The sequence below is a fragment of the Cupressus sempervirens genome, chromosome 3 (assembly GCF_028749045.1).
Source record: "Cupressus sempervirens isolate cs-2001-9-10 chromosome 3, ASM2874904v1, whole genome shotgun sequence".
In the NCBI taxonomy this organism is placed as follows: Eukaryota; Viridiplantae; Streptophyta; class Pinopsida; order Cupressales; family Cupressaceae; genus Cupressus; species Cupressus sempervirens.
The window spans coordinates 551,950,987-552,095,165 of record NC_143120.1 but is presented as its reverse complement, the minus strand read 5'-3'; the positions used below and the strand labels follow the sequence as shown (position 1 = coordinate 552,095,165).

At 34.9% G+C, this 144,179-nt stretch overlaps 1 protein-coding gene across 3 annotated transcripts; it reads right to left on the bottom strand.

Moving 5' to 3' along the window:
- Positions 1-52,659: 52,659 nt before the first annotated feature.
- Positions 52,660-74,563, bottom strand: LOC149567613 (polyamine oxidase 2-like). 3 transcript variants are annotated; one of them, XM_089820860.1, is made up of 10 exons: positions 74,144-74,563; positions 55,544-55,632; positions 55,314-55,402; positions 54,808-55,213; positions 54,630-54,717; positions 54,459-54,544; positions 54,241-54,343; positions 54,018-54,115; positions 53,485-53,914; positions 52,660-53,356 (listed from the first exon to the last, which is right to left on the bottom strand). In XM_089820860.1, the coding sequence occupies exons 4-10, from the start codon at positions 54,864-54,866 to the stop codon at positions 53,045-53,047; spliced, it is 1,176 nt and encodes a 391-aa protein (XP_089676986.1). In that variant the 5' UTR covers positions 54,867-55,213; positions 55,314-55,402; positions 55,544-55,632; positions 74,144-74,563; the 3' UTR covers positions 52,660-53,044. The 3 variants fall into 3 exon arrangements, with proteins under 3 accessions (XP_089676986.1, XP_089676984.1, XP_089676985.1); XM_089820858.1 differs by having other exon boundaries at positions 55,100-55,213; XM_089820859.1 differs by having other exon boundaries at positions 55,100-55,213; positions 55,544-55,636; positions 74,144-74,278.
- Between the last annotated feature and the right edge of the window lie 69,616 nt (positions 74,564-144,179).

Below are 144,179 nucleotides of genomic sequence, written 5' to 3'. Positions count from 1 at the left end.
AGATCACCAGATTAGTCATAGCAAGAGGGTGATTCTAGCTAGGGAAGGTGGATGAGGCAAGGGTAAAGAGCGAAGCACATTCAATGAACCTTCAAGGAGCTAGTGGACCAGTAAAAAATCCAAGTATTAATTTCAAGGCTAGGTGAGGTGAGTTAGGTGAGGCAAGGGTTAGCACAACTCAAAGAGGTGGGGATTAGGGCAAAGGAAATGCCCTTGTTGGTTTTAGTGATGTTGTTGGGGATTGCAATGCAATAGGCATTGGAGGTGATATTGGCTAACAAGCTAATGATGGAGGTGGAGAATAATCCACCTAGGATGGTGAAGAGTATATCAGGAGTAGAGGAGGAGGTGGGGGAGATAAAATCTCCTAAAAATTCCATGGGAGAAGCTTCAAAGTATGTGAGAGGCATTGGTGGGGGTGAAGTAGCTTCAAAGTACGAACACTGGGACAAGGGACAACAAAAGGGGGAATGAGCAGTGCAAATGTGGATGAGCCATGACTAGAGGTGGGAGGCAGAGATTAATCATCATGGGACATGGAGGAATTATTGAAACTATTAACCACAGAGAGAGTCTGAGTGGAGAATGCAAAACAAGAGGTCATTTTTTGCTAGAATTGATGGAGAAGGCATGGGAAGATGGGGCACAAATAGAGGTGAGACGACTGCAAGTGGTGGTGGAGGTAGAGTGGGCACAGTTGTGGTCACTAGAAATAGAACTATGTGTGAAACACACATGAGTTGAGGGAAGTGATGCAAGAATGTGAGCGGAGTGGTCATTAGCTCAGTAGTTTTAAAAATCTCTGAAGATGGTGCAAGGAGGTTTAGAGAGTACTTAAAATGAACTAATGTTACTGTAGTCACAGTCTGAGTCATTTAGGGAGGTGATTGCAAAAAAAAACTCCTTGGCATTGAAGTTGCAGGAGTGGTTAGCATTAAGTGAGGGGAAGATGAGGCAATTGCAATAGCATTTGGGTGAGGCAAAAGCATAGGTGGAGCGATGGTGAATGGCGACTGATCAAATGCAATAGGAGTAGGATGTGGCCCAACGAGTGATCACTGCACTAGGAGTGAACAAGTTGGTGGAGAATGTGTTTGTGGAAATGCACTGGATGGTGAAGGTACACTAGGAAGCCGCTTATTGGATGGGGTGTTATTACCAGGCATTCTCGAATGAGGACAAGTGAGAGACACAATTCATAAATAGAGAATTTACACAACTGCTGAATACATACTTACATGGTGGGAGGTTTCCAATTCCCATGGATGAAATGTGGGTATGTAGAGGATTGACACTAGGGGCTTTGTCCTCTGGAGCTAGGTCAGAAGAGATACCATTGATTGGACACCCTGTCCTGCCACCTCCCTTGGGTAGGCATAAATAAATGATCCACTAGACATTGTTTGAATGTAATGCTGTCATTTCCATCGTAGGAGAATAAAAAGTTTGTGCTTGTTGTTGTGGCAATCAAAGGGACAACAAATATTGATTGTAATGCATCGTTATGTGTGTTTCTGGTATTTTCAAAATATATTTGGATGTTTTGCATTTTGTGGAATATGTAAATGTTTTTGTATTTTGGATAGGTATTCGAATGTTTTTGTGTTTCTGACAAATATTGGAACAATTTTAATCTCTGTAAAGTGGGAACAATTCGATCCATAGAGTAAGGATAACTATTACTAGTAGGTGAGAATGTCTATGTGGGGTTGTAATGGAGGAGGAATACAAATTTATGTAATATATGGGAAGCTGCAATGTGTAAGGCATAATTTTGCGTATATTAATAGCCATTATAGATAATTACAAGGCCAATGTTGGGATATTCCTCTAGGGATGTGTCAAGACAGACATTCTCGAGGTCTAATAATTTTTTTGGGGCCCAAAAAGGACACTTAGGTTGTGAAAAAGGAAAAATAGGGCCTTAAGAAAAGGCGTTTAGGCCTAAGAAGGCATTGAAGGGGCTTAAAAAAGGTGTTTTAGGCCTAAAAAGGCATTTTGGGCCATAGAAGGCACTGGAGGGGTCCGAAAAGGACACTTGGGCCTTGAAAAAGGAATTTTGGGCTAAAAAGGCACTGGAGGGGTCCGAAAAGGACACTAGAGCCATGAAAAAAGTGCTTGGGCCTAAAAAGGTGCTTTGGGCCTAAAAAGGCATTTTGGGCCTGAGAAGGCACTGGAGGAGTCCAAAAAGGACACTTGGGCCTTGAAAAAGGTGCTTGGGCCTAAAAAGGTGCATGAGGGGCCTAAAAAAGGCACTTGAAGGGCCTAAAAAGGCGCTATGATCCTAAAAGGACACTAGAGGGGGAGCCAAGCTCTCACACTTACACCTACTTATTCTATGCCACTAGTTGAGTGAAGATGAAAGAGTCCAAAGGATATCTAGGCTTTTGAGATAGCATTGATATATTTGTTGAAGGGGGCTATACTAATCATGGCCATTACAACATAAATAAGACTAATGATCCATTGGGAATTGTTGCTCGTGACAAGAGGAACGAAACAAGGCACCTCTTGTGCTATTCGTGTTTTGCTAAATTTTCTGAAGTCCAACGAAATGTTTTAGGATATTACTATTCTACTTCTTGATATCGACGAGGTGTGTTGGGTTCAAAATATTTTATGTCTTGTTGTATAGCCTGATTGAGCTAAAGTGAGGCAGGATTTGACATGAATTTTGGGGTGTTGTTAATTTTCTGAGTGTTTGTGGCTTTGTTCAATAATTATGACCCCCTTTTGAATGCCTTTAGCAAAATTTGAATTTTTTCGATACTTTTGGATGATTTTAATTTTTTTTTTTGGTAATTTTAGTCAATTTTTCAATTTTTGGTAATTTTAGGCAATTTTTGTAATTTGTTTTGGTAATTTTAAGCAATTTTTGATTTTTTTGGTAATTTTAGGCAATTTTTGAATTTGTTTGGTAATTTAAGGCAATTTTTGAATTTTTTTGGTAATTTTAGATGATTTCAAAATTGTTTTGGGGGTGGAATTAGGATGCGAGTGAGATTTGTTGGAATACCAGGGTAACCAGGGCCATGTGAGGCACCTAAAGAGGAAAGGAGACCAAAGTGGGCCAAAAGGTAGGAACATGGGCATGGATGGCTATGTTTGGGACACAAGGAATAATGAAAGGAGTTGGGACATCAAATGGGTTGAACGAGGGCTAAAATAAGCATTGATGATCATTGGTTAAGGTGGATAGCTGATATGTGCATTGATTTTCCTGCAATTCATGTCTATGGTATCTCAATACATAATCAGACTCCTTTTTTTGTTGAGTTTGTTGTGCTCCCTTTTGTTACTGTCATACTGGTATGTCAAAGAACCACAAAACTATGACCCCCAAGTGTTCCTCAATTGGGTATGTGTGAAATTAACTTGACTATGCTAGATGAGCGTCAAACAAGCAAAATGTGTCCAAAGGTGGTTGCTTGAGGGCTATCTTGACTATTTTTCAGCATTGAAGGACTTGTGTTGTTTAGGGAAGTCTAAAGGTGTTGTCTCTTGCCCCTTTTCAACCCAAGGGTGGCATGCTCACTTCTTTTGTACCAATTTGTTTTTTGATATTTTTTAGTGTTTTTGATTTTTTTGGTATTTTTGATGTCTTTCTCAAGGTTCTAAACATAAAATCTCTTGAGATGGATGCTATTGATGGGTTCTACTAGGTCTATGCCATCACAATTTGAAAGTCTATAAGTACCAGTCCCAAAAGGACTCTGTGATAATGTAAGGACCAATCCAATTGGCTTCCCATGTTCCTTTCTTTTCTCTAGCCACTTGATTCTTAGGGTTTTCTTGAGCACTAGGTCACCAATCTAAAAAACACAGGGTTTGACCTTTTTGTTGTAATGTCTTGATAACCTATTTTGATACGCTTTGAGATGTTCATGTGTTGCATGCTGATGTTCTTCTAACAATTCTAGTTGTTCTAGATGGGCCATTCTAAAATCCTCATATGATAGGATGTCTCAAAGAGTAACCCTCAAGGATGAGATCTCAACTTCTAAAGGAAGAATGGCTTCATAGCCATAAATCAAGGAGAAGGGTTTCATGCCTGTAGGTGTCCTAACACTCATCTTGTAGGCCTAGAGGGTGAGGTTCAATTTGTAAGTGCCAATCTCTACCAATATCATTGACAGTTCTTTTGAGGATGTTGATAATGGTTTTGTTGGTGGCCTCTGCTTAGCCAGTGCCTTGGGGATAATAAATTGATGAGGAGTGGTGTATAATGTCAAACTTTTCACATAATTCATCAATTATTTGATTTTTAAAGTACAAGGCATTATTTGTGAGAATGGCATGGGGTATGCCAAACCAAAAAATGATATGGTTTAGAATGAAGGAAGAGATTTATTTTCTCATAGAGTTGGCAAGTGGCATTGCTTTGACCCACTTGGTGAAGTATTCGATGACAATGATAATCCATTTATGTCCACTAGAGGATGGTGGATGGATGGCTCCAATTAAATCAAAGCCCCACTAATAAAAAGGCCATGTTGTGGCCAAAGGGTTGAGCTCTTGGGCTGGTTCATGAACAAGGTTGCCATGGAGTTAACATTTTTTACAAGTTTTGACAAAGTTGACAGAATCCTTTTCCATGGTTGGCCAAAAATAGCCCATCTTAAGCATTTGGTTTGCTAATGTGAACCCACTAGAGTGTGACCCACAAATCCTTGCATGGACTTCTTGTAGAGTGACTCTAGACTCATCCTTTTCAAGACATCTAAACAAAGTACCATCAAGAAATTTCCTATACAGCGTATCGGCCACCAAAGTGTAACGTGAGGTTTTTTGAATAAAATTTCATTTTTGGCTATGTGAGAGGTCAAACAAAATGTTATTATCATGAAGGTATGTGATGATGGAGTTATACCAAAGAGAATCAGGAGTGTCTAAATGGAAAATGATAAGGGAATGGGGTTGAATAAACATCGGTTGAACCACCTCTTCTAGTAAGAATTCATATCGCTCGTGCTACTCCAAGAGCTGGAGTAAGGATGTCAAGGTGGCCATAGCATCTGTTTCTTTGTTCTTCTCTCTGGGAATTTGTTCAAAATTAATATGAACAAAACATGCCTTGAGTGTGTCAACCATATGTTTTTAAGGAAATGACTTTTCATCTTTGGTCTGATAAGTGTTAGTGACTTGATTGATGATCAACTGGGAGTCTCCATAAACCTCTAGTATTGTTAGTTTCCATTCTAAAGCTAGCTTGAGACCCAAGTCTAAAGCTTCATATTCTACCATGTTGTTGGTGTAGGGGAAAAGAAATTTGTAAGACTTAGGGATGGTAAGACCTAGTGGCATGATGAACAAGATACTGGTGCCCGATCCATGGTGTGTGTAGGAACCATCAAAATAGAATTTCCATGTTACTAGCTCTATCTGAAGAATGTGCATATTTGGGAAATATGCTAGGATAGGATTTGAAAACTATAGGCACATCTACCAATTGATTGACAATGGCCTATCCTTTGATTACCTTCCTATCTACATATTCAATTGAACTCGCTTAGGATCATCACCCATTTAGCCAATCAACCGATTAATGTTGTTTTTCTAAGAAGATATTTGAGGGGGTCAATTTTGGATATGAGCTTGACTTTGTGTGTTAGAAGGTAGTGACATATTTTTTGGGAAGCAAAAACTATAACTAGACAAGCCTTTTCAAAAAAAGAGTAATTGAACTCATAATTGACCAAGGTACAACTGATGTAATAGATAGCCCATTCTTTTCCTTGGTCATTTTTTTGTACTAGGAGGGCTTTGATTGATTTATCTGTTACATAAATGTATAGTAAAAAAGATTTGTGTGGTATGAGAGGTACCAACATAGGCAGATTCATCAAGTAGGTTTTGAGTAAGTCAAAAGCCTTCTGCCATTGGTCATCCCACTTAAAATTTATATCTTTGTGTAGCAAGTGTGTGAAAGGTATACACTTTTCTGCCAACTAAGAAATGAACTGATGAACTAATTGAAGCCTGCCTTGAAGTGAGTGTAACTGATTTAGGTCCTTTGGAGCTAGCATACTGATTATGGCTTGTAACTTTTTGGGGTCAACTTCTATCCCTTTGGCTGAGACAATGTGTCTTAGGAGCTTACTTGATTTGATGCCAAAAACACATTTCTTGGGATTGAGCCTAACTTTGAATGCTTCTAGGTGGGTGAATATCTTGGCTAGTATGGGAAGATGTTCTTCTCAACCATGGGATTTGGGAGGATGTCATCCACGTAATCTTCCATAAAGATATGCATCATATCTTGAAAGATAGTGGTCATGGCTCATTGATAGGTAGCCCCAACATTCTTTAGCCCAAAGGGAATTACATTCCAACAAAACGTGCCCCACACACAAGTAAAAATTGGTTTCTCTTGATCTTTTGGTGCTATATTGATCTGATTATACCCTAAAAACCCATCCATGAGTGAAAACATGGAATGACCCACTATGTTGATGTTGGGAAGGGGGAAATCATCTTTGGGACATGCTTTGTTTAAATCTCAAAAGTTGATGTAGATGTCTATGTTGCCATTCTTCTTTGATATGGGAATAGTGTTGGATGAAATTGGAATTGATTAAATTTTCTAACTCTGCTTTGACTAATAGATCTATATGGGGATGCATCTTTCTAAGCTTTTGTTTTACTGGCTTGGCCTCCAGAGAAATGTTGAGATGATGGAGGATTAAATTTGGGGACCTAAGCCAGGCATGTCTACGTAAAACCATACAAAGTTTATCTGTCTTTCTTCAAAGAAGTAGATGAATGTCTGTCTTTCCTCTGTGCCTAAGGACTATGTCAAACAAATGACCCTTGGTTCTTGCTCTGTGTCAATGTTGATTGGTTGAGTTGATTCAATCAAGATGGAAGATCTTTCCCTAGAGTATTCAGGTAATGTATCAATCACCCCATCTATGGGTGCCATAGTTGGGTTTTCACCTTGGGATGGATCACTTTTGTTTCTTTCCATTTTTTTCTCGAGGTCAACCACAACTTGGTAATGATCATTAAGGTTGTGGAATGCTTGACCTGTTCTAGTGTGACTGAGGTAATTGATGCCAGATTCAATTATATGCCTTTCTTTTGTTCTTTGTCAATGAGACGATTCAACTAAATTAAGGTAGATGAAGACTTCACGGTTAGTGTCAAAATGAGGGATGTGGTGAGGCTTAGTTCTATACTAGTTAACGAGTTTGGGATGGACTAGGGGTAGTTATTTGTAGAATGGAAAGGGTTCTACAGGGTTTAAATACATGATTTCATTGGATGACTCATACATTGTAACTGTTAGATCTATGGCACGAGATTCTTCTAGAGTTTCAAGAAAAGTAGAGCTTGCAAGAGGCTCATAAATATCATCTTCAACTTCTACTAGAAAGAAGTCAATGAATAGGGTTTGAAATTGAAATCCTTCAACATGTTCATCATCTTCTCAGTTGTTCTGTGGTACCCTGATTCTTAGTAAAGTGGGTCTTAGACTAGAGGTTATTTCTTGTGTAGCCAAACTATTAGATGTGGGTATGTGAACAACATCATATTATTTATCATGAAGAAACTCCTCGAATAATGACTCAAATTCCCATTTAGTGGAATCATCATCATCTTCATTATTAGAGTTGTTTATAGATGGTTCTTTCATGGGATGTGAATCTGAGAGGGATAGATTCACATTTATGATGTCAGTTGTTTTCTAGCTATAACCATCCTTTTGTTTAGGTACCCATGCTAGGTTGGAAAAGGAGGAATCACTATGCTTAGGATGAGCTTCAGAAGAGGTTTGTCTCTTGTCTTGTTCATCATATCCTACCCCTGTTTTGGACCTGTTAGACATGAATTGTGCCATTAGAGGTGCAATGATGCCTATCCCTTTCCCTAAAGGACCATCTCCTGTGTATCCCATCTTTTTCATTAGGTCAAAAAAAATTTCTTTTAGGTCAGGGGAGATGTCAATGTTTTGTTGACTGATTTCTACCACTGAGTTTGGAGATGTGCTACTTGCTTTGATAAAATGTGCATGATAAGGCTTGGTGGATGATGGTTTTCCATGAGATCTCAGATAAAGTGGGGGATCAAATAGGGAGACTAAGTACTCACCCACCCCTTTGTGATGTAATTTAAACTTTCTATCAAATTCTTTTATCAATTTATCCATTTCTTCATAATATGACTGTTTAGGGTCTTTGGATGATGATGTTGAAGGAACGAAAAGACCGAAACAACCCACTTACTCTTTACACTTAGTTGATGTTGATGAGTGGTTTTTATCTTGGTTGGTAGAACATGAAGTGTCTATAGTTGTGGATTGGTTGATGTCATCTATTGGTGTGCCAGTTTCTTCCCTATTGTGAGGGAGAAGGGAATTATAGTATTGGCCAAAGTGTTGATCTCCTGGTATGGTCACCTCTTGGACCATGTTAGGAAATTTAAGATACTGATAATAAGTATAAGGAATGGCCTACATGTCATGGATCCACGGTCTTCCCAATAGGATGTTATAAGTAAATTGTAGGTCTAAGACCTGACAAATAGTTTCTTTCACAACTGGTCCTAGTCTGATGGGTAGAATAACCATGCTTTTGGAGGATCTTTCCTCGTCGTCATAAGCTTTGATAGTAATTTTTTTTCTTGGGTCAACAACATCCTCTATATACCCTAGGGATTTTATTAAATTGAGTGTGCAAATATTGAGGCCTGCTCCACCATCAACCAATGCTCCCTTAACTCTATTTCTATGGATAAAGACTTCAATATGATAAAGGAGAGTTTTGTGGCTAGATGACAGACAAGTCATCTTGAGCTAAGAAAGATACATAGTGAGGGGAAACTAGGTTACTGACCATGTTCTGAAGTCTACTCACATCCAAGTCATTCGATGCTAAGGCTTTGGTGAGTATTTCTTTATGCCTTGGGGAAATCTGTAATAGTTCAAAAATGGAGATATGGGTTGGAGTCTTAAGTAATTGGTTGACCAGGTTGTACTTGGGCAAGGAGAAGCTCACAATTGCATGATTGAGATTTGTCACAGGTCCTAGTAGGATAAATTTAGAGGCTTGGCCTCGGGTAACAGCGTTTGAGGATTATTTTTTGTTTTTATTTTTAACTATGATGACATTTACAGTGTCACCAAAGCTAGAAATCATGTTAATGGTATTGTCATAATGATGCACATAATTAACCTTAGTGTGAGGGGGTGCATTCTAATTGGATTTGGAGGATTCACACTTTTCATGACTCATGAAGGGGTTCTTGAAGGTCGTATGGTCTTCATTATTGCTAAGGTTGTTTACTTTGATGACCCCATCATTGATTAATTTTTGGATTTCCCCCTTAAGGGAAAAATAGTTGTTTGTTAAATGCCCCTTGTTTTGATGGTAGGCACAAATGTGCTTGTCATTCCACCATTTTGGTTTAACTTGGGGTTCATAGGGTTTGGCCTCAAGAACGTATAATGAGCTCATTAGTCAAGAGGGTTTGCAAGGCACTCTCGTAAGACACCCTGATAGGAGTATACACCTTGGGTATGTTGGAGGATTGATATCTACAGGGAGGAGGAGCTTGATTGTAATAAATTTATTGATTTGTTGTCGAGGCTGTTTCCACATTGTGTCGATAGAATGGGCAGGCATTATCTTGTGGATCTAATCTGCCAAAATATTTATCATATTTTGTTATTTGTACATTTTGTGGGAAAGGTGTGAAGGTAATGTTCTTATCAAAGGAGAGAGGACACACCTTTTCAAGGCTAAATTCTGGAGGTTGTACTTTTCCTCCCTTCATTCTTTCCATTTCCATTTGTAGGTCATGTAACTTGTGCGTGACAACATCTAGGGGTGACTCTTCTTCATCTCATTTTAAGTTGGTCGCATCAAAATTGGACAACAATTTTGCACCTTGTTGTGCTAATGCTAGTATATAATGTTTCTTATGTTTCTTGAGTATTTTGTCCATGATATTGACAAGTTCAAGATTTTGTTGAAAATCTTCGATTTTAGTTTTGATACTCATGTCATCCCATATGTTAGGTGAACCCATGGTGGCTAAGGATTCCAAATTTTGATTGAACAAGGATGACTTGTGAATAATTGTGTTCTGTGAGCAATCTGTTGATGTGTTAGGTTCAAGGAGATTTAAAGATTTTGTGAATTTGATGGTTCTACTGGTTATTCTAGCACTCACTCATATAGGAAATTATTTTGGTTTTGTCACTATACTAGTCTTATGTAGTGGCATGAAAATGTGAATTGGATTCATTTAGTTCTTAGGCATTTTTGAAATGTGAGAGTTTCTGTTGACCGCAATTTGTCTATAGTAACAAGCTAGATTGGATAGGGCATTTTCCAGTGTTGATAGGATGAGTTTCACTTTTGTGAAGCAGGTAAGGGACAAATGTGTGTCTCTGAAAATTTCTAGCTTGATGTGTGAAATGAATCGATGATAATTGTTGGGTTGATAATGACATTTGTAGCTTTGCTTGTTTTGAAAGCTATTTTTGGTTAGGTATGGAATTTCTCAAACTTTGTAAAATACTAGCAAGGAAAAGGGTATCCAAATTCATCATTTGTTTGCAATTATCATGCACACATATGGCCTCTATTTTATGTTTTTGCTCAAATGCATCATAGGAATGGTCAAATGCACTATTTGATTGATCAAATGCACTGTTTAAAGACTTAGATGCAATTTTTTATAGGAATATGCATTATAATAGAGATCATAAGCATTACATGAATGTTTAAAAGTGTTGCTTTATTCATTATATGTGCTACTTTTAGGATTATTCAACAATGTTCTCATCTTGGACTTGGTTTCTCGATACTAGTTTGAAGTTTGTCTTTCTGGAAGGATTGTAATCCACACTAGTGTTTGTTATCAAGTTTTAAAGAATTTCCAAGCACAATAGTAGTGAAACCAAAACAAAATGTAAAACCACACACACCTAGAAAATACAAGAAAATGGATTCTTAAGAAGCTTATCGAAAGCCGGTGACTAGTGAGTCTTAGTGTTTAACCAACTATGTTTAGACTTACCTCTCTTGTGATAAAGAGCTTCCCACCAACACTAAGGAGGTTTGGCACAATCCCTTATGGGACTAGTTGAGGAAGGCTATATTTTGAACATGGGTGGCTTGTATTCAATTGGGAATACAAGATTGGGAGGCAATCCCTCTCACCAACCTTGCTAAGGCAACTCGAGAGGTAGCCTTTCTATGGCTAGATAATCCTACCTAGTGAAAAGTGGGAAATGGAAGTCACAAATAGGTTTGGGAATCTGATCACTTGAGAAGAGTGAGAGCATATCCCTACTATTTTGGCTCCCCAAACACAATAGACACAAAGGTTTAATCACTAGCCCTTATACTACTAAAAATAGAGGGGCTCCTAGTTACACTATGTGTGGATTATTTCCTTGTTCAATTATAACCAATCTTTATAGAAGTTCAGGCATTCTGATCAACTTGAAGGAGTTGAGAGTATAGGCCTACTTCTATTTTGGATCAGTGAGATTGAATGCTTCTATTAAGCTATGTTTAGAACTTTGAAATGCCACACTTTATATTGACAAGAGTCGAGGTCCACTTACTTGATTTGGAGCTAGCAAAGGCTAGGCACTTTTAGGAGGGTCTTCATTCCTGTCGCATGTTGTCTATAATATGAGAGCATTTCATTAACTTAGAAGGGACCTGTAAGCAAATAATATTAAGATCTAGAAGTTAGATTTAGGAAACTATAAATTTTACCAAATGCACTATAGAAATACTCATATGCATTACAAAAGCCTTATATGCGCTATTTAATTTGGCAAATGTGCTATAGTAAAATCAGATGCACTATAAGACACTTTTTATGCACTTCAAAAATCATTAGATGCATTATAGAAAAATGTAAATGCATCACAAAAAACCTCAAAAGCATTGTAGAAAGATGTAAATGCATTATAGAACAATTTAAATGCACTTTAGAAAGATTAGATGCATGAAAATAGAATTCAAAAGTGTCAGAATATCTCTTGGAAGTGTTAAAATAAAGCTTAGAAGTATCAAAAGACTCAGATTTGGCCCTTGTGTGTCTTGGGAAGACTTTGGGATGTTGTTCTTACTGATATGAGACCTCTCGAATGCTATAGAACCTATATTTGATCAGATATGCACAAGAGAATAGCAAGAAACTTAGATCTATACTAGAAATGAAAGATTAGACTAAAAAATTTCACAAAACAGAGGCTTTTAGTTTAAGCCCCACAGTGGGCACCAATTTGTACATGGTTCAAACGCGTATTCATGAAACTTTAATGTAGAATGTAGATAGATTGACAATGAACTAGACTAAACTCAAGATATCATCATCAAAATATAATCTCTATGAGCATCTCATGTTTCCCTAACTACAATTGCTAAAATAGCTCTCAGAACAACATCATAGTGATAGTTCTAGAATGGGACTATGCTAAAAATGCAGATCTACAAGGGTGCATGCAAGACCTAGGAATAAAAATGCAGATTATATGCTATCAATATGGATATGCAACAAGATAACATGCAATAAATGATGCTAAATAACATAAAATTAATGCTAAAATGCTATGAACCTACTAAAATGATAATGCTAAAATGATAAATCAAAATGTGCCTATAGTGCAGATGCCTAAAACTTGGGTCCTTTGTCTCTTGAATTTCCCTCTATTTATAGGATTTTGAAAGGGGTTGGGGTAAGATCAGGATTTTCACTTTTCACTGGTGGGTACTAAAAATATCTCATAAGAGTCTAGGAGGAAGAGTCCAACAAACTTGGTTTTGAGGATATTTCTAATTCTTTTAAAATGAAAAAGGGAAATTTTCAATTTTGTGAGGATAAATGATTTTTTTGTTTTAATAAATGTCTAATTTATTCTCAACACTTTATCTTTTTCCTCCTCATTTTTAAAATTTCATTTTATGACTTTGAATTGTTTTTCTCCTCTTTTAAAGTTGATTTAGGTCTTATCAATTTGATAGATAATTAATGACCTGATGTGATTTTTGATTTTTGATTTGAAAGTATGCTGTGTTTCTTCTAATATTCTCTTTAATTTGCACTGATTGATCGAAATTGTGTAATTCAAGTCTCTACCAATTTTTGGGTGTCTACACTTATGAAATTTGATCTCATAGTCCTTTAGTAAATAGGTCTCCTTTTATCTTTGCTACCATAGCCTTCTAGTTGGCTATTGGTTTCTTTGCTTCACTCTCTCTTTCCTCTTGCACAAACGTTCACCAAGTTAGTTCTTTCCCTTTCAATATATACTTTGCTACCCTTACCTTTTGAACCTCTGTTACTCCTTCACATTGAAAATGATTCTCAATGCTTTCAATCCATTCTAGGATTGCTTTTGCATCCATCTTTCTATAGAATATTGGGATATTCTCAAGACTCTTTCATCCTAATGCCTTGAGGGTCTTGATGAATGGTTCTTGCTCACCAAGTGAAGGATCAAGTTTAGGAACTTCATCTTCCAAATCTACCTTATTTTTGCCTTTACTAGTGATGGTGTCTTCATCTTCCTTTGCTAGAGTTGCCTCTGCAACTTCCTTCAAATTCTCCTTCAACTCTTCTATACCCTCATCTAGAAGCCTAGGTTTATCATCCATGATTCTATTTTTCTCATTTACCTCTTTAGCCAATTTTTCATTGGTCACCATTTGTGTAGATCCACTAGATTTAGTAGGATACAACATACCACCAAAGGCCTCAATCTCATAATCTCATAGCTCTGATACCACTTTGATGGGGAGTTTCTTCTTTTTAGAGTCATCCTGCTCTACCAAGGCTACTTCCTAGCCTTCTTAGTGTCTCTTCTCTAACCCTAGCCTAGAGGATTATCTACTAATCCCCTTCTATTGAGAAACTATCCTATCAATTCAAGTTTCACTCCTCTAACTCCAAAATCCCAACTATGCACCTTTTGGCTTATCAAGCCAAAACTCCACCAAATGCTACCAATAGGGAAAGATCAAGTTTGGGCCTTCCTCTTGAGGTTTTTCACACATTTCAAGTCATTCTATACCATTTGTTAGGTGTCACACACCCACAACCCATTGTTTCTTTGTTTGTCCTTGTAACCCTATGAGCCCCTATTAGCTCTCCTAAAAACAAGGATTCTTCTATAAATTGTAAAATATCTTAACAAGACCTATGGATTTCTACTAGAAATTACCTCATATTAATCTAGAAATATGGATTTTCTAGGTCTTAGGTCTTTAAAGTGTTTGCACAATACTATTCTAGAAAACCCTATTTTTAAGGGATTCTAGGGAAATGATAGAAACTTCACCTTTAAAATAATAAATAATTCACATCAGACCTCCTATGCTATTTTAAAGACACTATACAATCTCCTCTATCATTTCCCAACCTTGATTGGTACACACCAATCCATCTCTCCTTTCATATCTCTCTTGCAAGGATATTTGTGCCTTGCCAAGCTTCCACTAGATTGCCTAGGGCTTGCTTGAAAAATTAGAAAAAAATCTTCTCAAACCTCCAAAATCCATATTTACATAATATACAAAGGTTTTTACTTGATTCCCAAAGACCATAGGTTTTCAACAGTGGGAACCCAAGTTCTAGCCATTTTTGTGTGACCTTACCAAATCTAACTAGCAGGAACAATGAAACTAAATAATTTTAGAAACTTGATAAATTGAATGATAATGACCAAATCAAGATTGTATAGATTTATCACATTACCAAAATAATCTAATCCATAAAAAACAGTAAGAAAATCAATCAAGTTCTTCAATTAATCCTTCAAAAACCACATTTTGTGTCAGCAACTACTCCTTTCATCAACTGTCATACAATGGTATAACAAACCCCTTCTAAGGAGTTATCTACTAGTTAAATAGCCTTTCCTAACTACCCTAATCCTTAGGTTTAATGTTAGGTTCACATTATGCCTTTTTCACCAAAGTGCAAAAAGTTGTCATTGTAACTTTGTTGAAATGCAAAATTGTCAACGAGAAACTTTGACAAGTTTTGCCAATTTGACATTTGAGCCCAACAAAATTGTCTGGTTTGGTTTCAACCCTTATAAAATGATCTAGAACATATGAGGACCCTTTTTGAACACTTTTTCTCCCTATAAGTTATTTTTCCATTTTTTTTTTGGAGCAATATTTGCACTTCTAGGCTTATTAGGACCTAATTGCCAAAATCATGACTCAAACCTAGTACTTAACTATTCACACCTCCTAAACACACGATGTGACTTCAGCCTTATTCATTTTTCAAAAAATGGTTGGCTAGACCATTTACAAGCCAAAATTTCTTTAGGGATTTTCCTTTCCCCAAGGTGCTCCTGCACCACATGTTCACCTTGCAACCAACTAATCCTATAAGGATAAGGATGTCTCATTCTTCTTCAATCAAGTTTCTAACCAATCTCCTTAGCAACATGGTTTTTACTACTACCACCATCCATAATTACATTACAAACTTTACCACCAAAATTATAACAAGTCCTGAACAAGCTATTCCTCTGACAAGATTCCATTGTCCTTTGACCAATCAATACTTGTCAAACTAGAAAACTCTCTCCTTGCTCAGGTTGACTACCATGATCCTCAACCTCATTCACAACAATGACTCTTCTACCATCAGTCTTAGGATATTCATAAGATCTATGTCCTTCTTCACCACATTTGTAGCAAGTACCCTCAAACTCACTTCTACTTGTCCTTTGCTTCTGATCAACAAATCTTGATTCATTTTCAACACTTAGTTTAGCTTTTTTCGAGCTATCTTGCTTCTCCTTCCCTTTGGAATTACCTTGACTTTTCCTCTTCAACTTATCTTCTCTCTTTAGGGTATACTGATAAGCATCCTCAATTGAGTCAATCTTCAAGATACTAAACTCATCTTGGATATTTAATCTCAAACCATTTATGTACCAAGCTACCTTCTCCTTTGACAATTCTCTATGCCTAGACTAAATAGTCAACTTGTAGAACTCCTCGGTATAATCTACCACAAACATATATTTCTACTTCTAATTATGCAACCCTTTGAACAACTCAAGTTCATAATAAGTAGGAATGAACTTAGCCTTTAACTTAGTCACCATCAACCTCCATCTGGTGATCTTCATTTCACCTTCCTCCTTTCTGTCTTTTTGTTGTTCTTTCCACCAAAGAGCAACATGTCCTTTCAACTTAGTTTGTGCCAACCTTACTCTAAGTGGATCCTTAATATCCTAAAGCTCAAATTAGTCTTCCAATTCACCAACCTAATCAATTAGGTCTTCAAGATTCAAAGTACCTTATAGATTAGAAACCTCCATCTTATGCTTCAACTTCAACTGAGATCTAGGTGTAGAAAATTGACTAGCTCTATTTCCCATAGGTCTCTCCACATGATTAGTTCTATCCTCACCACTTGATCTAGAAACTTCAAAGTCTTTAGCAAGCTCTTCATAACCATCTTCAGCACCCACATGCAAAGGTACACCACCTATAATACTCACAATTTCAACAATCATGTCACTCTACCTCAATGCAATCTCAAATATGAATTCTTCTTTAATCATCTCTAAGGTACTTTCTTCCACATCATCACTAAGATCATTAATCATCCTAAGGTCCTATCTTCTTGGAGCCATCTTCCAAGATCCTTGCAAACCTAAAGCATTAAATCCACAAATCTAGAATATCAATCAACTGCACAAGATCAACCTTTCACTTCCATCCGTCACCCAAGTCTTGGTGCAAACTGCCTCAACTTCGGTGCTCGATCTACACACTCAAGAACAACTAAGATATGATAGCACATGATGAAGCAATAATATGAGGGTACCCCTATTGGAGGTAATATGGATCCTTGTAAATAACCACATAGCAAAAACACAACAACAATGCAAGATCTGATAGCAATTCTCAAGACTTAATTCATAAAATAACTATTTACATGCAATATGCTCAGCTATAAAGCCTTCTGGGTTAGGTCCAAATACAATAGAAATTACAAAATAAATAGTTATGCAAGATCCTTTAAGATCCAAATTAATCCTACTTCCAACTAGTCTAGATCCACACTCTAGTAGAAAACCCCAAGGAAATCTCAACTTGTGCTTGCAAGCCCACCAAGCAATCTTTTGGTTTTCCAAGCCTCAGCTACTAGCCCTTCTCAAAATTTTCTCTTACTCTTCATCCCCTTCACCAAGATGGATGACTATTCTTAGTGTGCAATCTACCTTAGGACTCCACAAGACACCCCTTCTTATACCCAACTAAGCCACAAGTCAGCCTAGCCCATTACAAATTAGAATAAACCCTTACATTAAATGCCCATGCAAGCCACAAGTTAACTACAACACAAATTAAATACCTACACACAAGATAAATTCCAAAAGTTGGCTCACAAACAACTTAGGCACCATAGAGACCAAGATCAAATTGAGTATCAGAAACTACCATCGAGCATCAACATTCTACCAAGCATAACCAAGCTCCATCATTAATCGAGCCAACTCAAACAACACTACTGATGATTCCTTGTGCAAATCAAGCTTATAGTATTTTCCAAGTGCCCCAAGCATTGCTGAATGCCTTCATTAACCAAGTCACTCGGTTAACACAACAACCATGAACAATGTAGTATCAATCGAGTACCACCTCTTTACTGACCAAGCCCTCCAACTCAAAGCCAAAATACCCAACATGCAGGATTGCTAGCCAATCAAGGATGCTCTTGCATTAGATAACAATCCTTGTAGTTCATGATATTTATTTTCTTTTTCAAAGCTAAATGCAAATGAGGACCTAGGATTAGGGAATTGGGAATGATTTTGAAAGTTGGGTTGTTGTGAAAATCTAAAATTATTCCTATGCAATGATTGGGATGGATTTCCAGGTGACCTTTTATCAAAATATAGACATTATGTGTGATTAGTTTTAAATGGTATTGAATTAAAATTTTCCATGGATGTTTTTGAGGATTATTCTCATCTCTTAGTAGCTTGGGACCTTGTATAAACCATGGATATGAACCTAACATAAATACCCAATATGATTCTAAAGGGAGTGGAAGAGGTAAATGAAACTTAATGGGGATAATATCCATCTTAAAGGTTTTGGATAATGCAATTTAAAGGTGATAAATGAAATGGAAGGGGACCCTAAAGATGACCTAATGAAATGAGGGTAAAGGATAGAGTGATAAAGACAAGGTTATGAAAATGGGGAACTAAACACAAGCAAAGGGAAATGACTAAATGAAGGATGAATTAAGGGATTTGATAAGTCGAACAAGATAATGATAAAATGGTAATAAGAACAAGCCTCTAGATGAAACCTAAGGTCACCAAATAAATGAGAAAATAGTGTATGCAAGGATGGACTCAGGAAATGATGGAAGGGATAACCTAGGATAAAATATGAAAGTGAGGAAACCTAAAGGACACCTATGGAATGTTGAAACAAAGCTGCAAGGTTTGAGTATCCTATGTTCTGAAAGGTTTGAATTATGATTTTTATCAAGGTTTTGTAATGTGTTTGTATAGATGTTTTAAAGTTCGGACAAGTGATTGTTGATAGGAAATGTATTTTTGAAAAATGAGAATGAAGACAAAAATAGCCTATGGTTAGGCAAGTATAATACTCATTGAATTCCTAGTTGAACAAAGTTCATCTACGCTTGTTCATAGTAGATAAACTAGAAACTTGGTAGCATAGTATCGCCCTTATAGTGCACTCACTTCTCTAGCATACTAAGTTTTGAATTCCAAGGGAATCAATTTGAAAGGAACCATTGTCTCTACTAATAGATGAAAAAGTGTGGGATGTCTTCATAGGCATGGGTGACCCCTTGAGTCAGTGAATAGAAAGATTTTGGCCACTAGCACAATAGGTTTCTAGTAAGGGCATCTATTTAGGTGGGTATACATGTGACGTATTAGCTTCATGATGGATACCTCATAACCTAAAAAAGTTATGTTCTACATATTTTTATGCACGATGCGGGTAATAAGAGAGATCTTTTGTCAGTTCATTGTGCGACTAATCTCAATGACCTCTTTTATATACTAGTTCACAAGGGCTTGGCTTTAGCCTATTATCGGTTGGGTTGTTCACTAGGGTGAGTACCTATTTTCCCATGAAAGATCTCCCTTGAAAAATAAAACAAAATTCTCTACACCCAAGATCCATGACGGTGAGGGGAGAGAATACTATTTTATCTTGGGTTCTAAACAAAATGTGCCAACACACCAAACACACCAAATACTTGGTTATTTTGAGCATTAAACTGAAATATTTTCTAACTAAACAAGCAATTGGTTTAAAGAAAAGTGAATGTTCAACAAATTTAATACACCAAATGTTGTTATTAGTTTCAAGATAAAATATTTGATGATTGATTAATACTTGCACAAGTCCACTAAAAAAAGTTAGATCCCACAAAAAGAAAATAAAGATACAAAAGTTTGACAAATAAAATAAAATAAAAAATCTAATCTAATCAATTTAAACTAATTAGAAAAATTAATCTTAACTAATCTAAATTAAAAGGTAACCCTGGACCTTCGGGTTGTGGAGGAATCATAAGAAATAATTATGGTGGAAGGGTAGCAGCTTTTTCTCATCCTTTGGGTTTCCAAACTAACCATTTTGTAGAAGCCAATGCTACTTGCCATACAGTTAAATTGACCTTTGACATGGGGATTAAAAATTGGAGGGGGATTCTAATAAAATTATAAGATGTATTAAAGGAATCACTCAACCTTCATGGTCTATTGCTAATTTAATTGAAGAGACCCAAACTTTCCTTAAAATTTTTGAATGTGTCCACGTTACCCATGTTTATAGGGAGGCTAACCCCATGGCAGACTGGTTTGCCAATGAAGTCATCAAGCAAGACAAGGTGATGACCTAGAATTTGGGTGGGAATATTTCGAAAGAAGAGAAGAGTATTATCAAACTGGAAAAAATCTAGGAAGGTACGGTGGAGATCTTAATGTAATAATGATCAGTAATGGTAGCTTGGGTGTGATTTCTTGCAATTATGGAATTTAGGGTAAATGCAGTCAGGTGAGTTTATCAGTTTCATATCAACACATTTTGTAGGTTGATTTTTTCATCCACCACTTTTTTGGGGGTATAGAAAAATATATCGACGCTTTTCAGAGAAGCGAAAACCAAAGCATTCAAAGGTTTGAGAAGGGTTTTCAGAGGTCGATGTTTATGAAAATTGTAGGGGTGGAGAGCTCAGAAATGGTGTGAGAACAAAGTAGGAAGGAGCCTGTGGGTGAAGTGGAAAAATGGAAACAAAGGGAAAAATTATGAGAGAAATTGGAGAAGGGAGGTATAGCAAATTACATCGCTAAACTCTATGGCTTTGACCCAGATGTTACTAACAATATGGTTAACTCTAGGAAGGATGAGAGGGTTAAAGTGAATGGAGTTCCATTTCAGATTATAGAGGAAGTCATTACTCTTGTGTCTAAAATTTTGACAGAGGATTTCAAATTTTATAGAGACAAGAAGCTATCGGCGAATGCGGTCAAGGATTTTGCAAAGAGCTCAGAGGAGAGAAATGATCTAGTAAAATGTGAAATGTACTATGAAATAGATTCTATCAAAAAACTTTGGAGGTATGTTTTACGAGCTCTTATAGAGCACATTTCATTGGATACTAGATTTGACAATGTGAGAACTCATCACTTTGTTCTTCTCAACCATTTCTGCCATGGCATTAAGATTTCTTTCCCCTTTTGTTTATTTACTTCTATGAGCAAGGCTATTTCAGGATTCAAGAAAAAAAACCTTAGCGAATCCTACCCTACATGAGGGATTATTACTGTTAATTTATGAGCATTTTAAAGCTTAGACTTTAAGTTTTGCATGGTGCAAATGCCTCTGAGGACTCAGGAAGCTCTAGTTTTTCCTCTTATACAAAGGATATCCAAAGTATCATCTTGGAGGGGGAGGAAAACATTCCTCTAGAAAGAAGGCCAATGAGTTGGAAAAGAAATCACCCTCATCTATTACCCCAAGTAGGAAGAGCCTTAGAGGACATGGGCCTAAAACTACAGTCTAGGGTGATGAATATTATAATGAGGAAGGGGAGGAAATGAAATTTGATGATGATGATGAGGAGGAGGAGGAGATAGAAATTAAGAGGGAAGAACTAGTTACTAAAAAATGAAAGAGGGTTAAAGAGATGGAAGCTAAGGGGGTTTTGGGTTCACGGCCAAAAATCTTAGCAATACCTCTTTCCCCTATTCATCTCTAGGAGCAAGAGAAGGAGAAAATTAGTAGAGAGGGTGGAGAAATGGTTATGAAGGATAGGTGAAAGGCATGGAGAAATTTCAATGTAAGAACAACCAAGAAGGGAATTGTCAGAGAGATAATGAATCCCTAAATCCTAGAAGAAAAATAGGGCCAACTCTAGTTCAAAGAGCTCATCGATCTAGCTATGGTGGCAATAATGGATAATGTTAGGGAAATGAGCATGAATTTGTTGAATAATGCTCAAAATAGCATGATCAACAATTTCAAGTCAACCAAATGGCTTTACCATGAATTGGAAGAGTTCAGGGAAAAAATTGGCTAACTAGAAAATAATAGGAAGGAGCCAGGTCTGGGAAATCAGAAGGATCAGGAGGATTGACTCAATTTGGTTGAGAAGAGAATCTTGAATCTGGAAAACTATAATCATAATCTAGCAAACCAAATGATTTCCATCCTCAATTCTATCAATGATAACATTATGTCCCTTACTGGAATGTTAAAAGCCAGAGGTCTACTAGATGAGAGTGAGGACAAGGATAGAGAAAGAGCTAGGAAGGAAGAGGATGTTGCAAGAGAAATAACTTTCAGTAGCTTGGATCGGGAAGCTTAGAAGACTCGGGAGAAAATGGCTGAGGAGACTCACAAAGTCTATGAAGTAGCTCAGACGATGCAAGAGCTCGAGTGAAAGACAAAAGAGTAGACCTCAGGAGTCTTCCCTTATTGACCCCCTGGTCCTTCGGTCCTCCCCCCCCCCCCCCCCCCCCCCTTTTTAATGTTTCTTTTATTTATATTTATATTTTATTTATTTTCTTTCTTCAACCTCGGAGTGTGTGCTATCTTTCTTGGCCTATTCCCTTTATATCTTTCTTGAGTCATCCATTATCTGCAATATACTTTTGTGCTTCTCTTGCTCTTCATCCTGATGATGGATCACGTAGTGTGATTCGAAACGTTGATGGTAAAAATCTTAACACAATCAAATCCAGAAACATACTAGTACAAGACAAAAGAGTAATCATGGTTTATTTTTTCCTATCTTATGCTATTAGTTTACTGCTATTTTTTTTTGTCAAGTTGGCTTTTTCTTGTTCTGGCGTTTTGGTTGTAAGTTGAACTGGCCTTTTTGTTGGCCTTTGTTTTTGGTTGGGCTCTCATGCTTATTATCAACCTTGTGACTTGTCTATTTTTGGTTGGGCTTTAACTACTTATTATTAGCCTTTTTTTTGTTTTAACTATTGGATTTCAGGGCCCCTATAAAACCTGTTTATCTTATTAAAAACACTAATCTAAAATAAAAAATAAAAATAGCTATCTAAATTAATTATAAAATTAGGCTAACAAACTAATCTAATTAATAAAGACAAAAAAAAAAAAGGAAATTCTAAGTTAAAAACTGATTAGTTACTAATCTTAAATGATAATAAAATCACTCTAAATAAATAAAAAGATTAATCTAAGTTAAAATTAATCTACATTAATTAAATTTAAAAGAAATTCTAATTAAAATCTAGCTAAAATGAAACTATACCATTTAATTAGTTAAAAGTATATCCAAAATTAAATTAGATACAAAAATATAAGCCAACATTTCAAAATCTAGGCTAACTAAAAGCTAACCAACTAGCACTTGCACTAGGAAAAGGTGCAAGGGTATGTCGATAGGTCATAGAAGTAAAAGTGACATCCAAAAAATATGACATCCTGAAAGTGTCACTTGTACCATTTCAATTAATTCAAACAAATTAAAAAAATTTGTATATTTGAGCACAAATGCAAGAGCCACAAAAGGAAGAAAGTAGGAGACCAATGTTTGAATTGAACAATAAAAGATGGAAATAAAATCGTATCTTGCATAAAGAAAGTATATTTTTTATCCATTTCATTGGGCTGCAAAAGTTTCAAAGTTTATGTATTATACTTTTACTCAATCCACCATTAGTATCAACCCAGAGAAAAAGTGGGGTATAGAATAAAAGAGAGATGGGATGCATCAAATTTCATCGGTGAAACATACACCATACATAGCACAAGCTAACACTTTGAATCAATAAAATGACACATAACTACTTGGGTCTTTAAATCAACTAAGATGTCAAACCTCAATATTTTTTTGTTGAATATCAAATTGAATAGATGTAATTTAGCATTTGAATGCAAGGAAATTTTGACATCAACAAAGAATATTCTGTTGTGGTTGAAATGTGAAGTCCATACCTTATAATAAAAAGTATCATAATTGCAACAAAACACCTTCTAACTATTTTGAAGTTAAAGTTAAAGTTACTTTGAATGTTTGCAAAAAAATAAAGATATTAAAGTGTCAATATTGTCGAAAGTTGTAATAAAGAGAGGAGCATCCAACTATGATGAATTTTAATTACACTATTATTATACTCATTTAACATGCAAACCTGCAACTCATACATGGAGGACTAAAAAAAGTACTATTATAGTTTAATTATTGCCACCTACAGAACAATCAAGGTTTTCTAACAAGGTTAGAATCCCACTGCAAATTTCTTAAGAAAGCTTATAAAATGAGGTCAAATATACATACATGTTTTAATTGAAATTGACAGAGAAATTTATTCAGAGTAGGAAAACATTTTTATACAAAGAAAGAATAAACACAAGTGAGAGTAATGCTTTCAAAGAAAAACAAAATAAATAGTCATTCATAATTGTGTATTGGTCTTTTGATTGAATTGAAGAGCAACAAATTTATAACAACAAGACACAGATCTTGACTAGTGCTATGAGCAACATTATAACAATTTTAGAGACACTCTTGACCAATTCTAATCATAGACTAAGATAATAACAAAAAATGAAAGATGCCTAGGATCTCATATAGCAAGGAGAATAAAAAAAAAAAAATTGGAACTTGTTAATGTTAAGAGATGATGTCTTGCTTTTGTCAGGCATGTTAATACAATTTTATCCCATCAAAATTCTACAATTTCAAACTTTCAAAAGACTTGCAAATTCATATAAGATACAACACTCTAGCAAACATAGTAGTAAAAGAAAAAGAGAATTCAGTGCATATAAACCAAATGTTAATAACCAACTAACTATTGCATGTAACATTAAGATAACTCATATAAGTTACAAAGTTGTTACGATCAAAATAGAATGTAAATAGTTTGTGAGCTGTTGTATTGTAAATTCCAAATTTGAGAAAACAATATAAATTTTATTAAAATATGTAGAGTTCCTTATCTTAATCTGAGACTTACTGTACACTTAAAAATAATTAATTAGTCTTAGATGGCTACTCTAGTATAGAGCAAAATCTTCTAAACCAATGAAAAATAGAGTTAATTGGGAATTTTCTCTTGCTTACAAAATGAAGGAAAAAAATTAAAAAACACACTGCTAAAGAAATAAGGGTAAATGGTAAAAATTCTTAATGCTAGTGAGTTGAGTTCTAGGGTAATTAACAATAAAAATGTCCTGTTATTTTTATAAATGATGGGAAATGGAAAAATTCCCATTCCTTGTGCAATTTGTGCTAAATGTGAAAGTCAGGTTACTTGTGAAATTAGGGCAAGTGATAAGACCATTGTTGTTTGTGGAAGTAGCATAAATTATAAAATTCCCACTTGTGAAGATAGGGCATGCGCTAATGTTCTAGTTGTTTGTGAAATAAGGTCAGATTGTAAAGTTCCCACTTGTGAAATGAGTGCAAGTGTGAAATTCCCAATGGATACACATTAAGGATTCCCTCTACTTGTGAAACTAGAGTAGGTGGTAAAATTCCCTCTAGTTATGAAAATAGGGCAAGTAGTAAAATACTTGCTACCATTGTAATGAAGGTTAAACAATAAGATTCATCTATTAATGAAGTAATGGTAAAGAATAAAATCAATTTGATTATGAAATATGATTAGAAGAAAAAATTCACACATTTGTGAAATAGGGTTAAACTACTAACATGACAATTATTGCTAAAATTGGTAAACTTTTGAACATAATTGGTACATGCTTAGAAATACCTACTAATATTCATAATTTTAAATATGACAAAAGAAGCAAACTAGAAAATATCATAGAAATCCATGTCATTCTTTCTAAAACAAAAAATTTTAACTTTTAGCTTTTCAAACTTACATTAAAACATCCATATTAAAGGAGAATCATGTAACATACAGTCAACAATAATGGTTTGGAGGAAAAAGAATAATGAAAGAGAGTTGCCAAATCATTTTTAGATTATAGTAGTTGTAATGAAAGCTAAACAAAGGGTTTCCTCTATAAGGGATATTTTAGATTCTAGCTTTGCCTCAACATAATGATTGTTTTCTTGTTTACTAATGGTTTTTGGAACTACCTATGCAACACTACTATTTTCTTGATCATAGATTTCATTTCATGCATTTTTCAGATATAAATCAGCTTGGGGAACATATGATGTCAAAGCACATATATGAACATATTGTGGAAACACATATCATCCTAGCTATTATCCAAAACAATAAGAAATATTTTTTGGAATAAGAAAAATGCCTATTCTTTATAAATAAGCAATGAATACCCATAAATTTATTGGAAAGAAAGGTTATATACAACACCTTCAATTTGGTCACACCAATGCACTTGCGAATCTAGGACGAGGGAGATGAGTGTATTAGATGGACTACACCACAAAACTCCAATTGTTACTATGATTTGCATTCAATATGGATTATATGAAATAACTTGTGTGGCTCCCCTATTTATGGGTGTTCATTATCCTAGGCATTTAAAAACACAATGATATTGGTGTTATTTTTTTGTGTGCATATCCAATGCCATCCTAAGAATTTGTAGTGATAACATAAGGAATTCATTAAGGAGTTATGCTACATTAAATATGATATGAGTCCCATTGTTCACTTTTGTAACTTTGCACCATAAGAGGTCATGTGAAAATCTGTGGAAAATTTCCACTTCCCCACCATCACATCATGCATTATTTCATCGAAAGAAATTTTATTGAGTTTTGGCTTCATAATGAAGTGCAATAAATAACTAAACATGTAAAACCTAGTGATAAGGATACATAGACATTGTATGAGAAAACACTATATTTTCTAAAAAAGAGGCCATACCATTAAAGAAACCTATATAACTTAAAAATCAAGGCAGACCTTGTGTAATAGCATAGAATAAGATGATGCCAAGAGTCATATTTACCAAATTCACTTGATGTGAGCATTGAGATTATGGTCCAGAGCATTCATTTAACAAGGTTTTGGGTGAGAAATAACATGTATAGATTGTCAATTTAGAGTTGGAATCATGTGCAATACATAAGAAAATAAATAGGTTTACTGGAATGTTCAGGCGAAGAGATAGATACATAGGATAAGTAGTATGGAGTATCTTTCACGGATGTGTCATGTTGTTAGTGAGTGGAATACAAGCCATTATATTTGTATGCGATAAAGGTAAGCCAATGGAATGGTGGTAAATGTAAACTAGGGAAATGCTGGTATATGTGCGTAATACATATATTCAAATGGTTCATATGTGGGAAACCTCTCACATTAAGCCTATCAACTAATTAAGTATAAATCAAATCAGCAACCATGTGGCAATACTAAAGATAGCATTTTCGTTTAAAGTGAAACTTTGGATAATACAAAATAGAGACCAACATATATCCAATAGCTTTGGATAATTAAAGATAGGTGCTCAACACAACTCTTGATTGAATTCCACTTAAGATTCTCCTTCTAATCTAGTCCTATGGGAAAATCTATCCAGAGTTATCTATCTAGAGTTCAGAATTTTAAATGGTTATACTGATGGAAAAAATCACTCCTAGGTTCACCTTTGGAAAACTATTTTCTTTCCATTGATCTTCATAGAAAGGTTTAATCATTGAACAACATGAAAGCCACTCCATGATTATACGCTAAAAATTGGAGTGAAATCTTTCTTTATTCTCATTAATCAACTAAAAATTATTAAAATTATTGTTCAAATGTTATGTGAATAATAAAATATTTTTCCTTTTAACAACATATCGAATTATCTCAGTTTTAAAATGACATAATTATAATCCTAAAAGAGAATTCCTTATTCCAAAATTAATATTAATATATTTCAAATTGGCTTTCAAACAAGATTTCACCAAATTTAGGATCAATTCTTTTTAGATTTTCTAGATAAAATATTTCCCCTAAGTTCACCATTTGCAAAAAGGAAAAATCGTCTTTTAGAAAATGAAACCTACAACCACAACAAGATAATTACAGAAAAAAGAACAAAGAAGGCTATTAAACATAAAAACGACTTGAAAATGAACATCCAACAATAAAGGAAGAGCCAAGAGTCAATAATAAAATCCCATTTATAAAACAAATTTTCATATTTCCCTCCAAAAAGCTCACAAACCATTTAAAATATTAAAATAAAAAATAGAATCACACACTAAAGACATAAAAAAATGAAGGTGAATAAAAGAAAAATAATGCATTAATAAAGGGGACATTAGAACATAAGGACAATTACTTAAATAATTATGAAAAATTATCTAATTAAATTTAAGATAGAATTACATGTTAATTAAACTGAATAAGAGGAGAATAATGATAAATAATAAATTAAAATTAATTAAAACTCTTCAAAATTGATTAAAAAAAAGCTAAAATTGACCAATGATACAAAAGGCAATTTAAAATGGGATATAGGGGCAATGATCATTTTTAGATGTCTACGTATACTATGTCTTAACCTTTGACATCAATGACAACCAACTCATAACTAGTCACACTAGTAAGCTCCATCGGTCTTGTTCCTTAGTCTTTTGATGGTTATGCAAACAATATCCCCCTTTTGCATTGATGAAAATACTTACCACTTTCAACACTTGTATGTTGAAAACTGTCCCTTGTCATATCTAGTTAACTACTTCATAATTAGAAAATAAATTCATGACTTTGCCTTGTTCTTTTCTTGATCCACATCCCTCCCTTAGGATGATACCACTTGTTGCAAGTTTATTGCTTTGCTTAGATTCCTCTTCCACTTATTTTGCAGTGTGCCACTCTCTTCTTGTTAAAAATCACCTCCTTGACTTCTCCCTCATTGTCTTGTTCTTCCTCTATCTTGTTCTTTCTCTTTTTAAAACACTTTCTACCTTGTTTACTTTTTCCCTTTTGACAAAAATGCCAAAGGTGCATGTTATGTCTCATTGACTACCCCCCTTGTTGAGTATTCCCACCTTTTTAATCAATACACCTTATGGTTAGTCATTAGAGATCATGGATTGATGCTTGATTCTTTGTTCTACTTTAGGCTTGATAGGGGTAACACCCCTAGTTGTTCTCTAAGATACCGAAGGCATCCTTCTCAAGAGATTTGTGAATATGTCTTCCAATTGGTCTTTGGTTAGTATATATTCCAACCTTACCTCTTACTCCCGCACTTTCTCCCCAAGAAAATGATATTTTATTGCTATGTGCTTAATCTTAGAGTTCATAATTGGGTTCTTTGATATATTTACTGAGTTGTTGTTATCACAATCGATGACCATCAATTCTTCTACTTTATCTTGAATTTCTTTATTTAGTTGTTTGATCCAAACAACTTAAGCACAATTCATTATTTATACTACATACATTTCATTTGATGTGTTTTTTTTGGATCGGTAAATGGTCGAATCCTAAATTAATTATTGTTATTTATTATAGTTAATTATTATTTATTGTGTTAAGAAAATCTGATCTCAAGACCTCCCACATGAGAGGCTCACAAGTTACCATTGTGTTGTAGGCTCTTGCCTACACTTCATTTGTGCCTTCTTCAATCTCAAACCCTTATGGTTATTCTTTGTACACTTCTTCCTCTAGTACTCCATTCAAGAATAAAGATTTCACATCTATCTAGTACACTTTAAACTTCTTATATGTTGTAAAGTCTAGGAGTATCCTAACTCCTAATCTTGCCACTAGTGCAAAGGTTTCTCCATAGTCTATACCTTCTTCTTGTGCATATCCTTTGCAAACAAGCCATGCTTTGTTCTTGATGACTTCTTTGACTTCATTCATTTTATTTCTAAATACCCACTTCATGCCAATGGCATTTTTTCCTTTGGCCAAGCCACTAAGGTCCATGTTTCATTTTTCTCCATATGGTCAATATTTTCCTTGATGGCCTTTCTCAAGTCTTCATCCTTTAATGCTTCTCTTATGGGTTTGGGCTCAACATGTGAGATAAGACTATCTCTCTCACCTTCCTCCTTGTCATCACTCCAACATCCTTTTCTCCACTCATCTGATATATTGAGTTGTTCCTCCTTACATATTTCTCTAACACTAGTTCCTCTCTTGGTGCTTCGACTATTTTTTCGCTAGGCTAAATTACTTCTCCTATGTTGGAGCTTTCTCTTGTACTACCTCAATTGGTGCCTCTATCATTGGTTCATTCAATGGAGCATATACAATTCTTTTATAATCTTCTATTTCTTTTCTTTCTTTCTTTTTCATTCTTCTCTAAGAACTCATCTATCCATATATTGGCAGATTCCATAATCTTATTTGTTTAGGTGTTCAAACACCAGTAAGCTTTTCTTTTCATAGAGTATCCAAACAAGATAGCTACATCACTTTTGGGCTTAAACTTCCCTTGGTACTCATATCTTTTTATGTAGTGCTTGCTTCTAAATGCTTTAAATAACTCACTAAGGGTGACTGTCCAAACCATAGCTCATATAGTATTTTTTCGATATATTTCTTCATGTATACCCTATTCAAGGTGTAAAAGTTATGCTCACAACTTCTCTCTAATATATTTGTTCAACATTGTTTTGGAACATTAATGTTCTAACACAATCTATGATTTTCTGATTTCTTCTCCTTGCAACACCATTCTGCTATGGTGTCCTAGGAGTTGACATGTGTCTTTTGATGTTGTGTTCCTTGAAATATCTCTCAAATTCTTGTGAGTTGAACTCACCTCCATGGTTTGATCTTAGGCACTTCAATACCTTATTGATATCCCTTTCTAATTTCACATTTAAGGCTTTGAAAATGTGAAAAGATTTTGACTTTTCCTTTAAATAAATAGTACACGTCATCCTAGAAAAGTCATCAATGAAAAACATGAAATACCTATCACATAGTACACTCTTAGACCTCATAGCACCACATAGGTCAGAGTGCACTAACTCTAATATCTATTTAGAAGAAAATGACTTGCTCTAGAAAAACTAGAACTAGCCAACTTTCCTAGTTGAAAGTCTTCACACATGATATTGTCAAGCTTCATTATTTGAGGTGATCCTCTTACACATTTTTTCTTTCCCACCTTAGTAGTTCTTTCAAAATTTACATGACATAACCTTTTATGCCACAACCAACTATTTTTAGACTTGGCTATCAAACAATTATTTACAAAATTATTGAGGTAAAGTATATTACCCCTTCTTTTCTCACCCATAGTCAGTAGTGTAAGAATTTGCATAAGGAAATGAATAAAATGCCAAGATCTACAAGCTCAATAGATAGAAACAAGAGATATAGGAAAATAATGATCAATTGATTATGTCAATATTTATTAAGAGTACAATGCTCATGTCTTTTCAGATATTCAAATACAATGCATGTAGAAGTGCCTGAATATATAGGCAATGCATGATAACTAGGAGTCATGCAAATACTAAACATAATAACTAAGCACATGTCCATGAAAGATGAATTATCCTCCATTGTGCATGAAAGTATACACAAAAATGAGAGGATAAAAATTCAAAGTTGTATCATACAAAGAGAGGTGTAAGACAACATGTGCTCAAATGGAATGCAAACTCCTAGGTGTCTACATGACAACTAATATGAAAATGCATTATCCTAAGTAAATTTAAGTAAAGTGTAATTAGTAACATTTAATTACACCAACACTCCCCATAAGTGCAACTTAGGGGAATGTAGTTAAGCTTATGAAATCTAGATGCCAATGCAAGATAAGTCCCAACTACTAGGCCATGTTAGGTACACATGTACAATATGCAAAAATAAATGATATGCAATGCACTCTCTCATAAAGTGGAGAAAGAGGCAAAACCTCATGGGAAAAAACCTCCTCTAAAAAGAGACATACAAAAGAAAAGAAAGATGCATAAAAGGATGGAGTAATCAAGCTATTATGTATGGCATACACCATGAATATACAATATAGAATTCCTACATAGAAAGGAAACAAGGAGAAATGGTTCCCCCCTCCCCCCCATAATGAATAATTCCCTAAAGGTATGGTGAGTGCTTGAAGATAAAAGGTGGTCCAATGTCTACAAAATTTTTCCCCTTAGGAGAAAGATAGACCAAGTGAAAGTGAAAGAATGCTTCTTATTGTGGGTAGAAAGAAGGAAGGGGAATCCATATGAATTATGAAGTCCAATGGCATGTTACCATGTCCTCGGTTGATGAAGATGTCATGAAAAAATCAAGATTAGGCCAAAGAAAAGAAGGTGACAAAAAAGGAACCAATGGAAATAGGTCCACATAAGGATATGATTCAAACTTCAAAGAAAATGATGTATCCTCAAAAGATGAGCTAGGAAGAGAAGAAATGAAGCAACCCCTTAGAGAAGAATGTATACCCATGAAAGATGCTCCTTGATCAATGTAGAAGTTGTACCAAGAAAAATGAATAATGCTCTTCCCTTTAGGAAGAAATGGTGCATAGGTATCAAAGAATCATCCCCAATCAATAGGAAGAACCCCAAGATGTATGATGTCTTAGGAAACTGAATGTGAATCTCCAACACATGAGTATGATCAACCATGCGATGTGACATCTCAAGTGAAGTTTTAAACTCATCAAATCCAATCTCAAAAGCTGCAATTGTGTTATTTGAAGTGAAAGAGACCTCCTCCAAATGTAAGAAATTATCCACAATCATGCCAATATTGAAGAAAGATCAAGTAGAGAATCATGAGGATCAAAGTTTTCCCTCACAAAAATTGAAGAAGGATCATCCTCAAAAAAGAGAAGATGGATATCATCAATAATGTCTCTTAAATCCTCAATGTAGGACTCCATAAACAAAATTACACATCAGTCAAGAAGTCATCCCAAGGAGCTGTAACTAGAAGAAAAAGAATATCTTGTTGCACTCAATAAGAATCATCATCATCACTAGGATCAAACTGTCATCTATGTCACAACTACAAGACTTCTTCATAAAAGGGAATATTTGTTGTATCATCAAGTAGAATAATTCTAGATCTTTTGGGATTGGAGGAATATGTGGATCTCCAAAATGCTCCCAATACTTTATCCAAATGTCATGTGGGCACTGAATAACAATTATCATGGGGTCAAAGGTAGGGATTAAAGAGACACTCATGGTTCTAGTAAGTAGAAATTTGAGATAATTGTTCTTATCTTCCCAAACATATTGACTCCATTCTTCTTGTGGCTCACAAATGAGTCCATAGAGATGAGGCAAGAGATTCATCCATGTACAATGGTGATTATCCCTTTCATCCATAATGCATAATTTTTCCCAATGAAAGGTATGATAGTAGGATGAAAGACCGTCGTCATGATTACATCAATAATGTAGACACCCCCCCCGACCCCCCCCCCCCCCCCCCAAAAAAAAAAAAAAAGCTTTTGGCACTTTACATGTAGTGTGAGTATGATTGCCACTTGCTCAATTTGGCCAATGTGGACTTCTGATTTTGATTATTACAATAAAAAAATTGAGACAATAAATAGACTCAATACAATAGGACATGAGATCTCTAAAAAATATTCAAAGTACAAGCATCCAATAGAATAGACCAAATGTTGAAAGTAAAATTTTCATCCAAATAAGTGTGTTCTATGATAGTAGATCTAGATTTCTCTCTAACAATTAAGCACTTAAAAAAATGGCACTTGAAAATGTGTTTGTATGAGACCAAACAAAGCCTTTAAAGTTGCAAAATCAAGGATTGGACATGTACATGCACCAAAGTATACACTCTCTAGAAAATCTACAAACCAAAAATTGAAAATAGCTACACTACTAAAAAATTAAGGAAATTTATGCCCAAAAAAATTTGCATCTGATTTGGAGTTGGTATGACCAAATTATGACTTGGCAAAGTTGGACTACCAAACTAAAAAATATAAATAATGAGGGTTCTAGTTTGCGCAAGTTTGATGACACCAACAGTTCTTCTATTCTGAATTTGATGGTCAAATAGTCATTGTAGCAAAACAATATCACTTGTTATGACATTTAGACGATCATCAAATTAAATATCTTGGACTAATGATGCACATAGATGATTAAAGTTTGCAATCTCCCACCATTTAATTTAAAACAAGAAATCAGGCATGTCTTGAGCCCAGGTGTTAACTAGCTGATGTATCTCTTTGTTGTTTTGCTTCCATGCACAGAGGGATCTATGATTGGGTGTCTTTACCCTTTGTGATTGTATGAAGACTTGTGGATCTGTTGATGCATGCCTTGGGTAGATTAGGGTATCAATGTCAATTCAAATCTTGCACACTTGGTTGAATTGATTAGAGCCAAATGAGAATTTCATTACATAGCCTGTGGAGAGAATTTTGCTTCATCTTTTGGAGGGACACAATTTAGATCTAGGATCAACATTTTTTAGGGAGTGTCTAGAGAAAGATCAAATCTCACCATTGCATTTGAGTGACCATTCCGATGAATTTTACTATGAACTTTCCTATTTTGGAAAAAAGTAAAATTTGAGGCAAATTTTTTTTGCAAGTTAGGCTTGAACAACCTAATTCAGAAGTTGACAGTATAGATTCAAAAAAATTATTTCAATTTTTTTTTTGTTTAAATCTCTATAATTCTTTCCATCATTTTGCTATTCAAAATTTGGAGAAAAATATTCATTGTAGGTCAAATTGGTCATTGCACAGTGTATTGATGTGCAAGGTGTTCAAATCACAATGGAAATCATCTTCTATGAAGCCCAATAATTTATTGGACACACACATATGTTGAAGAAACATCAACCCGCCATTGTTTCACCAATGTTGACTAAGTTGTGGAGAAATCATTAAAAAGGGAAAACTATTTTATGCACACATGAATGTGGGACTAACACCTTGAAGTTCTTGTACCACAACAGACATCTCTTTTTTCTTGAGCTCCCCACAATCCACACTGAATATTGCCATGAACCTTGCATGCTCCACATGCCTATTCTACAATCCAAGGAAAACATCAGTAAAGGTAGATTGATCTACATTGGCTCCAAGTTCCTAAATTTTGAGATCACACTCACACATTGTCCAAATTTGGAAAACATCACATTCAATTAAAAATGCATCCAAATCAACATGATAGGTTGCATCATCATGATCCACACGCCCTCTCCAATGTGATCCAAGTCAAATCTGGGAGGAGTCTATGGATTTTGCTTTGCTATGATACCATGTAAGAATCTACTTCAAGCTCTAATACCATGTAAGAATTTTTCTAAGGTAATTAATAAAATTCTAAGATCTAGAACCTCAATAGGCGATACAAGAGAGATATAAAAATGGCGATATGCAATGCATATATATGTAGAGTTTCCTGAATATATATGCAATGCATGATAACTAGGAGTTATGCAAGTGATAAGCATAAAAAATAAGCACATGTCCACCAAAGGTGGATTATCCTCCATTATGCATGAAAGTATGTGCAAAAATGAGAGGATAAGAATACAAAGGTGTATCACACAAAGAGAGTTGTGAGACAACATGTGCTCAAATGGACTGCAAACTCCCTGGTGTCAAGATGACAATTAATATGAAAATACATTATCCTAAGTAAAATTTAGTAAAATGTAATTAGTAATATTTAATTACATCAACAAGTAGTTTACATGTCTTGTTAAGAATCATACAAGACCCTTTGTCAAACTTAATCCTATAACCTTTATTGCTCATTTGAGCTACACTCAATAGGCTATATTTTAGACCTTCTACCAGATAAACATCTTCGTAATTAGTGGAGTCATTTAGGGGTATGGTACCTTTACCTATTACCATGCACAAAGAATCATTGCCAAATCTTAACATTCCTCTATCATACTTGTTGGCATTATGATACATTTTTGTCATTAGTTACAACACTTATTGGATTCTGAATGCTTACCGAGCTCTCACCGAAAGCCAAGCCTTACCTAGTTCTCAGTGTTTACCGAGTAATCAAGGTGAACAAAGAAGTCAGTGTTTACCGAGTGATCAAGGTGAACAAAGAAGTTAGTGTTTACCGAGTGATCAAGGTGAACAAAGCAGCCAGTGTTTACCGAGTGTTCGAGGTAAAGAAAGGAATCAGTTTTGACCGAGTATTGATCGAGAACTTTGTGATAACCGAGCTCAGACGGTTATTAAGGAAATTAATTTTATCGAGCTCAGACGGTTATCAAGGAAACCAACTATCACCGAGTCACAAGGTTCCATCGAGTGTTTCCTTTGATCACCGAGCTACAGTTCAGACAGAAGTATTCATCGAGTGACATCTCTTCTACCGAGTCTCCAGTGGTTACCGAGTTCAGAACTACTCGAAGTGTTTAGTATGAACCGTGCCTTCACTTCTACCGAGTGCATGACGATGCCGAGTAATGCAGTGGACGCCGAGTATCAGAAGGACACCGAGTCAGTTTAGTGAACCCGAGTTTTTACCTTGGGCCGACGTTGTATAGAGATTTGCACTTATTTTTTTGGCCGACCTTGCATGTATTGTTTATTTGTATGGTATATATATGTAATGTATTGTATCATTTAGATGTAAGGAAGTAAGAAATGAGATGAAAAGAAATTGCAATGGCAATAGAAATTGTAATTAATGAAACTGCGAAAGTGTGAAAGAAATACATGCGTGCGAAAGTATGTGTGCTAAGTTGTGAAGGTATTCAGCAAGGTCAAATTTTGGAGCAGAAAAGTTTTATCTATCACATCAAGGTGAATCAGAGCATAGCGGATCTTATCAGCAATCAGTTGTAATCAGATCCACTGTTTCATTCTAACAGGTGAATCAGTTTTTGTAAATCCTTTAACAAGGTAGACTTAACAGTCTTTTGTAAATCTCCTAACAGAGTGCATACTTTATTGTATGTTTGGAAATCCTCTAACAAGGTGGATCTAGCAATCCTTTGTGCTCCTAACAGGGCAGATCACCAAAAGTGGTCATTGTAAGCCTTAACCAGCCAACTTCATACTGCAGTAACGAAGCTTGTGGGTTTCATCCCCACCCCAGTTTTACTTTCTATTTGGAAGGTTTCTGGGTCACCAAATCTGTGTGTTCAAGTGTTGCAAATGATTTTGTTTCATGCTTACAGTAGGTTACTTGGATGAATGGTGAATATATCAGTATACAGTTTTATTGTTTGAAATTTTAGAAGTTACTGATTCACCCCTCCCCTCTCAGTAACTTGTCATATCTTGAATATTTCCAACAATACTCTTCCACTTCGTTGAGCTTACTTTGACCATTGATCATGTGATAAGAAAAGACACTATCTATGATCAAATTTTTATTGTGACTGGTGCTTGATATTAGGGATCTTTCCACCCTTTCTTCATTTAAATAAATAAATTCTATCTTCTCCTCCTTGTCATTAGAATAGGTTGATTCCTCATTAACCACACCTTTAACAATGTAACGATGCTTCTTATATTTTCCTTTGGAGCTTGTCCATCTCCTACTCTTTTCTTTTTCTTGATGGGCTCAGGACATCTCATAGCTATATGACCTATCTTGCTGCACTTAAAATACTTGAAATAAAGTTTACCATTATACTTTCCTTTACCTCTTGGTAGTCATTTTGCAAACATAGCCTATAACTTTTCTTTCTCAACTTCCTTAGTGAAGAGACTTTCAAGATATCTTATGTATTTGGAAGTGCTTTCCATTTCTTTTCCATTGTTGGGTGAAAAAGGTGTAACTAAATCTTTGAATGCAACTTCAACCTTGGGTTGAATAACTATTGTCAAAGTTGCTCAACTTGAAAGCAATCAACTTTCCTATCAAGGCATCAAGAGACACCTCATCCTTCTCTAGTGATCTAAACTCCTAAATTACTGAGACCCTTATGGAATATTGAGGTTATAGATTTATTAATATTTTTCTCACCACATCTTCCTCGTCCAGTCTACCTCCAAAAACTCGTATGCTAATTGTTGGGTGAAATTGTGGAACAAATATTAAGGATAAATGATAAGATTAAGAGTCAGTTCATCTCACATTTAAATATCAATCTAGGGTCATAAACTCGTGAAAGGTATAGTGGCCATATGCTCGAGGGATGAAGATAGCATGCCAAGTAGATATGAATGCAGCTAAAATGCATTGGAGGAAACCTACAATAAACCAAACAAAACTGGCGACAGGAACTGTCACTTCCAGGCAATAGAAGCTAGTCTAAATTTGTTAAAGAAAAAATATTTAAACTAAATAGAAAGAATAAAGTTCTAATCTACAAATTAATATTACAATAATTAAATAAAGAAGCACACAAATCTAAATTTGCATTTGAATCTCAAACAAACACAAACCAAAGATAATTCTATGTATGAAATAAAATCAAAATAATAACACACCAAAAATAAAAACACACAAACAATCTAAACTAAATCACCAGACATCCCAAGAAGTGGATCCTGCTTCCTTAGTATTCCTAGTGATGAGATATGAAGAACTTTCTACTCTTCCTTGATCAGAATAGTGACATTTTATTCAACCATAAATAATATTGAACTCACATAGAATTCTGGTACAGGAAGATTTGTATGCAGAAGTATTTTTCTGATATATCTGCTCTCCTCCTCCCCCTAGGCTGATATTACAAACTTATTTAGAAACCATGGCTACAACTAATATCTAAAACTAATATCTAAAATAGTATAAAACAAAATAACTTATTTTGGCCTATGACCAACAAAATACTAGTGTACATGTAGTCTTGGCCACAACAATAAACCAAAAAATTATGCCTTGAGAAAACCACTTGTATCTTTCCCTTCCTTCTATTTCTAAAGATTTTTCCGCACAAAAACTTAATTAGGCCCATTTTGGACAAAACCCACGTCTTGGATTTTTCGGATTCGTCCTTATTTGCTCACAAATTGAAACACAAAACTGATTGTTGTAAAGTGGATGCATATAAAAAATGGCTCAAACTGATTTTAATTTCTTCCAAACAACTAGCACATACATTATAGGCTCTCCTTAATTAGCTCTTTCAACTTCAATGTGACATAGCAATAACAATTGATAGATAGATATTCTTGTTGCAAACTATATTGTCCAAGGCATAAAATAATAATGCTTACTAATAAAGACAATCAATAATTATTTTCCATATTTTAATCTTAAAACTATATTAAATATGTCTTATATATTGAATCATATGCAATGTAAAAATGGTGAAATAATATGGAAATGGAAAGGAAATGGAATGTAGAATTGGATAGGAAGGTGTATGAAAGGGTATAAAAGGTGGTATAGAATAGGAAATAATTGGGTCTCATCACCAATCACCATGTGATTATTCTCTTTCTATATTGCTCAATTTTTTCTCCTTCTTGCATCCTTATACCATCGTATTTTCCTCTCAAACTGTCAGTCTTTTCCTTTTGGACGTTCTTGTTACCTATACACATAGTCTTGAGCTTCTCCCAAATTTCATACGTAGTCTTAAGATCTTCTACATCAACATACTCAACATATGAAAGAGTACTCGCCAGTGCTTCCATAGTAGCAATATAAACTTGCTTCTCCTTTGTTTGATCTAGAACAAGTGGTGGTCTAGGATTAAGTTACTTGATTTCTACATGCTTCCAGTATGCATCTCCTAGTGTTTTGAGATGTAACTTCATCTTTCCAGACCATGGAGCATAGTTTTCCTTTGGAAAATTTGGTGCTTCCCTCTCATAATTTTGATCTTTCTTTCAAGTTCTTAAATTCCTGCTTTTGAAGAAATAAGCTCTAATATTGATTGTTGGTTCATTCACTAATGAATATGCTTTGAAGGGGGTGGGGTGAATCAATATATTGCAAAAATTTAAAATTTCTTCCAACCTTACTCACATTGGTTTTCTAAAATGGGAAACTACAATGTAATCGGTTAGGATTAAGAAATAATAGTTAAGACACAAATTACATCACATAACACACAAATTTATGTTGTAGAAACCCGACTAGGGTAAAAACCATAGTGTGTGAGATGATCCTCACAAATCTTGCACTGTCCTAAAGCATGCCTGGTCAAGAGATTATCTCTATTATAATTTTACAAAGATATTGTCAAGTGTCACCCAATTAAGGGATTTAGTATATACTTGTGAGAGTCTTTACAGGGTAACAACCTAGTTAAAGGACTTCAAACAAAAAGTAATGTGTCACCCTATGAGGGGATTTGATAAAAAGAACTTGTTAAAGTTCACCCTCAACAAGATTTGTCATTGTAGTGATTAGAAAAAAATAGTGTAATTGATATAAATAGGATAGCTACTCCACTTAGCTTGATCTAGATCAATTTGATGCTCCATGTACCTATCTACAACTTTCTCTACTCTCTCCCAACTCTACAAATCAAACATGATCGCTAGTGTTCTCAACTCCACTAGCTATGAAACACCTTGTTATTGTGTTGATTGACACACTTTCTCTTGTAAACACTCTTCACCTTCACATTGATCTTATCTCTTCCTCTTCTCCTTTTCTTTGAGATTACACAACTCATCTCTCTAGCATTTTGCATGTTAATCTGCAATCTAATCTTCTTCTTCGATATAATTTTTTTAATATGATGCTTGACCACTGAGCTATAACCCATACTTTGAGAATTCAAAATTTGAATTCACTAGCCTATGTCTAGCATGTACTCATATTGTCATTGTCATGCATTATCTTTTCAAATGTACCTTGTACGAACATAAGTGACTGATAATACGAACATAAGTGACTGATAATACGAACATAAGTGACTGATAATTTATGACTTTGATAGCTTGTTCATTAGAAAAGAATTCAAATTCAAATAATTTGATATCCTCCTTGATGTGATAATACCAACTCCATTAATTGGGTTGTCAAGTGCAATGCCTACTTTGTGACATGCTTGTCAGGTGTTTCTTGCTTCTATACTTTATCCGATTGTCATGGCTCAAACTAGTCTTCCTGACCTACATTCTTCATGCTTCCTTGACTTCTTGCAACTTGTGTTTACATATTTGGCCCAATTTTACTAAGTTTACATGTCCTTATGACTTCCTTCGCTTATAATAACCTTTTGTCTTCTATTGCCCATGGATGGGAGATGCACTCATGTGCACACTACATCACTGATCATAACTTTTACTAATAGATACTATGTCTTAGCCTTTGACATCAATGACAACCAACTCATAACTGGTCACACTAGTAAGCTCCACTACTTTTGTTCCTTACTTTTTTGACAGTTATGCCAACACAATGTCTATTTCTTTGAGTATGCGAGTGTTGTAGCGACAAATTCATGTCTTTAAATGGTCTCAAGTCTTGCATCAATTCTTGTTAACCAATAAACTTGAATCTAAAACTCATTTTCTTAAGCTTCATGGTTCAAAGTTCATTTGCACTAGGACTTTGAGAGGAACAATCATTAAGCATCAAGCTAAAAAATGAAGTACGAAGAAGCCTAGCATTGAGTTTCAAATTTAAAAGTTTGTCATTAATAAGTGAACACAATGAGTTTAGCTCAGTGTAAGAGGGTATGCGTACACAATACTTTGTCATCCCACCATATTTTGAGACATTTGTGTTCTCAAGAGTGGGCATGTTGTCATATACATATAACTATCCTTTAGATATTCTTTTCATTACACACAAAGTCAAAAGGTAAACTTTTTGTTATTACTATAAGTCTATAGTAGAAATTCAAAGCTTTGTGAATTAGATGATGTGGGCGGGTAATCACAAATTCCCCTCCCCCCCCCCCCCCCCCAATTTTAAAGAGTGTTGATTAATACCCAAGGTGAACCCTACCTTCCTATCTCTAATATTGTGCTTATTTGAAAAAACTACGGCTCCTATATATTTATTTCTACATTACTATTAGTACTTCAATATTGATGATTAGTCAAAAATGTTTGGTGAATGATTTTTTGACAGACATATTACTTTTCCTCTCATAGTGATCATCTTTTCACCAACATCTATCCCTAGAACCTAGCACAAGACTAGGTAGAATTATTGGATTTAACACTCAACTTGGGTAGCTTTAAAAATCTATTCTTCCTTGTGGATAATAGCCAATAGTATATTGTTGTTTGTTGGGCTTAAGTATAGAAAGTTCACATACTTATAAATATGATAATCCTTTTTGTATAAGGTACTTATGTTTTGACTATTCAATATAGTAGCATCCTACCTAGGGCCAAATATCTTCTAGATTAGCTTCTTGTTGACACATTAAAGAGCAGAGATAAATTAATTGCATGCTATCCATGTTCTTATAGAAGCTACATTAGTGCAAATTTATTTGAACTACAATGTTTGATCAATGAGTCATATTTTCATTAAATGACCTTTTGATCCAATATAAAGTACACACTAGATGTTGCAAAATCGTAAACATTTTCCAAATAGGAGTGGTTTAATTTTTAGCCACTTAATTTAGTTCACACAAGCATACGTTGACAACTTAGAACTTATATTATACTTGGTTCACGACATTATAACTACAATCATGACAATAGATTATTGTGATATTTTTTATATAAGAAAAAGTCATTTTTTATATACGAGCATCACAACGACCAAGTCATGTATTTAGATGGTCTCAAGTCTTGCATCAATTCTTGCTAACTAATGAACTTGAACCTAGAACTCTTTTCTTGAGGTTCATAGTTCAAAGTTCATTTGCACTAGGACTTTGAGAGGAACAAACATTAAGCATCAAGCTAAAAGTGAAGTATGAAGAAGCCTACTATTTACTTTCAAATTTAAAAGTTCATTGTTAATAGGTGAACACAATGAGTTTAGCTCAGTGTAACAAGGTATGTATGTATAGTACTTTGTCAACCTACCATTTATTCAAGCGTTTATGTTCTCAAGAGTGAAAAAGTTGTCATATACATATAACTATCCTTTAGATATTCTTGTCATTACTTGCAAAGGAAAAAGGTAAACTTTATGTTATTACTTTTAGTCTGTGGTAGAAATTCAAGGCTTTGTGAATTACCTAACATGGGTAAGTAATCACAAAATCTCCCTCCAAATTTTAAAAAATATTGATGAATACCCAAGGTGAATCCTACCTTCCTCTCTTTGAAATTGTGTTTATTTGAAAAACTATAGTTCCTCCTACATTTTATTTTTGTTGCATTACTATTTAGTACTTCTATATTGATGATTAGTCAAAAATGTTTGGTGAATGTTGTTTTGATAGACATATTACTTTTCCTCTCATAGTGATCATCTTGTCACCAACATTTATCCTTGGAACCTAGCACAAGACAAGGTAGAATTATTGGATTTAACACTCAACTTGCGTAGCTTTAAAAAGCTATTCTTCCTTGTGGGTAATAGCCAATCGAAGATCATTGTTTGTTGGGCTTGAAGTATAGAAAGTTCATATACCTATAAATATGATAATCCTTTTTGTATAAGGTACTCATGGTTGGCTACTCAATATAGTAGCATCCTACCTAGGACCAAATATCTTCTAAATTAGCTTCTCGTTGGCACATTAAAGAGTAGAGATACATTAATTGCATGTTATCCATGTTCATATAGAAGCTACATTAGTGCCAATTTGTTTGAACTACAATTTTTTATCAAAGAGTCATATATTCATTCAATGACCCTTTGATCCAATATAAAGTATGCACTAGATGTTGTAAAATTGTAAACAGTTTTTTTCCAAATAGGAGTGGTTTAGTTTTTAGCCACTTAATTTAGTCCACAAAAGCATACTTTGACAACTTAGAACATATGCTATACTTGGTTCACAACATTATAACCAACACTCATGACATTATATTATTTTCATATTTTTTATATGAGAAAGTCATGGTTCCATTAATCTATTTTTTTAACCAAAGAAATTGCTCATGCCTTGCCCACTACTTTATTGGGATCGTGGCTTATGTAACACATCTTTTGTTTTAGATTAATAAGAGTGCACGATTGGTCTTTGGACCTACATAAATATTAGTTGCAAGAGATTAATTAATGCAAAATAACTTCTTTACTTGTAACACCTATGCTTCACACACCTATTAATAAAAGAGAAATGAACAACCTAATAACATCATTCACCATAACACAGTAATGTAAAATGAAAATTTATTTGAAAAATATACACAACCTCTAAACAATAACCTAATAGATTTATCGATAACAATATCAATTACAATATTACCCAAGCAAGGAACCTTTATTGATAACACCACCAATTCAATTTAAAATAATTTGGTATACCTTTTTACTACACAATAAAAACTCCATTCCAAACAACCAATAAATAAATAAACAAATACATGGAACCACCAAAGGAGAAAAAAAATATATGAGCTACTACTATAGATAAATTCCCAAATTCCAAGAAGATCCATATTGCTAAATTTAGCATATTCCTTACAATTGTCATAAGAATCATTCATTACATGTCATCATTATCCTCCCAACTTCAATACTCCATTTTTCCTTATCAAGAACATGTTATAGGTTGGTTTTAGTGTTCTTGATCAACATGTATAACTTTGTATAGCTCTTTTATGCATCATACACATTATTTACATTTTTAACGTTAAGAACCTAACTTGTGGAAGTCAAAAGTTTTAGTTTTAGAATCTAATTGAACCCTTTATCAAATTAGAAATAATAAGAAGGTTCATCTCATTGTAATCCACTTTTAGAACTTAAAACTATTTTAAACAATTTTTGCAAGTTGAAATAACCTTTATTGCCTATATTTTTATTTTAATATTCCCAATCCTAAGATGCAAGGTTGAGAAACCTTTTGACATCAACAATCAAACACTTTATAAATTGGTGCATTTAAAAATACATTTATAATCTTGTTTAAAGGCATTTTTTTCTATTGACCTTTAAAACACATTTAGAACGAATTAACAAAGAGATCATGTCCTCATATTAATAACTCTCTCAAAGAATTTTTAAGTATTGTTAATTTCATAGTGAAACAACATGGTTGTAAAATATTTCTGAGTGCAAATCTAATTTCTATATACAAAACTAACTCATTATAGTTTAGTCATTATTTTTATCTTGAGGTGAGATACAAACAACATTGCATCTTCCCACATTTGAGGCATTTAGAATTCAATAATACCATTTAAAATTGTGTTCTTCACTAAGCATAGAAGTACAACTTTCCTCCTTTGCATTTACTTTCTATGAATATCAATAAATTTTAAATCATCTATGCCTGAAACTATAACTTAATCTAGGTTATTTTGTGTGTATTTTGAATTATTCTAGACCATGATATCTAACAAGTTATTTTCAACATATGATCAACTTGACTTCATGTCAATCCAATGTCCTAAAGCTTGTAATAGGGTCATAGAAAAATATATGCAAAAAATTGTAGAGAATGTAAATATGGCATTGACTATGATTGCAAATCTAAAATAAAAAAAAGGATCTTAACTAATCAAATATGAACACTTTCATCCTCTTAACTAAACATACATGAAACTATAAATAATAAATATACTATGATGATGTTCGAGATCTATTATAATTATATGTTAATCAAAGAAAATTTAATTGTTTTACCATTGATGAATATAAATGTGTTTGTTACAAGTGAATATAGCATCAATAGTCTCTTACTTAAAATAGTTACAAATTGTGTAACGATGACAATCAGTTGCACATATGTGAATTTTAGATGATAAAAATAAATAAATTACTTCCATGAAGTATATTGAAATCAAACAAAAATTTAACATAAACATATGCAACTAAAGTTGAAAAGTTGAAGAAGTACAATCTTTTTTACTTTCTCAACAATGACATTTGAGAGTTTGTGAGATCAATATTTATACTATGTCACTAATGATATGTTTAAAAAATGCACTTTTATATCCCCACTTTATCTATTGTCCATTTCCTTACATATACCAAGTCTTAGAACTATACAAATTAAAACATAACATTTTATTTTCTCAAAGTTATCAAACTAATTATTTATATTAATAAAATATCTAGCGTCGTTGTCCATTTTTGGAAAAACAAAATTGTTTCTCATATCCTACAAATTCCAATGTTCCCAATGTGGACCATTTGTGGGCAACTAGCATATACTAACTTATTAAGTAAATAATATATTACGATTTTTGGTTTAGAAAGTTCTAAAATATGAAGAAACAATTCTTGCATACCCATATATCAACAAGTACGATAATAATAGATTTTATTTTTAATCAATACATTGTTAATCAGAGGCTAACAGCTAGCCCTTAGATGCCAAAATACATATTTGTTGCTTCTTTCTTAGTGGCACATAAAATCATATAATTGTTGCAAATCTAAATAATAACAAGGGCTCTACAAGAGCTAGAGTCCCTGCCTTTTGACGAAAAAATAGATTGATCCTGCTAGCATTACAGTGGATCTCGACAACTGTAGCAATGACAAGGTGGCATTCGTTGAAGGCAATTCTATTAGCAAGGTGGCAAATAATGGGGGCTCTCTTAATTGTGATCTGCCAAATAACGTCCTAAACAAGTGTGATCTTTCCTTTCTCTCAAACCCTTCACACGCTTCTCCATTTAATTTTTCTACAGGCGTTGTACTGCCAAACACAAACCCTCTTGTGATCATAAATAATGTTCAGAGTAATAATCTTAACAATGTGTCAAAATCTAACAACAGTGCAGGAGGTAAGCCAAGGTCCTTCCTTGAGGCAATTACTAAGTCGACTCCATCGATTGTCTTTAGAGCCTATTTTACCTCATCTGCGAACGATGAAAACTCAAATGGTAAGCAATCTAGAGACATTTCTTCTTTTCATGTTACCTCGAACCAAGAAATGTTAGCTGAGATAATAAGGGAGAAGGAAAGACTGCAAAACACTGTCATTTTCTTCTCTGCTGTAGAAATTGACAAGGTTCCAGCAAATAAATTTTTAGATCACTAGTTTCATAATTATTGGAATCTTAAGTTAGGTTATCAAGTTTCTTTCTATAGGAAAATACCAAAAGGCCTCTTTGCGGTTTTCTTTAATAATAATTATTCATAAGTTGTTGTTTTAAAGAAGGAATATTGGACAGTAGGCAACACCACATTTAGAGCCTTAGCATGGAACGCTAATACCAATCTAGATGAAATAGTTGCTTTATCAGCCCCCAGATGGGTTCTCATTAAGAACATACCTCCTTTTTTGTGGTGTTTTATCCCTTATCTGGTTGAACCTCTTGGCAAATTTATCCGAATGGATGATTCGGCTAGGTTGGTTCCCCATCTTGATGCTAGGGTTCTTATTGCCCTAAAACCTAGCAATGATTTACCCAAAGAAATCTCTATGGTTATTGATAAGGAGAAGATTTCTTGCTAGGTTGAAACCCTAGGTGGTTTAAATGCATGTCTTTTATGTAGGAAAGAGGGGCATCTGAGAAAAGATTGTCCCATCATCAAGAATAAAGTTTCAAAGAACCCTTCTTTGGTGATTAACCCTACCCCCACTCAAGTGATTCCTTCTTCCTCCGCTAAAACTAATCCTTTGCCTTCCCCCCTTATGCCATCATAGTCGCCTCTTTCCCCTTTGCCTATTCCCTCTTTTAGTAATGCTTTTGTTACTAGTATGGTGGATGCCGATGGTTTTCAAGAAGTTACTAAAAAGAGGAAAAATAGGTCTACCAACAATAATGTTGCCTCAAAAATAGTCCCGCCTCCTTCATCTACTAAGTCTATAGAAAAATTGCAGGACTTTACAAAATCCTCTTCCTCCTTGGTTAATAAAGTTGTGATGGAAGCCACCTATGGTTTCTCCCCCTTTAGTTAATATGGTTGGGCAAGAAACCATTAAGGTATCTCACCCCGCCTTAAATACCCCCAACCCAAAGTTTCCTGTCAAAAATTTTTAGGAAATATCTGATGAATTTTTCTTTGAGGTAATACCTGCGACCTCTGTTTCCAATCAACCCATAGAACAAGATGTGGTTTCTTCTTCGCTTTCGGATAGTGAGGATATCCTCATGGCAAAGAGAAAGGGGAGACCTCTTGGCTCCAAAAATAAAAATAAGAATAATAAAAAGTATAATATGAATTTCTCGAATAATTCTTCTCCTATGGAGGATGTTGTTTATGAGGTGTCCATCCCTAAAACTATTTCACAATGAATTACATTTCTTGGAATATCAAAGGACTTGAATGTCCTGATAGAAAATTTGTAGTTAAAATTTTTCTCAGTTCTATTAATAATATTGATGTTATCATGGTGCATGAAATCAAATCCACTAGATTCAATCTTGAATCCAATCTAAACTTTATTTGGAAAGATGCGATCAAATTTTCTACTAATCATTCTCAAGGGAGAGGAGGACTTGTGATTTTAGTTAACCCTATATGGGGACCTAAAATTAAGAGCTTTGGCTGATTTTTAATCATAATAATATGGATTTTGGAATCTTCTCTATATATGTTGCCAATGATTATAATGAAAGATCTGTGTTTTGGTCTTAGCTTTGCTCACTTCCAAATATTCCTTGGATGTTTGGAGGTGATTTTAATATGATAGAACATCAGGAGGATAAGATGGGGGTCTCCCCTTCTCCTGGAAAGAGCAGGAAAGACTTTCTTGGAACAATTTTAAACTTTCTAAATCTTTGTTTGACCCGTTAACAGGGAACAAGAACAATAATCCTGGTCTCTGGTATACCTGGTGTAATTACCAGAAAGGTCAAGCTAGAATTTATTCTAGGTTGGATCAGTTTTATCTTAATCATAATTTTTTCTCTGTAATCCTAGATAAACTTAACAACCTTGTTCTAGTTTCTCCCACTACTCTTTCAGATCATCATCCTATTTATATTTCAGTTAAGCTTGGCTGTCTCCCTTCATGTAGTAAAAGTGTTAATAATAAATTCATTCTCAATACTAGCCTATTGGAAGATGAGGATATTATTGCTACTATCTCTATTATTAGACTTATTAATGAGTCTCAGTAGATCCTACTTTATCGTATATTGATAGGTGGAATATGGATAATTCTACTTGGCAGAGTCTCCTTAGAATGGTGGGCCAAAAGAAGGCCAAGGATTACAGACATAAGGAATCCTGGCTTATCAATAATTTTTACAATGCTGAGAAGGCCATCTAAAATAATGTGGATGACCCCTATCTCTATCACCAACTGGCTTATGCCAAGAACGCCTTATGAAAACATCAACACCCACCAGAAGGCTTTAGGAGCTAGAATAAGTTCTAGAGCTCATAGACTTCAATTTGGTGACGGAGGAAGTAAGTTTTTCTTCAATCTTATTAAACAAAAGCAAGCTAAAGAAACTATTGATTAATTACTTATTAATAATAAAATGATTTATGATATTGAGGTTATTAAAAAAGAGTTTGCTCGATTTTATGAGTATCTTTTCACTTCTAAGGATTCTCAGGAAGCTAGGACTCTTAGGAATCAGTGTAGAAATCTTATCCCCAAAAGAATTTCAGTTAATGATGCTTCTTTTCTTGAACATCCTATTTCTTTGGAGGAAATTGAGAAGTCCATCAATTCACTTAACAATGACAAAGCTCCAGGACCCGATGGGTTACTTGTGGAATTTTATAAAGCTAATAGTAAATGGATTTGCAATGAATTACTTAATATTTATAATGAAGCTATTGATACTGGTACTTTGGGTAGGGAGATTAATTTTGGAATCATTAAGCTCATCCCTAAAGAGAGAGATAAATCTTTGTTAAAGAATTGGAGACCTATAACTCTTCTAAATGTTTCTTACAAGATTCCTGCCAAAATTATGTCTAAAAGATTGGAAGCTATTCTTTATAAATTTGTTTGCCCTACACAAACTGGTTTTGTTAAAGGAAGATATATCCTTGAGAACTTGATTACTAGTTGGGAAGCCATTAATTGGGCTAAGCACTAGGATCAAAATGTTGCTATGTTTCTGCTAGACTTTGAAAAGGCTTATGATAGAATTGAATGGGATTTTATCATTATGATTCTTGATACTTTTGGATCCCTTCCTTCTATGACATTTTTAGGATGCTTCTTAGAGATGCGCATGCTCAAATTGATATTAATGGTTCTCTCTTGGCCCCTTTTCCCTTGGGAAGATCTATCAAGCAAGGTTGTCTGCTTGCCCCTGCCTTTTTGTTATTGCTTCCGAAGCTCTTTTCTATATTCTTAGAGACAACACTTTATCCCTTGCTGTCAAAGGCATCACCCTTCCTGACAATAAGACTCTTATCAATTGCCAGTTTGTTGATGATACTTCTCTTTTTCATGAAGCTTCTGAGGATAACTTTGTTGCTATGATCAATAAGCTCTCTTTTTTCTATAATATTTCTGGAGCTAGGTTATCTCAATCCAAGTCTATTTGTCTTGGATGGAATGATCAACCTCCTGATTGGTTTAGTAAGTTTGGTTTCCAGTGGGGAGGTCCCTCAAAAATTGTTAGATATCTAGGAATTCCCTTCTCTATTGATCCTTCTTTAAGAGATATGTGGAGTTGGGTTAAAGACAAGATTCATAATAAGTTGAATAAATGGCACAATAAGTCTCAGTCTTTTGCTGGTAGATTGCAAGTCTGTCAAAAAATTCTTTCCTCTTATAATATTTACTATGCTTCAGCTTGGATGTTTAATGATTACCAAGTTATGGAAATTCAAAAGGTTATTAGAAACTATCTCTGGTCTGATGGGAAAGGAAATAATAAGACCCACTCTATTAAATGGAGTTGATGTCATGTTGATAAGCTCTTTGGGGGCTTGGCGCTCAAAGACCTAAGATTAAGTGGTCTTGCTTTGGCCTCCAAATGGATCTTTCATGCCTTGGAGGGAGATGACCCTTGGAGAGTGCTAATTCGTAACAATATTGAAAGGGGTTATCCTAAAAATGCTAAATTCTGGAAGAATCTCCCTCTCATTGATCTTATTTGTAGTGAATTTCCTATCATTGCTCAAGGCTCAATTGTATTTAAGTCTATCTAGAAGGCCTAGAACCATGCTAGGCAATTCATAAAGAATAAGGAGTTTTTTGATGATAAGACCCTCCATAGTGAGAGGTCCATTTGGTGGAACCTAAAGCTCGGTAATAAGCCCCTTGCTCTTACCCAAGGCTGTTCCACCAAGTGCTAGACCAACCTTGGGATCAAGTAGTTTATTGATGTTTTTGAGAATGATAGACTTATTCAGTGGGATGAGTTAAAGTTTAAATTTAATATTTTTGACTCTCATAAGAAAACATATAATATGATTGTCGAGGCCAGCAGGAATATTCCTACGGTTTGCCAAGTTGATTCTAATAGTTATATGAAAATCAAGTGGCCTGGTGATATTATCATTTCCATGCTTAAAGCTAAGAACATTTACTCTATTATTAACATCAATAATGATATTATCAAGCATATTAATGATACTTGGTATGCTAACTTAGATGTTCCTTCATGGAATAAGATTTTTGACAATATTTGGAAAAGTTCTATAGATCCTAAAATCAAATGTTTCAAGTCGTTACTTATTCTTAATAAGCTGCCTATTAGGAATTCTTTTTCTGATACTAATATGTGCAACATTTGCAGAACTCCAGAAATGGGAAGACATATTTTCTTTGAATGCTCTTTTGCTAAAGAGGTTTGGTTGATGTTTGGTATTTCTATCCCTGCTTCTTTCAATATTCTTGAAGTTATTACTGGATTTATTTCTAATGCTAAAAAAGATGTTAACATGTTTTGAGATATTCTCTCAGCTACCATTTTGTGTCAAATTTGGAAGTGCAGAAATGAAAAAAAAATTCAAAATGCCTCTAGATTGCTTACTGAGTCTTTTCAAAGTCTCACTTATTTCAAAAAAAATTCATAGAATCAAATAACTATGAAGGTCAAGGCCAACTTCAAAAGACTACTTAAGGATGGGCATGCCACGTTCTTTGCTAATGAAGTTAAGAATGGTTACTTCTGGAGGCTACACCTGGATAATATTCATGCTTTCAACCAAACTATCCACCACATCAGTAAGGAAATTAAAAGAAAACCACAGAACACTATTGGCGAGATGTTTTACATGCTAAAGTAGATTCAGGATCAAAAGAATTTGGTCTGGATAGAAGGTGATATGGGTTGGACAGCATGGGTGGACACCTTTGATGATGTGCTGCAGTAGCTGTTATTTTATGGTTCAGTCCTTTTTTGCTTTTTGATCTGGTTGTATTTGACTTTTTTGTTGTGTGAGGTTGGTCCTCTGATACTTTGACTCTCGATGGTCTTTAGATGATTTTGTGAACTCCTTATTCTTAATACAAAAAAAATATTTTAGTTGAATGAAAAAAAAGAATTCTTTAAAATAGAATATTGAAAGTATAAACATCTAAACTAACTTACATATATAAGACTCAAAACGATTCACCCAATCAAATTATCAAAAAATATTTAATAGAAATTATGTAGTTAAAAAACTTGCATCTAACTATGCATTTTATAATTAAATTTGAAAATAATAAATTTAAACTTGTAAAAACAATAAGTTTTAATCACCATTTAGACATGAAATGCAATGCACAATAAAAATGCATATATGGGGGAAGTTTAATAAATATAATGCAACCATTAAAGCTAAATTAAATGTCGGTCATTTATTTAAGTCACTTTCCTTTCACATAACAATAAAAGAATTTCAATGAATTTTTAAAAATGTTTAAACTACTAGCAAAAATAGTAATAACCAAGAAAAAATAGCATTTAACTGTGAAAAATATGTATTTTAATAATAATATTGACATACATTTACCATTTGGTAATGTTTTTAGATTTTTGAAAAATGTAGTAATAGTCTCCTGCATTTAACTAATAAAAACACTTGGGAGCATAAATTTTTAGAGTAAATCTATGACTTTGCTGTTCTTGATTTTTATTTTGAAATAAAAATTAATATTGTTAATATTGTTATAAAAGGATTCTAATTAGAATAATTAGGCTATAGAAAAAAAAAACTATTGAAATAAAGGATTTGTAGATTGAAATTCTGTATTATTTTTTAAGTTGACAATTTGTGATCCATCATGGATTCTCTTATTTTCTAGTATCTGAGAGATAGATCGCATAGTATTATCTATTTTGATGCAAACAATTACACCGTCTAATCCACAAATCAATAACTACACTAATGATCTATTCTAACTTTTCTTTTAAGAACTTAAATCAACAGATTGGATACAAAATTTTAACGTCATTCCTACAAAAATCGACTCGGAAGAAACTCAAACAGATTATATACATCGATAAAATTTTGGTTTTTAATATGGTGGTACATAAGTTCATTACTAGATATCAAGGGATAACATAAAGCATCACAATATATTTTTAAAGCAAAGGAAAATGTGTCATCCCGTTCAATGCCCCCATGTGTGCCTGTAAACGATCTTGACAGATGAAATACTAAACCAACGTCGGCAAAAGAGTCTTTAAAGTAGGAGGCATTCCATTTACATATACGAATTGGGTCTTCCATTATAGATACCCCATCTTAATAAATAAATAAACAGACAAACATGCAGGTGCTTGACATACCATAATCCTGCATCCCGTAAAAAATATGATTTCGTAATCAAGTCTTTGTGTCAATTACGCAAATGGCGAGGTCAGAGCCTTGATATTCGCATGGGTATGAGTTCAGTTGGGAGCTCCTCGCCCATCACAGGCTGAAACAACTCTAAATCTCTGTATCTTTCCATAAGACGCCTTTTGCAGTCTACAGCAGCCATAATGCCTGTAGAAAATGCCCCATGCACTGTACCAGGAAATCTTATACTAGTAGCCTCCCCTGCGAAAAAGAGGTTGTCAATGGGTACGCGCAAACGCTCATACAAATCATGAGGCTTACCGACGGCATCATGACTATAAGAACCAAAGGAGTTTGGATCTGTTCCCCAGTGGGAAACGAGAGATCGTATCTGCTCAGATCAAATCAAGAACGACCATTAAAAATTGATACCATATGATATCCGGAAAGAATAAAGAAAATTTAATCGGTATTGTTAATGAAATGACGACATTTTAATCGAAAAAATACAAGACTTACAGGTTCAGACGCATGAGGCAGAATTCTCTTTAGCTGTGACACTGCAAAGTTAGTGGCTGCTTCATCAGACATACTTTCAATGTCATTAGCAAGCTTGCCTGCAGGCATGTATACAAGAACAGGATGACCTGTTGCTTTGTGTAAATTCAAAAAGTAGCTACAGCGATACGAAGTGGGTGCAACCACTCCCAAAAAGTCAACTTTTGGCCAGAACGCTCTCTCAAAATAGAGGGCTATCTTATTCTCAGTGCCTACTCCCAAATCTGAAATCGCCGCCTCTTTCCACTCTGGCAGCCGTGGTTCAAATTTTATTGTGTTTGCTTTTAGAACCCCAAGGGGAATTGCAATAACAGCTGCATCAGCAACAAGGGTTCTTCCGTCTTCCAAGAAAACTTTTACACCAGAGTATCTCCATGTTACCTTTACAACCCTAGACAAAGAACAAAACAAGCCATGCAAAACCCCACCCAATAATTTATCAATTGGACTTCCTGAAATTTATAAGAGAAGCCAATGCAAAGGTGAGTTCATACCTATGGTTGAGACGTATGTCAAGGCCTTTGGCAAGGGCCTCTATAACAGGATGATAACCTTGGACCATCAGCCCATGCCCACCTTCAAGTAGTTCTTCCTGCAATTAAAAAAATTACGAGGCAAGTTAGGTTCGCAAAAATATCGACTGAACTACGTCAGACACATCCACAACTTATCGTAACCATTCTAAAACAACGGGAATTTACACAAGTCACATCTTACCTGATCCCAACCTTTTAAGGAAATGTTATCGACATCTGCAGCAAACCAACCCTCCATTCTGCACAAATACCACTGTAATACTTTGTATGCGAGCCCGTGTTGTCTGACATAGATGGGCAAGGATCAGTATGAGAATTTAGCTGTTAGGAAAACCGAGAACTTCACTGCCATATAATTTTCATTGCATAAATGCAAATTTGGAGTACAATTTAAACAACCTTAAATCTGGACGTCTCTTCAAAACAATTGAAAAAGCCTTCCGCACTGACATGTCTTCTTGATATTCATCTCGTATTTTTTTGGTCTTGAATGAAGAAAGGATGGATCCAGTAAAATTCCTGAGCGGTATGATAAATGTACAATTATCTTTACATAAAATTTATATGTACCTCTTCTAAAACGCTTTCAAATGCCTCTCCAACTTCAGTCACCAACTCTTGTGGAACTTGGCGCCCTTCCATATCAAAAAGTGCATAACTGCATTGCAAAAATCAAAATTTACAACCAAAGCACAGAGCTATTTCACAGTGTGCTGAAATAATTCTGGTGAAGAAATTAGTCCCATACATGTTAACATAGTGGCACTTGGGAACATGAAGGTCGTCCCTTTGCAGATTTTTCTTCATATAACAGGAAAAACCAAAACCAACACTGTTATCTATATCACTTGCATGAGTGAGAATATGGATGCAAAGTGCTTGAGGTGGACTGTGGGATTTATGAACTGTAACATTCCTAACTACCTACTTCTGGCTGTAAATGCTTAGGACAACCCCTCTAAACTATCAAGAAGAAAAAAACAACCTAATTCTCACAATAAAAAAAAGATTAAAATGTTACGGAAATGTCCTGAACATGCCTCTCTAGATCATGGTCATATAACACAGAATTATCACCACTAGTACGATATAATGGGAGTCCCAACTTGCCAATCACTGGGGCCAATGGATTTTTCTTACATACACCATGCAACCTGCATAAAATACTAACACAATGTATTAGACATAGAAAATTTTATAACATACAAAGATACTTCTTTCATAAAGAGGAAATAAGTATTAATCTAAGCTTGCCATGAGGCACCCATGTCAACTGGAAATCCAAAGGAATAATCTGTATATGCACGTCCACCGATCCGATCCCGTGACTCCAACATAACAACCTGAATAAAACAAGTTTTGGCTAATGAGAGAACCTCCAATTGCGTACAGATGCATCTTCTCTACAGTGGATAGAAGCCTCCATTGTGAATAAGCGAGAGAGAAAAAAATTCATAGCACAATAATTGTAGATGCAATCTAACCTTGAAAGAGGCATCATGGAGGGCACGGGCAGCTGCTATCCCACCAAATCCGCCACCAATAACAATTACTGAAGGTGAAGAACAGAGCTCTATCTTGGAAGAACAGTAAGATAAAAATGTCAGTTTCCAATCAACACTATGCTTCATTACCAACCAATCTTGTTTCTGCTAAAAGGCTTGGCTCTTTAGGATATACAAACCAATATCTCCTATTAAATCCTGGAATATTAGAAAGAAGCAAAACAGGGTCTGATATAGAATGTAACTAGCTATTGATACATTTGCCCATCTATGTATTCTTGCATAGTTACTGCAATAGTCCAACTATGCTGCACTGGTGCTGTCTTGAAAGCATCAGCTCTAAATAATATAAAGAATCTAGGATTTGATGTTACATGATAAAAAGTATAAGGACTGTGACATGACAGTAGCAAGCAAGACAAGAAAGCCTCCCACATCCAAAGCATATTTTCCAAGACAATAACTGTTGTCTAATAAGTAGCATAGCATTTTGTGTACTGTACGACTAGCAAGTTTCATTCCGTTGATCAAATATATAGAACAAAGTATGCCAACTATAGAAGCAAAATATGTTAATTAAGCCCTTTCTTAATAAGCTACTGTGACATCTCATCATACAATCATTTTGGACATAAGAGTGAGGGAAAATGTTCTCATAACATCTGCCTTATAAGAAATAGACAATAAATTACCTAGACCAACCTACTTAAATGACTTCCAAAAGATCTAATAAAAAATAGCATTTTAACGCATCACCCATCTTTGCAAACATAAGTGACAGTTTGTTCATAGGTTTACCGTTTATGGTACTATTCCAAAAAAATCAATAATTTATTCAAGAAATTTTAGAAAGTAAATTCTTGTTAATTGTTTGAGGTTGTAAATGCAACCTTGTGCACTGTTTGATGTTTTGCAAGCTTTTCATGACTCACAGCCCTTCAGTTAGAATGTCACTAAAACAAATAAAATTCAAGTTCTTCTTGGTTTAATATAATCCCATATCTGGATTAGAGAAGAACACAACACGATAAAGATTTTATTCTGCATACCACGCTGAACTCTGTTTTCCAAGCTGACTTCAATTCCCGACAGAAACATGCAGGTGGACTAGGGATTTAATCCAATATACAAAAACATTTCAAATATACCGAACTTACATGACTTGGAACTCAACAAAATTTATTTATCCAATGACACAAGAAAATTTAAAAAAAAATCTTCTTGGTCAGGTCAAACAACAAACTTAAAAATGTTGTGAGACAAAATGATAGTTTCTACCAATGCATTGGCACTCAAGTGAGTGTGAGGCTTGGTTTTAACTTTTACCTACATCAAAGTTTTGGATTTCTCAACCGTAACCACTGGTGGCAGTTTAACTTTCTTACTCCATGGTTTCACAAAGTTGAGCCTATTCAGTCTTTCTTCAAACAACTTCGTAGACTCTGTTATCAGAGAGACCTACTTGATTTATGTTGATTATGGCTTCAATATATGAATTTTGGTCTAACCACCAGCCCAATGGTTTCTAGATAACTATGGGGCTTATAACAGCTTAAGCTTCTTTGCACCCAAATTTTCCTCAGTACTAATCCTCCATGAAGGGACACTTTGACTTATTTATATTGGAAAGTAGAACACAAATTCAAAATATTATATTGCCTTCAGGATTCAACTGTGTACTTATCAATTCAAACTCATTGACCCATGTTTCATGAGCAGTGGTTCACAAGAACCCATCTCTCATGAGAACGAATAAGCCACTTAGCACTCATTGCATCTAGGTGATGCTCAAGCGGTGAAGCATTGAGCCTTCCCAGGATGTCAACCCATCCTAGCACTGCTGCAACAAGACAATTAACCACGAAGTTTCCTCCAAGGTCAAGGACACAGCTTGCTATCCAATTTGCAAAACCTTGGGCAGATGTTGTGCCTTACGAACAACTCCTTGTAAAGCCCCGTAAGTTTTTTGGAACCTAGCCATCACTCAAACCGCAATTCAAATAAATTGAGAGGTGGAATGAAACTATAGCATGTAGCAATCATGCAACTTTGGCAAAAAAACTAAGGTACATGGTTGGTAAAAATACATTTTCATGTATATAATTATCCCACACTCCAACTTGATGAATTTTTCCGATAACATGCTACAACCTTAGAACGCTAGATTTAAAAAAAACAAAGCTAAAGCCATGGCTATAAAAAATGAGATCAAGACCAAAAGGCTTAAAAAGGGCAATGCTCTCAGAATTTTATACATTTAGCTGGAAATTTGTATCCTACCCCATAGTACTCAGTTCCTGTAATGGAAACACATCCTCCTCCTGGAGAATCTTACGGTGGCATCTCCAGAGAGTAGTTAACATCTGATGAAATTTCTTTGCATCTATACATCATCTTGAAGTATCCGCTAAAAATTGGGAAACTTTCCAGAGAGGTTTTCACATATGTCATATATTAAAATAATAAAAAATATTTTTAGTTTTCTAATTTTTGCATTAAAATTCACAAATTTTCTTATAGGAGAAAAAGCTATTGTACCCCAAAGAGGTAAGACTGTAAGAGTACAAAGAGAACGATAATAAAGCTTAAGATGTGTATATGAATCAATGCTTTATAAATTGATTGAAAAATAGTCATATCCAAGGTCCCCATAACATGATTTTAAACCAATGGCATTCCCTTGTCAATCTCTATTGGTCATCTCGAGGTGGCCATGGTCTAAAATACAATTTTCTATATCATAATAGTGATAATCAAATATCAATAATATTAATCTTTTCTTTTGCTCACATCTATGTCAATGTGTTAATATGGTAATTTTTTAATTTTTCTATTACATTATTTAAATTTTTATTTTTCCAAATTTAGTTTTTATATTATTTGTTTTTGTTTTGTAGATTCTAAGTAACTATTCGCATTCAAAAGTGGCACAATGATATCGAAACCTGTTTCCTCTACCAATGCCTGTTTCTGACCTATAATTATTTTTTCATATTTTAAACTTTTTTGACATTCAATGATGTAAACACTACGCAAGCTCAGCTCAGTTTTCAACTTGAGATTACATAAGGACTTGCTAAACATTTTTAACTTGTGACTCAAGCCTTGGGGAATGCACAGAACTGCAACCATTTGCTGCAAGGTTACCTCAATGTGATTTCATATAAACTTTCTGAAACCCAGATTTCGTAATGGCTTTCTAAAGACCACCAAAGTAACTTTCGGCCATCCAGTTTTAATGTGAATTTGACAAAGTCTTACAGGATACTAAGGAGAAAGACATGCTCAAAACTTAAGTATACCTTGAACCCCCTTTAGTCAATCCTGTCAACCATGGAAAATCAAATTTATTCCAAAAGTAGGAGATCCTGAAAAACAAGTTAGTTGGAGACTGAAAACTCACTTTTCAAATTCTCTTAAAAAGTTGTTTTCTAAAGCCCTCAATTTCCACATGCAAAATTTGTCGTCACTGACCATGCACCCTGAGCAGACCAACTTCATTCAAAGTTACTGAATTGTTGACAGTATCCCAGTGATTTGAAAGGCATGCAATGGTTCCTTGCACCTATTCAACCAGTAAGGTTTATTAATATAGAATTTGTAAAAGCTCACAGCAAGATTAGATGTTTGTTTATCTAGTCTGTATTTGAATCCCTCAGTCTAGACCCAATTTCTTATTAGTGCAATCTCCTTTTGCAGAAATTTTATCTTGTTATTCACCAATGGCCACCAGTTTGAGAGAACTAGTATTCATTACCATTTTCAACAAGTTTCCTTTTGTTATTTACAAGCTCACAAAGCCTAAGTTGAACTAGCCAAAACAATCTTATACTATGATAATACCCAAACTCAATAATGATGTTCACCTTGGAAATGATGCTCTTCCACCCTTTCAGAGAAGCATTTGGCTGTCAATGCTATGACACTAAAGATTCATTCTGTAAATTGCACTGAAACATGCAGCAACACAGAACTCAATGCTACAAGTAACATCACCCTTTTATATTGAAATCATTTACAAATCTTGTACTCATTCAAGCAACAACATGAGAATTACAAGCTTATTCAAGCTCCTTTCAAGCAACCATACTAGAAACAACATTTGGAAGACCAAGAGTCACAACTTAGAATTCCACAAAGAAGTCCCTCTTGAGATTTGAACCAGGGTCTCCACAATGAGAACTCATTGCTTCAACCAACTAAGCTATATCTCTTGGACTAACATCACCCTTTTAAAGAACTGATTAGACATGTATTGGTGGACTAAGATTTAAAGTTTGATGGAGAAAAATGACAAATAGATAGAGATATGCACTTCACAATTCCCCGCCCCCCAAATTGAAAATAAATTTGCCTTGTTTCTTGCCTTTTGGATGCTGAGATGATGCTTTGATACCACCTTTAATGACATGACTTGCACAACAGAATAATATAATCAGAAATATGCTGCCAAAACTTGAGAATAATAAGTCACTTCAAAGGGGCAACTTCTTATACCACTTTGAAGGGGCTAACTTCAATAGTTCATAACACAACACACAATAAGATAATTATAGCTACACTGTACCTCCTATATACCATAATTATGCCATGAACACCACCTAGACGAACTTAACTACCTATATTTGACTTATTAAATGTTTGTATAACTCAAAGGGTTCTAACCACAAGCCAGCAATACATATCCTTATATGAATTATAGGTTAGGGCCATGGAAGTCCAATTCTCTTTCAACAAATTTTCATTTGCTTTTTTAATTTTACAAAATGTAGATAAAAAATCAAACTACATGCAATCATTTGTGAAAAGAAATTGAGACTCTTTTTCAAAACCAAGAAACATAAAAAGAAGCCTTTGGAGAATAGAATTGTGACTAGAATTTATGTAACCTATTTGAGGCAACTCCACTTTTATGAACTTCATAGCAATTAAGGACCAAAACCTAGGGCATTTTATATCTTGAGCTTTGATTTCACAATAAATTATAGAGTCAAGTCCATATCGAACATAAACGTAAAAGTCCCAAACAAAAGAATGAGAAAACACTGTAAATAAGAAGCCATTGAAAGACACGAAAGAATAATCAACTTTTTGATTCAAAATGAATTTTAAAGAATTTGGATGATACAGAGAGGGACTCTCTTTACTTATACACATTTCATACGTATAGCATCCTTGCAATGCACTGTACATAAACAAGGTGCATATCATCAGTACAAGTCGACAAGATGACATAACCCAAGAAAGTACCACATGCAATGGTGAGTCAATGGCAATTCAATGAGGATACAAAAATATAGGCTTTACATTATTTAACAGCACATTACTGAAATTTAATATGGAATTTCTACTTTGACTAAATAAATAGTGGCCTCTAAAATGTTTCTGAAACGAGTCAATACAGTTCGTCTCAATAGAAAATGATATTTGTAAGGATTAGGATTTAAAAAAATTCTTGCTAGCATTGTGTCAATCAAAACCAAAGCAGTTCAAGTGCATCCATACAGCCTGGGCCATTAAATCCAAGCTTTGACAGCATGGTGATATAACTTGATATATTACTTTAGTGACTATTTCCTTTTGTGTTCTCATGACCTTAACTCTCATGAGGTAGTTAGCCTTAGTTCCTTGGCTAAAAACTTTTAATTTTGTCCTATTAGTGTTACAACTGTAAAAAGACATATTTTCAAGCTGGCTTGAATGGGGCAAGATTCAAGTAGATTCATACTTCTTTTTCATCAAATCAGGCCTAGAAACCTCCTCCATTAACATGTCCTTCTAGTTCTCAGCTATCAGTGGAGAGATTAAAAAATATAAGCTTCAATTGCTTATCTATGGCTGTTTTTGTGCTGTTCCTTTTGGGTCTGACCTTAACTCTCACGAGGTAGTTAGCCTTAGTTCCTTGGCGAAAGGCTTTTTTAATTCTGTCATAAGAGTGTAACAACTGTTAAAAGATTTTTTTTCAAGCTGGCTTGCATGGGGCACAGTTCAAGTAGATTTATACTTCTTTTTCACAAATTCAGGCCTAGAAACCTCCTCCATTAACATGGCCTTCTAGTTCTCATTTATTAGTGGCTGCTTTTGTACTCTCCATTTTGGGTCTGAACTTAAAAAATGATTAAATATTTAAAAATTAGTCAAAACTAAATTTGTGTTATATTTTAAAAGAGGACTATTTTAATTACTCAGAAAGTGTTTATAAGATTCTTAAATCAGCCATTCTTTACTTGGATTTATAAAAGAAGACTAAGGAATTACTCAGAAAAGGAATTACTCAGAAAGTGTTTATAAGATTCTTAAATCAGCCATTCTTTACTTGGATTTATAAAAGAAGACTAAGGAGAAGAGGGAAGATTCTGAGGTCAGATAATTTTTCTTTTTGAGATTTGCACCTGTGACCAAATTTCTATCACTGCCAAAAGATTTTGGATTTTGGGTTCGGAAACCCTTGGACTCTGCAGTGCCAATTTCATAAAAAAATTGTCAATGTGTTAAAATGAGTTGTGTGAAAATTTGTGCTGGAGGAGGAATATCTTTTCAGGTTTGACAATTTATAAATGATTTTTGGTACTTGATAATTTTACATGGTTGTGTTATTTCTCTAGTTGATTGTTTAATAATTTAATTTGAAAATTGTATGAACTCTTAATCGCTTCAAGTCAAACCTTTAAAGAGGCATCGATTCACAAGTGGATGTGGATCTATGAATTAATATGCTGAGTACAGGAAGTCATTTAGAATATTGTTTGAGCTGCTGAAACATGACAAGAGAGGTCGTGGTATTTGAAGTACACAGCTCTTGAATTGCTCACTTTGGCAACTTGGAATATGGATGACAGAGACAACAAAGGTAGTCCTGGAGCCAACAGATCTTAATATATTATTTGCCTGTGTCTAGTTTCAGTGCATCATGGAGGTGTTGAGGAAAAGTCACAGCCAAACAGGGGTTCGCAGAACTGGTGAGGATTTTTAAAAGGAAAACTAATAATGAAAATACTTGGAAATCAATATGGTGTTCCATCACCTTCCACCAAAGTTAAGACTCCTGAAATCATAATTAAGTGGGACATGGAAAGATAGAATGAATAAGGAGGAGTAACATTATGAAATAAATTCCAGCAGGCTTCATCACTGAATATTAAACCCAATAAATGAGTTGCATCTGTCCGCTGGAAGAACGTGAGTTTGGGACCAGCAAACAACAATCATTTTAAAGTCGGATAGGACAAGTGGGATTCATGGAAGGTTGTTGAGTTCTCTAATCAGGCTGCTCCACCTTGAGGTGATTTCAGTTTATTATTATTTTGAAGGCTTTTATCCTACATGACAATGGAGAAAGGAAGCCTCGAAGGATACATGGAAAATGACCTCTTTTTTGGGTGGTTGCTGACATATCTAAGGGTGACCAAAAACTCTCAAGTTGTCTGCCAATGGTTAAGAGGTACGCGGCTATCAGTTGGGAAACATAAACAGGTTGGAAAGGGTGCAGACTAGTCAATCACTAGTGTTAACTCAACCAACAAAGGAATTTACAATCGTTACCTAAAATCAATATGAGAAAAGTTCGGGTTTTGTTGAAATTGAGACACCCTTTAAAACCAGAAAATTCATTTGCTCTAATGTCTTGTCTCCAAAGGCTCCCTTTGGTCTCAAGACTCCAAAAATCTAGGCCAGCCTTCTCTAAAATGCCCTTCTAGAAACAAGCCTAGTTCCATCAATCACATCTTTTACTTTATAGGAACAAATCTATTTAAATTGTATCATTCTCAACAAGTGTTGTGGAAGGTTGGCCTTGTTGTCATGACTCAAATTTTAACATGTTTTTTATATGGACTTAATTGTGTGATTGACCTTTTGACTAAGACTATGTATGACTCGACTTGAGTCGAATACTTTATAGACTTTGATTAGAATTTAAACATATATGTTATTCGATGGTAATGTTAATTTATTTTGTCATTATGATAAGTCGTTATATGTTGAGCTTATGAGATATTGGCATGACGGTTAAAATTGTGATTTCATTTATATGTTTATATCTGATGATGAATGTTGAATGTTTTAAAAATTTGTATTAAGGATATTATTTATTTATTATAATGATGACATTACTGACGCATTGGGTGATGTCAAGTTTGTGAGTGTGCAGGTACTGAAGGTGTAAGGGTGGTTGAGGTATAGGAGTTTAGCTCCTTGGCAGGGTTGGTCCAAAATTTGTATGGTGTAGTCGCACACACACACTTAGTTGTTTTTATTTGAATTTAAATCATTTGCTTTGAATTTGAATTAATCTAGATGGATTAAATGTTTTGTTTATGATAATGTGGTGTAAATGGAAAAAAATGAATGATTAAATATTATTTCTTAGAAATATTATAATTTAGATTATAAAACAAGTATTATACTTTCAAATTATTTTTCCTTAATAATTACAAGCATAAATTTGAAATGGTAGTAGTTAGTCGGGAAAAAATTAAATCGTAATTAATAGTTCTTCTATTTTGAAAATGGTGGATTTAAATTAGATGTGGAAACTTTAATAGAACTTAAAACTTATTTAAAGTTCTTGAGCCAAGTGGTAGCCATAGATCCAAATAAGGAAAATTAATTGATTGCTAACAATTTAAAAATTTATGATCTTGAGTTGGTTAAAATTATGTTTAATAGAAGTGTAACTTATTTATTTCTTAAGCCAAGTGTTATTTTTTCAATTATTATGAATCATCCTATTTGTTGCCGGCTGCAATAATGGGGGGAAAGAACGATCTGTTTAAAGAACTTAAAGAAGAACTGCTTAAAAAGATTTTATAACTGTCAGTTTCATCAGAAGAAAAAAACGATTTTCATGGAGGGAAGGCGGCATTAAAAAGGGCTGGCCGAATTGAAGAGTGGGACTTTTTTTTTGTCTTGGAAAAAGAAAGAGGAAAGACGTTTTTTGGGAGACAGGAGGAAGAAAATGTGTGGAAAAGGGGAGAAAGATTAATTCTTCCCAAATTCTGCAAGGTGCATGGGACGTATGCAAAAGGGAGGACGATTTGCTGATAAAAAAAGAAGAGAAACAGTGGGGAAAAGAGGAGAGGAGGACACAGCAACTGTAGATATAATTTGATTTTGAGAAGCTTCAAGGGTCTTGCACTTTCTACAAACAGTTCAGGTTCCCTTTTTACTTATCTTTCCATTATTACACTGTTAGTACGTGGCTAAATCATCTATTATTGGCAATAAAATTTATCAAGGAAGAAAGTTTTAGTTGCTGTTTGACATGGTAAATTATTCATAGATAGCAAAGGTGTAGTCAGCTTTTTCAAATCTGTTCTGATATAAACCAGTAGTCGGCTTTTAAATATGTTCTGATATAAACCAGTAGTCGGCTTTCAAATCTGATCTCATATAAACCAGCAATACGCCCAGTTTGTTTATTTATTTTTTATGTACACTTGTACAGATCAAATACAGTGAAAGAACTAAACATAAACATTGAAATACGAGTTTTCTTTTTCATCATTCAAAAAGTCTTGCAAGTTATGTAAAACATTTAGATTTGGAAGGAAGTATTATAAGTTTGAGCCTATAATTGGTTGAGTATTGGTTTCATTTTATTTTATTTATTTTTAAAAAATTTACATCTGCTGTTTTCATTAGCATACGTTTGGGAAGGAAGCTGTAACTAGTTAGTTAAATTGGGAGAGGCTCTATTCATGCTTCTAAATTTTCATATTGTTTATTTTGAAATTGTGTGGTGATTATTAAGGAGGAATTTATTCTTTGCATTGAGACTTAGTTGTGGGATGATTTATGTGTTTCCTGTGCCGAACATTTTGAATGCAAAGTAGGTGGACATAAATAGAGTCAGACAGGGAGTGTTCGGTCTGAATTAGATCAATTATGCATGATTATATTTGAATACATATATATTTTTATAACTAAGATTGACATTAGTTTAAACAAATCAAAACCATTACCAGTAAACTACAGTTGGTTTATTTCTAAAGCATAACTTCCTAGGAACTAGCGTGGATTTCAGAATTTGAATGTTTAATTGAAAATAGTGAATGTACACATTAGAAACCTCTAAATTTTTCTTTATGATCAAGGAAAATAAACCTCTATTTAGATGGAATTGTATCTTTTTATATTCATAAATTGACTGAATATTGTGTGATAGGAAATAGGATGGAAATAAATTATGTTTTATAGTTTAGATAATGTCTAAGTTATGATGTAGTATCTATTGTAGTGAATTAGTCAATAATGAGATAGAAATTTTGACGGTTCTAATTAAATATTTCTTTTTCTTAAATTATGAAGCAGAGAAGTATGGAAGTATTGACGTTTGTACTTATATTTCATATACTTTAAAGTGAATTGTGATGAAATTCGATTATTAAGAAGGGTGTTGAATGTGGGATCAAAGAGGAGGGTTATTTATGGGAAACGTATTTTTTTTCCTTAGAAATTTACCTACCAGTCTTTTACACTAAACTGGTTCATGATGCTTGGCCAAGCTCGGTAAAACTTTTATGCATATGTTTGAAATGCATTTGGTTATTATTACATTGTTTTCCCTCTTCCACATCCTTGTGTATGTTTCTACTAGACATAAGTGTAAGTAGATTAGGCACAAAGGCTACACCAGATCTTTCCGATCCAATTGTGCCGAGTTGCTAGCCTTCTCGTGCCAGGGTTGGGTAGTTCTCCTTAACCAGAGAACCTTGGGGAGCTAACCACTCCATGGTTGGGTGGTAAAAGCGCCTGGACCACTCTTCCGTCTCTTGATAGCGGATGGACATTGTTCCGATGGTTCGGAGACGAGATTACATGCAAATGGACAATAAGGTTTGATGGCATGTCAATTTTATATGATTATGTTATAAATATTTTATATCATAAAATGAGCTGATGTTATAATCATATTTGATGTACAAGATTTACATAGTCTTGACAAAAGTTCGTCATGCACACCCGATTCATTTCCAACATTTATACTTTGCTTTGTAGATGGTATCGATATGTGGTCGACTTTTTATATTATCAAATGTATTTAGAAAGAATGATGATATGTAATAATGAATGTGATTCCAGTTATTCTTGACTATTTGTCGATATGTATAGATTTTTCCATCTAAGAAATGGATATTGAATTATATAGTTATGTGAATAAAATCGACTTTGACTTTTCAAATTGTTTTATATTTCCGCATCACGAGGTTATTTACATATGTGGCAAATTGTTGTGTTTGGTCTTTACACTTGTTGACGATTTTGTTAATGGACCTTAGCTCAAATTTGGCACATTATTATTTAAAGCATTATCATCATCAAGGGACAGTAAAATAATACATTATTTTGAAAGCTATACTTATTTGGCCAATGCTCCATGCTCTGAGACCAAGGTGAGTCATGGTCTAGTGTTCCTTCCAGCACTCAAAACATACCCGTTCATAGTCTAGAGAACTTCATAGTTCTTCTAGTACTAAGCCATTCCTATCATTAGCTTGGCAACAGACAAAAGATAAGTGCTCCATAGTTACATTCAATTCCTATGTTTGGTGATGATCATTTTGCCCAGGTAAGAGTATGAGGAAAACAAATGAGGGTGGAAGGTACCTTATATGTGGATAATAACAATTAACCATAGTAGCATTCCATTTACATAGAAAGCTCAAAGCATAATGGAATTGACCAAGATGGATTCTAATTAAAACATGGCAAACTAAAAAATGAGGCACCAACAAAATATCTGACTACTTATAAGAAAGCAGTTTCTTTTAAGAAAAACACAAAAAGAACAAAGGTTAGCTGTAGAGCAACTTGCAATTCATGTGCTTAGAATTGATCATTGTGCCCACTATAAGTAGTAGAAAAATAAATTGAGTGTATAAGACACCTAATAACAAGGATCCTTTGTCTAGATAAGATACATATTGATAATAACAATAACCATAGTAAAATTCAATTTACACAGGGCACTGAATGCATAATGGAATTGAATTACATGGGTTTTAAATGGGGAAAACATGGCAAAATATAAAATAATAAAAAATGAAAAAAACCACCTACTTATAAGCAAAGTTATTTTTTAAGAAAAAAGGAAGGAAACGTTGATTATTCAGTAAGCCATGTTTTAAATGCTGGATATTGAATAAACCATTATTTTCCCTTTGTTAAAAAAAACTAAAGAAAGTTTTACTAGATAACATGGTGAACATTGTCACGTCCCCCCCAAATTAGGTTGGCCTTTATTTTTTCTAATAAGGTCATTTTTAGTAACCAACTATACATATTTAATAAATATTTAGATAACACTAAATAAAAAATAACTAAAGTATTTTTTTTGCACCTAATTATTTTTGAATTTTGAATATAGGCACCAATTTTGGATACTAGTGGTTAAACAAATGCGTATAAATTGAGACCTTGTTGGCTGGGCAAATACATAGTGGAAACTGATACAAATTTTGGGCAAAAAAAATCCCAAGGCAGATTGCTGGAACCAAAACACTAGTTATCCACTTAGTTCAGGGCAAAAACCATGAACTTATAATTTCCATCTCCTCACAATTTTGCAATTTTTAATTGAAAATTTTGAGTGCTAACCAGCAGGTATCTTTCATTAAGAAAGAGTGGTGTTGATATTGAGCCAGCTTACAATTTGGGTTGCCAGCATTAGAGTGCAAAATTCTTACAGACTAGAGCACAAGCAGAGATTGGTAGAAGGCAGCGATAGGGCAAGCAAACCTGCAGTTCAAGTTCAAGTTCGATTCCATTATGCATCTGAAGTTCACTCTAGGAGGACACAAGATGTGAGATGACTTCTATTTGATTGGCATTGGTGAGACATAATTGGTATTGGGAGTGCAAGGGTTGCAAACACTTGGCAAATACACATAGAACAAACCTTAGAGTTGGAAGTTAAAATTTAATGGGAAGGATGCTGCCCTTGGTGGCCTTTCCAATGGGGGTTCTATGATGGTTTCAAACAAGAGGATGGCGAGAGCATTTTGTAAATACTGCATAGGTGTGGACAGCAAAGTGCTTGACTACACATACGGGTCCACCAAAGGATGGGTGGTCTCACCATTTTGATACTTAGTCCTACTTTACCATCATAGAAGAAGTTTCATCATGCAATTAAATGTGAGGAAAGAGAGATGCCTGCCATCCCTACTCCTTATTAGCACCCTTCGTGATACAAATAGGAGATTATGAAGGCAATTGAAGAATTATTGGGCATGAGGTATATTAGATCTTGTTCCAAACATTTCCTTCATTTGTGATGTTAGTTGAGAAAATAGATGGAACTATGAGAATATGCATTTATTATAGAGCTCTCATCAAAAAGACAATCGAGAATCGCTACCTTATATCCAGGACCAATAAGTTGATAGGTGCACTGTATTTTTCCCATAGTAACGAGAATCGCTCGAAAATCGAGTGAATCGGCGATTCAACGATAAGATTCAAGGTGGGCGATTTTTTTGGAGTCGGAAATCGCCACACCCAATTTTTTTGGATGAATCGCATGAATCACCGGAATCGGCGATTCATCAAAAAAATCGCATGAATCGGATGAAAAAATTGGCAAGAAATCGCCCGTGGCCAGAAAAGTATGGAGTTGAAAATTTTTTAAAAATAACTTGTTTTTTTAACTTTCTTTTTGACCTATTCTCTTTGTTATAACCCTAAAGGGCCTTCTATTTGTTAAGCATGAGTAGAAGAGAGGAAAAGTGAGACAGAAGAAGAGGCTTGAGCTGGAGCCTTGTTTTTATATTTTGTTTACACTATATAGATATTGATAGTGATACTGAATCACTGATAGACATATGTTTCAAACTTTCATGGATCTTCATCTTAGATTTATACATACATTTATGATTTGATGTCTTATAGATCTTCATGATATCATCTTACATACATTCTATGATTTGAATCATTATGATCATTTGATTTTTATTTACTTCAGCTAGCCTACAATTTACATTTTAGTACATAATGATAACATAGTTACGTATGTGATGGATTTTATGTTTCATATTTATGTATGTTAAGTTTTAACTTCTATTTGATGATGTTATAGTGTGTTTAAGTTATATTCAATAAAGGGTGCATGAAATAAGTCTTAAATTGTTAAAATCTCTACATTTAAAGGGTTTTTTCAAATTTGCCGATTCATTGCCAATTCACCAGCGATTCACCCCCGATTCACGATTCGATTTGGCCGTGCCGATTCCAATACGATTCTGATTCTCGTTACTTTGATTTTTCCAAGCTTGAGTTAAGGTTAGCATATCACCAAAAAAGGATGAGGATGTGCACAAACAATCTTTAGGTGTTAATATTGGCACCATGACCTCTTGGTCATCATGCCCTTTGGGTTGACAGATGCACTTGCCACCTTTCGGTTATGCATTGAATTTGTGTCATTTCTCTTACAACATCTTAACTTTTAGTAAGATGTTGGAGAATTACTGGAGGCTAATAGATGGGGTGCTTGGCATATTTGAAATCAACATTCATTCTACACCAAGACATCCAATTGAGTTTGGTTTGACTGTATATTATATTCAGGATATAAAATTAGTGTACAAGGGGTTAATGTGTATGAGGAGAAGATCAGGACGGTACAAGATTGGCCTACACCAAGGAATTTACAATATTTGAGGTGATATGTGGGTATTTGTAGCTTTCATAGGAGGTTAATGGAGGTGTTTTCACAATTTACAACTCCATTGACATATCTGACAAAGAATGTGGCTTTCTCTTAGAGCACATCAACACAAAGAGTTTTTCACAAACTCAATAAGGAAATGAGTTTACATCATGTTTTGGCAACTCCAGACTTCTCACTTCTTTTTATTTCTGAATGTAATGCTTTGGGAGGGTGGAATTCGAGTAGGTTCGATGCAAAATAGAGACTCTGTAACATTTGAGAGTAAAAATCTCAAAGAGATGGAGAAAAACTTCTTTATTTATGACAGAAAAAGTTAGCCATCATGCTTGCATTTACCAAATTCAAGAAATACTTGGTTTGTGGGAAGCTTGTGGTGAGAGTGGATCATAACAATTTGAAATTAATAAGAAGGTTTTGAATGATAGACAACAAAAATGGTTAGTTGCAAGCCTATGCATTAAGCATGTTAAAGGAAAGAATAATGTGATGCCTGAAGCAGTCTCTAACAAACCTTATTTCTACTCGATGTCTGATATATCTGCTGATTGGAAGATTTCTGTAATTGTTGAATATGCTAAGAACACATTTTCTATTAGCATTTTGGACAGGAAGTTACAAGATGACCACATACAATGTAATTGATGAGCTAATTCTCTACATAGAAGGGAGGGAAAGTTTTTTTTCCTGGAAGGGGCTCAAAGGTGATGGTTTAAGGCATGTTAGTGAATGTTTGGTTTGCCAACGAAATAAAAACAGAGCATGCATTTCTAAATAGTTTGGTGCAGCCCCTACACAATCCAAGTCAGAAAGGAAAAAGTATATCCATGGGTTTCATCATAGGAATGCAAATCTGCCAAGTAAAGATTGTATCTATGTGGTGGTTGATAGACACTAAATATGTTCATTTCCATGTTATATTTTCCATAAAAAGCTCCACAAGTGGCTGATCTATTCTTTAAAAAAATAAAAGACTTCAGAAGCTGCCAAAGAACATTATAAGTAACGAGGACAACAGATTTTTCAGCCTTGTTTTAGTAAAAATTCTTTCAACTGAAATTACCCCAAGCACTAGCTATGTCCTCAAAGTGATGGGCAGACAAAAACTGTGAACAAATGGATAGAAGATTACTTGAGGTACTACGTCAGAGGACAGCACACAGCATGGGTCAAATGGCTGCATCTTGGACAGTATTGCTACAATCTACTCACTACCCTTTCAAAGCATTCTATGGTATGATATTATTTCATTCGTGGAATTAATTCTTTTGGATTATAGAGTACTAGGAGCTAAAGATTCGATGTAGAAAAGCTAAGACATTATGCTGGCACACAAAGAGAACCTACAGCCCAAAACCAGCAAAAGATGTATGTTAATTGCCATCAAACTGTAAGGATTCTGAGGGGGGAGATTTTGTAATCTTGAGGTTATAGCCCTGTTCACAATCTTCCATCAAGGAAGGTGGTGCTAAGAAGTTAAAAAGCACGATTTCACAGACCCTATAATATCATCAAGAGAATTAATTAGGTTGCATATTAGCTGAAGCTTCCTATTAACAGTAGAATTCATAATATTTCCATGCATTATGCTTGAAGAAGACCCTTGCACAGAAAGTTACACCATCCCCTGAGTTGCCACCACTTGATGATGAAGGAAAACTAATGTTGAAATCAGAAGCTATCATTGAAGTGAAAAAAGAGCTGAGAAACCAAGTCACACCATAGGATTTTTGAGCACCCAAGCATAAAGTTGCTTGAAGAAAAGCAATCTGAGGTAGCAAAGAGTGTCCCGTCCCCTCTAAATTAGGTTAACCTTCAACATTTACTTTAATAAGGCACTTTTAAAACACTAACTATACATATTTATTAAATGTTATGATCAAACGTAATAATAAAAATAAAATAAGGCACCTACTTATGATTTTAGAATTTTTAATTTGATAACCAATTTTGGTTCCTAGAGCTTAACCAAGCAAGTTTGAACTCATACTTAACCAAGTGTGCAAAATTATATTGAAAATTGATACAGATTATGGGAAGAAATCCCTACGGTGGATTGTTGGGACAGAACCCTGGTTATCCACTAAGCTCAAGAGGAAACCCTGGTTATTCATCATTGCAAGTCTGTCAACTTATATCAGACCTGATTTTATTTCCACTGATCTCTGATTATTGTAATTGATTGTATATCAAAGATTGCAATTTTTTCAATTTCTGTTTTGCTAAAGTTCTGAGTAACTATTCAGTGCTACCATTTGATGAGTTGACAATGCTATTGTGCAGCATTTACTTGAAACATAACAAATCTAAAAGTGGTCAATCTAATTTCTAAATCCCACTGAAAAACCATAAAGCTGTAGATACTCTAGGTGTATTATGAATGTAAAAAACAGCATGCCAGTTTGATCCAAGTACCCTGAACAACCAATCTGCATTTTTTTTGGGTGGTTTTTGCTTCTCTACTCTAACATTGACCTAGTGAAGCTATGGTAGCTACAACTGCTTGATTGGCATGCTCAGTCCATTTCAGTCATAAGATTTCCCTTTTTAATTTTTGTCAAGCCTTGCAATCTGTAATCCAAGGTGATAAAACTACCTGTCCTATCTTACTTATATTAATTGAAAGCAAATTTTTATAACAAACAAATGATGTAAGTACGCAACTTGGGAAGCAAGACTGAATCATCTCTCCAACTAGAACAATCTTTTAATTTTTCAGTTAAAGTAAAGGTAAAATGTTCTGTTTAAAAGAAAAATGACTAAAACAGTAAAAATTGATTTGAGAAAGTAAAATGACTGAAAATTGATGTTATGTCACAGAATTGACTGAGAAATTAATTCAAACTTGGCTGTAGGATAACTACTGGATTAAGTAAAGTCAAAAAGTCAATCTGCAATTTTTCCATGCTATCATTTTCTAAAGTCAGCAAGGACATGTACTCAGCTGCTTCAGAGATATCAAATAGCCGTGACTATACAAATCGATAGCTTGCAGCAACACAGGAATTTGATTTGTCTGGATCAGCTATTTAATTAATTCTCAAAAACAAAAATTTGCCAAGATGCTGTATTGTTTGATAGTCAATCGTTAAAATGAGGTTTAACATCATAAGAATTGGATTTGTTCTCATTTCTCCATCAGTGTTGGAAAAGCCTAGCATAACACATGACCTAGTCTTATTATGTTGTAATTGAATATAAGTAGGCTACAAATTTTACTCATCGTCACCTCAATCACTTATGAATGGTAGCCGTGTAATTTGAGCAGGCCAAATGACTGATATGCAGGAATTATCTGACTATTGTATCAGCCAGGCTAGCTGTAGATCCAATGGAATTCTTGGATAAAACAAATGAAATAAGGACAAAGCAAAAGCAGATCTGCAGAAAATTATCACGAAACGACATATTTTTATAAGTAATCAAACGCTTTAACGAGATATTTTAATATTACACATTTTTAATTTTAAGGGATTTGACTTATGGTTACATTTAAATACACATTGGTCAAATCCCACAAAAATTTAGAAATCTAAGCAGCGGAATTGGTAAAGCTTTCCAATTCATAAAAAGAGCTTTATAAATATTCTGAAATTTGCAAAGACGGGGGGAATTGAGCAGATAATATGGTGCTCTGATCAAAGCCTGTCCCTGTCAATTGCCAACAAATCCATCACCATCACAATCACAATCGTACAACACAGCTACAGAAAAATCATACAAATTGCTCTAGAGTAGAGATTTAGGGTAGATTTCGCCAAACGACAATAACAACAATTAAAAAAATCGTGAAACATTTGCCTTGGAACATAACAATGCTGTAAAATTGACATTCTTTTCTGGGAGCACTGCACTCATTATTATATCCTACTGCACTATGTTCACTGTAAATTAAAAAAGCTCAAACTCACCAGTATGCATTTTAGGCTTCTCCTGTTTGACTGGTGCCATCATTAATTAACTCCACAAGCGTTGATACAGTCCCTGACTAAAGCCCCAACTCAAAAAATGAATTCTTCCCTTTCGCAGAAAAGTGTGAGGCTGAGATTGAAGAACAAACAAAAATTGTGATCGATTGGAAAGAGCGGGCACCCAGTTGATGATGAAATGGCCCACAAATCCTGCCAACATAACTCCGCCTGTTGGCAATGGTATGAGAAGTGCAGTGAGCAGCTTGGGTCTCACCAACCACAGATTCCTCCCTTCACCAACAACAAATTTTTCAATTCTCACCTCCAACCGCCTGCTTAAACTTCCTTATGTCAGAGCCTAGGGAATCAAATCAATATTCTTGTTCTTGCATAGGATTTGTACGCTACCTCCCCAAAATTATATTCGTATTCCGAGACTTCTATATTATAGCATCGTTCATTACGCGGCACGCCACACTCCAAACAAAATGTCGTTGATAGCTACCACCACTTATCTTCCACTAACCGACAGAAGCCGTAATCAATTCAGATTATCAAATTGATTGAGATTGCGCTTATCCCTCTTATTAGGAATAGTAATAACCAGGAATCGAATGCCTATGATAAGCCATATAATTGATCCAACCTCCCAAGCAAGTGATAATTTTCTATTTTGACCAGTAATCCATGTTTCGCGTTGGCCTCCCTCCCCAACAACCACAGGAGACATTTTGCATGTGATGATGTACTACACCTCACTTTTCCCAATGTGCTCTCCTTTTGTCCACACACTTTATTCCTCCATCTACGCAATTATAACAATATTAATAAAAATATCTCCGGGATGAACAAGTTGTGAAGAAATAAAATGCTTATATCAATTATTTATATTTAGCGTATATATGTAAAATTCTATTTCATTTGGGGGTGTTTTGTTTTTTAATGGAGTTGTTTAATATCAGCGGTTGTGGCCTTTGATTCTAGAGGAGTGGTCAATAAGTGTTAAGGTTTTGAGTTTTAATGTACTTTGGGATTATTCTTGTATACATATAAACAAGACAAGTTCCAGTCAATATTTAGGAAAGAAGGAATTTAGAGAGTAAAATATATAAAGAGAGAGTTAAAAGATATATTCTTCGTAATAGTTAGAAAAAAAGGAAAATAGAGATTTATATATGAGGACAGATTGAAAAGATTTATAGATAAAAATGAAGGATATGAAGAGATTTAAAACAGACAGAATGATATGTTATTATAGGGATAATGAATAGAGATAGTTGGAAGAGAATTAATTTTTTTTAAAGTATTATATTATTTTAAGAAATATTTAAATAGCAATTATAAATTTGAGTTAAATCAATAAAGTATTTATTTCTACCTTTACCAATATAGATTCAAATATTAAATTTTAAAATATAATTTGTTGACTACTTGATCAAAGCAACAAAAGAGTTAGTAAGTTTGAAGAATAATATTAGTTTTACAAATTTTTAAATGCGAAAAAAGAATTAAAACAAGATTGTAAAAAATAGCTAGTTTCATTGTGTGAAAAAGGTTAGCATGAAAGTAAGGGACAATGTAAAACTAATAAATACATTTTAAAATATATATATATATAACATTAAAAACTAAATTTAAAAAAATTGTAACAAAATTTATAAATATTTTTAGTAAAAAATTATCAAATAATTATGTTTTTAAAAATATACTTTTGTTAGTTATTTATTTAATTATAATTTAGAATAAAAAATTTAATTTTAAATTATTATGAAGAAAAATATATATTTTTAAATGATATGATAATTAGTTTTTTAGTAAGATTTTAAATAAACTTAAATTCAAAGATGTTAAAAATAATAGATTGATGTATTTGCAATCTTTGTTAAGAAAAATGATTTCGTTATTATTAATTAGACATGCATTTATGTCTTAAGTAGTGAGGTGGAAGATAAAATAATTACTTTTTGAAAACTTTTGAAAAAGACAAAGCTATCATTAATGCATGTCATTATTGTTGTTGGAAAAAAAATGTGTATTTTTGTTAAGGAAATTTTTCTTCCTATCAAAAATAGTATGGACCAATAGAATAAACACAAAATGTCATTTATAAGTAAAGAAAAAAAGAAAAATAGATATACACGTTGTAAGTTCCATATAAACTTTTAAATTCATTGATTTCATTGGTTAATCTAATTGAAAAATTGCATTCAATGAATGCAATAGTGTCTTGCAACTAATAAATATAAGTGCATACATAAATATTATTATACATTTATGTTATATATGTATAATATTGTAAGTTTTTGATAAGATAAACAGGTTTTAAGGGATCCTGAAACTCATAAGTTTTACAAAAACAAGACTGATAATAAGCAAAAGAAGCCCAGCCAAAACAAAGGTCCAACAGCTGAAAAAAAAAAAGAAGCCCGAAGGCCCAACCCAAAACAAAAGCCCACAGAAAGCCTAGAAAACAAACAAACTAAAACAAACAACAGAAAGCCTGTCCAAAAGCCAAAAGCCAAGAAGACGAAAAGACAAAAGACAAGAAAACTAGTCTGTAGTTATCTTCTCCATTTCCTGCATAGTCTGAGTTGCCTCAACTATCTTTTGTTGCTCCTTTGCCATTTGATCCTGGACCTTCTCCATGCCCTGATCCATACTGGTGAACATACTGATTGTGGCCTTGTCATCATCCGGCTTGGCCTTATCCCTGTTCTGTCCTCCCTCCTCCACCAGCAAGCCCCTGTCCTTAAGTTTACTAGCAAGGGATTGTATGTTGTCATTCATCGAACTCAGGAGAGAAATCATCTAACTTGCCAGGTTGTGGTTGTAGTTTTCAAGATTTCTAAATCTCCTTTCATTTAAGCTTTCTCTGTTATCCTGGTCCTCCTGGCTGTCATTACCTGTCTTATTCTTAGTACTTTCCATCTGGGATACCCTTTCTCTAACTTCCTCCAGCTCATGGAAGAGCCATTTGATTGATCTGAAGTTGTCAATCATACTACTGTGGGCATTATTCAGAAGGTTCATTCCAGTCTCCCTTGCGTTGTCTAAAATTGAAATGTCCCTTTTTCTGATTTTCTATGATATTTCAAGCCTCTAATCAAATTTTCAAAATCAAACAACCAATATTACAAAGATCCACCAATTTCTCAATAAACCCCAAATTGGGTATGTCTGAAATAGTGCCAAAAACTTCACAACTTCGCAAGTTATTAATAAATCTGAAAATGGACATTTTTACAAAAATTTCAGCAGCATAACGGCCTACAAAATGACATTTTCATATCTGTATAGCATTTACACAACAGCTCACAAACTCTTAAAAAAAACACACCTGAAAACCCACAAATTTGCATTGTTCAGCACAAGGGAAAAATTTGCATGAGCTTGCACATGGAATGGCTTCAAACTCTCGTCCTTTGCCTTCCTGGAAACCTGCAAACTCCTGTCCTTGGGTCTCCTTCTCCATAAGTTTGGCAGCCTCTGAAGAACAACAAAGCAATCAGTGAAAATCAAGTTCTGGAATGAGCCCAAAATGTCTCCAAACCCCTTAAAAGAGGGCATAACCCAAACTCACATCCAAGAGGGGTTAATAAAACATATTTTAATAATAATTTTCATTTATCAGTCCAACAATTTCCAAAGATTAACCCCCTTTTTTTCGAAACTTCACCTTCTTGGGCCTGCCTGCCTTGACAAAAATGATTATTTTTTAATTATTTGAAAAGGGGACATGACAAGTCCTCCTCTCCAAAATATTGCTTGTCCTCAAGCAATGGCTGAACAATAAACCAATCAATCCACCTGGATCCCAAATGTAGTCATGAACTATACTACTGTCGATTAACACAGGCTCCTGCAATATCCTCTACAATATGACCAAGAGGAATTCATAATCAAACTGACAATTACAGCTCAACCAAACTCCAAAATCACCACTGCCACCATTAGAAACCCATGAGACACAAACTCTTAGAACATCAGTACCCAAGTAAAGTGGACAAATCAAACTGCCAACACAGTAAATACCATCAACATATCCCACTGGCCTATACAGAATGTACAATCCAACTCTGCAACAGTGGTGAATGCTCTCGAATGAAATTGTACCAAGTATGGAGAATCCACACACTGTACAACTCCTGTAGTCAACACAACTCTGCAAATCACTGGCCACTGTCTCATAACCATAACTCCCATGCATTGTTGATGGTGAAAAGACATTACAAGATAAAGAGCAAGAAATGGAACCCAAACCAAATTTGCCATGAACAAGTGATATAGCCCACTATGACTGACCACTAGCTAAGTCAAGAGATGTCATAGCCAAAGGAGTAGAATCAGTAACAACAACTGCTGAAGCATCACTCCCAAACTCCTGCTCTAAGTCATGTATTATCAAGCTATCAACTGCAAAACCTATTGCCATGTCATGCCCATCACAACTCTCATTCCGAGGCGTCAAATCGTCCCATAACTGATGACAAGCACTAGGAACCAAAGTATATCTCTGTATCATCATCTCATCAACATGGTCATCAAAGGTAAATTGATGAGTGGTCATCACAGTGTAGTGCTGATAGAATGCACTAATCTTAGTCGGTGGCTCAGACTGCAATCTAGATGAAACTAACTGCAATCGATCACTAACCAAGTTGGAATTGACTACTACATCTGAAGACATTTCCAAGGGAGTAATATTACTAGCAGGAACCATGCCAACTACCGGCTCACCAACATCACACATGATCTTTGATACAACATATCTAGTCTCTGTGCCATTAGTACTAGAGGCCACCACCATGTCAGGCATACCATAGTAATTTGTTGCAACACCCAACTCAACTGAACCTGACTCTAGTGGGAACGAACCTGATATGCCAATGTTAGTATCAAGGATGGATGCATCCCCATCTCCACTGTCTCTGACAATCTCGACCATGGACATCCTCAGATCACTAGACACCACAGCTTGTGATTGTACAGAATCTGATAAAGATTGCAGTCACTCCAACTCCATGGTCACCTTAGTCAAATGAAACTATGACTCCTCAAAAGCCAACTGTGTACTCTCAAGAATCTCAAAAGTCACCTCGAGTTGTTGAGTAAGCTCACTCACCTCATCTTCCTTGGCCAATAATGCGTCATATGCTGTACTTCCCCACTCCATAAGATAATCTCTGTCGGCTACCAACTGCATATAATTCTGTCTCAAAATCCAAATAGCCTCCCATAAAGAGTGGATCTCTGTCAAGGAAAGATAATTGCCTTCCTGCTCATCACTAGTAGGAGAACCCCATCCATAAACTGCTAACCACTGACGAGAAACATCGAAATGTTGGAAAGTGATAGCAATGTCTCATTCACTAACTCTCAAATGATTAGACACATGATGGCACTGGCTAGATTGTCTCCTACAAACCTCCTCTGATGCACTGTCTAAAGGAGTATCCTCAAAGTTACTAGTCTCTAGAGTATTACCATCCATATCCTATGAATCAACTCCAAAGCTCATATCAACATATGGAGTATCAAAAATTGTAGCATTGTTGTCCAACTCCTTTGTACCAAAAGAAACTGCCAAGGAAACTAAGTCTTCAAAACTGCCCACTGCATCCTCCTGGATGTCATCAATGCCAATATGATCCTGGGACTCATCTGTACACACTGCCAAATATGAAAGATCATCAACACATTCCAGCAAGTATGGTCGACTAGATATATGAACTAAGCCCAACACCGGTGTATAAAAACTAATACCAACATCGGACAAGCTGCTGGCACAAGAAAAGACAACACCGTGCAATCTGCTAATCAAATCCATGATAGCACCCAAACAAACACTGCTACCAAAAAGTGTTAAAGATCTCCAGTCAACTGAATCCCAAACGCCAATATAACAATCTTGAGTCCATATCCGTAAACTAGAATCAGCTGGTAACTCAAGCAAACTCCTCACTTGAGTAATATGACCAATACCAACTAACTCCACATACCTGTCATGATGAGATAATGAAGTCACAATACTGTCTTTGTTCACTTTTAGCTGGCTAAACAAATCATGTGAAGTACTACCAGCCTCAAACTCATGTGATGAAGCATCTAACTGTGCCTAGTACTCTTTCTCAGCAAATTCATGAATGCTCAATGTCTGCTCATCTCTACCAGGTATCTCACCATCATGCACAACAACATCCTCATAATCATCATCCGAACCCACTACGTTGTAGTCACTGCCTGTTGTAACTATACCATCGTGAATACTTGTGACATCACCCTTTGATGACCTATATACAATTGTCTCAATTTGAGTATCAAGTTTACCATTACTATCAATCTGCATAATATCTTTCTCACTACCTCCTATGGTGGAGTAGAATTTGAGACCTCTACCTAGCTATAAGCTAGTTTCTCAAACTCCTCATGCAAGTTCTTGGGAATTGTGTCATCTGTCCTATGAGAAAATTTGCCAAATAGAAATCCAGTCAACTTATCCACCTTAGCTGGGTCAGACAGCATGTCATGCATCATACGGTGGTGCTTAACCAACTGTTCAGACATGTCATGGCTTATTTTCCTAAGTTTATCATGAATGTCTAAATAACCATCCTTTCTACTGTTCTGACTCTGGATATCAATTGTCCAAGATCGTGTCCTCTGAGACTCTGTACTATACCTGTCCATTCTAGATAAAGTAGAGTGTAACCCCAATATGTTATAACTTCTTCAAACACCAAGAATCTTTATACTTCAGTTGTTTGACATTTCATCAAACACTTTGCAAGCAAGGGGTCATATGACTGATATAATTTTTCAGATTGCTGCAAGAACTCTTGTTTTGATTTGCATCAAAGAGAATGCTTACAAAAAGACTCCAGATTGTCTAAACAATAACTTAACATGAATGTGCAACTAATTTGGCAATATTCAATACAAATATGAGACTTAAACTACTTGCAATATGCAGCTACAGCAACTAGTAATTATGACAAATACCTTGGATGTCTTGGAAGTATTTCTTTGCCATCTCATCTGGATAAGCCATACTTTTTTCTTCCTTGGATTTTGTACTTTTACTTTCAACTGGAGGTTTGATCAAAATTTCTTTATTCTTTTCTCGTTGCAAATATCCCTTTTCTCTTTCACTTAGTTGCATGCAACCATAAATTTTGACATGCAGCTGATTAGAAGCAACATGCAACTACCAAATTCACCAAGAACTAACATGCAAATGATTAGAAGTAGCATGCAACCATAAATTTTGACATGCAGCTGATTAGAAGCAACATGCAACCATAAATTATGACATGCAAGATTTGGGTAGTTGTCAAAACTGACATGCAAACTTCTACAAACCCTCAAGCTAGCAAGATCATAGCTCTGATACCACTGAAATGTCCCTTTTTCTGATTTTCTATGATATTTCAAGCCTCTAATTAGATTTTCAAAATCAAATAACCAATATTACAAAGATCCACCAATTTCTCAATAAACCCCAACTCGGGTATGTCCGAAATAGTGCCAAAAACTTCACAACTTCACAAGTTATTAATAAATCTGAAAATGGACATTTTTACAAAAATTTCAGCAGCATAACGGCCTACAAAATGATATTTCTAGATTTTTATAGCATTTACACAACAACTCACAAACATAGGACAAAAACTATGCTCATTGGGCTCCCGAAATTAACACAAAAATGCCCGAAAATACCACAAAAACACTAATAATCTATCTCAGAAGTTTAACCACATCCCAATACATATATTTAGCTCTATTTTAACATCTTAAAGTCTGAAATATAGCAGCAACCCAAACTGCTATGAAATACTCAATCAAAAACACCAAACTCTTACAAAAAACACACTCGAAAACCCACAAATTTGCATTGTTCAGCATGAGGACAAACTCTGCATGAGCTTGCACATGGAATGGCTTCAAACTCCTATCCTTAGCCTTCGTAGAAACTTGCAAAATCTCGTCTTTGGGTCTCCTTCTCCACAGGTTTGGCAGCCTCTGAAGAACAACAAAGCAATCAGCGAAAATCAAGTTCTAGAATAAGCCCAAAATGCCTCCAAACCCCTTAAAAGAGGGCATAACCCTAACTCACATCCAAGAGGGGTTAATAAAACATATTTTAATAATAATTTTTATTTATTAGTCCAACGGTTTCCAAAGATTAACCCCCTTTTTTTTGAAACTTCACCTTCTTGGGCCTGCCTGCCTTGGCAAAAATTATTATTTTTTAATTATTTGAAAAGGGGACATGACAAAAATGGCCAGGATAGCAGGGTCTATGAGCTCATTGAGCCTAGGCTGCTCCAGGTTGTCCACCAGGATCTGAGGGTTCATAACTTCCCTATAAATCCCCATAGTAGCAGTTCTCGCATTGAAATTTTTCCAGGCCTTTCTTCTATTTTTGACCTGCACTTCCCCCTCATTCTCACCAGTGATGACATTCAGTTTTTTCTTCGAAGGAGGCTGAGACTGGACAAGGGAGAGGGGAAGAGGAATGGCATCCGTCCTCTAGTTTCTAGTCTCCTCAACTCTCACTACCTCTCTCTTCCATTTTTTCCCAGGTTTCTCCTCTTCCAACTCCTCCTCCGACACTTTGTTAGAATCTTTCGTATCCATTTCCTCCTCCTCCTCAGCATAACCCTCTTTTTCTTGAGCATGGCCATGATCCCTAGGGCTTTTCTTGCTACGAGTTGTAGCTGTGGACTGTTTACTGTCTTGACCTTTTTTCTTCTTTCCTGAGGAAACATTCTCCTCCTTCGAGCTAATGCTCTCAATGTCATTAGAGTCAGAAGAAAAGCTGGAGCTGCCTTTGTCAACATCCTCAACTTGAGGAGGGTTATTGCATATAGATTGGGCTTTGAAATGCTCATGGATGAGGAGCAATAATCCCTCATGCAAAGCAGGGTTAACTGTGGCTTTCTTCTTGAAACTAGAGATTTCCTTGTTCATAGAAGTGAGAAGGTAAAAGGGTATGGAAATTCTACTCTTATGGCAAAAATGATTTAAAATCACAAAATGGTGAGTTTTGACCCAATCAGACCTAGGGTCCAGGGTAACATAATCAATGAGGGCATATAAAACATACCTTTAGAACTTCTTTATAGTCTCCATCACATAGAAAGACTCTTTCTTTACCAGCTTGTTCATCTCTGCAAAATTTTTCACGAACTCCTTGACTGCATTGGACGAAAGTTTCTTGTCCTTGTAGAATTTGAAACCCTCCATAGGGATACCAGTGACCTTTGCAACCACCTCCTCTGTGATTTGGAAAGAAACCCCGTTCACCTTGACCTTGCCATTGTTCCATGAGTTCACCATGTTGTTGGTGACCTCAGGGTCAAAACCATGAAGTTTCTCGAAAAAATTTGCAACCCTGCCCTTTTTCAATTTTTTCCAAACTTTGCCCATATTCTTCCACTTCTCCACTTCACCCGACGGCTCCTTTCTGCTCTGTTCTCCAGTCATGACATCTGTTTTTTCTTCAATTATTCTCATGAGTCCCAATCTCTGCAAACTTTTTCCAGCCAAGATTTTGGCTCTGTTTCTATTATTGGGTTCGTGATCATTCGCCTCTCTGATACAATAGCAAGTGAAAATGATAATGATCCTCCAAACGTGTCTAAATGACAAAAAAAATCCCTTGAGATTACGAAAACCAAGAAACTTATTATGGCTCATGCCAACATCCAATCTTTCTTTATTTAACATGATAACAATTAGATTGACCCGTACTTCCATGGATTTTCTCAAGCTCGACAAGTGACTTAGCCTCCATCAAAAAATCTTTTTCGGAATGCCAGATCATCTCTTTGTCTACTCCCACCCCTTTGTTAGCGAACCAGTTAGCAACTGGGTTTGCTTCTCTAAACGCATGAGTAATGTGGACCTTCTCAAATTTTGTGAGGGCAGCATGTGTCTCATCAATTATATTTGCAATCAACCACGAGGGGGGGGGAGATTCCATTAATATTGTTAATTATGTTTTTGGAGTCCCCTTCAAGCCAAAGTTTGGAAATGCCAGCTTCAAAAGCCAACTTTACCACACTGCACGTGGCTCTGGCTTCGGCCAAATGGTTGGTCTGGGTTCCAAGCGGGAGAGCAAAGGCCGCAATCCCCTCCCCAAAACTATTTCTTATAATTCCACCGCTTCCAGAGGGGCCAGGGTTACCCTTAGAAGCGCCATCGAAGTTGGCTTTTGACCATCCTTCTGGGGGCAGAATCCATCTAGCATCCTGTCTTTTGGGATTCCTATCTTTTTCTTTAACCGTCTTCCTATACCCTATATCAACTTCCCCCTCCTTCATCACTTGAAGGTTTTCTTTTATGTTTTTCAATATCTTCCTTCCTAGAATTATTGCGGGCTCCTCTTTGTCCCTGAAAATTCTATTGTTCCTTTCCTTCCAGATGCTCCAGCAGAAGTGAGGCAAAATCCAGGCATAATTATCTTGTCGGCCTGCAATTTTACAAAGGCTTTTCCAATGACTGAAAAAGTTGATAAGGTTATCCGGCTAGCACCAGAGAATCTCCATCTCCTGATTAAGAGAACTCCACACCTCCCTAGCAAAGTCACATTGAATGAAGATATGATTTCTCGACTCAGACTGGTTTTTATAGAGCAGGCATCTACTGGGCATAACATGGCCTCTCTTCATGAGATTATCTTGCATTAGGATTTTGTTCTAAAGGGCTAGCCAATAAAATATGTTGATCTTTGGAGTGAGGCCCATGAGCCAGGCATCTGCCCAAGGGGATTTCTCCTTTAGAACCCAGAGAGAGTTGTAGCCAGAAGCAACATAATAACATCCATTGGCATTATCCCTCCATACCAGCTCATCCTAATTATTACTAGGGATCAAAGAATTAAGCATAGTCATTATTGGTTTCAAATCCTCGAAAATGAGGGAAATGTCTCTCCATTCCTGACCAACCCTAGAATTGCTTACTTTAAACCCATATAGTGCACTCATCTCTCAAATACTGGGTTGTTAGAAAGTGGGTCTTGACATAACCACCTGTTAGACCAAAACTGAATATCCTCCGCATTGCCTAGTTTCCAAGAGACCCTCGCCTTAGCCAGGTCCCTGGCCTTCATGATACCATTCCAAATAGTCGACCCTTTAGGGATGTCCTCATTGAATAAAATAAAATGAAGAGAGGGTCTTCTGAGGTATTTATTTTCTAGAATGTCTCTCCATTCACCAGTGTTATTGAAGATTTGCCAGATTTGTTTTGCAAGAAGCGCCTTATTGAGATGGGTAAGCTTTTTGATGCCCAGATCACCATACCTCTTGGGGAGGCAGACCTTCTCCCAGGCAACAAGACGGTACCTTTTCTTTCCTTCAAGTTCGGTCCATAGAAAGTCTCTTTGGATTTTCTCCATTTTCTCTACAAATTTCACAGGAATTCCAAACAGGCTCAGAGCATAAATGGGAAGGTTCTGAAGAGTGGATTTGACCAATAAACATTTCCCAGCCTGGATGAGAGAGGCACCTTTCCATCCAACCATCTTCTTGTTGAATCTGTCCAGAATACCATTCCAGAAAGAGTCAAGGGGAGAGGAGCCCAAGGGGAGCCCAAGATAGGATGAAGGGAGAGAGCCCACCCCACAACCAAGGATTCTGGCAATTTTCCTTTGCCTGACTTCAGGGGTGTTAACAAAGAAGGTCGAGCTTTTGTTCAAGTTAATCAGCTATCCAGTCCCTCTGGAGTAAGTATCAAGAACCTCTTTCAAAGTCTTAGCTTCTTTCACAAAAGCTTCCCCCCCCATTATAGTGTCGTCCACAAATTGTTGGTGAGTGAAGGGGACATTTCTCGAAGAAGGCTTAATCCCTTTAAGACTTCCTTCAAACTTTTTACATTCAATAAGCCTCCCAATGCATTCAGCTAAAATAACGAAGAGGATAGGAGAGAGGGGGTCTCCCTAACTAAGACCTCTAGAAGGTTTAAAGAAATTAGAGGGTGCTCCATTAATCAGAACAACAAGAGAGGAGGTAGACACCAATTGAGAAATGAGTTTACACTTTATAGTCAAAACCAAAACCCGATCATAGGCTTTTGAAAGATCCAGTTTGAGCAACATACCTACCCGCTTGGAAGCTTTTAAAGAATGAATAACCTCATGAACCATCAGCACTGAGTCCAAGATTTGTCTCCTAGGAACAAAGCCAAATTGTTGCTACGATATGATCAGATGCAGGATTTTAAGCATTTTGGAAGTGAGAACTTTAGAGATGATCTTGTAGAAAGAGTTGCACAAACTGATAGGCCTGAACTCATCGAAAGAGTCAGCCCCTAAGGATTTAGGGATGAGAACCAAGAAGGTAGAATTTATCTCCTTAAGAATACTTCTAGCTCCGAAGAGCTCCTGAACTACCTTAACCACATCCCCCATGACCACCATCCAGTACATTTGGAAGAAAAAGGTGGGAAACCCATCTGGACCAGGTGATTTGTCAACAGGTAGGGAGAAAAGGGCCTCTCTAACTTCCAAAGCATTAGGAATAGCATAGAGAAGTTTATTTCGGTGGGGTTGAATAATCTGAGGAATACAAGAGATGATATCCTCTTGGTCCACCTTGGAAAGCAGGGGGTCCTCGGAGAGAAGAGAAGAGAAGAAGGAGATCGCTTCAGCTGAGATATTTGGATCTTCAGACAACAACACCTACCCCTTCCTGATTCTAGAGATCCTGTTGTTAGCCCTATGTTTTAGGGTGGAGAGATGAAAGAACTTCGTGTTTCGATCTCCATCCTTAAGCCATGTGATTCGAGATTTTTGCCTCCAAAACTTTTCCTCCTTGTTGATGATGTTATGAAGATCTGACAGGATCAACAACTCAACCTCCTTGTTACTCTCATCATATCCTTCCTTCTAAATACTATCTTGGATAACAGATAGATTGTCTGACAACTCCTCCTTGTCATGGAAAATATGGCCAAAATCAGACTTGTTCCAATTTTTACCATCCTCTTCACATTGCTGAGCTTTCTGGTGACTCTGAACATGGCTGAGCCATCAACACCAATCCCCCACCATCTTTTGACATTATCCAATAGGTCGGGGTGAGTAGTCCACATTTTCTCGAACCTAAAAGGGAAATTTCTCCTAGGCTCAAGAGCGGACATGGAAAGAGAAATGGGGGAGTGGTCAGAACCAACTCTAGGAAGCAGAGATAATCTACAGCTAAAAGAGTGCAACCAATCCGGGGAGATTAAAGCTCTGTCCAATCTGACCTAAATGCAGTCCTGACCAGCTCTCTTGTTAGACCAGGTAAAGGTACCCCCCGAGAGCTCCAAATACATCAGGGCCAGGTCATTGGTGAAATTAGAAAGATCCTGCTTACTTTCCCAATCAGGGGGCAATCCTCCCATCTTCTCCTTGTCCTCCAGCGAAGAGTTGAAGTCTCCCAAGATTATGCCTTTCTTAATGTCACTGGCTTGCACCAACTTTCCAACTTTGACCCAATAATTTTTTCTCTCTCTCTTGTTGTTGGGAGCATAAATGTTCACTAAAAACCAGAAATCATTAGTTTGCAAATGATGAACTCTACAAAAGAGGATGTTATCCTCATCAAACTCGGGCATAATATTGAAATGTCTATTATTGAATAATAGCAGCAGCCCTCCAGATGCTCCTTCTGAGTTTGAGGCAATTCCATTCATGTTGTTGTTGAATCTAATATTTTCTAGATTTTCTTTCTTCATCTTCGTTTCTTGAATAAGAAATATATTAGGCCTTTGATCCCTTATCATATTCCTTACAACTTCTTGCTTGTGGATTCCATTGAGTCCACGAATATTCCATGAGAGGATCTTCATGCTTTAATTGATGAGAAGGCTTCCTGGATGGTGCGTTGCGTTCCATCCATAATGTTTCTTCTTGCTTCCTCCTTCCTGATTTCATTCTTGTTTTTCCTTCCCATCGGGTTGGTTTTATGACCAAGATCTGCCTTGGCCTTGCTTCTAGTTGAAGCAGGAGAAGCAGGAGAGGGGTCCTGACTATTCTTCTTCTGACTTTTGTCCAAGGTGGCTCTTCTTCTTCTTTACATAAATCAAACAAAGCATCAAGCTTGGCCAGTTGTTCCGATGTTGAAGCAAACAGTCGTTCTAAGATTCTATTCACTATAACAGGGGGTTCCCTACTAACCGGGTTTGTGGAATTTTGAGACATTAGTTCCCCTTCCATTTTTTCCTCCATAAAGTCCAGGACAGAGGAAAGGTTCAGATCAACCTCCTTAGAACTCACAGGGATTTGAGACTCCATAATACTTGCCTCTTCGAGATTATCCTTGGTTTCCTTCATTTGGGAGGGGTTGTTGGTTTTGTCCTTAGTTGTCTCTACCCCTTCTCCTTCTAGTGCTTCCACTACAACCTGGAGGTCTCGGGGTTCAGCTTGGAGATCAAGAACAGAATCATTAGCTTTTCCTTCAGCCTCTCCATTTTTCTTGACTTGCATTTGTTTCTTCTTCCAAATCTTTTTGGGAACATGAGCAGCTTTCTTCCCACCTTGAGGTCGAGCCTTTCCCCCCATTCCCTTTCCTTTGAATAGTGGGCAAAATCCAGCCTTGTGGTCTGCCTTCTTACAATGGAAGCACGCAAAAGGCACACTTTCATATTCAATCTTTTGGATTCTACTTCCCAATCAAGATTGAAATTCTATAACTTGAGGCATATCTTGTCCTTCGATTACTCCTACACATATGCTTGCATAGGTAAGTCTCTTCTTAGCTGCCATTACAGGATCAATGGAAAGAAGCTCTTCAAAAGACCTGGCAATGCCATCAAAGACGTCCTCATGCCAGTATTCCATGGGCAATTTTGGGAGTCTAATACAAACTGGAGCCTGGGATAGGAAATCATTATTCAAGTTCAGATTGGAAGACCATTTCTACAAGATTAAAGTAGATCTCCCCAGAGACCAGTTCCCTGCGCACAGGATTCTAGAAAAGTCTTCTGAGCAAGAAAATTCAAAAGTCATGAAACCTTTAGCCATTTCTATCACCTCTACACACCCCTTTAAATCCCATTTGTTTCTAGTAAAAACCCTCACAACATCAATATTGGGCCTTGGCCCTATATATTTTCCCACCAGAGTATTCACCATACTGAGAATATTGTGGTCTATTATTTCCCGAGGAACTTCTAGAGCAAAGATACCCTTCTCCTTGTCTAATTTATCAATGACTTTCGAGAATGTCGACTTACCTAATGGTTTGACTCCAAATAGGTTTGACCAGTGCCCCCAGGCCCCAGGTGGCCCATCACCCAAGTGAAGGGGAGGAATCTTCTCACCTGGGTGATGCAACAACTTCTATGGGACCCCATCCTTTGAGGCATCCGCATCATTCACCTCTGATTCCTACCCTGCAGCTGCAGATTGCCCCCCAACGCCCGTGTTCTCCTAATTCTTGCCTAGCCGCCGATTCAAAATCCCATTCTTGCCTAGCTGCTAATTCAAAATCCCATTCCCGCTTGCTCCGCATGCTCCACTCCCCATTCCCGCTCATATAATATTGTAAGTTAAGGAATAGGAAATTTTAATGAATTTATGTCATTTGGGTAATACTTATAACAATTCAAAGACAAATAAAAGTTTCCTCATATAGATAAAATCAAATGTAAGTAGATTATCCAAACATTATGAAATAAAATATACTATTTTTGAATAAACATTTACAAGTATGCATTTTCTATTAACAAGGTGCAATGCGTCTAATTCCTACCTTTAATTTATTTTGTTTGAAGTGCTTGTATGGCAAGAATAAAATGTAAATATTGAAGGAGTGAGGGCAACATGAGGAGCATTAAACATGTAATTAGGGTACATTAAGAATTATTAAGATATATTCAAACTTTTAAATATTATTCAAGGAGAAAATGACATCAATGAGTCTAACAATACAAACAAGATAAGGCAAGTTTAGCACTTTCTCCCTAAAGTCATTCAAAATAAGAGAAAGAGGAGCTTCCAAGCATAACTCTCAATATTACCTAGGTTATATTAGAAAAACACAAGTATGCCAATGTTAAACCCAAGTTATACTAAGGAAGTACACAAGTAAGGTCTCTTTCATGCAATGTAAACTAATTAAGGATATTCAATGTAAATGTAGAATTGAACTAATTGATTAAATGAGAAGTGTAAGATTGGTCTAGGTGCTAAATATATGCAATCAACCTAATTAAGATGTGAAAATAGGTCTAATTTAAAAGGAGAAATAAATGATAAGTAGTTACCTCAAAATGTGCAAGGCAATGTACCTTTTTATGTCAATAATTACAAATCTAAGATTGACTAAACTTATGATTACAGATTTGTGAAAACGATTGAAAACTCAAAAAATGTAGTTTTTCTCATACCTCTAGGAAGGCACTGACCTAGTGGTAGTGTCTAAACACTTTACAAGAAGATGGACATGTTCCTGAGACACAATAGAAAAGTTGACCCAACCTTTTTGAAAAGGTCTCGGTGAGTAGTTTCTATATATGTAGTCACAAATTTTTTAGCTTGTAAGTCTATTACAAAGTTGGTGAGTGTGGATGGCTATGCAGTAGTTTGCCTTAGTCAACCCCCTATTTTGGTCATTTCCACCTCCACAAATAGTTATTAGAAAGAATGTCATATGTGTATGTAGTGCTTGTGATTCCTAGATTATAGATCTAGAATATAAAAGAGATATAAAATTTTAAGAATCTACTCCATGAGTGAAACCCTAGTGTATATGTGCTTGTAAATGTAAATGTGTGCAAACTATGAAGAGATAATGACTAGATTTGAACATAGTATAGAAAACATACCAAGCCCCCAAGGATAAAGTACTTTACCCATCTTCATGATCCCCTTGCGTCTCCATGGTGTCATGTAATGCTTGAATGCTTGAATTAAAAGAATGTTGATGAAGATCCCACTTTGCAATGAAAGAATTGGAATCAACCCTTGCAATTGCATTTTGCTTCTATCATGTGTAGATGAGGCCTTTAATGCCTTTTTATAGTGAGTTTTCAAAATTATTCCTACGAGAGAAAGCTATAGTGAGCATGAATTAACTTCAAATTTGAGATAGAATCATGACCAAAACTGCCAATCCACTAGGAATAGATAGACTTGAGTCAAACTATTTCAGAATAGGTCAACAAGGTTGACCTATTTCCTAGGAGCCAGAGTCTTGGGTTTATAACCAAAGTTAATGGGACTACAGAAGACTTATGCGTAATGTGCATCAAGGATTGATAAATTTAGATTAGAATAGGGAAACAAGGCCTAGAAAGAGAAGGATGCATGGAAATTAGATCCTACCTAAAGTCATTGAGTGATAAAAAGGGAAATCAAGGAGGATATCTTAGGTCCTACCTCAATTTCACCTAGAAGAGAGAAAGAAAAATGAAAATTTGTGCAATGCAAGCACATTAAAGAGGAGCTAAAAAGCCATAAATTTAAGTGCTTCCAATTTAAGATGGTACATTTAACTCCTAGTTTAGCAGTATATGACTCTATGTGCATATGCAAGCTAGAATAAGAAAAGCATATAGAAATGAAAAAGGATAACAATAAGTACACATGCATAGCTCATGCAAGAAAATAATAATAATTGTGTCCTATAAAACCACATGTTAGTGATACTAAAAAACCACCTAGGACTTACTAGAGAAAGATGATGAAGTGCACTAGTAGCTATATGACCCTCTATTTCATCTTGTTCATTTCAAAAAGGTGAAACAAAGAATCATGTTTACCACCACGAACTAAATATAAGATATTTTGACAAGTATCCTTCAAAACCATTCAAGATGAATCCTAGATGTTTTTAAGGCACTTGGCTAGAAAGACAATTGAATCACAATTACAATGCCTATAATGACACCCAAATTGGAGCTATTGAACTCAAGATATGATCAAAATAGTAAAGGAAGGTATTACGAGTAATGTTGTGAAACCCTCTCCTTTAATGGAGAAGATGCATAAATCGCTTGGTAATGAGTCTCATCAAAAGATGAGTGCTAAGAAAATCAAGGTTAAATCTAAGGAGGGTTTTAGTGATAACAAGAGTTCTAAGAAAGAGATTAAGAGGGAGAAAAAAAAGAAAAAAATTGTAGAAAATATAGAGTCTGAGAAAATTGGTGATGATGGGGATAATATGGAAATGGGGGATTTGAGCTCTAGTCTAGATGGTTATTCTAGTAGTAGGGGCATTTTTGAGGTTAAACTTGAGGGAGAGAGTAGTAAAGATAGGAATGTGGAGTCAAAATCTTTTACTGAAGCTTCAAAAAAAATGAGGGGAACCAAAATGTTTAGCCTACTCCCACTAAAAAGGATCTTTCTAATATTAAGAGTCTAGAGGAGATAGAAACTAAGAAGAAGAATGAAGGTAAAGCCCTTGTTATTAAAGATCAAGGCCTAAATAAAGGGAATCAGAAGGAGATTTTGGAACACAAGGGTACCACTTCTTAAAATCAGATCTGTCTCAAGGAAAACTAGGACATTACTAATGATTATGGTAAAAAATTTGGTGAGGAGATTAGAGATGAAATTAAACTATCCTTCCTTCATAAAGCCAAGATGAAAGTGGATGCTACCCTCTAAGGCAACTCTTGGATCTACAATAAAATAACTATGCTTAAGAGGAAAATGTGTGAAATGTAGAAAGACTAGGAAGAAGAAAGAACTAAGAGAACCCAACTAGAAAATCAAGTTGGGAATATTTTAGAGAAACTAAGAGAGTATGAAATGGAACTTTGGCAGCTGGTCAAAGATAATGGGCAAAAATGGAGATGGTGACTTCCAGCTTAATGCATCACGGCTTCTAGTTTAGGGAAAAAGAGCAACGAGGAGATCATGTCTCTTGAGGCTATGGTGGCAAAATTCCCTGGTGGGTTGAGTAAAAGAACAAGATAGAGTACCAAGAAGGTCGCTAGAGAGGTTCCTGGTTCTGCTATGGAAGAGATCATTCAGAGTACAACAGAGACTGACAAGGAATTAACAAAGGTCAATAAAGAGCTAATCTAGTTGTTGGTCTAGTTTGCAAGTGTCTAGTCTCTAGTCGGTGTGTTGGTTCTATTTTTTGTTATTATTGTTATGGTCCTTGTAAAACTCAGGTTAGTACTTTATTTAATTTCTAGTTTTAGGTCCCTATAAAACCTTGTTTGTTGATGTGTTGTTTTAAACTTCAGGTTTCAGGTCCTTGTAAAACTTGGCAATACTTCTCGTATATCTTATGTTTTTGTAGGGGGTTTTGGGTCCCCTCAAAACCTATTTTTACCTTAATCTAAAACACATAAAAATGATAAGTTAAATTTTTAGAAAAAAAAAAAACTCAAAAAGTAACCTAATTAAGAGCATATATAAAGTGAAGTTACCTTTATTGAAGCTCAATTGGAACATTTGCCTGAAGGTGAAAGAGAAGAAGGAGAAAGATATTGAGGAAGAAGGAAATATCACCAACATAGATGAAGGTACTCTGGCAGTGATCTATATTAAGAATTCAGATTACAATACCTGGTGTAGAACCTATAGTATTGTAATTTAGTTGAAAGCCATTAAAATACCACAACAGATGTTTTTCAAGCCAAAAAATGATCCATTCCATTTGAAAATAGATTTTATACAAGTATGATGGATCCCAAGGGTCATGACTATCCCTTGGAAATGAAACTAAAGAGTCCACAAGATAATTAATTAAAAAATAAATTCTAACAACTATAAAAACTATAAAAATCTATAGTAAAAATTATGTCTACTTTTAGAAGTCATAACTTTCTACTCGCAGCTCAAAATCATGAACTATTAGAATTTATGGAAAGATCTTCTAAAGTTCTCCATTTAGTGTACATAATACTAGAACATAGGAAATAGTGAAAAAATAGATTTTGATATTTTCCCATTTTTGCTTGTGCCAACATCCTTCACATCTTTCAGGACTATGTTTTGATCATTTCTTCCTCCTTGAGAGGAAATGGGCCCTATTTCATCACACTTTGCATCATATGTGGAAAATGAAGTTGGATTTGTTCACGTGTAAGCCACTTTCCATGTTGAACAAATTGTCCTACTTTTTCCATGAAGTATAATTAAATTTTCTAGTTCCTCAAATTCTTCATGACAACCTCCACAATCTGGTCACTTTGGAGTGGATTAACAACTTCTAGATTCAACTCTGTATGACTGATTTCTTTAGCAACATCTACAATGTCTAGTAAAGGAGGGAAATATGGCTTCAATAGTTCTACATTGAAAACTGCGTGAACAACCAAAAATGGAGGCAAGTTGAGTTCAAATACATTTTCACCAACTTTCTTGATGATCTTATAGGAACCATAGCAAAGAGGACAAAGCTTCCTACGAGGGCCTTGTAAATGTTCCTTCTATAAATGCAACCATACCTTATCCTCAACTTGAAAATTATTTGGAGTTCAGTGTTGATCATGCTTCTATTTATACTTCTTAGTGGTCTGCTCCAAAATTTCATGAACTTACTGCTACAAATGATGAATTTTATCAATGAACTTCGTATCTTTGTCCTTCTCCTTATCCAAGCATGGTACCAAGTCAGATTGCATAACTAGGATAGAAAATTTTATTGGTGCTAAGGGTAGAAAACCAAGACAAAATTCAAATGGGTTGTGGCCAATTGAATTATGCATTGCCTTATTGTAGCTATGTTGTACATATGGAAGGCTCTCATCCCATGTACAATGATGTTTGGAGTGATACATATACAAAATTTGAATAATTTTTTGATTAACAACCTATGTTTGACTATCTATTTGAGGATGGAATGTAGTATACTTCGTTAGTTTTGTGTCCATCTGTCATGTCCCCTTTTCAAATAATTAAAAATAATAATCTTTGCTAAGGCAGGTAGGCCCAAAAAGGTGAAGTTTTGGAAAAAAGGGGATAATCTTTGGAAGCTAATGGACTAATAAATGAAAATTATTATTAAAATATGTTTTATTAACCCCTCTTGGATGTGAGTTAGGGTTATGCCCTCTTTTAAGGGGTTTGGAGGCATTTTGGGCTCATTCCAGAACTTGATTTTCACTCATTTCTTTTTTGTTCTTTAGAGGCTGCCAAACCTGTGGAGAAGGAGACCCAAGAACGGGAGTTTACAGGTTTTCAAGAAGGCTAAGGATGGGATTTTGAAGCCATTCCATGTGCATGCTCATATAGAGTATGCCTTTGTGCTGAACAATGCAGATTTGTGGGTTTTCGAGTGTCTTTTTTGTAAGAGTTTGATGTTTCCGGTTGAGTATTTCATATCAGTTTGGGTTGCTGCTGTATTTCAGAATTTTAGATGTTAAAATAGAACTGAATATATGTATTTGGTTATGATTATACTTCTATGATAGATTATTAGTATTTTTGTGGTGTTTTCGGGCTATTCTATGTTGTTTTCGAGAGCCCAATGAGCATTGTTTTTATCCTCTGTTTGGGAGCTGTTGTTGTTATAAAAATCTGAAAATGTCATTTTGTAGACTGTTATGCTGCTGAAATTTCTATAAAAATGTCCACTTTCAGATTTACTAATAATATGTGAAGCTGTGAAGTTTTTGGCACTATTTCCGGCATACCCGATTTGGGGTTTATTGAGAAATTGGTGGATCTTTGAAAGTTTGGTTGTTTGATCTTAAAGATTTGATTAGAGGCTTGAAATATCATATAAAATCAGAAAAGGGACATTTCAGTGGTATCAGAGCTATGATCTTGCCAGCCTGAGGGTTTGTAGAAGTTTGCATGTTAGTTTTGACAACTACCCAAATCTTGCATGTCAAAATTTATCGTTGCATGCTACTTCTAATCATTTGCATGTTAGTTCTTGGTGAATTTGGTGGTTGCATGTTGCTTCTAATCAGCTGCATGTCAAAATCTATGGTTGCATGCTACTTCTAATCAATTGCATGTTAGTTCTTGGTGTTTGAAGAAGTTATAACCTATTAGGGTTACACTCTACTTTATCTAGAATGGACAGGTATAGTACAGAGTCTTAGAGGAAACGATCTTGGACAATTGATATCCAGAGTTAGAACAGTAGAAAGGATGGTTATTTAGACATTTGAGATAAACTTAGGAAAATAAGCCATGAAATGTCTGAACAGTTGGTTGAGCACCACCGTATAATGAATGATATGTTGTCCGACCCAGCTAAGGTGGATAAGTTGACTGGATTTCTATTTGGCAGATTTTCTCATAGGGCAGATGACACAATTACCAAGAACTTGCATGAGGAGTTTGAGAAACTAGCTTATAGCTAGGCTGAGGTCTCAGATTCTACTCCACCACAGGAGGTAGTGAGAAAGGATATTATGCAGATTGATAGTAATGGTCAACTTGATACTCAAATTGAAACAATTGTATACTGGTTGTCAAAGGGTGATGTCACAGGTATTCAGGATGGTATAGTTACAACAGGTAGTGACTACAACATAGTGGGTTTAGATGATGATTATGAGGATGTTGTTGTGCATGATGGTGAGATACCTGGTAGAGATGAGAAAACATTGAGCATTCATAACTTTTCTAAGAAAGAGTATCAGGCACAGTTAGATGCTTCAACACATGAGGTTGAGGCTGGTAGTACTTCACATGATTTGTCTAGCCAGCTGAAAGTGAACAAAGACAGTATTGTGACTTCATTATCTCATCATGACAGGTATGTGGAGTTAGTTGGTATTGGTCATATTACTCAGGTGAGGAGTTTTCTTGAGTTACCAGCTGATTCTAGTTTACAAATATGGACTTGAGATTGTTATATTGGCGTTTGGGATTCAGTTGACTGGAGATCTTTAACACTTTTTGGTAGCAGTGTTTTTTTGGGTGCTATCATGGATTTGATTAGCAGATTGCACGGTGTTGTCTTTTCTTGTGCCAACAGCTTGTCCGATGCTGTGTGTACAGATGAGTCCCAAGATCATATTGGCATTGATGACATCCAGGAGGATGCAATGGGTAGTTTTGAAGACTTAGTTTCCTTGGCAGTTTCTTTTGGTACAGAGAAGTTAGACATCAGTGCTACATTTTTTGATACTCCATATGTTGATATGAGCTTTGGAGTTGATTCACAGGATATGGATGGTAATACTCTAGAGACTAGTAACTTTGAGGATACTCCTTTAGACAGTGCATTAGAGGAGGTTTGTAGGAGACAATCTAGCCAGTGCCATATGTGTCTAATCAGTTGAGAGTTAGTGAACAAGACATTGCTATTGCTTGCCAGCATTTTGATGCTGCTCGTCAGTTGTTAGCAGTTTATGGATGGGGTTCTCCTACTAGTGATGAGCAGGGAGGTAGTTATCTTTCCTTGACAGAGTTCCACTCTTTATGGGAGGCTATCCAGATTCTGAGACAAGATTATATGCAGTTGGTAGCTGATAGAGATTATCTTATGGAGTGGGGCAGTACAGCATACGATGCATTGTTGGCCAAGGAAGATGAGGTGAGTGAGCTTACTCAGCAGCTTGAGGTGACTTCTGAGATTCTTGAGAGTACACAGTTGGCTTTTGAAGGAGTCATAGTTTCATTTGACTAAGGTGACCATGGAGTTGGAGTGACTGCAATCTTTATCAGATTCTGTACAATCACAAGCTGTGGTGTCTAGTGATCTGAGGATGTCCATGGTCGAGATTGTCAGAGACAGTGGAGATGGGGATGCATCCTTCCTTGATACTAACATTGGCATATCGGGTTCGTTCCCACTAGAGTCAGGTTCAGTTGAGTTGGGTGCTACAACAAATTGTTGTGGTATGCTTGACATGGTGGTGACCTCTAGTACTAATGGCACGAAGATTAGAGATTATGTATCAAAGACCATGTGTGATGTTGGTGAGCTGACAGTTGGCATGGTTCCTACTAGTAATACTACTCCCTTGGCGATATCTTTAGAGGTAGTAGTCAGTTCCAACTTGGTTAGTGATCGATTGCAGTCTAAGCCACTGACTAAGATTGGTGCATTCTATCGAAATTACATTGTGAGGTATGCTCATCAATTCACCTTTGATGACCATGTTGATGAGATGATGATACAGAGATGTACTTTGGTTCCTAGTGCTTATCATCAGTTATGGGATAGTTTGATGCCTCGAGATGAGAGTTGTGATGGGCACGACATGGCAATAGGTCCTATAGTTGACAACTTTATAAGACATGACTTAGAGCAGGAGTTTTGGAGTGATGCTTCAATGGGTGTTGTTATTGATTCTACTCCTTTGCCTATGACATCTTCTGACTTAGCTAGTGATCAGTCACAGTGGGTTGTATCACTTGTTCATGGTGAGATATTGACTGAGGTTGGTTTTTTTTATCAACATTATATTGTAGGGTATGTACATTAGTTAGCATTTGATCATTGTGCTGAGGAGTTGATGGCAGACAAACTTGGTTTGGGTTCCATTTCTTGCTATTTATCTTGTGATGGCTTTTCACCATCAGGGGTGCATGGGAGTTATGGTTATGAGATAGTGGCTAGTGATCTGCAGAGTTGTGTTGATTGTAGGAGTTGTATAGTGTGTGGATTCTCCATACTTGGTACAGTTTCATTCAGGAGTGTTCACCATTGTTGCAGAGTTGGATTGTACATTCTATATAGGCTAGTGGGATGCGTCAATGGTATTTACTATGTTGTCAATTTGGTTTGTCCACTTTACTTGAGTTTTGATGTTCAAAGAGTTTGTGTCTCATGGGTTTTTGACTGTGGAAGTTGTGACTTTGGAGTTTGGTTGAGCAGTAATTATCAATTTGATTATGGATTCCTCTTGGTTATATTGCAGAGGATATTGCAGGAGCCTATGTTAATTGATAATAGTATAGTTCATGACTACATTTGGGATCCAAGTGGATTGATTGGTCTATTTTTTAGCCATTTCTTGAGGACAAGCAATATTTGGAAGGGGAGGACTTGTCATGCCCCCTTTTCAAATAATTAAAAATAATAATCTTTGCTAAGGCAGGCAGGCCCAAAAAGGTGAAGTTTCGGAAAAAGGGGATAATCTTTGGAAGCTAATGGACTAATAAATGAAAATTATTATTAAAATATGTTTTATTAACCCCTCTTGGACGTGAGTTAGGGTTATGCCCTCTTTTAAGGGGTTTGGAGGCATTTTGGGCTCATTCCAGAACTTGATTTTTGCTCATTTCTTTGTTGTTCTTCAGAGGTTGCCAAACCTGTGGAGAAGGAGACCCAAGAATGAGAGTTTGAAAGTTTCCAAGAAGGCTAAGGATGGGAGTTTTAAGCCATTCCATGTGCATGCTCATATAGATTATGCCTTTGTGCTGAACAGTGCAGATTTGTGGGTTTTCGAGTGTCTTTTTTGTAAGAGTTTGGTGTTTCTGGTTGAGTATTTCATATCAGTTTGGGTTGCTGCTATATTTCAAACTTTTAGATATTAAAATAGAGCTTAATATATGTATTTGGTCATGCTTATACTTCTATGATAGATTATTAGTGTTTTTGTGGTGTTTTCGAGCTATTCTATGTTGTTTTTGGGAGCCCGATGAGCATTGTTTTTATCCTCCGTTTGGGAGCTGTTGTGTAAATGTTATACAGATCTGAAAATTTCATTTTTTAGGCTGTTATGCTGCTGAAATTTTTATAAAAATTTCTACTTTCAGATTTACTAATAATATGTGAAGCTGTGAAGTTTTTGGCACTATTTTCGGCATACCCGATTTGGGGTTTATTGAGAAATTGGTGGATCTTTGAAAGATTGGTTGTTTGATCTTAAAGATTTTATTAGAGGCTTGAAATATCATATAAAATCAGAAAAGAGACATTTCACCATCATTTCCCATAATGAAGACGAAAATTTACTAAGAAACTGACTATCACTATCTCAAATAATGGTTTTTGGTAGCCCAAAATGAAGCCAAACATGCTCAAAAAAGAGTTTTGCAGTTTCTTCTACAGAGATTGTCTTTTGATAGGCCACCAGGATTGTCATTTTTGAAAATCTATCTACTACAACATATACAAAATTATGCCCATGTTTTGTGTTAGGAAGACTGGACATAAAATCCATTGAAATTGAATGCCAAGGTTTATCTAGAATAGGAAGTGGTAAATATAAACCCATCTTACGATTCACAGGCTTTATAATGGCACACATTGTACATGCTTGAATGTATTCTATCACATCATTTTTTATTTTTGGCCATTAAAAATATTTTTTTAGTATAGCAATAGTTTTACCTATTCCAAAATGACCAACAACCTTACTGTAGTGAGCTTCCCATGTTAACTTCTTACATTCTTCCTTAGGAACACAAATTTGGCCAAAATGGCAAAACATGCCATCTTGCAAGTAATAATCATTCACATGTTTGCCTTCCACAAGCTGAGTATAAACAACATAAAATTTATTATCTTGTCCATACAAGTGGGCGTAGTTTTTTGTTTGGTAACCACACAATTCTAATAACATATGTATTCTTGTAATTGGTGGCCTAATCCAATAATCTACTACCTTATTGTTGATTCCTTTCTTATGATGATTGTTGAGATGAAATTTTTGAAGATAAGATGACCATCTTTGGTGCCTATCATTTTGTAATTTTACTTGTGTTTGCAAAATTTGAAGGGGTTTGTGATCTATGTGGATGACAGTCTCCTTTCCCAATATATAATGTTTCCATTGCTTGCAAGCTTGAACAATAATGTATAATTCTTTATCATATGTGGCATATCTATGCACTATATTAGAAAAAGTCTCACTATGGTAGGCATCTAGATGTCCATGTTGCATGAGGACTGCTCTCAGGGCATATTCTTATGCATCAGTTTGTATTTCAAAAGAATGTTGTAAATTAGGAAGAGATAAAATTGGTGCAAAATATAACCTTTGTTTTAACTCCTCAAATACTTGTTTTTGAGCACTTGTCCACTTGAATTTTTCTTTCATACCTCCTTGTAATGACTAATTCAAAGGGCAATACAAATGTGAAAATCCAAACACAAACCTACAATAAAAGTTTCCTAACCCCAAGAAGCTACGCAACTCTGTGGGATTCCTTGGACCAGGTCAATCTTTAATTACTTGAATCTTTTCAAGATCAACATGAACACCTTCACTATTAATAATATATCCCAAGTACTTAATAATTTTCATACCAAAATAACATTTTTCCTTGTTTGCATAGAGTCCATGGTCCTTCAATGCATAAAATATCTATTCCATATGTTGCATATGTTCTTCCCAAGTTTTATTGAAAAATAGAATATCATCCAAATATACAACTAAAAAAGAGTCGTTGAATGGCCAAAGCACATCATTCATCATCCTAATAAATGTGGTTAGGGCATTTGTGAGGCCAAAAGGCATCACCAACCATTCAAATAACCCCTCTTTAGATTTAAAAGCAGTCATTCATACATCTGTTGGATCAATTGGTACTTGGTGGTACCTAGATTTCAAGTCAATTTCAGTGAAGAATTTTGCCTCTATAAGCTAGTCTAAGAGATCATCTATCCAAGGATTTGGATATTTTTCTTTGCAAGAACAATTGGACTACCACATGGAGATGCAGTTGGGTAGATATGTCCTTTTTGAATCAATTCTTGTATCTGCCTTTTTATCTCATCATTTTCTATAATTGATCTCCTATATGTTGGCTCATTAGGTAATGGGGTTCTTGGTATCAAATCAATAGAGCGTCTAACTTGGCAATGTGAGGGTACCCCTATTGGTAACTCAAACACATTCTTATATTTTGTTAAAATATGATCCATTGATCTTTGTTGTTTTGTTGTGATGGACACCATGGAATGGAAATTAAACACATTTTTCTTTTGTTCCTCAGGATGATTCATTAATAACACAAATGTACTAGATTGGGTTATTAATCTTCTACATTATTTTGCACCGATCAAAGATGCAAAGTATGTAGGATTTACCTCTTGAATTTGGTACTTTTGTCCATCTAATTTGATTGTCACACTTCATGGCCTAGAATCGTACACCCCACAACATTGATACATATATTGCTTCCCTAACAAAATATCACACACATCAAGAGGAGCTACATCTTAGATCACCTCATCTTTGAATGACTTGACGAAATATGATAGACAATGTTGCTTGTTTACTTGAATATCTCTCCCTTGGCTCACCCATCCCATAGAATATGGGTGTGGGTGTGATGTTGTCTTCAAATTCAATCTTTTTATAGTCTCAATAGATATCAAATTCTTTTGACTACCACTATCAACAATAAAATGAAAAGTTTTTCCTCCTACCCACATTTGTGAATGGAATAGTCTCTCTTCATCATCATGAGAAAATACCTTTGAGTGGCCACTATGGCATATGGGTTAGCCTCAATTATTTGTTTATCCTCCTTTTTTTTTCCCAAAATCTATCACCTCGGGTGCAATAGCTTCTTCATGGGTTTTCGTCTTTAAATTCTTTATAGTTCTACAATCTTTACTGTTATGAGAGGGACTTTTATGGACTTCACACCACATACTTGATTCTTGCCATATTTTCTTTATACCCCATGTCTTCTTTACTGGTGAATTTGGAGATGGCTCCTTGGCTATTTGTTTTCCCATTGGCTTATTACCTTCACCTTTCCATTTGATGTTTATTGGATTTTCCCTCCATTTTTGTTTGAACTTCTCCTCAATTTTTGATGCATATTTGAAAGCACTAGACAATGCTTCTATATTCAATAAATCCATTATAATCTGAATATATCTATGAAGATCTTCGAAGCTTGATGTTTTTATGAGTCTTTAATGCCAAGCTTTGTAGAGAGCATGAAATATGTTGGTGTACTTCTGAACTGATTGGTCTATCTTTTGTCGAAGTAATTTCCATTAAATATATTTCTATTCATAAGTATCCTTAGGGTAATATTCTTTTTTCATATTCTCTATAAATTCTTCCCATGTGGGTTTTCCATCCAATATCATAGAAAATTCATGTTCATTCTGAGGCTCTTAGTTTTCTTTAGTTGTTAAGTAAACTTCCCACGCCAACTTTGGATGATTCTTAGCTTTGAGGAGGGAAAAAATTATCTTTTTAATATCTGATAAATTATTAACAAAAAAGTATCTCTCCAATTTGGACAACTAGTCATCAACAACATCTGCATCGATTTTTCCTTGAAAAGTTGGAATATCAAAATCTACCAGCACCTTGAATGGGGTTTGCCCACCAAATTTTGAATTTCTTGGACTGGCCCATGCCTCTCATTTCCAAGCATCCATGAAATTTATTGCATCATTTCTTCACGATGTTTATTTAATGCCTCTTCCACTAGTATTTTGAAGGATTCATCCATCCCCTTATTTTATTGTTTTTCCATCTACGACCGTGTGTGTCTCCAAGGAAGATAATCTAAGAGATCTCTCGTGCCTAATCCCCACCTTCAATAAGCTGACCATGTATGAGGGTATACATGAGTGAACAAGCTCTAATACCACTAATCTAAATTAATAATTCAAATTACAATATATGATGTAGAACTTGCGATATTGTGATTTAATTGAAAGCCAGTAAAATTCCACAACAGATGTTTTGCAAGCCAAAAAGTGATCCATTCCATTCAAAAATAGATTTTATACAAGTATGATGGATCCTAAGGGTCATCACTATCCCTTGGAAGTAAAACTGAAGAGTCCACAAGATAATTAATTACAAAATAAATTCTAACAATTATAAAAACTATTCCTTGCAAAATAGGCCAACTAGGAGCAATAGGTCAGGGGATGCCTCTCACTTCGGAACTCCATGAGGAAAATTCAACAAAATAGGGGATCTTTAGTGTAACAAAGAAGAAGTTGCTTCCCTTACCCCTATAGGGAAGGGGATCAAAATTGGGGATATTCGTCAAACCCCTATCCCTCCAGGGAGACCCACTAATCAACATAAAAGAATTTTGGAGACCAACTAAAGTATTATAGATGGTAGTCAAATGACTATCTTAGAATCAAAATCATTCCATAAGAAATGAATATTATCTCATGGAATATAAGAGGATTAAATAATCCTCATAAGAAAGATATGATTAGGAACATGATTAGAGATAATAAATTAGATATTGTTCTTTTGCAGGAAACTAAGATGTCAAAAGATAAAGACTTTGAAAGTTTGTTTTCATTTAAAGATGGTAAGATTTTAAGCGCTGATGCTTATGAGGGTATGGTTGTTATATTGAATAATTTTAATCTTCATGGGGAACTTGTTGCACAGAATAGGAATACGATCACTATTAGCTTCTCTAGTGCTAAGGATGGAACTTCTTGGGTGCAAACTAATGTTTATGTGCCTAATACTAAATGGTGTAGAAAAGCTCTTTGGATTGAACTTTCTAATCAAAGAAAGAACTTTAACGATGAGGATTAGGTCATTATGGGTGATTTTAATACTCCTTTGAGAGAGGATGAGAAGATTGGGGGTAGTCAAACCAATTTGGATAGCAAGATGGATTTGATGTAGTTTATTGATTTTCATTTATTGCATGATGTGGACTTGTAAGGTGTGGATTTCACTTGGACCAATAGAAGGCCAGGTAAGGATATGATCCAAGTTAGACTTGATAGAGCCCTGATTAGTAATGACTGGTTTCAAAGTTATAGTTGCTCCTTATCTGTTCATTATATAGTGGGCTCTGATCATTATCCCATCTTTCTTCTAGCTAACCCGGTCACTATCAAAAAGCAGTATCCCTTTTGCTTTGAGAAGATGTGGACTTTACATCCTGGGTTGGAGAGCCTAATTAAGGAGTGATGGGGGATTTCTGTTGAGGGAACAATGATGTTTAAAGTTGCTAAAAAGCTGAAAAATGTTAAAGATAACATTAAAAGATGGAACATGGAAACTTTTGGGAATATTTTTTTATAGAAAAAGTAGGATTTTGGAAGAATTGAAAGTAATCTAGGATAACATTCAGTCTGAGGGTTATGAGAATGTGACTAAGAAGCAGGAGAATGCAAAATTGATTGAGTTGCATGATATTATTACCAAGGAGGAGATGTATTGGAGGCAGAGGTCTAGAAAAGTGTATATCAAAGAAGGGGATAGGAACTCTAAATTTTTCCATATGACTACTTTGAAGCATAGAATGATAAACAAAATTTCCAAATTAAATGTTCATGGAGTTTTTATAGATGAGGATGAGGCCATCAAAAGGGAAGCCACAAATTTTTTTAGTGGTTTACTCGAGAAAAATTAGAATCTGGATAAGGAAAAACAACAGGAGTTTCTGAAGTGTATCCCAAACTACATTTCTGATCTTTAGAACAAAAACCTCAAAACCATCCTTGATCTAGGTGGATCTAGAAAGACTAAAAATTTTACAGTCTCAAAATCTCTCAAATTCAACATCATTCCAAAGATCTCAAAAAATTAGACCCGACATAACTTGAAAGGGGTCAAAAGGATCTCATATGCATAAGTTATGCTTAGTCAAAGGTTTGGTGAAATCGACAAATCAAAGGGATCAGAAAAAGGTTAAAAAAATAAAGTCATGAAAAATGGTCAATATTGGTACCATTGCAAAGAGTTTTTTAAGGGCTTTCCAACAATGTTTATTTCATCAAAATCTGAGATAAAATGTTGAAGATATTGTAGAATTACTTTTACCTAAGAAAAAGGAGCTCCCTATTTTCAAGCGCCCCTATTTTTGTGGGTTTATATTTTCTAACAAAATGGCCACAAAATTATTAAAAAACAAAAATCAAAACATATGTTGTTTACTAAAGGCTTATGAATAAACTGCTATAAAATAGCAAGATCTCTCAAAATATATCTTCCCTAAAATTAAGGATGCAAATGCTAACACTGTTTATAAGGAGAGCCAAATAATATTAAAATTATAGATCATTCATTTTTGGTAACTATATCATTTTGTAAGAATTTTTTGTAACAGAGGGATTGTTGTGTAAAAATGGGAGATTTGTCAAATATTATGGTTTTAACCATAATAGGCAAATAAGCTTGTATAAAAGGGGGTTATTTCTCTCTTGTAAGGACAATGAGTATTAGAGAATTTTTGTAAATTATTGGGAAGAAATTTTTTAATTCTTGAGATGGAAATTAGTCTTTGAGGAAAAAAAAAAGTCTTGGAGAATTTTTTGCGGAGAGAGTTTTTGTAAAGGAATAGTTTTCCTTGCGAGAGAATTTGTAAGCATGAAGGCGTTGTATAGTGCTTTCAAGTGCATAGAAGAGACTATGAATGTTCAAAGGTTGGATTATGTAACAAAATGTTTTTATTGTTAGAATTAATAGAGCAGTCCCTCAATTGAGAAGTGGACTCGGAGACATAGTCCTACCCGGATGAACTCCATATCAAATTGCTTGTGGTCTCTTTATTCTCTTTCTTATTCTCTCAATTCTTTAAGTTTTTATTATTATTAAACACATAGTTGATTAATTATGTTTAAAACATAATTTTTTAAAAAATTTCAACAGTTTAAAATATGTACCACACAATTACTGCCTAGATTAGGGATTAAATCTGTATTTGGATTAAAGTTATAAAACTTGTAAATCCTAGTTTACTGATCAATCCCTTCCAATGATGAAATTACTAAGGATGTCTTTTCCTTTGAGGGAGATAAGACCCTTGGATCGGATGGTTTCCCCTTCCTCTTTTTTCAAACTTACTGGAACATTATTCAAGAGGATGTGTTTAATGGAGTTAAAGAATTATTTGGTTCTAGAAAACTTCTTAAGGAGTTGAATGGTATTTTTTGGTTTTGATACCCAAAAAATTGGGGGCTAACAACATGGACCATTTTAGATGAATTAGTCTCTGTAATTCATTTTATAAGATCATCTCTAAAGTTTTGACTCTCAGGATTATGTCTTTATTACCTAATCTGATTATGAGATAGTAGAATGGCTTTGTTCCTGTTAGGAAAATTTTGGATTCTATTATCTCGGTGCATGAAAATATACACTCACTCACAAAATCCAAGAAAGAAGGGTTCTTATTAAAGTTGGATTTATCCAAGGCTTACAATAGGGTGGACTAGGATTTTTTAAAGTGTGGATTAAAAGATTTTGGGTTTAGTAATAGATTTTTGCAGTTGGTACATATGATGGTTACCTCAACCACCTTTTTTGTTCTTGTTAATGGTTCTCCTACTCCTTTCTTCTGGGCTTCTTGTGGTCTTAGACAAGGGGACTCATTATATTCTATTCTTTTTATCCTCATGGCTAAATGTTTAGGTAGATTTGTGGTAAAAATGGTCCATAAGGGGGATTTTGTAGGTTTACAACATTCTTGTAAGGATTTGATTTGGTCCCATCAATAGTTTGTGGATGATTCGATTGTGATAGCAGAAGCTTCAGTCAAAAATATGAAAAATATCAAAAGGGCACTTGAGGATTATGGGCAGGCTACTAGATAGATTATTAATTGGAACAAAAGCTTGCTCTATTTTATTAATGTTAATGAGAATAGGCAAAACATGATTAAAATAATTATGGGTTGTGAGGTCGGCAACCTTCCGAGGTCTTATCTTTGTTTACCTCTTTGTCTGGACCCACTTGATTCCTTTTGGAGCTTCCTAGTTGACAAATTCCACTCAATTTTAGCTGGCTAGAAAGGATCTCTCCTTAGCTAGGCTAGTAAGATCATGGTTCTTAAATCCACTTTATAGAATATGCCTTTATATGCTTTGAGTGTGTTTAAGATTCCTAGGAAGTATGCTCTGGCCATTGAAAAAGTTGAGAAAATTTTCTTGTAGTCTAGAATAAAAAAGAAGAAAAGATTGGCCCTAATTGCTTGGGATAAGGTTTGTATACCAATTAAAAAAGGAGATTTGGGCTTAAGAAATATTAATAACACAAATGATTTTTTAATTGCTAATCTTATTTGGAGGTTATATAACAATTATGGTGAATGGAAAGATATATGGATTGATAAATATACCATGGATAATCATGGCCTTAATCTTTTATGGGGAAGCGAGGATATACAAGGGGGTTTTGTGATTTGGAAGTAGGTTTAGGAAAGAAAATAGATTATCAATAAAAGGGTTAGATGGAAGGTTGGAAATGGTAGGACTATTCAATTTTGGGAAGACATTTGAATTATTGACCATGCTTTGTGCTCTGATCAGAAGTGGAGTAGGTATATGGACCAATGCAAGACTATTTTTGGGTCTTTTATGGTTGATTATTGGGAACAAGATAAGTGTGTGAACCTAGCTAGAGTGGATGAGGTTCTTAATGACCTTAATAAATGTTGAATGTTGTCTTTTTAATTCTAGAGGAGGATTATTTAATTTAGAAATATAATCCAAATGGAAAGTTTTTTGTTTCTTCCTTGTATGGTGATTCTTTTGAAGACTATCATGCATTGTGTTGGGATAAAGCTTGGTTCAAAGTATTGACTCCCCAAGTTAACATATTTTTTGGGATCTTATTGTAGGATAAAATCCTTACTACTGATAATTCAATGAAGAGAGGTTTGTGTCTTGTTAGTAGGTGTTATCTTTGTAAGGAATAGGAAGAGTCGGTTAACCATTTGACTATCCATTGCTCTTACACTAGAAAGTTATGGGAGAGGATTTTTAGACTGTTGGATGTGGATCAGGTCTTTCCCCTTGATATTCAAGACTTTTTCTTCACTTAGAAGTCTCTTTCTTGTAATCCTTTGATTATAATTTTATGGTAGTTCATCCTTCTGTATTTATGATGGAGATTTGGAAGGAATGTAATGATAGGATTTTAGGGGAAAGGAGACTTCTTCTTCTCAAAATTTTCATAAGATTAAACATATGGTGATTGAGAACATTAGGGTTACTGGGATAGGTCATGAACCTGAAGATGTTTGGAAAGCTAAAGTGATTTAGAATAGGAACTTGGAAGGGATTAGATTCTCTCAGCATGATAGTAACCTTAGAAATTTGGCTAGGTGGGACTATCCACCTCAGGGATGGTTTAAGGTCAACTTTGATGGGGCCTTGAAGGGTAACCCAAGGATCTTTGGTTGTGGCATTATAATTAGGAATGAAAATGGTGATAGTGTGGGGGTTATAGCTATTCCTATTGGGGATCAAACCAATCATGTTGCGGAAGCTATTGTGGCTCTCTATGGTCTTCTATTTGCCAAGAGTATGAATTTGGAAAAAAATTGGTTGGAAGGGGATTCCCTAAACATTATTAACTATCTTAATAAAGTTAATAACCCCTCTTGGACCATACATAATATTATTAGAAAGGCTAGTAATTTGACCAATTCTTTTGTGAGTTGTGTCATCACTCATAATTATAGAGAAACTAATGTAGTGGCTGACTAGGCTACGAACGTGGCATGCAAAAGCCATACTAAGATGATTTGGAATCATGATGAAAACATCCCTACTCATGGGCTATTGTTGATAGAGTACAACAGGTTTAGAAGTTTGCAAAAGAGTTTTAATAATGATGAAAATGGCATTAAGGAATATTAATGAGATGCATAGGAAGAGGGAGTTGTAGTTTGTGATTACACTTGATGAGACAACACATTCATTACCACATGGATTGTGGGTATTTTGGCTTAAGATAATTCTTTGCTAGTATTGTGATACAAAGTTTTCCATTTCATTTGAGATTTTTTGGACCGTGAGGATTTGTTGTAGGCTAAAGATGGGAGGTAAGAGAAAGAGGATTGAGCCCACAAATTGCAAGGAATGGAATAAAATAATTGAACTTTGGGAAATTTTAGAACATGGGAAATTTTTGGGCTTTAGAGATAAGTTAAAGGGTAGTAATCTAGCCATTACCTGACAATTTATCAAGACTTGGAAGAATGACATCATTTTTGTGGGGAACTAGAGAATGGATTTCACGGAGGAGATTATTGCTGAAGCCATCAGTCTTGAGTTAGATGAGATCAATTTCTATAGGGATAAGAAGCTATTGGATCATGTTGTTGATGAGTTTGTGGAGGCTACCAAGAAAAGAAACAAGTTGCTGAAAGTTGGCAATTCTTATTTTAATCGTCATTCCATTTCTAGACCTTGGAGATTTGTGATGTTTGTTGTGATTGAATACCTAACCCTTGATGGCTGGTTTACCAAGAATTTTGGGCACCATTTTATGTTGGTTAATCATTTTAGGCATAGGGTTAGAATTAGTTTCCCTTTCTATCTAAGGCAGTCTTTGGATAATACCATTCTTGCTATTTAGAATGACCTTGAGGGGGATCATGCTTTCAATGAGGGTTTGATGGTACTTATAGTGAATCTTCTCAAAGCCAAAAAAGTTGATAGGCCCTTGCATTAGTAAAAAACCCTGGAGTATGATATTGAGGGGAGTGATTAGGATGAGGTTTATGAAGATGAAGTAGAGGATGAAGATGAGGAGATGGTCGACAAGAAGAGGAAAAATCTTTCACCTGGGAGCTCGTCTACTAAAAAAAGTAAGGGTAAGGAGGTGGATTACAAGATAGAAATAGATTCTGAGGAGGATCTTCAGAAGGGTAAAGGGAAGAATACTAAAGGCAAAACTATTTTCACCAAGAGGAAGAAGATTGACAAAGCCTTGAAAATTCCCTTTGATGATGAGCCTCTTATTCATAAGATGGAGTTGAGAAGTAAGAAAGTGCATGCTCAAGGGAAGACTGATGACATTGGCATCAATGAGGTGGATACTAAAAGAAACACTATAGATTTGGATGAGGAAAACCCTAAATAGAGAAAGGACTATGATGATTAGGGGTATATGAAGGGGACCATTAGAAACCTAGGTGTGATGAAAAAGGATATAACTAGTTTGAATGATCAAATACAGGATATCAGCAGGGATTTCAAGTAGCTTAGCAAGACGTCTAGAGGGGAGAGGACTCTTAGTCAATATATTTACAAACTCTTTGAGGTTATTGGTAATGTTGAGGAGGTCAAAAAATTAATGAAGAGAGTCCCACCTCTGGAGGTGAAGAAAAAAAATAAAAAACAAATGATTAAGGATATGAAGAATAAGATGGATGCCTTCGGTACTAGAGTGGATAATATGGAAAAAATTGTTAAAAAACTTGCAGACTAGAGTTGCTCCATTTTGAAGACTATTGTGCACAACATTAAGAATCTATTGGACAATATGGAATAGGGGAGAATTTGTGGATCTAAGGATAGCCTGAGTAAATGCACTAGACAAAATTCAAAAAAATTAGAGGTTGTGGAAGACAAAGAAATTGATAACCTGAAGGCCTTTACGGTGAACATGAATATCCTAGCAGATTGGGCTACTAATTTACTGAAGACCTTGTAGTTGTCTTGGTGCTATTTTTTGCTAGCTTTTGCTATTTTTTCTTGTTTGTTGTTTTAAGGCTTTTGTCTTAGTTTTTTATGTTTCTCTAAGTGTTGATGCAAAGTTCCTTGTGGGATTTCTTAGCTATTTATGTTTGATACTTTGTAAAAGGTTTCAGGTCCTTTAAAACCTATTTTTAATTAATTAAAATAAATATATAAACTATACAAATCTATATTAAAAACTATGTCTTCTTATAGAAGTCATAACTTTCTGCTTGAAGCTCAAAATCATGGAACGTCAATTTTTTTGGAAATCTCTTCTAACGTTCTCCATTTAGTGTTGAAAGTATTACATATGGCTAAGACTTCTTGGCCCTATTGAAGCCCAGAAATGCCTTCGAGGCCTTTGAAAATGCAAAATACTAGAACATAGAAAGTACCAAGAAAAAAGATTTTGGTATTTTCTCATTTTTACTTGTGCTAACATCCTCTGCATCTTCTGGGATTGTGTTTTGATTAGATGGGTAGTTGCAGATGACACTGAAATAGATGGGGTAGGGATCAATGCTTGTTCCCATTTCCTTGTGTTTTCCTTCCATTTTTTTTTTTTCTATATATTTAGGAAGTTGATCTATATGTTCTAGTGACTAGTTTTTAATTTCTAGGTCATGAAGTTGTCATGTTCCTAAGAAGTTAACCTATTCTTGGGAGGTCGATGCATACCCCAAGGTGCAAGTTGATATCATCCCAGGAAGTTGACATCTTCTTGAGAATTCGTCCTAAACCTAAGATAGATTAAAATGACATTGAGAATTATTGTTTGATGTGATATATTGATTGGTATCCATCACATTTATATTCCAAGAGCTTTTCATAGTGAGGGTGCACTATATGTTGAACATGGTGATTGATATTTGGGACCATATAGAAGAGCTAAGAGCATTAGAGATGTTGACCATGAAAGACATTGGCCTCTACAAAATAGCTCGACTGTCTCATGTTCATTTTGATAGGGTCATGCTACTAGCACTGATGGAGAGATGGGATGAGGAACCATGTTCATCCCATCTTCTTGTTAGATATATGTGTGATGTCCCCAATTATAGGTTCTAATAAGAGTTAAAAATAATAATATGAGATTAATTTAGTTAGATAAATATATGATATAAAATCATTTAATACATATATTTTGATATATTTAAATATAATATATAATCATCTATGAGATATATAATAATTGTAACAAATAAATATTTTGATTATAAATAATATTAAATACCAATAATAGTTTTGTAATGTACCTACATGGGTTATATTATGAAATAGACATATTCAAGGATAATATTATAATATAATTGAGAATTAAATATTATTATAAATAATATATGAAGAAAATATACTATGTAATAGTATTAAGAATAATGATATTACTAACATTATTATTAATATAATATATGATATGTTATAATGTTGTTATTAATATAAATACATAATCAATACAATATAATTATTATATTACAAAAAGACATGTAATGTAGACATCTTATAATGTTTAAGGATCGCCATATTAGTGCATATCACATGAGGTGATATCTGAGGACATGTCATAATGGTGGACATTACAAAGATGTCTAAAATCAATAATGGTGGATATCACTTTAAGTGATATTTAAGGATATCGATAATGGTATTTAATAAGTAAAGAGATAATCATGAATAATTCATAATGATGTATTATTAGGTGTGATTAATATGACAAGTTATGATTGCCGAATAGGTACCTATTGAAAGGGCACTATTGGTTATTCGAATGACTCCATGCTCATATATTATAAAGTCTCCAATTCAATTCACCATACACATGGAAATACTTACATTCAAACAAAAATCAATGTTGGAGATTTTTTATTTGCAACTGTCTATGTATTGAAGAAGAAAACTTGTTGTTGACACACACACACACACACACACACACACATGAGGTGTCAACTTAAGGGAGGGATTTGGATATCGTTCAATTATGTTTCTATGTATTAGAATCAATGCTTCCTACATTATGTGGGTCTTTTCTAAATTAATACTTGTGAATGTTTGATGCCTATTAGCCTCAACATTCTTGTCTGTAACTACAGCTAAAAATATACAAAAAAATATTCATCAGGAGAGATTAAATGCATTGACTTGATATCACTACGTAGGTAAAATTGTAAAGTTTAAAATTGCTATCAGAGGGATTATTATGAAAACAGATAGAAAGGATAAGCAAATGAGAAAATCCCCTAAACAGGTCATTAGAGCAGCCCATGGCAAATTGAGCAGCTTTCTTTCTTAGTTTCAATGGTGTGAGTGTTGAAGTTTACCATCTATCAAAGTAATCATCAGAACAAATATGGCAAAGGGATACAAATAAAAGGAAAAGTTGTAAATAAATGAATAACCCCCAAAAAGGGTTCATTACAAGATGATAGTTACCTTAAAGGATGTCTATTGAATCCTACATTTGTTAGTCCAAGGACTAACAATTATACCATGGGTCAATTGTTCTTCAAAGGAGATCAATAGAGATTTTGAGTATTGAATACATATGCCATATAGGGATATAGAGAGACTTGATCAAGCGAGCCTAAAGGGCATCTTGTTTAGATAGACTCCTTTACTTAGGAGGCTCATGCTTTGTATCATTTCCACAATTATGATGCTCGATACAAAGGGGACCATTTTATGCACTCCTCCTACTCACGTGGTTGAGCACATGTAGAGGGATTCTATAGTGTATGTGAGGGGTTGGAACATGCTCACACAACTTTATTATGATCTTGGTAGATTCATAAAAATGGATGTGTTAGTTGAGTCACTAAGAGTATTTGCATATGCATTGAGTCATCCATGGAAGTTTGGAGATATATTATAATGGACGATTAGGCTAGACTAGGTACTAGTTACAGAGATGGTATAAAGGCCTTACTATTACATGATAGCATGGTTAGACTCAATAGTGTGACTAAGATGAATATTAAGACAAAGGCTACTAGATGGTAGACATGACTATTTAGTGGTGCCCTACTATTATAACAGGGTGATGCATCAATTTGATCTTCAACAAGGTTCTCCCACATAGAAGCCTTGATACACACATGGGTGAATACACATAAAGAGGCTTAGGACCATAACATAATCTACTATTGATGACATAGAGTTTATGGACACTAAAAGTATGGATGATGTCAAGGTCCCTCCTACAATTAAGGATGTGGGAGTGTTGAGGTACTACTTATGATACATCAATGTAAATGGTGTGAGACCAATGTTCTCAAATGACTATTATACTAGAGATATAGGTCCATACTTTAGGCATTAGCATGGAGACAATGTTGATGAGGAGGAGGAGGGGGAGGAGAAGGAGCTACCAAAAGGTATAGATGCCATGAAGGCATAGGGTAGGGAGGAAGCACCAGTATTGGGAAGGACAAAAGATATGGTACTGTCATCTCCCATAGTGGCCAAGCCACTATTTTTCTAAGTAGCATAAGCACATGCAATAATGCCCCCACCCCATATGAGATAAGAACAATGGGGAGAGGCAAAATGGCCAGCTTTCTCAACACCTTTGTGAGAGATAGATCCTGATTTTTATGAGGGAGATCTAAGAATGAGAAAATTTGAAATGAACTCAATAAATCCAAAATTTATAAATATGTGATAAATGATATATACTAAAACTATGATGTGAAGCTAGCATCAAAGAGTGGAGATCCTTTGTAAGAGATGTCATGATGGACATGGTTGTATCTATTGATAACAATTATTCAATTGTATATTGTCATTGATGTTACACAAATGTTATACAACCTAGCACTGTCAGTTGGAACCAAGCTCAGAAGACTCTAGCTTCAACCAAGAAAAAGTTCAGAAGAAGCAAAGTTGAGTGATCAAGTGCAAGCCAAGCTAAGTTGGGTACCAAAGGAATGGATTCCTATGTAAACCAAGTTAGGTCGATTACCAAGGAACTCAATGGTAATTGAGTGACCCAATTTTTAGTTCTAGTTGACTTACAACAAATTAGTTTTATTTATTTGTTAGTTTGCGAAAGCTAACTTAGTGGATATTATTTATTTATTTGAAAGGGAATTTAAGCCAACCTAATCATTGGGTTTCATACATATGAAAGGTCAAGATGTGGATTGAAATATGAGAATGTGTGGAAGAAGAAAAGATGTAAATAAAGAAGGATATTTGATATCGAGCAGAACGTCCAAGGATCTGCAAAGAATATTCTAATCAAGAAGGATCTAGAGGATAAACCAAAACAATGATTTGAATTTGCAATTTCATTGCTTCACCAATTAGGTCAATCATTGTTACTCTCTAACAATTTTTGTAATGAAGAAATCTCTTAACAGAATTTACTTAATAGTCATTTTTAAAATCCTCTAACAAGGTAGCATTTCTAGATTGAAGTGTCTTGAAGACCTCTAACAATACCACTCCTAACAGGGTAATTCAAATCCTTTAACAGGGTCACACCTGACAATGTATTTTGTAGCCTTCAACAGGGTTGGCTCCTAATAGGGTTCACTTCAGAAGAGTGAAAAGTTGTAGCTAGTTACATTGATGCTTTTCCCAAATTGGGTTTCCATATTAAATCTTGGTGTCTCATGTGTTCATCTTATTTTCTTATTGCTTTATCTTTCTGTAACTAAGTTACTAAAGGTTAATACACATTATTATCTTAAGATTTCTTTATTAACTAAGTTACAAAGGATATCTAGTTCTAACTGAATTGTGAGTTAGAAGGAAGTTTGTATTGAAATCTAAGGGATTTGGAATTATTTTAGTGGTAATTGATTCACCCCTCCCCTCTCAGTTACTCCTCTTATATTTTCAACAATTGGTATTAGATTTGTTGGTGCTTATAGGAAAGGTTTCAAGGACCTAAGCTAAAGATCAAAATGTTTTACAGAAGAGAGATTCCTAAGTTGAACAAAGATAACTTCAAAGCATGGAAAGAACTCATGAAGCTGCAAATGGGAACCATTGGAGATACATGTCTACAATTCTTAGAGAACCATTATGTGTCACCTCCCGATCCTTTGACTATGGATTAAATGGTGGATAAAAAGAATCACAACACAATGATGATTGACATTGCTTTTGCTCTCAATTATTCTGAATTTGATGAAGTCAAATATTGTCCTACTACTCATGAAATGTAGAACAAGCTGAAAAATATCTATGGAGGAGATGACAATGTGAGAAGAGCCATAGTAGAAAGTCTAAGAGGCCAATTGATTGGATGAAGATGACAGAAGATGAAAATATTGCAAAATACAATGAGAGAATCAAAGAAAGTGTGAGTGCAATTAGAGCTTTAGGAGGAACAATAGATGATGTGATAGTAGTCGTCAAGGTATTAAGAACTCGTCTTCCTATTTATGTAATTAGAATTTCAACTATTCAAGAGATGATATGTGATCCAAAAATGATATAACTTTGGATGCACTTGAGGGAAGGTTGACAACTTTTGAATTGGATAACTTTGATATCTATCTTCTTGGATCTCACAACATAGAATCAACATTCAAAGCCAAGCTAACTCTTGGTAGAAAGGGAAGAAACTCAAAAGAAAGATAGTTTTATAGTGAAGAAGAACAAGAATTTGATGATGACCTTGAAGCCATTAAATCCCTACTTGCAAGAAGGTTACCAAAAGAAAAGGTAAATATAAAGGAAAAATTTCATTGATTTTTTTTGTGTGAAGAAGTTGGTCACATTGCTACAAGGTGTCCAAACAAGGAAAGCAAAGATGACGGAAAATCTAGCAAGTTCAAAGACAAGAAAGATTTCAAGAGCTGCAAAGACTACAAAGACAAAGGTAAGAAATCTTAGTATATTGCTAAAGATTCTAATAGTGATGATGAAGATGAAATGGTATATATTGCTATTAAAGATGAATCAGATGATTAGGAAAATGAAAAGATGACACTTATTTCTCATGTTAGAAAGAATGATATATGGATAATAGAAAATGGTTGTTCTCATCACATGATTGGTGATAAAACTAAGTTTGAACACTTGGAGCACTATGATGGTGGAAGTGTTAAATTTGGAAATAATGAACCATGTTATGTGAAGGGAAAAGGTTGCATTACATTGACTGATGGAATAAAATGTGATAATTCCTATTGGATTGAAGGACTAAGACACAATAGTCTAAGTGTAGCACAACTGAACAACATTGGATACAAGGTAGAGTTCATAAATGGGAAGGCCAGGCTTCTAGATGGTAAAGGAAACCTAGTTGGAATTGACAATCAGAATAAAGATAATTTTTTTTACCTAGACTTCACTAAAACTACATGTTTTCTATCTTAGATAGAGGAACCCGAGTCTTAGACTCTGGAAATTGAGTCTCAAACAAAGGAACCCAAATCATAGAAAGAGGAACCCAAGTTGTAGTTAGTTCAATCGAGTTGTAGATAGAGGAGACACTGAATGTATTTGGAATGGAAGATTCTAAACTAGTTGGAGCACTTATGTCTACTGGACATAAACTATCCAAGGATGGTGATTTAAAGGAGGTAAAATAGACTACGTATAGATCCATAATTGGGAAACTTCAATATGTTATTCACACAAGACCTGATATTGCATTGGTAGTTGACATAGTTGCAAGATTCTCTACTAATCCTAGAGAAAATCATATGATGGAAATCAAAACAATCACAAGATATCTAAAAGGCACTCAAGATTATGGTCTATGGTACAAGAAAGGAGGAAACTTCAAGTTGAAATCCATTACTAATGTTGATTGAGCTCAAAACATTGATGACAAGAACAGCACTAGTGGAGAAGCATTCTTTCTTGGAAAAAAGCTAGTATCATGGACAAGAAATTTTTTTTTGCATCTCTCAGTCTATAGCAGAAGAAGAATATGTTGTTGTAGTGATTAATTGTTCCAACATTATGTGGATTAAGCAATTGTTATCAAGAATGAAGGAAGAAATCAAGGATCCAATGGTTATCTATTATGATAAAAAAAGTATAATAAATATATCTAAGAATCTAGTGATGCACACCAAGACAAAACACATTGCAATCAAGTATCATTTTATGAGAGAATTAGATCAAGATAAAGAGGTCAGATTAGAATATGTGAACATAAAGAAGCAGGTTGATGACATTTACCAAACCATTACCTAAGGATGCATTTTTTTATCTAAGAGGAAAGCTAGGGATCATTTCCCTATTTGATGCTCATTAGAATACAAATTAGTAATGTATCAGCTAAACTACTTTGAAGATCTATCTAGTTGATGTAAAGAAGTTAGAGCTCAATGCATATGAATCAATAGATGTACATTTTAAAATCACTGTGTCAAGTCTTTGGCATTTGATGTCAAAGAGGGAGGGAATCATGTCATTTATTCATTGAGGGAGAAATTTATGTAATCAGAGAAGAATCAGAGGCACTAATAAAAAAGAGGGAGAACTTGATCTGATGGAGTTTGAAGATAAGATGGCAGAGGGAGAATCTCAGAGGGAGCTCTCATGGATGGATGGAGAATTAGAATAAAACTAAGGATTTTATTAAATCTTATAAATCATTTTGATTGCTCTAAGTTTTCTTTGCTTAATAACATGTTTTGTTGCTATCAATGCCAAAGAGGGAGATAGTAGATAAAAATTATTCAATTGTATATTGTCATTGATGTTACACAAATGCTATACTCTAATCGAGCACTACTAGTTGCAACCAAGCTCAAAAGACTTTAGTATCAGCTGAGCAAAAGTTCAGAAGAAAAAAAGTTTAGTGATCAAGTGCAAGCTGAGCTAGGTCGAGTACCAGAGGGATTCCTATGTAAATTGAGTCAAGTTAGTTACCAAAGGAGTTCAATGTAAACCAAGTCAGGTTGGTTATCAAGGACCTTAGTGGTAACCTAGTGACCTAATTTTTAGTTCTAGCTGACCTACAATATATTAGTTTTATTTATTAGGTGGTTTGTGCAAGCTGACTCAGTGGATGTTATTTGTTTATTTGAAAGGGTATTCGAGCCAACTTGATCATTGGGTTTCATATATATGAAAGTTCAAGATGTGGATTGAAATATGAGAATATGTAGAAGAAGAAAATATGTGAATAAAGAAGGATATCTGATTTAGAGCAGAACATCCAAGGAGCTACAATGAATATTATGATTAGGAAGGATCCAAAGGATAAACCAAAAAAGTGATCTAAATCTATAATTTAGTTGCTTCACCAATCAAGTCAATCATTGTTACTCTCTAACAATTGTAGCAGTGAAGAAATCTCTTAACAGAGTTGACTTAGCAGTCATTTTGTAAATCCTCTAAAAAGGTGGAATTTCTAGATTGAAGTATCTTGAAGACCTCTAACAAGACCACTCCTAATAGGGTGATTAAAATCCTTTATCATGGTCACACCTAACATTGTGTTTTGTAACCTTTAACAGGGTTGACTCCTAACAGGGCTTACTTCATAAAAGTGAAAAGTTGTAACTAGTTGCATTGGTGGTTTTCCCCAATTAGGTTTCCATGTTAAATCTTGGTGTCTCATGTGTTCATGTTATTTTCTTATTGCTTTATCTTTCTGCAACTAAGTTACTAAATATCAATACACATCATTATTTCAAGATTTCTTTGTTAATCAAGTTATAGTGGATATCTAATTCTAACCGAGCTATGAGTTAGAAGGAAGTTTGTATTGACATCCAAGGGATTTGGAATTGTTTTAGTGGTAACTGATTCACCCCTACCCTTTTATTCACTCCTCTTATATTTCCAATAATATCATCAAGGATTCCTTCCACATCACAGGTATGTTATGAAGGGATGCAAGATCTTAGGAGGTATAAGGATATCTTTATGCCCATAATATTTGAGCTATATGATTATTAACAAAGAGGTGGAGCAACTAGAGCATATGTTATGAGACTAGTAGCATAGATCATTAATTCAATTGGAGAGGAGCTCATCTAGGATCCATACCTATACTTTGACCATGCACAAAGAAGCACCATTATCCCATGAGAGATCTATCTCTCACTGTCCTCTGGATGAGGCATGATATGCTATTTTGATATCAAAGACATTTTGTATAGTGCCTTGTTTGTATGCAAAAATAGTTTTGTGATGACATGTATGATGAACTTACATGTTTAATATTTCTTTTACTATTTCTATGACTAATATTATTGCATGATTAATATTTTATAAAGCTAAAGGAATAAACTGTTAGAGTGGGGTTGTTGTTGCACCAAAAATTCAATTTGTTAGTGCTTGATACAACCATTCAACCTATAGTAGAAAGGAGGTGGTCATTCTCTTGTCCCAAATCCTAAGGGAATCACTGAATATTTTTCCAACAATATCACCCTCATCATTACTCAAGGGTATGAGGATTTCAACCTGTGACCAAACTTTGATACTACTTGTTAGAGTGCAGTTTTCATTGCACAAAAAAAATTAATTTGTTAGTGTTGATATAACCACTCAACTTATAGTACACAAGTAGCAGTTAAGTCCTTGTCACAAATCCCAAGGGGAGCACTAAACATTTTTCCAACATAAAACATGAAGCGATGACAAAAATAATAAATGTACTTAACATCATAAAGTACAATATTAAACAAAAATATTAGACACCATATTCTAAGAATGCATAAAACAATGCTCAAAAGGAAAATGTAAGTACACAAACTATGAATGAATGATTTAAGCATATTAACAACACAAATGCATAACATTAACAGGTTCCTTAAGGGTAACACCATTTATATCAGTAATTCTATATACACCAAATCCATACCATTTTGTGAAAATGTAAGGACCTACCCAATTAGGACTTAAATTCTCTTTTTCATTGAGTAGGGCATTCACATTTCTCTAATTTTCATAAAGAACTAAATCACCAAGAAAAAGGGAATGCTTGACCACTTTCCCATTATATCTCTTTTTGACAAATTTTTGATAAGCCATGATATGTTCTAAAGTGTTAATACAATGCTCATCCCACAACCTAGGATCTTGCAATCATTCTTCTTTACAACTATCCTTATCATTTATACCTTTGAACAAAATGCTCAAGGAAGGAATCTCTAGCTCTAAAAGAATAATTGTATCTTCTCCATAAACAAGATTGGAAGGTGATGTTCTAGTTGCAATGCATTTTTTTTTCTATAAGCCCATAAAGCATAATTTAATTGCATATGCCAATCCTTAGCATGCTTATTGATTATCTTCCTAAGGATTCGCTCGATGGGTATATTATTTCTTTGAGAAGATTTTCACTTCTTTGTTCTTAAAGTGAGTTCCACTATCATAAATTATTTCCATGCGAATACCAAAGTAACAGATGATGTTTTAAAGAATGGAATCCTAAATAACTTCCATAGTAGTCAAATAAAGTGGGATAACTTCAATCCACTTAGTAAAGTAGTTGGTTTAGAGGAGTGCAATTTCTTAGTGTACATTTTTGGTGTACTCCTCTACAACCTTCTATCCAAGGTATTCCATGGATTGGAAAGCTTGAATTTTGGTTTAGAGCTCCCTAGTCATGGAGTGCAAGAGGCATACAAATAATCATAAAGGGGGCTCTCAACTGAGCCTTAGGAATGCAACCCTTGCTAGTAAACCATGAAATGAGAGATTCTTTAGACAAGAGCAAGAGTGCTAGTGTCAAAGAACTCTCAAACATGCAATGCAAAGATGAACTACACTAGGATGAGATGCACAATGCAACTAATCTAAACAAATAAGAGTGATACAACCATTTTAATTAAGCTATGTAATCTATGCTATTGCAAAAGGAAAGTAAGCTATTGCAAATGAACTATGCTAGTATGAGTATACAAAGAAGGAGACAAGACGATAGAAGTTCTCCACAAAATGCTCCAAGAAAACCTATAAGTAAACCTACAACATAGCAATAGCTCAAAATCTAGATCCTTAGAGGAGAGAGATCTTTATTTTAAAGATGTACAAATAGTTGAGATCAAGATAAAAACATTGATCAAGGGTGGGAGTTGACTTTTAGCATGATCCATGTGCAAGATCATTTCCACCAATGAGAAAGAGTTGAATTTTCGTGAGAGACAAAATCTTTTCTTTTAATTTGTAAATAGGAAAAAGACTTTATGTGCACATATTATAGTGGGTTGGAAGAATGTGGTCTTTTATTTAATTAAAAGAGGACATGTTCTTTTAATCAAATATGAACTTAGGATATTATAGTCAAAGTATAGGTTAAAATCAAATAAATAAATTTTTAAAAATTTGGCCTAGGTAAATGATTAAATAATTTAGCCAAAATGCTGAGAAGGGAACTAATAGTTTTAGTGACCATTTTAGGTGATTACACCATGTAATGGTAGTTAATTTTTATTTTTTTTAAAATTAATTTTGATTGCAAATTGAAAACTAATCGTGGAGGGAAATAATAGAGAATAGAAATCTATCTGATTATAATGAAGGATATGTAAAATAGAGAGGAAATAAAACACATTTTTGTAGTTTTATATGTTTTCAAGCTGTAGTTCTGAGTTATCATTTTGGAAATTGATTTATGAAAATAAGATTTAGTGACTATTTTTTTTGGATTGCTAATTATTGATTTCATTAGACTACATATTTAGGTTCTTGAATTGCATGTTACTCTATTTTTATTCGGTTCGTCGATTGTTGGCAATATAGATTTTGTTCTAGTATAAAAGTTATTAGGATGGTCTTGATTTGAAAAAATAATCTCTATCATGAATATTTACATTATCTTGGTTTATTTGACACTCTATGAGTTCCCTTGAGTACAAAACCATATATAAAAAATGAATATGAAATAGATCTATAAATGTCCCTTGGAATTGGGTTGTACTTGGCTGTAATTTTTAATTTTAATAGAAGCTTATAACAAAACAAAGTGGGCTGCATATCACCAAAGTGATTAGAGATCTCTTAGTCAACCAAAGTCATTGATATAGGTGTAAAATCTATTTTGACCAAATATGAAAATGATCCTTGGTATTGGTTTGCATATCCAAACCTTTCTTGACTATAAAGACTGATTTTTATTTTTAATGGTTATGGAAGATTGTTGAATTTGTGTCATTAAAATAATTCATTATCAATGTTATTGTTTCTTTATGTAAGCCTCTTGCATGTTAATTAAAATAAAAAATAAGAGCAAATATGATTTGAGCTGTGAAATCAAATGGATTTTGTAACTGATTAAGAAAGTATCTTTGTTGAAGTCTTTAAATATATGATATTTTCTTGGAATTGAGGCAACAATCTTATTTTTTTTTATCAACTTGTGGTATTGAAATCGACTCACATGTGTGGAATTAGGCTCTGTGTTGTCAATTGAGTTGCATCTATAAATTATAGTTGGAATTTTGGTATATTGCGGATGTAAGTTGACCAAATATTTCAAGAATTTGGTTATGTGCAAATTGTTTGACAAAGTACAAAGTGAACAAATCATTCATAAGGAAGTGACGTGCTGAAATATGCAACTCTAAATGTGAGACTAAAGATATTCTTATTATTTCATGGGAATTCACAATTAACATTGGGAAGTTTCAAATTTATACATTCTTGAGATTAGCATCATGACTAGACTAGCCTACTAAGTGGTGAAAGACATCCAAGCTAAATTTAGAATTTAATCTGTGTGTTGGTGAATTTCTTTAAAAGATGGATAGAAATCCTTCACAATTGTGTATGTTTCAATTACGTAGAATAAATTAAAGTTGTTGTTTGTCTATAATCAGTTGAAATTGTGCTAAGAATAATAATATATCTATAGGTTTGTTTCATTTTGTGATTTCCTCTATATCACTAAAGGGAATAATCTATAAGATATATAAAATTGACATCCAAGAGTTTCTCTATTTCATCCTTGACAAGAAGAGTGATGCTAAGATTAATTTTATGATTCTTTTGCTTAAATGTTTAGTGTTTGGTACAAGAACTATGTTATTAGTGATAAACTTAGGATCAATGCTAAACATGTCCACATATACCCAAGCAAAAATATTTGAGAATCAAGGAAAATATTAGTGAGTTACTTACATTCATCTTCATCTAGTCATTTTCCAATATTGATAAACTTTTTGTGGTTACTAGGATCAACTTGCACATCTACAATGATGCTAAGATTCATTTTATGATTCTTTTGCTTAAATTGTTTAGTGTTTGGTGCAAGAACTATGTTATTAGTGACAAGGATCAATGCCAAACGCTTTCGCATATACCCGACCAAAAATGTTTGAGAATCAAGTAGAATATTAGTAAGTTTCTTACATTCATCTTCATCTAGACATTTTCCAATCTTGATAACCTATTTGGGGTTATTAGGATCAACTTGCACATCTACAATATCAGTGATCAAAAGATTGAGTATCTTCTATAAGAGGATCAAATATTGTTCAAAGTCACTCTCTTCCCCAAAATATTCATCAAATTTTAAATGGTATGGCTTTCTCTTATAGTAATGAAAAAAAGGCAAATCATTATATACCCCTAAGAAGTTTTCTATAGTACCATTGGAGGAAAAGACATCCAAAGATGGTTTTTGATGCTCACTAGTCTTAGAGATCTACTACAATGTGATTAAGATTAAAAAATAATGTATCTTTCTTATAAGGATTGAATTCAAAACCATAAGTATCTTCATAACCATCATTTATTAAGGGACCATGTATTCCTTATTTAAATTTCCACAACTTCGACCATTAAAACTATGATTAGCAAGTAAATGATAACCATGACAATGACAAGAAACCATGTTAGAAAGAGTTAAAGGAGCTTCATTGCTGGATACAATTGCCTAATTGTGTGTTGTCTTTGATGTTACATAAATGTCATATCAGTTGTCAATCTTTTCTACCGAGCATTCTTGGAGATTACTCTGCAAAGACAGTGTTTACTGAGCTCACTTAGACATCAAAGGAAATTATGGAAAAAAGCAGTGTTAACCGAGTTCTCATAGTTAATGAAGGAAAGTTGGTTAGAGTCAGTGTTCACCGAGTTCACTTGGTTGTCAAAGGATTTTGTAAGTTCACAGTATTAACCTAGCTTCAATTGGTTAACACAGGAAATCATGTTAGGACTAGTGTTTACTGAGTTGGGTTGGCTATCAAAGGATTTTGTTTATTTGGGATATGAAGTTTAATTATTTCAAGTATTGATTCCAGGAAACTATGGCAATGTTTATTGGTCATTGTAAATTGTAATTGAGCTGACTTGATAATCTAGATGGTATAAATGAAAGGTCAAGTTAAGATTCTAATGTGAGAAAGAGTATACAAGTGTATTGATTGATTAAGAAGGAAAGTGTGTGAGCAAACTTGAAGGATGGTCAGATATCCTTGTGGAGTAGAAAAGTAATATTCAATCTAGAAGGATCTAGTATGAAGAAAAATAGGGATTTGTAATCAGCAATTTAGTTGCATCTCAATCAAGTCATTTCATTGTTACTTTCTTACCATTGTTTGCAGTGATTCAAAATCTCTTAATAGAGTTGGTTTAATAGCCAGTTGTAAATCCTCTAACTAGGTGACAGTTCCATTGAATTTTTTTAAGACCTCTTACAAGGCCACTCCTAACAAGGTGACTAAATCCTCTAACAAGGTCACACCTAACAGTGTGTTTTGCAACCTTTAACTAGGTTGGCTCCTAATAGGGCTCACTTCAGGAGAGTGAAAAATTGTAACTAGTTACATTGGTGGTTTTTCCTATATTGGGTTTCCATGTTAAATCTTGCTGTCTCATGTGTTCATATTATTTATTTTATGCTTGCAAGTTAATCACTGTGAATGTTTAAGTTCAGTTAAAAGTAAATCACACTCTACTTTTACCAAGTCAACATTTTCTATGTGTTTACCAAATAACAATAGCAATCAATTTTATTGTTAACATCCAAGGGATTGGTATCAGAGGTTTTGGTTCTTGTAGGAAAGGTTTCAAGGACCTAAGCTAAAGATCAAGATGCCTTACAAGAGAGAAATTCCAAAGCTTAACAAAGACAACTTTTTAGCATGGTAGGGACTCATGAGACTTCATTTTGTTAGTCTTAGAATGGTTTTTGACACTTGAGTGCCAACATACTTAATCACTTTTTACATTGGAGCTGAGTACACTACATATGCTAAGCCACAACATGAGCCGAGTTAGGAAATCCAACAGGTGTCGAGTGATCTTCAAGTGCCGAGTGAAGATTAAGTTCCAAATGACTTTAGGTGCCAAGCATGATACAAGTGCCGAGTGGCATTTGAGTGCTGAGTCATAGATGATACCAAGCAATACAGAAATGCAACAAGTGCTGACTAAGCCAGTTTAATATAAGTGTCGAGCATCAGAGATCAGTAAGTTTCAAGAAATATAGAATGCACATATGAGTTTGTAGCATTAAAAATTTAGATCTAAACCATTTTTATGGCCGACATATGATGAATCTCGAAGGATTAAAAGATAAGATCAAATCTTTTATTTTTCCCATGCAATCAACATGCAGCCAATAAGAAAAATGGAGAAGGCATGTAACCAATAAGAGAAGTGTAAGGAATGAGTGGGAAACAGAGATTCAATATGGATCGTAGATCCATACCTAACCCTAAGTCTTCGAATGTCTTTATAAGGAAGATGAAATTACATTAAACCCAATGATGGATGGACAAGGGTGTTCAAGGGAAAACTATTCTCAGAGTGAAGAGTATCAGATCACAAAGGATCAAGATCAAGGAAAGCAGATCGAGTTCCTGTATTCAACAATCAAAGGATTGTAATCTATTAGGTTTATTATACCTAATATTCTCTAGCAATTGTATTAGGAAGAAAACCCTATGGTGATAGGTTAGCTTAACAGCTATTTTGTAGAATCCTTTAAATAGGTGATTAAATCCTTTGATAGGGTAAAACTTCATGTAAAGTGTTTGAAATCCTTTAACCAGGTCACTATTGATATAGTGTAAAGCCTTTAACAGGGCAGACCATCAGAAGTGGTTAAACTTTATTACTACAGTGATTTTGTGGGTATCATCACCACCCTAGTTTTACCTTCTTATTTTTGGAGGGTTTCTGGGTTACCAAAATCTCAAGTGTTATGTGGTGATGATTATGTGTTTTTCATAATTGTTTGATATGTTTATATGCATGCAATCTACTTTTAGTTAAAAATTTTTAATGCTAAAAGTACAGTACTTTTGATTCATCGCTGTCTCAAAAGTATTATTCCTATTTGAATATTCCAACAATTGGTATAAGAGCGACAAGGTTCTCATAAGAAGTCTAACAACTTGGAGAAAAAGATCTAAAGATGGAAGTCTTCAAACTTGGGAAGATTATTGACAATCAAGTGATTGATGTGCAACTAGCTCTACACAAAGTAGAGGAAGCAAGGGAGGAATTAAGAAAATCCTTGAAGAGAAGGAAGGATATAGCCATAGCTAAAAATGATATAAACTACAAGGAGATTGATACCACAAAACTATGTACCAATGGAGGCACTAAAGAGTTTGATGTAGCAATAGCAGAACTGATGGAGAAAAACAAAGTTTAAGCAGAGGAAATAAGATCTCTCAAGATGGAACATGAATCTTAGGCAATAATGTTATGTGAAATCACTGAACAAAAGAAAAGACCAGTTGAAGACAAAATCATGATGGAAAATGACAAAAGAAATCTTGCAAACAGACTTGAAGAAAAATGTACTGAATTATCAAGGATCTCAAACATGCAGATGGATACACTTGCCCAAATAATGAATCTTCATCATGAACTCAACATAAAAGATATTGAGATCTCCACTTTGAAGATGCAAAATGAAAAACTACAGAATGAATTGAATAGAGAAAAAGAGGTAGTAGAGAATCTCAACAAATCAAGTGAAGCCATCAAGTACTTTGAACAATTGATGAAATTTCCAAGATCAGCCCATGATACATCAAGACTTGGATACAATAGCACTGAAATTGGAGAATCATCAAAGAACATTGAAAAAAGAAGTGACAAGGTTAAGAATTCAAAACCTACTTGTCATTACTATAATAAAAGGGGGCATACTGCTAATGTTTGCAGGAGTAGAAGACTCAATCAAACAAACACACCCAAAAATAAAAGTTACTGTCACAAGTGCAACATGCAAGGACATATGACACAAGATTGCAGATCTAGAGTTACAAGGACACAAAAATTTGATGGACATTGTTATAATTGTAAGAAGTATGGACATAGAGCATTTGAATGCAGATCAAAGCCTATGTGGACATCAAATCATCAAACTAAAACAAAAGGAAATGGAAGTCAGTACCATTGGGATTACAACACTAGGCATATCTATCATTATTGTCAGGAATATGGACATATACCCCAGAATTGCATAAGAACACATTTTAGAGGGAATTATAGCAAGTGGCTAAGCCAAACCACATGTTTCAGTTGCTTGAAAATTGGTCACATCAGCAAAAACTGTCCTACAAGGTCAAAAGCACCAAAAATTGAATCAAACAAGGGCAAAGAAAAGATTGATGAGGAATACATAAGAACAAACATGAAGAAGACATGGCAAAAAAAGAATGAATCAAGTACATCCAATGAAAGGGTCACTTCACCCATAAGGTCAAGTGATCATTTCTCGTCCAATTAATCTCAAAGATGAGTCTATGGGGCTGATACATACAAAGAAGTATCATACATCAGCCCTAAATCATGAAGAAGCAATGCAAAGTACAAATCTACATGAAACAAGATGCCGAGTAAAATCCTAATGGAAGTCGAGTTCCTAACAATGACCAAGTTGATGACTGATGCTGAGTTAAGAAACTCCTATGGAAGTCGAGTAAAATAAGAATGTAGTGCAAGCCGAGTAGTGTTAAAAATCCTTCATAAGTTGAGTTTACAGTTGAGCATTTAATGCAACAGAAATAGGGTATATTATTGCGATTTCAATCATTTTTCCTCATCGCGATCAAGAAGGAGAGGAGATAAAGAGCACAGAGTGACTTCACAATAGAGAATCCAATTCTCCAAGAAAATTGCAACCTCCTACAATGAGGTTTCATTGATCTTAAGGTATTTTCATTTGTGCCAAGCTACGCAATTTCATATTTTTTTAAAAGAAACCCTAGTTTACATAAATGGCTTCGAGTTCCAAGAAAACCCTAGAAAAAGAGTCGTCTGAAGTACAACTAGTGTTTAATGAAGTTAGGTAGCCTAATTTTCACCCCATTTCTGAGGTGGCATACAAAAATGACCCAGCCGAAGCCCTTTCTTGTATACCCCCAAATGTTGTCATGGTTTAGGATGTAAGAAGATGTTACAATTGCAAGATAGGAGCCCTAGGAGACATGGAAATTAGAGAAGCCTTTGTAAAGCTATGTGTCAATGGAGTATTAAAAGATGAATATGAAATTGTTGAAAGGAAGGGTTTGACACAAGTTTTGAGTTTTCCCACCATATTCAAGACAGAGTGGATCAGACTTGTATTGAGCAGAATTCATGATGGTAGTCTGTGGTTAGAAGATGTCCCTGTCAAACTAACAAAAAGAATAATTCATAGGGTAACTAGATATCCTACCCTAGATCAGCACAAGACCTTGATAAGTGAATCCAAGGAGGTCATTGAAAAGAATACAAGTGCTCAGTGGAACAAGAGAGGAATGACTATTCATACCATTCAGGATCCTCTAGTTGAGTTTGCTGTTAGAGTTATTGCCCACAAATTTTACCAATCCAGTAGACTCAATGGTGTTCCCTGCATAGTAGTAGATGTAGGTTATAAACTGGTGAAAAAGGATCATAGTTATGATCTTGTTGAACTACAACTACAACAGATAAATGAAAACCTAACTGCAATAAGAAGGACAAAGGGTGCTCAATGTAAATTTGGAGCAATTTTGGTTTGTATATTCTTTTATGTTTAGAATGAATTTCCTTCTTTCGGCAAAGTGACATGGATGAGTGATAAGACTATCATATCCCAAATAAATGAGTATATAGAGCAAATGGGAGAAAATTTTGATACTCTAATGACAAGCTATTTTGAGGATTTCAAGAAATCCATGAAGCAAAGGGTGAGAATACCAATTTCTTTAGTAGAAAAACATATTAATGATGTATGTTTCTTAGTTGATATTGACTTCACCTACATTCAAGTTGCAATTCCAAGGGTGAGATGGCTAAGGCCATTTGGTTATAAAATAAATGTTGATGAAGCATCTACAACAATAACTGCATTGTTGGTAGAAGAAACAGATAAGAGTGCCCCACATTTTGGCACTTATGATGTGGTAAGATCAAAAATAAATATGGAATTAAAAACTGCCTCCACATTGAAAAAGAAAGATAAATTGATGAAGAAAATTAAGAAGCAATTTGGTGAAGGGGTAGAGGCTAAAGCTGAAGACGATGATGATGACAATGATGATGAAGAGAATGAACAAGAGCAAGGCCCAATGGGATTGACTCAAGGCCTAGGTGAAGACAAGGAGGAAGGTGTTGAATAAGAAGAAACCAAGGAAGCACCAACCCAGGCTGAGCCAAATAAAAGAAAGACAAAAGAACAACTTCCAGCTCAACCCAAACCGAAGAAAGCTACTATTCCATCACCCCAAAAGCCAACAACCAGAGCTGCAACAAGGGCCTCAACTCAAAAAGCCAAAGAGAAAGCTACAAAGAAGAAACCAATCAAGAAGACACAGGATGAGCCTAGGAAAAGAAGAAGATATGTAGCTCAACTTGATACTGATGAAGAAGATCAATCTGAAAAGGTAAGTCATTCTTCAGTTGATATAATATGTAAAAATATTGGAAATGGAGATTTAAGCAATATAAATAAAGTTGATTTTAATAAGTTCACTAAAGAAGAACATAATAGAATAGGGGAATCAATTTATGGAATGATGGCACAATTCAAGTACACCCCTCTTGAACTAGATGGACAATTTCCAGATGAACTGTCAAAAATTGTAGAAGACAGATGGCATTTCTATTTAAGAATGGAAAAGGAGATGAGAGAATCAACCCTAGCAAGCATATTTCCTAATTTGACTAAGGAGCAAGTAGAAAAAGAAGTCAAAAGGCATAATGCCAGGTTTACACCTAAATACAGGGCATTCTTCATTCTCCAAAACAAAATGGAAGAAATTGTACAAAGAACAACCAAATCATGGAAGAACTTGTACAAAAAGATTGAAGATTTTCTTGAAGAAGAATACAAGGAAGAAACTTTTGCTCCACCAGAAGAAAGAAGAAAAAGGACAGAAGAGAAGATAAAAGTAGAGTAAGGTAGAGAAGATAAGAAGGAAAAAGAAAAGAAACAAGAAGAAGAGAAGAAGGAAGAAGAAAAGAAACAAGAAGAAGAGAAGAAGGAAGAAGAAAAGAGAGAAACGAAGGAGGAGACACAAAAGAAAGATATAACGGCAACAAATGAGCAAGAGCAACACCAAGATTAGAGTGTGCAAGACACACAAATGCCGCCTTCTAGCCCTCCTCATGTACCCATCACACCTGTAGAAACAATAACTGTACAGGATGTTCCTGACACTTCTGCTCAGAACATCAATCCATTAACTATAGAGGATCTCAAAAGAATCCTTGACCAATCCACACAACAAGCAAGATTATGTACAAATCTAGTATTGGTCAGTGTGGATGAATTGCAAAAACTAGTAGAAAACACTATTAGAGATAAGGTGAATCCACAAGAACCACCTTCCAACATCTCTACAGCTACTAGTGGTCAACTTCAAATGCCAACAATCATTTCAATAGGCATAGTTGACACCACAGTACAGAAGCTAAGTGCAGTAGGAGAAAAAGCAATAGAACAAGTAGGACAGGCTATTACATTTGATCCTACAGCTCAAACACAAGGTGGACTTCCTAAAATTACAATAATTGATCAAGGTAGAGAGAAGGAGGAGAAAATAGAGGAAACCCTTAAAGAGCAAGTGGCAATACAAACATTGATAAATTTTCCTACCTTGGGAACTCCTTCACAACAACCATTGCAAATATCAACACCAGGATCAAGTTCTACCAAAATTGCAAGGGTACTTCACTATGGAGACCCTGAACTAGATGAGGAGATAGTCATACCAAGCTATGACTCAAAAACAATAAACATTGATCAAATCAATGAGGTATAGGAAAAATTACATAGAAGGAAGAGGCAAGAAATACTCAAGAAGGAGTATAAACAAAAGCAAACAATGCATGAGATTAAAGACATCTTTATGGATGCCTTCAGTATTCAGTCACTAGATGAGTCAAAGCATATTATGGAGCAATTATCAGATATTGTTGAATAGGTGACAAATGCAAAACTCATGGAATGGTCTGAAAGAAAATTTCAAGGAAAAGTTAAAGAGAAAATATCCAGTGAAATAACACTTTCTTAGATGGAATTGGCAAAGGTCATAGACAAAGTAAAAAAGGTACTTGAGAATATATTCTCATTATACAAAAAGTTGTGTGAGTTTTCATATTTCACACAAGAGACCAGCCAAAAGATAAAGAGCCTGGAAAGAAATTTGAATATTTCTAGCATGCAGCTACCTAGAGATCCAACTGAAAGTGAGAAGCATTTTGTTCAAATGCTTCACACTCAGAAAGAAATAGCTGTATTAAGAATAGAAGAGGCTACCATCAAGGCCAACCTATTATAGCTCCAATCTTCTATAACCCCACATTTGGAAATCCTCCATAAAGAAAAAGTCTATGCTGAAATTGTTCTCAAGAAAGATCCTAATCTTCCTACTTCAGAAGGACTTATTCATCTTGCTGTAGAGACTGCCCTCCAGCATAAATCATTGGAAATTACTTTTTTTTGGTGAAATATGGTCTTAACCCTTAAAACCATTTGACATAAGTGTCAAAAAAGGGGGAGATAATAAAAAAAGGGGGAGATAATAAAAATAGGGGGAGACAAGATAATGGGGGAAATAAGACAACAAAGGCAGAGCATGACATACAACATCAAATTTTGGTTACCAAGACAACACTGATAATGGTACAATCAACTCAGGGGAAGTTACAATACTTTTGATGTATATATATTGTACATTACAAATTTTGACTGTATATACCAAGAAGATTAGTGCATGTACTCATAAGGGTAGTTAAATGTTTTTGTCACTCATGTCAAAGGGGGAGATTGTTAGTCTTAGAATGGTTTTTGACACTTGAGTGCCAACACACTTAATCACTTTCTACATTAGAGCCGAGTACACTACATATGCTGAGCCACAACATGAGCCGAGTTAGGAAATCCAACAGGTGCTGAGTGATCTTCAGGTGCCGAGCAGCCTTTAGGTGCCGAGTGAAGATCAGGTGCTGAGTGAAGATTAAGTCCCGAATGACTTTAGGTGCTAAGCATGATACAAGTGCCGAGTGACATTTGAGTGCCGAGTCATAGATGATGCCGAGCAATACAAAAATGCAACAAGTGCTGAGTAAGACAATTTAATATAAGTGCCGAGCATCAGAGATCAGTAAGTGCCGAGCAACACAGAATGCACATATGAGTTTGTAACATTACAAATTCAGATGTAAACCATATTTATGGATGACATATGATGAATCTCAAAGGATTAAAAGATAAGATCGAATCTTTTATTTTTCCCATGCAATCAACATGCAGCCAATAAGAAAAATGGAGAAGGCATGTAACCAATAAGAGAAGTGCAAGGAATGAGTGGGAAACAGAGATTCAATATAGATCGTAGATCCATACCTAACCCTAAGTCTTCAAATGTGTTTATAAGGAAGATGAAATTATATTGAACCCAATGATGGATGGACGAGGGTGTTCAAGGGAAAAATATTCTCAGAGTGAAGAGTATCAGATCAAAAAGGATCAAGATCAGGAAAAGTAGATCAAGTTCCTGTATTCAACAATTGAAGGATTGTAATCTATCAGGTTTATTATACCTAATATTCTCTAGCAATTGTATTAGGAAGAAAACCCTATGGTGATAGGTTAGCTTAACAACTATTTTGTAGAATCCTTTAAATAGGTGATTAAATCCTTTAATAGGGTAACACTTCATGTAAAGTGTTTGAAATCCTTTAACTAGGTCACTATTGATACAATGTAAAGCCTTTAACAAGGCAGACCATCAGAAGTGGTTAAACTTTATTCCTGTAGTGATTTTGTGGGTATCATCCCCACCCCAGTTTTACCTTCCTATTTCTGGAGGGTTTCTGGGTTACCAAAATCTCAAGTGTTATGTGGTGATGATTATGTGTTTTTCATAATTGTTTGATATGTTTATATGCATGCAATCTACTTTCAGCTAAAAATTTTTAATGCTAAAAGTACAATACTTCTCATTCACCCCCCCTCTCAGAAGCATTATTCCTATTTGAATATTCCAACACATTTGTCTTCCATTGGTGACTTAGGATTGAAATACCTTGATGAAGAATACACAACCCCTATTGGTACATTATCTATTGGAGATATTGTTGAGAAAAAGAACCATAATACCATGATGATAGATATTGTGTCTGCTCTTAGCTATGAGAAATTTGATGATATCAAGGACTACAAAACTGCCTTTGCAATGTGGAATAAGCTAAATGACATCTATGGTGGTGATGAGAATGTGAGGAGAGCTAAAGAAAAAAGCCTTAGAGGACAATTTGATCAGATGAGAATGAGAGAAGATGAAAATATTGCCAAATATGTTGAAAGAATCAAAGTAAGTGTCAATGCAATCAAAGCTTCTAGAGGAGATATCGAGGAATAAACTATTGTAAGTAAAGTTCTTAGAACATTTCTTCCTATCTATGCAATTAGAGTATCTACTATTCAAGAAAGGAGGTGTGGAACAAATCAAAAGATAACTTTGGATACCTTAGTAGGAAGATTGACAACCTTTGAGCTAGATAACTTTGACAATTATGTTCTAGCTTTCAAGAATATTGAATTTGCATTTGAGGCCAAGCATTCACTTAAGGAGAAAGGCAAGAAAATAAAAGACATTCAGTTGGAAAGTAAAGAAAAATCAAAGGAAAACTCTGATAGTGATCTTGAAATTGTTGAAACTATGCTTACAAGGAAATATTCTAGAGGCAGAGGAAAATACAAAGGTAAAATTCCCCTAATCTATTTTTCATGTGAAGAAATTGGTCATATTGCTGCCAGGTGCCCAAACAAAGAAAGAAAGGATGAGAAGAAAATTCACAAGTGTAATGCCAAGAAGAATTTCAAAAATCACAAATCATTCAAGGACAAAGGTAAGAAGACTTGTTTTATGGCTAAAGATTCTGATAACAGTGAAGATGAAATAGTTTACATTGCTATGAAAGATGAATCTGATGATGAAGAAGATAAGATGGCACTATCTCTCATGTGAGAAAAAATGATACATGGATCATAGATAGTGGATGTTCACATTATATGACTGGTGATAAAACAAAGTTTGAACACTTTGAAGACTATGATGGTGGTAGTGTAAGGTTTGGAAATAATGAACCTTGTTGCATAAAAGGGAGAGGCTAAATCTCATTTACCAAAGAACTTGTATGTGACAATGCCTATTGGGTTGAAGGACTAATACGTTATATGCTAAGTGTGGTACAACTAATCAACATTGGATTCAAGATGGAATTCATGCAAGGCAAGGCAAGACTGCTGGATGACAAAGGAAACCTAATTGGATTAGGCAAACAAATAAAAGTCAACGTATTTTATCTTGATCTTGGTGATTGATTATGTTTTATTGCTCAAGTTGAAGAAAATTGGTTATGGTACAGAAGGTTATGTCATGTAAATTTTGATAACATGGTGAAAATAAGCAAATTCAGGAAAGTAAGAGGTATTCCTAGTTTGAAGAAACCAGATGTTGGTTTATGCAAGAATTGTCAGATTGGCAAAATGGGAAAGACAAGTTTTGAAATTAAAAAATATCAATCTAAAGGTATCTTGGAAGTCGTGCATACTAATTTGTGTGGATGTATTGGAATAGAAAGCTATAGTGGAGAAAAATTATTTATTCTTTTTGTTGATGACTATTCAAGAATGATGACTCTTATGTATCTTAGAGTAAAGTTAGAAGCATTTGAGAAATTCAAATGGTATCTAGCAAGAATAGAGAAGGAAACTGGGAAAATATTGAATTGAGTAAGATCAAACAGAGGTGGTGAATTCATCTCCAATGAATTCAATAACTTTTGCATTGAAAGAGGAATCAAAAGATAGGTATTAGCCTCTAGAACTCTCAAGTAGAATGGAATAGCTAAAAGAAGAAGTAGATCTATCATGGATTGTGCAAGGGCTCTAACAATTGAAAAGAACATTGCTATCAAATACTAGAAGGAAGCTATTAGCACTGTAGTTCATACCTTAAATTGAGTACAATTGAAGGACTCATATAAAACTCCCTATGAATTATGGTATGGCTAAAAACCTAATGTATATTACCTGAAAGTATTTGGAAGTAAATGTTATATCTTGAAAGAATCTAGAAATGGAAAATTTGATGTGAAAGGTGATGAAGGTATATTCTTAGGATATTCTTGCAAAAGTAAGGGATATAGATGCTTGAATTTGTCTACTCACAAAATCATAGAAAGTGCACATGTGAGAATTGATGAGTTTGCAGAAAGGACTAAAAAAGAAAGAAAAAAAGGAATCAGAAGATTTTTTTATATCAAACTTGATACATTGCCAGACACATTTGTCAATAAGGAGACCTCTACTCTTGAGTCTTCCTCAGTACTCTTGTTGACAGGAATATTGTATGCAAATTATACTTGTAGTAAAATCAGATCCTAACCTTTTGGCTTATCTTGAACCAAACATTTCAATAAATTACCTAGACTCTGATTCACAATATCTATTTGTCCATCAGTTTGTGGATGATGTGATGAAATGAACTTCAAATCCATCTTCAACTTTCTCCACAATGTACACTAGAAATACCCAACAAACTTGGTATCTTGATTAGAAGTTATGCTCTTTGGCATACCATGTAGTCTCACCACTTCTCTAAAAAAATTCACCACATGAACAACATCACTAGTCTTCTATGCCTTAGGTTTACTTCCTTGAGGTCACAGGTTTGATTCCCCTTCATAGTGAAGAAGGGTTGTAGGTTAGGTTCCCTTATGGGACTTCCATGCCAAGTACCTACTCCATTGGCCTGGGGTGTCGGACTGGACTTTTGCCCCAAATTTTTAAGAGAACAAATCTTATTAATTAACATGGGTGAGGTAGCATGCAAAGTTGGAGGTGTGGAAAAAATGGTAGAATTCAAATTTCAAATGAGACTGGTGCAGGACCGTTGGGGGAGGAAGTTCAACTTGGGATGATTGAGGATGCAAGAAAGCTTGGGAAGGAACCCGATGGAGGTGGGCTACCTGGGGGACCTAGGGGGGACCTATGTCTGTTGTGGCTATCAAGATTCTTGCCAAGAAATGGTCAATCTTATTTGGTATTAAGCCAGTCAATAAGTCTTCTTTCCCCTAGTCAAGAATATATCTATAATCGAGCAAAGCCCATTTATTTTAGAAATCCTAGATCAAGTCATAGACATGAACATATCTAGAATAGATCATACCCTTGTGGGGAGATTCTTGTGAGCTAGAGCCAATATTGAGGTAGTTAGAGTCTTTGTTAAAAGTAAATGGGCTTTGAAGGGATAGGTGGATATCGTAGCTATGTCAAAAGGTTACCTCTCCTTTTGCTTTTCTTGCAAAGAAGATCATAGAAATATCTTGTGTGGTGGACTATGGTTAGTGGGAAAACATACTATACTATTACAAAAATGGTGTCCTGACCTAAGTTCTCAGAATGAATTGTCCATGCAAGCCCTTATTTGAGTTAAACTACTAGGAATGTCACGAGAGTTTTGGGTAGAACATGTTTTCCAAGGAATAGCTAACACCTTTGGTGAGTTTCTATCAATGGACCCAATGAAAGTGTCAAGAAGGAGATTAACTTATGTTAGAGTGAAAGTTTCAAGAAGGAGTTTAACTTATGCCAGAATATGTTTGGGAATCATTTAAGGGGTTGATGTTCCAGAGCCTATTACACTTCAATCTAAATTGGGTGTTTGGAAATAGAAGATCGAATATGAATCCATCCCTTTTGCTTATTTTCATTGTTAAAAATCAGGTCACTAGGCAAAGAAATGCCCTAATAAAGTCAACATTTTGAAGAAATATTTAAAAAATGGATTAAAAAAGGAACCAAGATTGCTAAGTCTATGGAACAAAACCAAATAGAGAAGGGGGCTAAAGTGGGTAAAAATGGCACTCAGGTAGAGCCTATTGAGATGATTAGTAAAGACATTGAGAATGGGAATCTTATGGTTCATATCTAGGTTCTAGAAAAGGACCCAGCCAATCCCATTAAGAATTTAATGATAAATGATAACTATGATGAAGACGGCTAGAGTAGAAGGATGGAAGTAGTAGGGACCAAAGATATAAATGATGTGAATAATGTTGAGAGAGAAATTTCAGTTGTTAGTAGCAAGAGTACTATTAAAAAAAGGAAATGGATAATCAAGAGGCACAAGATTGTATCATTTTGGGACCAAATTTATCTAAATACCATTAGATGAACATAAATGAAAATAGAACTCACCACACAGGGATGAAATCTTATCAATAATAGAAGAAAGAACACCCAAGCGGGGGATGTTGAAGATATTGATAGAGCTTTGCAGGGTGAGGAAGCAGGAAATGGAGAAGAATAGATTGATGTGGAGTACAAGAAGAAAGTGGGGATTAAGAAAAAAGAGAATCAAAAGGAGAAAAATATAAAAATAATAAACATAATTAAATGCTTAGTATAATCACAAGGAGTAAAAAAACAAGGGATGTTGGTTATAACCAAACTCCAGTAGGGAGGCCTTCAAATCAGAAAAAAGGATTTTGGAGACTAGCAAAAGTAGAGAAGATAGTAGTCAAAGGACTATCTTGAAATCAAAAGCATTTCATAAGAAATGAAGATTATCTCATGGAATATCAGAGGATTGAACAATCCTCATAAGAAAGACATGGCTAGGAATATGATTATAGATAATAAACTAGATATTGTGCTTCTTCAGGAAACCAAGATGTGAAAGGATAAAGTAGAAAGTCTATTTTCCTTTAGTAGTGGTAAGATCTTAGGTAGTGATGCTGATGGGGCCTCTGGGGTTATAACAATTTTATGGAATGATAAAAATATTCATGGGGAACTTTTATCTCAGAACAAGAATATGATTAATATCAATTTTTTTAAATGCCAAGGATAACAATTCATGGGTGCAAACTAATGTCTATGCACCTAACACCAAATCGGGAAGGAAAGATTGTTGGATGGAAATGAATAATCATAGGAAGGACTTTGAGGATGAGGAATGGATCATTATGGGGGATTTCAACACACCTTTGAAGGTAAATGAGAAGATGGGGGGAAGTCAGACCAATTTGGATAGTAGGATGGATTTGATGGAATTTATTGATAATCATATGCTACATGACATGGACTTGCAAGTTATAGACTGTACTTGGATGAATAGAAGAATGGGTAAGGATCTCATACAAGTTAGACTAGATAGAGCCTTTATTAGTAATGATTGGTTTCAAAGTTATAAATGCACTTTAATGGCTCATGTTAGAGTGGGTTCTGATCATTATCCCATTTTTCTCTTAGCTGACCCTATTTCCATTAAAAAGAATTTTCCTTTCCGATTTGAAAAAAATGTGAATTTTACACCCTGGGCTAGAAAACCTTATTAAAGTTTGGTGGAGGTTTAAGCTTGAGGGAACTGCTATGTTCAAAGTGGCAAAAAAGTTGAGAAATGTTAAGGATAACATTAAAAGATGGATGGTTGGCTTTTGTTAAGTTGTTTCATTTTAGCTGGACTTTTCTAAAAACTATTATTTTTAATATGTTGTAATACTTTCAGATTTCAAGATCCCTATAAAACCTATTTTACTTAATCAAAAAAATTAAAAGATGGATTAGAGAAACTTTTGAGAATATATTTGAAAGCAAAAGTAAAATTCCTGAGGAACTTCAAGAGATCTAGGACAATATTCATTTTGAGGGTTATGAGAAAGTTTCTAGAAAGGAGAAGGAATCAAAGTTTATAGAGTTACATGAAATTATTACCAAGGATAAGATTTACTGGAAGCAACAATCTACGAAAGACTTTATTAAAGAAGGGGACAAGAACACAAAGTACTTCTATATGACCACTTTGAATCATAGAGTGGTCAACAAAATTTCTAGAGTAAAATTTAATAATGTTGTCATAGAGGATGACGAGGATATCAAAAGAGAAGCTATGAGATTTTTTAGTGGGCTTCTGGAGAGAGAACATAATCTTGATAAGGAAAAGTAGAAGGTGTTGGAAATGATTGAAAAGATCATGAGGAAAATTGTTGGAATGATCATATGGAACTGGTAAAGAATGTTCTCAATCATTGTTTTGTCATTGATGTCAAACTTGCTACTTGCAGGAATGACAATTGCTTTAGTGATCCAAATACTATCAATTGGTCGATTGATAAGGAGGAGGCAATCAATAAGATGTAACTAGAACACCTAGAGAAAGGTTGAAGTTATGATGTTGTAATGAAGTCCAAGGATCAACTAAGTCATTGATGAAAAAGTGTATTGATGACATACTCTAAGACACAGAGAATAGGCACATTGAAACATATCAAAGATGTAAGGTTTTAGTTAAGTCATTTGTAAAGACTACTTGAGATCATTAAGGAGTCGAACAAATTCTTAGTTGAAGCCGATTAGGTGCCGAATGAACTTCAGATGCTGAGCAGAATCAAGTGCCGAGTGCCGAATAGAATCAAGTGCTGAGCAGAATCAAGTGTCGAGTAGAATCAAGTGTCGAGTAGAATCGAGTGCCGAGCAGAATCAAGTGCCGAGCAGATACAAGTGCCAAGTAACACAGAGATGTTGAGCATCAGTAAACCAATAGTGCCGAGTTGCTACATTATTTCAAAAATCAAAGATTTGCCAGATCTAAGCCAACAAGGTTGTTATCTAGAAATCTATGAATTAAATGGAAGATAAGAATGATGAGCTGGTGGCACAAAACACCATGTAGAACATTTTTGGAGAATACAACTGGACTCTAGACAAATTTTTCTAGATAAAAACAAGATATGGGGTAGATACATTGTATCCTACCTAATCCATTTAAAACCCTAAAGTTAGAAAGGGAGAATCGAGCGGTAAAGGCAAACCAGATTTCTATTTAAGGAATCATAAGGTCATGAAGAGATAGAGAAGAGGTCAATCATGAAAGCATGAAGTGCTGAAAGAGGTGCTAAGGAGGAAGAAAGCACAGTTACTCTACTTCAATAGATGACCACAGATATGGATGCATTGGTATGATGAGTAAGAAGACTCAAGGAGAGGAAGCTTGAGATGACAAGCTGTAAGAACTGAAGTGATTAAAAGCCAAAGCAAAAGGACTGAATTGAAGAGTGATCTAAAATCTGCAAAGTATTTTGTAAGTTGTATCAGATCAACAATCCATTATTGTTACTCTCTAGCAATTGTAACAAATAGTTTAAATCCTATTGACTTAGGTTGGTTTAATAGCCATGTTGTAAATCCTTTAACAGGGTGACATTCCAAGTGAATGTTCTAAAGTCCTTTAATCAGGCCCATTCCTAACAGTATGGTGAAATCCTCTAACAAGGTCACATTTAACAGTGTGTTGTAAGCCTTGAACAGGGTAGGCTTTTAATAGGGCATCACTTTAGAAGAGTGAAAATCAAGTAGCATGTTACTGGTGGTTTTTCCCAAATCGGGTTTCCACATAAATCACTATGTCATGTGTTGATCTTGCATGTTTTATTCCTGCGTGTTGATTTGTTGTAGCTGGCTAAGATGGTTGATTTAAGTTTGGATGGGTGAAAAGTTTATAGACTCATTATAAGTTGTGAAAAATTATTATTAGGGCATTTGGACCTTGAATAACTGATTCACCCCCCCCCGCCTTCTCAGTTATTCTAAAGAATTCTAACAATTGGTATCATAGCCAAACTGTTGATTTAGTCTAAAGGGACTATAAGTAGGAAAGATCAAAATGCCTAAAAGAGAAGTCCCCAAGCTCAACAAAGACAACTTTGTTGCATGAAAAAGTTTGATGAAGCTACATCTTGGATCCATAGGAGATTATGCCCAAAATTCAATTGTTACTAAACATGTTAATCCAACTGGTACTCTTACTGTAGAAGATTTGAAAAATAAATAGGAACACAATCAGACAACGATGGAAATTGCCTCTGCACTCAACTATGCTAAATTTGATGATATCAAAGGATGTGACACTGCATTCAAAATGTGGAAAGCCCTATTAGACATCTATGGAGGAGATTAGAATGTCTAAAGAGAAAAAAGAGAAAGCCTCAGAGGAAAGTTTGATGTTATGAAAATGGAGGAAAATGAGAATGCTTCTCAGTATGGCGCAAGAATAAAGGAAATGGTAAGTGTAATAAGATGTTTGAATGGTCAATTGGAGGAAGATACTATTAATAGTAAGTTCTTAAGAACCTTGCTCCCTATCTATGCTATTAGAGTATCAACAATACAAGAACTAACATGTGTACTAAGAAACAATCTAAGTTTTGAAGGAATAGTGGGTAGACTCACTGCATTTGAGCTATCTAACTTTGACAACTATAGACCTGAGAATGTTGAATCTACTTTCAAAGCCAAGCTATCACTGAAAGATGTTGAACAGGTGAAATCAAAGAAGGGAAGAAAGATGAAATATGTATCCAGTGACAGCAGCACTGATGAGGAAGATGTGGAACAATTGGAAGCTTTGCTAGCTAGAAGATTTCATAGAGGCAAAGGATTTTCAAAGGTAAGATGCCTATCATTTGTTTCAATTGTAATGAAGTAGGACATATTGCTGCAAGATGTACATAGAAAAAGGATTACAAGGATGGCAACAAATACAAATATAGAAGAGAAGATGATAAGAGAGATTACAAAGACAAAGGCAAGAAGTGTCATATTGCTGAAGATAATTCTGATGATAATGATGATGAAGTTGTTTATGTAGCCATGAAGCACCAATCCGATGAAGAAGAACCTACAACACAAGTAACATGTATGAACAAAAATGATAGATGGATCATAGACAATGGATGCTCACATCACATGACAGGAGACAAAATTAAGTTTGTTAACTTTACTTAATATGATGGAAATAGTGTTAGATTCGGTAATGATGCTCCATGTCAAATAAAAGGAAAAGGTTCCATTAAGCTTACAAAAAAAAATTCATGTGATAATGCATACTATGTTGAGGGATTAAACTATAATTTGCTAAGTGTCTCACAGTTAGGCAATATAGGATGCAAAGTAGAATTTGGAAACAAAATTACAAAAATCTATGGTACCAATGGTAAATTGATAGGAAAAGGAGATCAAACAAGAAGTAATCTATTTTACCTTGATATGGATGATGTTTCTTGTTTTGTTGCAAAATTTGATGATGAATGGTTATGGCATAGAAGGCTATGTCATGTCAACTTTGACAATCTGGTCAATATTAGTAAAATGAAGAAAGTTAGAGGTTTACCAAAATTGAAGAAGCCTGATAATATCATGTGCAAACAATGTCAGCTAGGCAAGATGAAAAAGTCAAGTTTCAAAAGCAAAAACTATACATCTAAAGAAGTACTTGAGTTAGTTCATACTAACTTATGTGGTCCAATGGAAGTACAAAGCTATAGAGGAGATAAGTACATAATGTTGTTTGATGATGACTATTCCAGGATGATGACTGTTATGTTCTTAAAACAAAAATCTCATGCTTTTCAAATGTTTAAGTGGTATGTGGCTA

Coding starts and splice junctions, on each gene's coding strand:
- LOC149567613 (XM_089820858.1), bottom strand. CDS start 74,186: ATGATGGCACCAGTCAAACAGGAGAAGCCTAAAATGCATACTG. Junction 54,545..54,629: donor TTGAAAGCGTTTTAGAAGAG/GTACATATAAAT, acceptor TCTTCATTCAAG/ACCAAAAAAATACGAGATGA. Junction 53,915..54,017: donor GACATACGTCTCAACCATAG/GTATGAACTCAC, acceptor TTCTTTGTCTAG/GGTTGTAAAGGTAACATGGA.